Source organism: Rousettus aegyptiacus, unplaced genomic scaffold, assembly GCF_014176215.1.
Source record: "Rousettus aegyptiacus isolate mRouAeg1 unplaced genomic scaffold, mRouAeg1.p scaffold_m13_p_11, whole genome shotgun sequence".
NCBI classification, from domain to species: domain Eukaryota; kingdom Metazoa; phylum Chordata; class Mammalia; order Chiroptera; family Pteropodidae; genus Rousettus; species Rousettus aegyptiacus.
Genome location: NW_023416286.1, coordinates 20639814 through 20770241, shown reverse-complemented (window position 1 = coordinate 20770241; position 130428 = coordinate 20639814). Strand labels below are relative to the sequence as shown.

Sequence of the window (130428 nt, the reverse complement as noted above, 5' to 3'; positions counted from 1 at the left end):
TCTTGATGCGGAAGTGATACCCTAGTGCTGATATTCTTGTGAAACTTTTATTAGACTCCCATAGTTGCCCTCCTTTCTCAGTAAGATATTTAAAGTGGTTCAGATGGGAACCTGAGTTACAGAGATTTATATTCTCTGCTAGATAAAATGAATTTGCATTACTATAATAGGAATCATTTGAATTGCTATAAATTTTCTGTAACTTAACTTTTACCCCTAAAGAGTTGTGTGAAACAGCTTAGTCAATAGAAAGTCAGTCACAGATGGATGCTTTCATAGAATCAGATAATACCCAGATTATCCACTAGATATCACCCATTCTTTGCTAAGGGGACTCCCAGTCACCTTTCTTGCTTGTGCCAAGATTTGGGTAATTTTTCTCAGCAGTAAATAGTTTTCTACTGACAGTATTTATTTAATCAATGTGTTTATTATTTTGTTCCTACTTGTAGAGAGAAGGAATTGTGTGGGTTTAGCATGCAAGGTGAAAGACCTAATTTAGTGCCAGCACAGTAGCAGCAGAGATAGGAATTTTAAGGCTTTTCATGAGAACACATGAGAAATAGTTTTTCTAGCTAAATAAAATTAAAAATAAATTTTTATGTAGATTTAAATAGCCTATAATTTTAAATCTCCAAACAGGTCAGTATTTTGAGGGTTGGGCAATGGGAAGTGGGGCGCTAAGTACCCAGTCTCCTGATATTTACTGTATATGTGAGATGACTATAGAGGTGTGTGTACAATTTGTGGTCTTGAATAATTTCTCCCTGAGTAAGGGTAACTGATTCTTTCAAAGTTAAAACATATACATTTGGGATCCTTTAGCACTGCTCTTTAAACTGGCATGACTGACTGACAGCGTAATTCGGTTATAGTGGAAAACTTGTTTAAATCAAACAAACAAACAAACAAATAAAAACCCTTAGTGAATGCTTTATTCTTCCAGTGAAAGGGATCAGATCTCTTCAGAAAGCAAATACCTCTGGGAGGCTGGATTGTTTATGGATTAATCAGTCCTAAACTGACTGTGGTGAATACACATATGTAATTTCCATTGTCATGAACTAATATAATAAAAAAGAAATTTCTTGTGAGATGACATGAATCAACACGAAAGCAAAATTGCAAGCTCTAATTTTTTATTATTAGATTCCACAGATATAAATTACATTTCAGTACATATAATCAGAACAACAAAAGAGGAAAAATAATTCCAAAAATGTCATTTTTTGAATGTGTTCATATAAGCGAATAATAGAATCACTAGTGACTTTTTTAATTCCACAATTATAAATAAACTAAAAGTTGAATCAAAAAATACATATCATTATTAAATGCTTCAATATGATGCATTAATTTCCTTCTTCTGTGTTACTTTATCTAATCTAGGATGGATTGAAAACCATGTTACACACAGGGGATAATGGACATTTAAACTGTTTTTATGTCATGTTTGAATAGTGGGATAAAAAGTCCTTAATCTCTGAAATAGAATCTGTGAGGCACATCACACCATTTACCTGAGTAATACTAGTCTTTCTTATCAAGCTTTTATTGACAGTTTTAGAGGTCAATTGCTTTTCTAACTCAACTATTTCTTCCACATTTATTAGCTGACATTCTACTGTAAGGAAATGCTTTCCCTTCTCCATTATTTATTTGTTTGTTTATTTATTTATTCAATTAATATCAGAATGTACTCGTGAATTTTTATTTTTCAATGGATTATGTAGTCCATTACTAAGGTTATTTATTTTGATGCTTGAATTGTCTCAGATTTTGCTGGTGGCTTATTTTCCTTTGAGCAATTTGTTTCTTTGTGGAGTAAAAAGATGTTGTAGGCTTCTGTCTGCCCCAGTGCTAGAATCAGCTGTTTCTCCAAGGAGACCTGTTTCAATAAATTAAATTTTGGGAGCTAAGTATGCTCATTACTTCTGGTATGTAATTGCTTCTGAGACCTTTTGGGACACCAAACAGATGGGCACACACACACACATTCCTAATGGTATACATTTCTATATTTATTTCTCTATATTCTAAAATTAATGAGTTCGTACTGATATTCCTAATAGGTATTAGGAATATCATGATAGTTCTAGTCTGTTCCTCTTTCCATCCTCGTAATTCAGTCTCCATCTACATACTAGCTATAACCTTGGGATGGGGTTGATGATGATGACTATAGTATATATGATGAGCTTTTATTACTGACAACACAAAGTCTAATGTATAGCAAACAAGTATTTATGTACTTATGAAATAACACATTATTTCACTTAATTTTCACAGCAACCCTATGAACTCTCTCTATATTATCTCCCTTTACTAAATCTGGAAAAAGAAGGTTAAAAGGATTAAGTTAGCATGCCTAGGGTCCACCGTTAATTGGAATTCAAACCTGGGTCTATTTGACTCTACGTCTATGCTCTTAACTACTAAGCTCTATAGCACTGCCAAGCCTTAGCTTCCTTATCTGAAAAAATAATAAAACTCACCCCTGCAGTGTAGTAAACCTTCGATAGAATGTGTATGAAGTGCTTAACACAGTACCTGGCACACAGGAAGCTCTATAGTGTAACTATTAGTGTAGTTATTCTGGTGACATCTGGACCTTTGGAAGAGAGAGGAAGCTATGGGAGGTGGGCATCTGGCTATACAGGTGGTACAGCATTTCACTTCACAGGGCGTGGCAAACGGGATGAGGAAATTTGGACTAAGGCTTGGGATGGCATACTCTTGGTGAGAGACAGAGAGGGAACAGCTCAGCAGATAGGTAAGAATGTGTTTACTTGAAGATTAAAAACCTTTCATCAAAACTTGGACAGAATTGGAGACTTTTGGAGAAAGGAAAAATCAAAGCTGAAGAAGAAAGTTATCAAGAGGCAGTACCAGACAGTATTGTTATGCCTGAGCTAAGAATGTGTGCCCACTGTCAGTCTGACTCTGATACCTAAGGGAGGAGAAGAGTTCCTGTACATGCTTGTGGTAAGGGATATGCTGAACCCTTAGGTTGTTAGCAAACCCAGCCTAGAACTTGGGCAGAGCCTAGGCATTCTTATAAAAAGGAGAATTTGTTAGAGTAAGTCTCCTACGAAGTTAAATATGGAAAAATGTACCCATTGCAAGAAAGAATCAGTGACTTAGTGTGGCTTGTACTGTGTAAGATCAAGGAAACATTTGCAGGCAGGAGAATCAGACTCACTCATACCACCATCCTGACTACACTCTTGCTGAAGATTGGACGGGGCATCTATAGAGCAGCAGAGTCATGCCTCAGAGAAACAGCACCATTGGATAGGATGTGAAACTTGGGGCTGACATTTGCCTGGGGAGAAAAACATCATGGAGTATTGCCAGGCTCTTCCCAGACAAGCTTGTCCCCTCCTGTTTTTTTCTTATAAAACAATCACTATACCTAGTTCTCCCAATAGAAACTGGATACTCAATGGTTGTCACGTCCTGTCATCAATCCCCTCTTCTCCATCCCTACAGCTCTGTATAGGGCTCAGTATCAATTTCCTGGACTATTTTAACTGCCTCTAACTAGTTCTGCTACCTCCTCATACAGTCCAGCCCCCACACTGCCACAGCTGGCTTTCTAAAATAAAAGTACTGACCACGTCACTCACCTCTGAGAGATGTCTACTAGATTTGCACTGTCTACAGAATAAATACCAAAGTCTTTACTTGCATGAATTCATTCATTTTTTTTTTTGCTCAACCTTCTAATGTGTGATGATAAGCTACTGTGTGCCAGGCTCTGTTTTAGGCCCTGAAGACAGAGTAGTAAATGAAACAGAAAAGACAAGGATTCATTCTCATGGATTTACATTCTAGTAGGGTAAGACAAATAATAAAGAAGGCAAATAAATATATAATGTAAAGTCAGGTAGTGATGAGTGCTAATGAAGAAAAATAAAGCAGGGTAAGAGGACAGAGTGATGGGGTAAGAGGTGGAGTAGTGCTTTTTAAGGTAGGTAAAAGACCTCTTGAACAGAGACCAGAATGGAGTGAAGGTGAGCCAGGCAAAGACATTGGGGAAGTGTGATCCAGGCAGAGGAGAGGAAGTGCAAAGGCCCCTAGGCAACATAGAAGAACAGCAAGAAAGACGTAATAGCTGGAATGGAGTGAGCGAAGTGGAGAGTGAGAAGAGATGAGACCAGAGAAGTAGAAGAGACTGGCAGGAAAATGGCAAGGAGTTTAGATTATGTTCCAAGGATGCCAGGAAGCCCTCAGAGAGTTTTGAGTAGGGGAGTGATATGATCTTACTTTTTAAATGGTCACTCTGCTTGGCTGTGGCAGACTGATAACAGTGGGGTCAGAGGGAGACCTCTGGATGAGGGTAGGAGTGGGAGATGGAAGACGTCTAGATGAGGGTAGGGAGGTATGATGGTTTTCAAGATATAGTGTAATGGAACAGCTGTCAAGAATGACAAACAGACCATGTGAGGAGTGAGGGAAGGAGCAGGATCAAATACGATGCTTATATTTTTGGCCTGGGTAACAGGATAAGTGGTGATGCCACATTAAATGGAGAAGACTGGAGAGGAGCAGGGTTATGTTTTTGCCCCCCTTTTCTTTCTTATTTATTTAATTTTTTAAAATTTAATTTAATTTATTTTATATTAGTTTAGGTATACAGTACAATGGTTAGACATTTATATAATGTATGAAGTGACTCCTCACCCCGATTACTCTAGTACCCATCTGGCACTACACACAGCCATTACAATAATATTAACTATATTCCCTATGTTGTACTCTACATCTTTGTTGCTGTTTTGTAGCTACTAATTTGTACTTCTTCATCTCGTCACCTTTTTTACTCATCACCCAACATGCTCGCTCCTCTGGCAATCACCAGTTTGTTCTCTGGATCTGTGAGTCTGTTTTCATTCAGTTCTCTTTGTTTCTTTTGTTCCTTAGATTTCACATATAACAGAAATCATGTGGTATTTATCTTTCTCTGTTTGACTGATTTAACTCAGCATAAGACCCTCTAGGTCCATCTATGTTGTTGCAAAAGGTAAGATTTCATTTTTAATGGCTGAGTAATATTCCATTATTCCATAAGTTCTTTATCCAATCATCTATTGATGAACATTTAGTTTGCTTTCTTATCTTGGCTATTGTGAATAGTGCTGCTATGAACATAGAAGTGCATTAATCTTTATGAACCCGTGGTTTTGGTTTTCTTTGGATTAACATCCAGAAGTGCAATTGCTAGGTCAAAAGGTAGTTCTATTTTTAATTTTCTGAGGAAACTCCAAACTATTTTCATAGTGTCTACACTAATTTACAATCCCACCAACAGTGTACAAGGGTTCCCTTGTTTCCACATTCTTGCAAATATTTGATGTTTTTTGATTTATTGAAGAGAGCCAATCTGACAGGTGTGAGGTGATGTTGCATTGTGGTTTTAATTTGCATTTCTCTGATGATTAGTGATCATGATCATCTTTTCATATATCTATTGCCATCTGTATATGTTCTTTGGAGAAATGCCGATTCAGGTCTTCTGCCCATTTTTAAATTGATTTTTTTGTTGTTGTTGAGTTGGATGAGTTTTTTATACATTTTGGAATTTAACCCCTTGTCAGATGTATCAAAGGCAAATATCTTCTCCTATTCAGTAGGTTATCTTTTCATTTTGTTGATGGGTTTCTTTGCTGTGAAAAAACCTTTTAGTTTGATGTAGTCTTATTTGTTTATTTTCTCTTTGCTTCCCCTGTCCGAGGAGATATATCAGAAAAAAAAAATTACTAATAACAATTTTAGAGAGTTTACTGCCTATGTTTCCTTCTAGAAGTTTTATGATTGTGGTTCTTACATTTAAGTCTTTGGTACATTCTGAGTTTATTCTTGTCTATGGTATAAAAAAGTGGTCCAGATTCTTTTTTTTTTCCTGCATGTATCTGTCCAGTTTTCACAATACTCTTTGTTGAAGAGACTGTCTTTACCCCATTGTATATTCTTGCCTCCTTTGTCATAGATTAAATGACCATATAGGCATGGATTTATTTCTGGGCTCTCTATTCTGTTTCATTGATCTATGTGTCTGTTTCTATGCCAGTGTCATGCTGTTTTGATTACTGTAGCTTTGTAATATAGTTTGATGTCAGTTAGTGTTACCTCCAATTCTGTTCTCCTTTCTCAAGATTGCCATGGCTATTTGGGACCTTTAATGGTTCCATATAAATTTTTGGATTACTTTTTCTAGTTCTCTTCATTGCTTTGAGTAGTATGGCCATTTTAGCGATGTTGATTCTTTCTACACATGACCATGGTATATGCTTCTATTTATTTATATTTTCTTCAATTTATAATTTACAATTTTCTGAGAACAGGTCTTTTCCTCCTTGCTTAATTTGATTCCTAGATATTTTATTGTTTTTGATGAAATTGTAAATGGGATTGTTTTCTTAATTACTCTTTCTGATAGTTCATCATTTGTGTATACAAGTGCAACTGATTTTTGAATATTAATTTTATATCCTGCTACTTTACTGGATTTATCAGTTTTTTTGGTGAAATTTTTAGGGTTCTCTCTATATAGTATCATGTCATTTGCAAATAATGACAGTTTTACCTCTTCTTTTTCAATACAAATGTTTTTACTTTTTTTTTTGTCTGACTGCTATAGCTAGGACTTCAAATACTATGTTGAGTAGAAGTAGTGAAAGCGGGCATCCTTGTCTTGTTTCTGATCTTAAAGAAAGTGCTTTTAGCTTTTCTCCATTGAGTATAATGTTAGCTATATTTTTGTCATATATAACTTTTATTATGTTGAGGTATGTTCCCTCTAATCCCACTTTGCTGAGAGTTTTTATTGTAAATGAATGCTGGATTTCATTGAATGCTTTTTCCTCATCTATTGATACGATCATATGATTTTTATCTTTCAGTTTGTTAATGTGGTATAGCACATTAATCGATATGCAGATATTAAACTAACCTTGGTTCCAAGGAATGAATCCAACTTGATCGTGATGTATGATATTTTTAATGTATTGCTGCATTCAGTCTGTTAATAGTTTGTTGCAGATTTTTGCATCAGTATTCATCACGGATATTGGCTCATGGTATTATTTTTGGTACTGTCTTTGCTTGGTTTTGGAATCAGGGTAATGGAGGACTCATAAAAGAGTTAGGGGGACTTCCTTCTTCTTGAATTTTTTGAAATAGTTTGAAAAGAATAGGTATAAGTTCTTTGACTGTTTGGTAACATTTAACTATGAAATCACCCAATCCAGGACTTCTGTTTTTTTGAAAGTTTTTTGATTACTGATTAACTTTCATTGGTGGTAATTGGTTAGTTCAGATTTTCTGTTTCTTCTTGCCAACTAAGTGGACAATCTGGGTGAAATAGATACAATCTGGGTGAATGTATCTATTTCACCCAGATTGTCCACTTAGTTGGCATATAATTACTCATAGTATTTTCTTATACTCTTTTTTCTTATTTCTGTGGGGTCTGTAGTTACTTCTTCCCTTTCATTTATGATTTTATTTATTTGGGTCTCTCACTCTTTTTCTTGATGAGTCTGGTTAAAGGTTTATCAATTTTTTTTTATCCTTTCAAAGAACCATTGTTTTTCTAGACTCTATTTTATTTCCTCTCTGATATTTTTTATTTCTCTCCTTCTACTCACTTTTTTTTCTGTTCTTTTTCTAGTTCTTTTAAGTGTAAGGTTAGATTATTTATTTGAGCTTTTTGTTATTTCTTGAGGTATGTCTGTATTGCTATAAATTTCTCTCTTAAAACTAATTTGTTGTGTCCTGTAGATTTTGAATTGTGTTTTAATTTTCACTTGTCTCTAGGTATCTTTTGATTTCTTCCTTGATTTAATTGTTAACCCATTAATTGTTTAATAGCATGTTGTTTGACCTCCATGTGTTTGTTTATTTTTCAGTTTTTTTTTTTCCTTGTAGTTGATTTCTAGTTTCATACCATTGTGGTTGGAGAAGATACTTACACAATTTCAGCCTTCTTAACTTATTGAGACATATTTTGTATTCTATCCTAGAAAATGTTCCATGTGCTGCTTTGCAGTGAAACACTCTAAAAATATGAATTAAGTCCAACCAGTTTACTGTGTCACTTAAGGCTGCTGTTTCCCTATTGATTTTTGGTCTGGAAGATATGTTCATAGGTGTCAGTGAGGTATTAAAGTTTCTTATTATGAGTGTGTTATTGTCAATTGCTCTTTTATGTTGGTCAATAATTGCTTTATATATGTTGGTGCTATGTTGGATGCCTATATGTTTACTAGGGTTATTGATCCCTTTATCATTATGTAATGCCCTCCTTTGTCTTGTATTGATCCCTTTATCATTATGTAATGCCCTCCTCCTTTGTCTCTTATTATAGCCTTTGTTTTGAAGTCTATTTTGTCTGATACAAATATTGCTACTCCAGCTTTTTAAAATTTCCATTTGCATGAAACGTCTTCTTCCATCCCTTTACTTTTATTCTGTGTATATCATTTGATCTGAAGTGGATCGCTTAATGATAGCATATGTATAGGCCTTATTTTCTTATCCATTCAGCAACCCTATGTCTTTTTATTGGAGCGTTTAATCTATTTACATTTAGAGTGATTATTGATAAGTTCATAGTCATTGATATTTTAGTATTTGTATTTATGAGTTTTTCTCCTCTTTATTTCCTTTTACAGAAGTTCCTTTAACACTTCTTACAATTCTCGCTTGTTGGTAATAAATTTCTTTAGCTTTTTCCTGTCTGGGGGGCTCTTTATCTCCTCTGAATTTTTAATCGATAGTCTTGCTGGATAGAGTAATCTTGGTTGTAGGTTATTATTTTTCATCACTTTGAATATTTCAAAAGGAGCAATGTTGGCTGTCCCTCTAGCTTTTTCCCACATAACTCAGTCTTTCCCCGTACGTCTCTTGTGCCTCCAGACCTTCTGATCCTCCACTGGCACCTGGGGTGAGTGTCTTCAATGAGTGAGTTTGTGCATGGGCCCTTTAAGAGAATGTCTAGGTTTTCAGGTCCTTCTGTCTTTCCCAGATGGCCAGAGTCTCCACTGGTTTTTAAAGTTACATTTTGTGGGGAGTCCTCTTCCTGCGACTGGAATCCTGGCCTAGGGCATCCTTGCATGGTGCTAGGTCCCCTCGTTCCTTCAAAGGGGCCTCTACAGCCACACTCTCTCTCTTGATGATCAACTGCCACACATGAGTTTGGGACCAGCCCGCTTCCCATCTTCGCGCCTCCTACCAGTCTCGAGCTGGCTTTTTATTTATATTTTTGATGTATGTGTTATGATCAGCTAGACTTCAGGTGGTTCTCCAAGTTGTTTGTTTTATAATTTGGTTGTAATCTTAATGCAGTCTTGGGAGGATATGAACCCTCCTTTTACCTATCCCGCCATTTCGACTGGAACTTCAAGGGTATTCTTTCAGAAGATTTACAGTTCACTAAATGACCTTACTTTTCCCACCTCTGGGCTCATCTGTTATTAAAATGCCCTTTCTCTCATGTCAGCTTAGTGAATACATACTTGTTCATTATGCAACCTAAACATTTCATCAGTGAAAGCTTCTCAGCCCCGCTGATGTAGAGTTTATCATTCTTTTCTTCATGTCACCCGTATGGCTTGTCTATATATGAATATATGCCGATGTAGCATTGATGACACTATTGCAGATTTTATTTACTCATTTATATTTCCAACAGGGCTGTGGTCTTCTTGAGGGCGGAGACCATGTTTCTGTCATCTCTCTATTCCCAGCATCCAATTTAGTACCTGGGTGTGTTTTTAAAAACCTTAGTAAAGGAATGAATAATGGGGGTGCAGTCACAATCTTGGGTCAATGTTTCCTGAAAAAGACACCCAGGGTCTTATAAAAATCTTCGTATTCTTAGGTCCAAGTCTAGACAGGCCCAAAGAGCATTCCAGAAGGGGATCTGTACTTTAAATCAACTCTCTAGGTATTCCGAAGACTGAGCACCATTGTTTGGGGTTCTTTGAAGACTGAGGGATTTGTAGCCAGGAATGAAGCTGTTTGGCCTACTGTGATTTTCTTTAACTACCCGCCTTGTAGTTTTCCTGTATGATGGTCACATACCCCTGCTGTTCTTTAGGTCCTATTTCCTCCCTACTTTCCCATCTTCTTTTTCTAATCTATTTTGTAATAAGAAACAAGACAACAGTTTTAACTGGCACCTCATCCCCTGCCCCTTACAGTAATCCCAAGGACTTCAAGTTTATAGGTCGTAGGTGACATAATATTTGCTATTATACCAATAGACTGACTCTGCTCTAGGACTTGAGGGCATTTTCTTTGGAATGAAGGGTAATATTATATCTATGGCCATGCTGAAAATTATTTTGGCTGCTTAGAAGCTCTTTTCACACTTTTCTCTTTATAGTTCTGTTCTAGAGAGCTGAGGTTGTTGGACAGCTGATGACAAAATAGTGTCAGCCAGTGGTATAAGAATTCCTCTGTGAGAATAGGGTTATTCTGCCCAGGAATGAGGCAACCTTCTGCAGGCAGGTATGACCGATAGTGTCTTCTATCATCAAAGGGCAAATATGAAAAGTAAATGTAATTTTATCTCATTTTTTTCTTTTTATTATGTCACTTAAGAGCAAAAAAAAATTACCTATTTTTCTAAGTAAAAATAAATCTGGGCCTGAATTTCTCCTTCCATCCTCAAAGTGCAGGATGGTGAAAAGTGCAGTTCGGTTACTGTTACCAGTGCACCCATCCCCTTACTTTACACAAATCCAAAGGTTAGAATCAAAAAACTTTGAAATGTTTATGGCTGTATAATGGAGGGAGGCTGGGCAGTTCCCTCCCTCCATGCCAATATCAGGCCTGGAGTTCTTTTATTAAGGTGTCTGATTTTCTGTTTTCTGCCATTCACTGGCAGCCTGACAGGATCCTGGTTGGGGCAGAGTGCAGATCTTTGTCACTTGTATAAGTGTTTCCCCCTGTACTTTTCTGACTCTCAGGGCACCCTTGGTGCAGGTCATCACCCCAACTGTGGTTTAAAGCATTAGTCCCCATCCTCTCTGCTTCTAACATGACACACCTTTAGAGATGGGTATAAGTAAGAAAAAAAAAATGCCTCCTTTTTAAGTCCATACCAGTGAAAGAGCCTCAAACAATAGTTGATTTTTTTCTCCCTTGATAACTCGCTATATTATATAAACATAAGGGGAAAAACAACATGGCACTAGATTAGTTTGCAAGGCTTGTCAGACTGCATATGTAATTTTTGCTCATGGTTTGTTAACACTAGTGGTCCTTTTGCTTTCATTTTTTGTCCCTATTTCTGTGGGATATAGGCAGGTGCGTCCTCTCAACAAGCAGAGTTACTTCTTTGCTCTCTAGCTAGTAATGTTAATAATCATCACACGTTCCATAATAGTCCAAATTCTATTTAAGAGTGTACCTCTAATTTTTACAACTCCATAGATGTTTTCATTCTTATTTAACAGATGAGGGTCACAGAGGTTAAATAAAATTTTCATACAGCCAGTAAATAGTAGAGGCAGAATTTGAAGTCGTCTGTGTACCTTGTAAGCCAATGTTCTTTCTAATACCTTCTTAAATCTTTTAGCATTATGTTTAAAATACAACCTCTCCATAATGGCATTACCTTGAACTTTGAATTGTTGCAAGATTCACTAATTAAAGTTTCCAAGTTCAATTAAGTAAGTTCTTGTCATTTTGAATCTAAGGAATACGGAATAACTTAAACAATTCTTGCTCCACTGCAGGGAGAAATATTTTATTAGCTTGTTGTTTATTAATGTCCTATAGTCAATTCCCTCATGTCTTCTGAAAGTTCTGGTTTGTAGATAAATCCATGCTCTTCTCTACTCACAGGTGTAAGCGGGGCATCTTGCTGAGGGCTGCAGGTACATCCTGTGCCTTTCTTTCCTAGGTATATCTTCATAACATTGGTGGATCAGTAGTTGCAGGACTACTTCAGCCCAAAGACTTAAATGTTTCTAATTCAGCTACTAAATGATTTTCTCCTCTACAGAGGCTTGGCAGATTTTTCCTCTTGAATTTTCTAATTTTACATGGCTATTTTAATCACAGTGCATTGTGATTCCTTGTTGAGGTAATCAAATCATAATTCCCAGGGCAAGTGTTGAAAAAGCATGATTGACTTTTGTTCATCTCTTGTTCATTTTATTTCATGGATTTCATATTTAGGCTCCTGTATTATTTTAGCAATGACTATTTTACAGATGACCCCATAAAAGAAAATTGGTTAGCTCACCTGCAGGGACATTCTTTCAAGTGTTAAGTTTCTTTAAAGTGTGAAAATCTGGTTTATAGACTAGGTAACAGATAGGAAATTGGAAATAGCTGTCTTAGAAGGAAAAAAGATAAAGTAAGAAATGAGGGAGCTATTTGATGGCTACTCTTACAGGAGCTTTAGTCAATAAACTCTTTCCCTTTTTAGATAAGGTGTTGATTAGACACAGTGCTGGACAGTTCTTGGTCTCTTCTGGAAAACTCTTCTGTCCATGTGATCTAATAGCCAGAACATTCTGCACAGTCCACCACAGTTGATTGAATTGGAAGGTCATCTGGCCATACTCTGGTTATGAGATTATAAGAGGAGGCTCAGAACAAAATCTTTGTCAAACAGAAAGAACCTGGATCAACTCGATCACTCTCTCCTAGAAATCTGGACAGGGGAGTACAGAAAAGGTCAAGTAATTAGTGGCAGGTGTAGAAGATGAAAGTCCATGACGTAGAGAGAGGTCATGGTGGACCATGAAAGAAGATGTTAAAAGTAAGGAGAAACTAGGAAGAGTGAAAGAGACACAGAGAAGAACAAGCTGAAAGAGTAGCTGAGTCCCATGGTGATCAAATCACCTAAAGAAATTAGAGGAACTTGTGCTTGTGTAACCTCATGTAGCCTTAGATTCAGTACAAAGTTGGTTGTGTTTTTACTTTCTGGCTTCTGGAAGGATTATTTGATGTTAGTGATTCCTGCTTACTCATTTTTATGTGTATCCTGAAAATAAACTTCATGTCTTTGAATAAAGTTGAGGGAGATTTTTCCAACTAATCAGCATATCTAACACTCATTTTAAATAGTATTTTTTTCTCATCCTAAATTTATTTTTTTATTCATTAGTACAAGAAGTAGAAAGACTACATCAGAAATTTATTTTTGACCATAATTATTCTGGTATGAAGAATATGGAGTTTATTCATTTTTCCTTTCATTTAAGAGGAACTTCTCATTTAAGAGAATGTTAGGTACAGTCTCTGGGCATAAAGATGTGCCAAGAGAAGAGAGAGTAATCATTATATCATGATGTACCTTATAAGATCAGGAATGATACTTTATACAGAGAATTAATAATATCGATGGTGAACTGTACTTATGGATTCAAATTCTGTTTATTTGGAAAAGACTAATTTACAGGTTAGGGACTTAAGGAGAAATTGTACCTTCACAGGTTTAGAGCTCTATTGAGCTTCATTCTTCAGTTTAACTTAGGCAAGGCAGTCTCAGACATGATGCAGATATAATGGTGGTGTGCTCTTGCATTTTGGGGTCGAGAAAGAAATAGAGCAAATAGCTGAAAAAAATGGATGTTGATTTAAAACCCAGCTCTACAGCTTACTATGTGTGAGCTTGGGCAAGTCACTTAACCTCTGTTTTCCTTATATACAGAAGACAGATAATAACAGTAGGAAGTTGAAATTGTGTTAATATTGTAAAGATGAAATAAAATGATATATTAAAAGACATAACACAATACTTGGCATTCAATAAAGGCTCAAATAAATTGTTGTGATTGTAGTAGTTATATATGTTGTAGTTGTTGTATTTGTTGTAATTATGATTATTGTTCTTATTGGATGGTGTAGCCCAAAGATTGGCTAATTATGGCCCATGGGCCAAATCTGGTCCACAGCCTATTTTTGTAAACACATTTTTACTGGAAGACAGCCACATCCTCTCATTTGCTTATTGTCTATGGCTGCTTTCATACTACAACAGCAGAGTTGAATGGTTGTGACATTGTATGGTCTACAAAACCCAAAATACATACTCTTTGGTCCTTTATAGAAAATGTTTTCTGGACCTTTGATAGAGTGGAAATAGGAAACAGTAAAAGTTTACAGGTCATACAGATCTGCACTTGAATTCTGATTCTGGTCCTTAGTTTGGTGAAATTGGGCAAGTTTCCCTCTGAGACTCAATTTTCTCATTGGTTTTAATGAGACATAAATGGACATCACGATGATAACATATGTAAAAGCCTTAGCACAAAATAGTTGTTGGAATGTAAGAAAATATTGACATAGGCATCTTTCTTTTACGTTTCTTCTGCTTCCTCTCCTATAGTAAGGAAAGTAGATTGGATGGTTCTGGATTTAATTTCATTGTTTTTTAAAAAGTCAAACATTGCTAATTTATGCTTTATAAACACATTATCATCTCCCTATAAGTGGCTGAGCCTGAATTCTTAAAACCAAGTAGGACTCAAAGCCATTAGCAATGTAAGCTGTTACTGAATTCAAATAAAAAATATTACTTACCAAGGGGGATATAATTTGTCTTTTAAAGTTATTACAGCAAATTCTTCAAAGCCCAAATTTATATAAATGCACTCACTGCTTTGCTTTATCTACTATGCTTAATATAAATTTAAATTACTTAATATTGCATCGTGATTATGATTATAATTCTAAGATTGACAATATTTAATTATTGAGGGTTCTGATGAGCTTCTGGACTTGGTCAGGTCCATCTGGTAGAGGACCAAACATGAGTCAGAATTTCCACATTCTACTGTAAACAAGTGCAGGGATGAATTAATCATAGTCAAATTCTCTGGTGATTTTATTTGAATGATGAGTATTGTGTGACATTTTCATGCAAATCACTCTTCTTGTTCTTCAGTCTTGAAAATGTTTGTCTTAAATTTCTCATAATCGATCACTCATGAATAACTAACACTTCCAATTTTTCTGATAATTTGGAAAAATCTCCACTGTCTCATTTTTAAAAATTTCTTACGGATATAGACAAATTTTTAAATGTGTACATACTGAGCAAATTACTTTTCATTTTAATCATTATTCTATTACTTTTTAATTTCCTTGTTTCTTTTCTTTAAAAATCCTTGGTTTGCTTATTTATGTTGACTTAATTCCCATCTTTTGGATATTCTTTTTTTTTATATATCCCCATTGTGGACCCTGGGTTGTAGAATGTAGAGCTTTAATAGTGGCGTGATTGTATAATATGAATGTATGTTTATTTAAAAATTGTAACTAACTATAATAATACTATCATCTATTGAGGAGGCATGTTGATTTTTGAGACCCTGATTAACCACAAAGGGGTAAAACATTCATGAGAGTTCTCAACCAGGTGTCTTTGGCCCAACATTGATTTTAGTTGCATATGTGGTGACGAGTTCCAAGTCATCACCCATTACTAATAGAACTGATCCTAATTGTCTGCAGTACCTTTGATATCATACCCTTAAATAGACTTTTACTTCTCTAATTCTATCTGTTTCCTGAGATCACTTCCCACATGAACAGCCTGCGCCCAGGTTTATGTCTCAGCTCTGCACTTGGGGTCATCCCAACAAAGACAGGATCATCTGAATAATAACGTACTATTAACTTTCAGTATCTGAAATAAGTGCAAGACAGGAAGTACAAATTGTACTGTTCTTCAGAAGCCAGAATAAACACCCTTTTAAGATCTCATAATCTTAATTATAAATAAAAACTTACATGACCTTGGCTTACTTTCAACAAATATTTAGCTTTTAGAAAGAGAACTTCACTGCATCATGAGTTTTAAATGTATTTGGGCTTTTAAATTTTAACCCTTCAGGGGACTTGAACTCAAATAATAATTAGAGCACTTAATCTTCAGAAAGTCTGGGGACTGTTCAGAAGAACGACTTCATATCTTCTTGTAGTTAAACTGTGGTCGACTGTGAGAAAAATGTCACAGTAGAAATAATTTATGTTGATATCTGACTCTTGGTCTTATCTTAGAAACTCTTTGGGTCATTAACAATTCAATTTGTTTTTCATAAGATTCCCATATAAAATTTAAAGCTGTTTTTTTTTTTTAAATTTGAAATTTATTTAAAGGATTTAAGAGAATGTGAGAGTTGTGAGTTCCAGAATACTCTGTCGACATGAAGCTACACCTTGATTCAAGAAAGTCTTGACTGGACTTCCTAGCATTCAGATAAACACAGACCAAGAAGAGACTACCTGCAAAGATCATTGACTTCAGATCCTTTATTATACACTCAAGGAAGAAGTGACTTTGACCTGTCCAGGTTGAGACAGTAGTAGCAGATGATACCTAGGTTTCCTTCCTTAGTCTTCTGCAATGGAATCACAGCAAGTCCTGAGGTTCCAACTGGCTGTGAAATCTTCCCATAAAGTGTTGGCTTAGGTGGACATACTAGTGTTAAATATCAAAAAGGAAGAACAGGGCTAAGATTGGTGTGCACACCATTAAGGGAAAATAAGGAAATCGTTTGTTTTTGCAAACCACCTGCAAAAATAATAAAAAATTTAACAAAGACGTTTTGTCTAATTGCGTACTTGCTGAGGCAAATAACCATCAACTATAAAACTTGAGAAAAAGCTTAGTAATATTATTGTTGTAAGTTTAGAATAAAATTTTAAAAACTACAGATGTTTCTTTTAAAAATCATCATTATTGTGGATTAAAATTCAATGTAAAGTTCTAAAACTTTATATGAATTAAGTAGTGTCTGAAGGTACTTGTTTTTCTGTGGGCCATTTGAATGATACAGGGAAAACATTTCTTGTCCCCAAATTTCTTCTCACTTGTCTACCTGGTGCCTAAAATTTTTCCCTTTGTTTCTGCCTTTGAAATTATTGTGGTGGACAGCTGCAAGGATCTAAGCGATAGAATGGTCTATCAGCTTGAATTGCTTATTAGCGCTCTAACAGAGAGGGAATGGCATAAAGTCAGTAAGTTTTGATGGAAGCAGGAAAAATGAATACCAATGAAGGGAACTCTGCATCATGGTGATGACAAAGCAGAAGGAAAAATGTTTTAAAAATGAGAAGCATTCATAGAAAGAATAGTGAAGCTGTCGAAAAATAATATTGCCCATCTCACAGTTTTGTCTAGAGTTTGCTCTGATGGCTAATAAAATATAGATGCTTTGTTTTTTTCTTTTTAATAACAACACATTTAGATAACATTTACAGAGTATTTTACAGGTTATCATCACAGCCATAGCCATGATCTTATTTAAGTGACTTTGCCAGTTAGCCAGTACAGGTTTTAGTAGCTCCATTTTAGAGACAATAAAATTGAGGCACAGTGTTATTAAGTTTACATAATCGGTGAGCAGGGAAGCTAAGATGGAGACTTGCATCTTTTGGATCTGAACCCAGAGTTCTTTATCCTGTCCTAGATTGAGTATGGGAAAGCATTTATGCTTCTGACTCAGATTACCTGGGCTTGAACTCGCCATTTTTCTTGCCAGCTGTGTGATCCTGAGTATGTTACTAACTGCTCTGAATCCCAGTTTCTTCATCTATGGAAAAGAGGGAATAATAATATCTACCTTTTAGCCTTGTTGTGAGTGTTCTGTCAGGTAAAGCAAGCAAAGCAATCAGTTTAATGTCTGGGCGTGGTATTATGTGGAGCTATGAACACCTGGAAAAGATACTTACTGTCCCTATTTTATAGAATCTTCCTGCATTTAAAGGTGAAATGATGAATACAGGGCAACTTTCCAGTTAATTCAATGATAGAGTGTCTCTTTGGTTTACTTTAATTCTTGAAACTAGCTCCTGTAAAAATGCACGTGACTGCGTGTGAATGCACTATCTGTGTCTTGGGGTACACCCGTACAAATGTATCCACATGTACCTGTGTGCATGTGTTGGGGGTACAGCAGCAGCTGGTTCTCTATATTCCTAGGCTATGTGGAACCAGACATAGTGATTCAGCATGGAGCATTTGTTGTTGCAGATAACTAAAAAAATGGATCATGACCATAAATCTAACTCAACCAGGCGGGTCCTAGTTCTGTGACTGAGCTCCAGAAGCATAGGCTTTGTGCTCTCGAAGTATCTCAATGATACCTGGAGTTCCCAGCCTGGAAGATTTGGAGCAACTCTCTTTAGTAGACACAGCTATGGACTTAAAATCGCATTTATTTTTGGTATATTTTATTTACAATTATTCATTATTTCTTGAAATATTTTAGAATAGTCGTGATAAAATAATTACATAAAACAACCTTAACTTTTTGTTACATATGGCACAGAATAATTTTACACTTCTTAAATATGTTTCATTGATACACAACTGGCAGGAGCACCCTTTGCCAAAGCAGCACAGTAACTTAGTTCCATTCGGCTATGGTAGCACTTTAGAAAATGACCATGAGATGGCGCTGTGGCCAAGAGATTAAGTAGTTTAAAATGCGTTTCCCCTAATTACGGCGTTTAAGCCCTTTCTTTAAATATAGAAAAATCTACTATTCAACTTAGAGTAGAGAAAGGCTGGTTACTCTATTTAAATAGTACTGAGTAGGACTGAGTTCTTTAATTACAGATCCATAAATCATTCAAGGACTGTGTTTCACTGGGGTGAAGGGTATATTTAAAAAGCCTCAGTAGTCATAAAGTCCCCAGACTAAATCAAGGTCCCGAAGATACCATTTTAATTAAGTCATTCAATTATATATAAGGACCATTGTTTTCACAACTCTCATAGATTTGTGTTAAAGTCTTCCCATAAAATCAAATCAACTTCCAGTTTATTTAAAGAAGTGATAGTTCTGTTACATTTTAATCTGCTTTGACAGCAATAGAAGGTCATAGAAACATTAGAACATGAATTCACATTTAAATCGATATGATACAAACATGCACACATGTATATACTGAGTATCTTCATAAATGGCTCTTGCTTTTCTTTCATATAAATATATAAATATCGAATAAAGTGCATGGGAACATGTCTGTACATGTATACAGATACATGTTTGTCTGTAATATACACTTGAATAGATACTTATGGAGAGAAAAACATACACGTTTGTAATATATATGTAGTCAAAGACATTTATCAGGCAGTATTTAAGTTCACTCTGATCAAGATTGAGTATAGAATAGAGGGTAGAATCTGTAATCTTTTCTCTAATATATAATGAGATATGCAGAGTTATAAACTAAGGCAAAATACATTACAGCAGGGGCTTTTAAATATTGTTATTTTTATCAGTTAGTATGGTATAATCATTAAAGTAGTTCAGATCAAATTCAGCCTTGATAGTAGTGGCTTACTATAAATTCTAGTTTTGAAATAAACACTTTTCAATATATCTATAGGGATATAATTAGGATAGCCCTAATGCATTTCCAAATTACATAATGACACTTCCCATGTTCTTTAGTTTTTGAATCTATAATTTTATTCAAATGACTTAGAGCAAAAAATTATTTCTCATTTAATAGAAATTCTCTAATATTGTAATCACACATCTAATATCCATTCCAATAAGAATGTGCAGTTTAATCTAGCGTAATATCATTTATTAAGGTTAATCTTTTTCGTTAACAAACTTTTCTACAAAATATTATATTACTGCTTTTTTAAAATCAGGGAGCCCAGTGTAAATGGGTAATAAATGAGTTAGTTTTTAGGGAAGTAGAACAAAACTTTGCTCAAAACTTTGGTAGTCATAGTTTGGGTCCAGATTGAAGTGTGTATTTCTAAACCAATTGCACATCTTGACCTCAAGTGATATTTCCTACCTTCTGTATTTGGTTGGTATTAACTGACAACCAATTAGGAAACTTACTGAGAAAACTATACTCAGAGTTGAAACAAACCAGTGACTGAATCAGGTAAAAAAGAAATAAATTGATTGTCAAAATAAACTTGTGAATATTTTTGACAAGGATCATTATAATTAGGTCATTTTCTTTAAAGGCAAAGATATCATTTTAACTATTTTTATGTCCTTAGTACCTAGGACATTTCTTCACAGATAGTACACACTCAGTAGATGATTGTGGAACTGAAGGTGAACCACTTCAGTAATTAATATTAATTGATTGCTCTGAAAGCATTAATTTACTGATGGTGCCCAGAGGAAAGTCGCCTCCATTTAGTAGAGATGTCCTAAGACTCTATTGCTGTCAGTAGCCAAAAACCTGAGTTTATTCCTCAATCCTGACATAGTTACATCAATACTGCTTACTGCTCAAAGGAGCACATGCATGATGCAGCCATAAAGAGCAGGTTATCAAATGCCTCTATGGTGCTGTTTAGGAAAAGCAATTTCCTAAATGCATTTGGTAATGTTAAATTATCCTTTCGATAGTGTAGCTAGTAGAACAAACACTAAATGAGACCACATTGGAAATTTAGAATAAAGCACATGTAGTAGAAGAGAAAGCAGCAATAGCAACAAAGAAACATTTAAAATCTTTTTCACTTCTGAGAATTAACCTGAAATGCAGCAAATGCCAGCAGCTTTGTGAATATTTCACAATGGCATCTATGAAAAAGCAGAAATGAAAAAGTTGTCAAGTATTTCATTCAATTATCTTAGCATACTGACTTTATAACACTGTACTTAGTGTCTTTTCGTTGTTGTTCAGAATATGTATCATGGTGAGTTTCGAAGAGAAGTTTTCTTTAAGAGACCATTCATAGTCAACCAATTTTTCACTATTTTTAGCTATTTTTATTTACAGCAGTAGGTAACCAACTCATGCCATCAATTAACAACATAGTAGCAAGGTTTCCACTTGACAATAGAAGTTAATTTAAATTTATTTATGGCCTCATTATAATTATACGATAAAAGCTAATTATTTTAAAGACATATCATTTACAATGTTAAAAATAAGTATCATAAAGCTCACAGCTAAAATGCTGCCAGGGCATTTTTGAAGTGCACATTTTGTGGCATTTAACCCTGCTTTTCACTGACAGAATAAATTGAGGCATCTAGATATTATTGTTGGTTCCACTAGATTGGCCTAATTTTTTCCAGTCTCCCTATTATCTTTTCATTTTTTCCAGAGATGTGAAAACTCGCTCAGTGTGCCCTCCGTGGTTGCCATGGCAACCAGTCTATCACACACAGCTAACCTTTTCATTTACTGTGTTGATAATATTGTCTCTAGGAGCATCTTCTGAATTTCGTTTTCCTAGAGCAACCATAGTGCAGTCGTTATCTGTCATCTTGGCATCTTTCTGTGAATTCTTTTTTTGTCCCTTTTGGAGTTGACTAGACTTGTAGGCCAGGGCTGGGATAGTGTTTACTAAAATTAACTGCAATGGTTTTTTATTTTCCTTGTACTGACACTGAATATACCGCGAAAAGGCTGACCTATAGGTCTTGTTAAACAGTGTATACACTAGTGGGTTGACTGCTGAGGAGAGGTAACCGATCCAAACGAACACATTAAGCAGTGCTCCAATGATATCCTCATTGCAGGACTCTTTGCAGATGACGGCCATTATGTTCGTGATGAAGAAGGGGCACCACATCACCACAAACAGAAAGAAGACAATGCCCAGCACCTTGCAGGCTTTTTGCTCATTGCTGATGGACTGCATAGTCCTCCTGCCGTAGGATCCTGGCTCCCTGTGGATGGACCGCTGGAAGAGCTTTTCTGAAGACAGGGAACTCTGAGGGAGGAAGCTGAAAGAAGCTAATTTGGCCCGTGTGCCAAGATCACTCACACACAAAGTAGCTTCTTTCTGGAGTGACTTGATAGTTAAAAAGTAGGTTATCACCATGATGGTTAAGGGAATGAAAAAAGACACGAAAGAGCCGATCAGGACAAAGTTGTCATCAGCGAGTAAGCAACTTCCTTCCTTAAAGACCTTGGAATCATCCTGTAGTCCAAAGACTGGTATTGGCATGGATATACCTGGAGTTGGACAAAAAAAATGAAACTTGATTATTGAGGAATTGAGTATGAAGGCAAAAGCATTGCTACATAATGGCCATACAAAGGATTTTATGACTACATTGATTAAAAGCTTAACATATACTTTAAATGACAATTTAAAATTCCCTTGAACTTAAAATTCTCTTGAACTTACTTTATATCAGAATTATTTAATAGCTTAACATACACTTTCCAGGAGAATTTAAAATTCTCTTGGACTTAACGACATTATATAGTTATAAGGTATTATATATAAGATGAAATTATAATATTTAGTTCTAATTTATAGTTGTATATTAATTATAATAAATACTACTAAATAATACGTAGTATTTCTAACATATATTAACTATACGTAATATATAATTCCTTACACTTATATGTTATGTTGCTCTGTATAATCCTTTTCTTAAAAGAAGAACAATAAACCAAGCTTTAATTTTTCATGGTATATTTTCTGATTATAACATTATATTTATATATTGAAGAAAATATATAAAGACAAAGAAACAAAAATAAAAATGATCAATAATGCCATCACTCAGAGTTAATTGCCATCAACAATATAACACTGTTTATTTTAGATAAACATACACACACATCATGCACACATTTTATAAAATTACAAACAATATATATATATTTAGAAAATTTGAAAAATATTAAAAGGTAACAATGAATAAAGATAAATGATATGTATTTTTGCCAGCCAGGGGTAACCATAGTTTATATTTTGTGTAGTTTCTTCTTCCACTATGTGCATATATAAGTATATATGTATATGCAGTATTTTATGTGCAGTTTTAGATATCATTTCATTTAACATTAAATTATGAAAACTGAACATATTTTAAAGTATTTTTTAAAACAATGATTTTTTATTATGGATTTAAAGTAACTTTAAGCAATTTTGATTCTTTTTAAAAAGGTTTTATTATGGAAAAATTCAAATATATGGTAAAGCAAAACAAAACAAAATCTAGCACAATGAACCCATTTCCAACTTCAACAATGATCAACAAGGACAATTCTGTTTTATCCACCCGTCTACCTGCTGCAAGCCCTCCCATTTTATTTCAAAACAAATTCCAGACATTACATAATTCAATCTCTAAATATTTTATTACATATTATAGATATTATTATTTATTAAATATTAAATATATTATTATATATGCTACACACTCTTAAAAACTTAATATTGTCATAATACCATTCCTAAATAGAAACTTAATATTTCTTTAATATAATTAAAGATAAAGCCTGTCTTCAAATTTCTAATTGCCTCCAAAAGGTCATTATATATTTTTAGTAGTAGAGCATTCATAAGAGTAGATTACAAAATATTAAGCAGCCACAGACTCTTCCTGAAAAATACAAGAATTAGGTACGGAATGAGATCATATACGGGAAGATGACCCCATGGTCAATTGCTTCATTGCTCACATTTAGGGAACCTGTAAATTTCCCTCAGGCACAGGGCTTAGGCAGAGAAAACAGTAGAGTAAGGGAAGGCAGCACTTGGCCTCTAATTATGCTAATTTATTCCCCATGATGCAGGACCTTATTTAAGGGAGATTTAACTGACCACCACCACCCTTTTACTGTTTTGGAGGCGTGGGAGAGTCTTCCTCTGGCCTGGGAAAGACCAAGGCAATCATTTGATTGTCATAAAAGAAGAGTCAGGGTGATGGGGAAGAAGAGGAAATATGAATCAAATACTCTGTATAACTTAGTGTAAGGTTGCTTCTTTCACGGAATAGTATACACCACAGGGGCACCCTGGGAGACAGTCAGAACAAACTTCCTAATTCCTGCCAAGGTTTTCAGCTCCCTCAGAACTGTGAAACAGGGAGTGTCACTGATTCTGACAGCCCTTTAGGGGCTAATAAGTGGTCACAATCCAGCCAATAACACGGGTTCATTACAGAGGTGGCTACTGCTTGCTTAACTTTTGGAAAAGCTTCCTTTGAGGATCTATGGTCTGACTTGTGCATTCCCAGAACAGAGCTCAGCTCCATCCAACAATGAACCTGACTGTCCTAACCTCACACTACCTCACCGGCCATCCTTGCCAGGGAGGGGGCATTAGCTTGAGTTAAAGTAATGCTTAACACAAATCTTTCTCAGTAATATTTTCCATTTTCTTCATAGATTTAACTGACAGTATTTGTCATCTTGGAAGGTATAGATAAATGACAAGGTCAACTTGGAAGGTGTAGATAAATGACAACAGAACCATTCTTAAGGACACAGTGTGGTTAATGACTCTTCATTTCCTTCATTCCACTCTGACCCTGGCCTGTTGGGAACATTCCGTGGGCCAAGAAGATATGAAAGAACTACAGCTCCAAGAGGAACATCTTCTGAGACTCTTGATACTTACGAGTTTTGTTTAGCCTTTAGAAAACTCTTGATTGTAAAAGTTAACGCAAGGTTTCTAAACAGAGTGTTTTGTTTTCTAAGTGTTTGAACATATATCTGTGAAAAGTATTTCCTGTATTCATGTACAAGATCTTTGTTTGACAGCGTAGTTGCTCATTGATTAGAAGGGTTGCTTTGGGGTGAGACAGACCTGGATTCGAGTCTTGGCCCTGGCTCTGTGCTCCTGGGCTGATTACTTCATTCCTATAGGCCTCAGTTCCTCATTTATAATACAAGGCTGGCACCCACATGCCCCCATGGATGTGGTGAGGATAAAATGAATCAAACATGTAGAGTACCTAGGACAGTGCTTAGTCCAGAATAAATGTTCTCCCAATGGTAGATAAACATGAGAGTATCTTTTTTGGCAGAATTATTTGGATTGAATACATTAACTTGATTTTTCCTCTAATTTTGTTCTGTTTTACTTAATTTGTACATACTAGACTTTAATATATAAAAAATCTTTAAAACATAATATATAATAGATCTTAAACTAAAAGAAGTTTAAAAACATTTTGGCTATTGGCTATTAGTTAATAATGATGTAATTACTAGCTTCTGCCAAAGTGACAAAGGGACTCAATTAATTTTAATTTTGTACAGCTAAAACTGTTGATTGCTTTTCTAATGTGATGAATTACAGCCATTACTATTAGTCATGATACACATAAACAAAATATCAACTGTCCAAAACAAGGTATATTATTTTGTTATTAAACTCTTGGGTGTGCACTTTCCTGATTAATACTAAGGGAGTCTCCACCTTGAGAACCTTTTGCCCATTTATTTGTGATCTGATGATTTATGTAAGTGGAAATTCTCAATTAATGAGAATATGGGATTACCTAAAATACCAAATTCTTCAATTATTTGGAATTCAGATGAGTGTTTTCGTTTGGGAAGAACGCGCGCACACACACACACACACACACACACACACACCCCTCCAGAATGGTTCAGCTTCTGTGGTCAGGGAGGGAAAGGGTTTATGGAGCCATCTCACTGAAGTAGAGATTTCCCCCACTAAGCTGCCTGGGAAGAAGAGCCTCTAAAGAGTGGATGTGGCAAGAGGGCACAGGCAGGCTGTCTGGAAGAGGGACCTTGACTTGCAGGGGGAGAATCAACTAATTCGGTCTTTAAATGGCCCATTCCTCCTTAACTATAACAAAAATATCCTTCTTTTTCAGTGCCTCACTCATAGTAGGGGTCAGCAAGGGTTTGTGACAGTTAAAGAAATACTCTATAAAAGAGGAGAAGGAATTTTACATTAAAGAACTAGAACACTTGGATAGGCTTTGTGGGTACAATAAGCAGTTCAAAAACACGCTCTTACCAAGAGAGATGACAATGCTGGCTGTTATCCAAGGCTGTGGTCACAGCCATATCCAGTGCATTAATTTTCTGGCTGCTTTGTTTGATAATAGCTGCTTTTGGAGACCTGACATCTCCTCTCACTTGAAATTTCTGCATATAAAGCATTTTCCTTCATGAACAAACAGAAAGTAGCTTGAACTACGTGACTTTGCATTTTGTTTTTTGTATTTTTCTGAGGAGTGGAAAACAGCAATCAAAATTCAATATCCGTGTTGGACTCTTCTTGCATATTTTTATTTCTTTTCATTAAAACTCAGACAATGAAATGAATGGGAAACATTGACACCCAGAAATACACAAGCTTTGGCTGGTGTCTTTCTTTTAAGGGGTCCCTGCTTATTCTTTGCACATACATTTTTCATCTCTGGTTAACATCTGACTGCACGGTCTGGGTATATGACCTTAACTCTGAAGTACTGGCTGTGAAAGATGAGCTTTTTTTTTGAACCTAGATTTTTAGACTTTAATATCTTGGAACTAAAGATACTTCTGAGACTGTTTCCTTGGTATATAAAAAGGTCACTTTACTATGTAGTGATCCTCTGGTGGGAGTCCCCAGGGCCTCAGGTCTTGTAGGAGGGAAAAAGAAAGAAATACTTCAGGGCTTGTGAAAAAGAGTGAATTTTCGTTCATAGGCTTTATTTTCTCTGGAAATACTACCTTTACTTTGCATTTTAACTCATGCTGAACTTTTTCAAATTGTAAGAATAGATTTACTAGCAGTTTGGCAGAAAGTGCCACGAGTGAAAACTGCAGAAAATTCATCATACTGCAGGGAGAGAGATTGAATATGTAGGGCGACTGGGACTGGGACTCACCATCCTTCTAATATAGACTGTAAAGCTTAGGTGTTATTAAATTCCTCATATCTATGGTTTGCTGACAAAACAGATGTACGTGAAAGTGAGAGCTACTTAAACATGTCAGTTACCCAAGAAATTTTGTTTCTTCTTAGATTAATTCTGGATATCTAATAATAAATCATAAACTTTCAAGATACTTTCTCATACATACCATTATTCTCAATTGACTTTTTATTTTTATTTTTTTACAAAATTGTAAAATATTACCCACAGTACACTAAGAGCAGATAAAAATTTTACTTTACAGAAAAACTGAAACCTAGTAAGCTTAAATGATTTATTTAGAATTGCATAGTAATTTGGGGCTAAAATCAAGATTCAGTCTTAGGTTTCTCAATTCTTATGGCTGATTTTTACCTGCTTATTTGTTTGTTTTATGATAGCTACAAAAGTTTATGAATTTATCAGATGTCCTAAGATTAGTTTTTGGAAGAATGTGATAATTTGAAAATCTGCAAAATTTGCACATATGTACATTGCTTTGGAGAAAGCTAGAGCTTTCATTAGATTATCAGAAAAGTTTCTTCTCTGAAGGTGGGCAATAAGCACTGAATTTTATCAGTGTCCTATACACAGAGCACAAACATTCCCAATGATTCTCTCTATACCTTGAAACTTTCTTCTTTCATTCTTTAATCTCGAAGTCTAAGTTTCCTCTAGTGAGACATTGTTATTTGAGGGCAGACAGATATTTAGAAACTAAAATCCTTATAATCAATACCTCACTTCTTTTTTATATAGTCGTTATTCTCAACTTTGGCTTCATATTAGAATTACCTAGGGAGCTTTTAAAAATTACGTTGCTTGAGTTCCATTTCCCGAGGTTCTGGTATTAGTACTTTAAAAATACTAATGCTCAGACCCCACAAGGACTTTGTTATTAAAACAAAGAGGACCCACTTGATCCTAATACACAACCAGTGCCGAGAATCTGGGGTGTATAGGGTTAAAAGTGTAGTATAGATGTGTTTATATTGAAATAAAACTAAATCAAGTAGTTTTATAGCTCTGCCTTTTGCCTTAGTTAAATAAATTTATTAAAATCCCACGGCAAAAGGAAGCAGAGAATTGATGGAGAGGGAAAGAAACCTGCCCTCTATTCCTCTCCCAACTTGAACATGAGTTATCTGGAAAAAAAACGATGTGTGTGGGGCTATCGTGTTAAGCCATAAATCCTTGTTTCAATTATTTGACTGTTATGGCTAAATCTCCAAGAAGATTTTAAACTTTGTGTTCTGCCCCAGGCAATATATGACACTTGGAAGAACTGTTCAGTCTTCCTGAAGTATAAGCAGTTGTGCAGCGTGTAAGCTTGTGGCTTAGTTGCCCCTGTTGCTGCTTCCTAGAAAGGCGGTCTCTTGCTCTTCTGACTTTCGCTCCTTTTCCTTTCTGTTTCATAGCCCAGAAGTTTGCTTTTCATATGATAACCTTGAACTGGAAAATGAAGAGACTGAATTGATGTGTTGGACTTGGATTGTCGGCTGTCACTGCCACATCTGGAAGCCCATCCATGTGTTTCTCAGGGCAGACTGACTTCTGTCTACCACCTTCTTCCCTGACAACACACTACAAAACCCAAATAGAATCTGAATGATATAATGGAGTTTGAAAAAGTTATCAGAGTGCTGTTTTGCTATTGGAGTCGCAAGTAATAGAGCAGTTTTTCAAATTCTTAAATTCAACTTGCTATCCACTGCCTCCCCCTTTTTTTAATAAGCAGAATTATGCTATCCATGAACAATGGAACCTACTCATAAGCAAAGGTTTATTTACAAAAAAAATTCATCACTGTTCCATATTATTGAACCTCATCTTTAAAGTATTATAGCCTTTCTTCATTTGTTTTAAGGGAACAGATTTCAGAGTCATTCTTTCTGATAGCTTAGAGAATGAGTACTACATATGACATCTCATTTCAGAGACTCTGATATAGATGATATGTATAGAAATGGTTATGGTGTCTGGGAAATTAGCTTGTAGCAGGTGCCCACAAAATCCAAGCCTACAGGTAATCATTTCTCCTTCCTCTAGCCTCTCTTACACGGCTTCCTAAAGTATCACATAAATCATGTTACATCATGAAACATTACAGTGTCTCTAATGCTTGAGTCATTATCAACTACTGGGTGCCTTCTAGTCTTAATGTGATTATTCAACTTTCTCAATTTTTGACATAGCCATGCAATATTCTCTCTCGTCTGTATGTTACGCCTTGAACTATTCAGAAGATATATATATATATAACTTGATTTTCAGCTAATCACATAGTGCGATCTGAGAAACTCCCAAAATTTGCCTGCTCCCACATGCATCTTTTCCCAGTGGCTTGCTTGGTACACAGCAATATCCTACTGTCAGAGTGAGAGATCCCATTTTATGTATCTATAATACCTAGGAGGGTTAACTATTAATCCTCAGTCAAGTTGCAGCAGCACAGAGATGGGCAACAGGAGAGGTCCTGAGGGCACAGGTCTTGTAAAGGAAAGTTGTCATAGGAGGAGAGACACAGAGAGTATCTCAGGTCATAGAGAGATGTGGTGTCTGTGGCATGTTGGGTTGTTCCCGAGAGCCCTCAGCACTGTGGTGGAAGGTATGCTATATATAGTAACTGGGAAGTGCAGATTCATGTCTCCATTTTGCCCCAAAACAGTTCCAATGCCTTCTCCTTCCTCGAAATGCTCTACCAATCAGTAGTGGCTCTAGATTTCTCTGTAGCAGGGCTGTGGGGTTGTAGCCGGTTGGGTGTGGGAGAAAAAGGCAACCTGTTTTGTGGCTACATTTGCATAGGAAGCATACTGCTTTTGCTTTCACTCTATGATTATTTGGGATTGGTTTGTCGGGGGCTGTAGATGGAGATTATGTTCCCAAACCATATTTTGCATTTCTTTTTTTTTAAATTAAGTTTATTGGGGTAACATTGGTTAATACAATGATATAATTTTCAGGTGTACATTATAATTATAATTTGACATCTGTATATTCTATTGTGTGTTTACCACCCAAAGTCCAGTTTCCTTCATATCATACATTTCTTTTAAGATATATCTCATGACTTCTTTCTTTCAAGACACCCCCTATATGAAGCCTTCTCTAAATTATTATTCCGTAATAAGAACTCTTTCCTTACTCTATATTTCTTTCCCATCTCCCTAAATAATTTATGCAGTGCTAATTCACACTTCTAAAACCTTAATTTTTTTTTTCTAGAAATGTCATTTCACCGATGAGATTATAGCTCATTAATAGTAGGGGTATCTTTTTCTTTACTTCTTGTAAGCCACTTCAGCATCTAATGCAGCTTTGCTTATACTAGGGCTTAGCAAGTGCTTGTGGGATTGGCAAGTAAATGAATGAGGAAAACAAAGATAGGGAGTTATAATAAATGTGAGTTACAATACATTTTATAAACACAATTCAAATTTACTGAAATATTTCATAACATTTTCCTTTATTTTTTTTTCTGGAAAAACACAGTAATGGAAGCTGCCAATTAGCCTCATAGGGCAGAAAGAAGGAAAACAAATATTTATGTGATACTTAATTTGTATACTCTTCTGAGAGAACTACCTACAGAAGTAACAAACACATGAGCTGACCCTCTTAACAGTTAAAATCACAAGGGAGAAGATCGCTATAAAACACAGTGCCTGTGTAAGAATCAGGAGACCTGGGTTTATTTCTGCCTGTTCTGACTCATACCCTGAATCGTGGGCTGTTAATTTTCTTAAAGCTCTTCTTCAAGAAAATTAAACAAATATATATGAGGAAACTAGAACATGACATAGTGAGGAAAGCACATAACAGGGCATCACAAGACACAGGTTTGTGTCCTGAGTCTGTCAAACACCTGCTGGTTGACCTTATGTCACTTCATTTTAAAGTCTTCTTCTATAAGGTGAAGATAAAAAGAGGACTTCCCTAATTTACATATAAGGCTTTGGTGAGAAAACAGTGAAGCAATGTGTTTAAATTATTTTGTAAATATTTAAGGTGAAAGTGATTATACTTTACTAAGCATGATGCTAGACTATGTGGGTACTGCAAAAGACCTTAGATAACTTCATGAAGCCTAAGATTTCGTAGGGAAAACAAAATATAGTGAGAGAGTAGCACAGGATAGAATGAGATCAAGAGGCAAAATAGGTTACCATGGATAAATACTCCTATATGATGTCAGAATGTGATGGTTATTGTGAGTTAGTTTCTCTGGGAAAGAGTTGCGCAGGAGACAAAGTTGCTGACCTGGGTCTTGTGGGTGAATAGAAACTGGACAATGGTCTAGGACAAAGGCAAAGAGACAGGATCACTGTACATCTGGGGTCATAGTGCACCCTGGCCTTGCTGGGGCTGAGCTCTCCTGTGTTTGGCATTCAACTATGAACTCGAGCAAGCACACATGCTACTTATCAGAGCCATCAAGCTGATCCTCCCCCCGTGACAGCAATCAGTTTTAGTCACTCACCCATTAATCAAATATTAATTGAACATCCAATGAACTAGATACTTTAGGAATTCAAGAGGAAGAAGGTGCTTGAGTCTATAATGCCTGCTTTACAATCCAAGACTTTTTGATGTCATTTATGGACTCATCAATCCAAAATAAGACTAAGGAGGATAAGGGTACAGAGATATAAGCAGGAAAACTAAGTTTAGCACTGGAATCAAATTAAGAATAATGTAATCAAGGTAAATCTGTATTTACCCTGGATTTTTTTTTTTTTTTTAGATAGCTATAATGCAGGATAGTAGTTCTCAAACATTTTGGTCTCAAGTCTCCTTTACACATGTAAAAATATTTGAGGACTCCAAAGAGTCTTTGTTTTTGTGGGTTATACCCAAAAATATTTGTTGTATTAGACATGAAAACTGTGTACACTTAAACATAATTTATCAATTCATTTAAATATAAACCTAATAGACCCAATACATATTAATATAAATAATATTTTAATGAAAAATAATTATATTTTCTAGAAAAAATTGAATAGTGAGAAGAGTGGCATTGTTTTACAGTTTTGAAAACCTGTTTTATGTCTGCCTTAATAAAAGACAGTTGGATTCATCTATATGCTTCTGCTTCAGACTGTTGTTTACATTATATGTCACGTATCTCTGCAAATGAAAACTCCACTGTACCTTCATAAAATAATGAGGAGAAAAGGGTGAACATCTTATTTTTCTCTGGCTTTACTGAGATATTGACATACAACTTTGTGATAGTTTAAGGTGTATAATGTGATGACTGATATCCACATACACCACACACCACAACATGTTTGCTACGATAAGGTTAGTTAACACATTCTTCACCTCGCATCATTACCATTTTTTGTTGTTATGGTGAGAATATTAATAGCTCTACACTCATAGCAACTTTCAAGTATATAATAGAGTATAGTTAACTATAGTCATGGCACTGCACCTTAGATCCCTGGAACTTATTCATCTTATAACTGAGAGTTTGTACCCTCTGACCAACATTTCCCCACTTCCTCCATCCCTCAGCGCCTGGCAACCACCATTTGACTCTATGAGTTTAATGTTTTTAGATTCTGCATATAAGTGAGATCATACAGTATTTGTCTTTGTCTGATTATTTCACTTAGCATAATGCCATCTAGGTCCATTCTTGTTGTCACAAATGGCAGGATTTCTTTCTTTTTTTTTTAATGGCTAAATGATATCACATTGTGTATATATATTACATCTTCTTTATGCATTTATCAATGGAACTTAGTTTGTTTCCGTGTCTTGGCAATTGTGGATAATGCTAAATGAACATGGGAATGCAAATATCTCTTTGAGATAGTGATTTAATTTCCTTTGGATATTATTATTCTTATAAAAATAGTATTGACTTCCTAGACTTCCTGAAAGCATCCTAGATATTCTGGAACACATTTTGAAAGCCACTAATACAGGAGAAAAAGCCATCGGCTTAGAGTCAGAAAACCCAGGTTTGGAGGCCCTATGATCTTAAGCAAGCCACTTATTCCCTTTGATTAAGGATATATCCCTCTGAACTTTTTTCTATAAAATAGAGCTTATTTAACATTATCTCTTTATAAAGATTATCATAAGGAATATAAATGAGAATTGCAGATCTCCGACCACCTGTTGAGCCTTGAATAGTGTAGGTTTGAACTATGTGGGTCAGTTGAATTAAACGAGTCAACTGAAAAAAAAATTGCCTGTAAGGAAATCATAGAGAAGAATGTTTGATAGCTTCCCTTAATATCCTGAGTCCTTTATTTTGTCTGAAAATCCTTGCTCTAGCTGAAACTTTTTGTATCCCTTGTTTAGCTTTAACAGAAATGAAAATCAGCTTGCTGTCCTCTTAGAGTTTAGCTTAAAAATCTGTCCTTGCTTGCTTTCTTTACACAGGGGTCTGTTAATATGGAAACAGTTTATCAATCAACACAGAGGACTTGCAGAGCAAGACCATCTCCTAAAATGGCCGATAATGACTTCGTCAGCTCTGTCATTTTCCATAACTAAGTAGCAAATGTTGAAAATTTAATGATATCTTCTGTGGATGGTTACCCTTAAGTCAATTGCCAGAAGTATTGAATAATGGTTGTGCAATGTGTTAATGCTTTAGAAAATACATTAGGATTCACAGAGCAAGAATAAAAGAGAGATTTTTACTGAGCACTTCCTCTGTGGGAACAAGGGTGGCCTCATAAAATCTGGGTCTTCTCTCTCAGGTGTTGGGGTTCATGGAAATCAGTATGAATAGCTTTCTCCCAAGGTGCTCCCAATGAAAGGTTCTCAAAGATGGGTTTGCCATTGCTTGTATTATCACAGTTTGTTGGTTTTAGGCAATAGGAGTTAATTTGGGCTGATTAGCAGAAAATAAGTTTAATATAATGATATTGAGTAGTTTAAAGAATTTTTGAGGGCTGGGCTCCAGGCTAAATTTTCTGGAGTAAAACTGCATTGCAGACTTGTTCAGGTGAGACTTCTGCTGTTTTCTTGTCCACTGAGCACTGGAGGGAAACACAACAGAAGCTTTTGCCATTTCTATACCAGAGACTCAGTTATGGAACCACTGGAAGCCTGATGCCTCAGCCACCTCAGTGCTGGCAAAAAGGAGGTGCATGCACATCATTTGTTCACTTTGCTCTTTTTTTACACCAGTTTTCCAGGGTGCTGCTCTTGGTGAAACCTAGGCTATGAGCCAAAGCTCTAGCTATAAGGAATTTGGGAATTTGAATTTTACCTCTTGAGAATTTCCCAAAATATAGAAAGCCTAGTTGAAAAAGATGGGCCACCACAAATATGACAAGCACCCATTTCACTTGACCTACGTATGGCATGCTTTGCAGCTGTTGTAATTGGGTTGGGCTGGGGAAATGCCTCTTCCAAAGATGGCAATGCTAGAGTTTCTGGCCTCTTCTTATTTTCCTCTTTTTCTTGTTATTGTCCTCTTTTTCTGTTATTCCCGTAGCTAGCACATATTTAATACTTAAAAATGAATTAATCTGGAAGTTACATATCAATAACTGTGAACTCAAATGTTTATGAGGATAGTAGTAATTTAACTGAATTATGTAGTGGGCTATAAAATAGGGAGAGTGGTGTTTGGTTAATTGGATAGTGTCTAAAGACAATCGGATTCAATTAAAAAGCACACACTGTGCCAACCAAATAAAACATCTCTGTGGGCTAGACAGAGGTTTGGAGTTTTAAATAAATTTTTCTTAGTGGTTCTTCTTTAATCATATCTCTTATAGGCTTCTCATCTTGGCCCTGCTCTTGGGGTCACTGTCCCTGTACTGATAAACTGACACTATTTCTGCCACAAGGCTCAAATATGTTTTTGTTTTGGTTCCTAAGTTCTATGATCAAGAATGATCTTTCTCAGCTTGGTTTCAGATATATTTCACATGGACTCAGTTCAATACTGTTGTCACATAGATGAGTAAGCTCTGATTCTGACACTGCCCCTGGAGGAGGGGGACACAAGCAGTCCTTAATCAATCACTCCCTTTTTTAACCTGAGCTAAACTTCTGTATTTCCCTCTTGTCTTAGCTACTCTCTCTTGAGATGCTAGGATTTTAGAAGCTTTTGTACAGTTCCACCTTCCATCTCTTTCATCACCTGTCAGTCTAGTTGGCCCAGACTTCCACACTTCGCACCCAGTTTAGGAAAGCCTGAGATAAAAAGCTTTGGGTTTTGATTTCTCTCAGACTGTATTTGTAAGGAGTGATACTAAAGTTACTATTCATTGAGATTTCATTTACTCCATCTTCTACAAAGTTGGTCATATCCTAAAATTTCAGTGATTTGGGGGGAAAACACTGGAGAGAAATTGTGACATCAGAGAGACATTTCTCTGGTCTAATTTTTGCTAACGAATCCTCATCTCTCCCAGTCTAAGTATGGTCTTGTTATCAAGAGGACCATTTATTACCTTTTTGAAGAGCTAAAATAGAGCTTGATTATGATTTAGTAAAGCATATTCCTTTTATACTTAATGAACCAAGGTAGAGAGATATTAAATGCTTGTGCAAGTTTACACCGATAGGTAAAAAGAGTGGGGAAAAAAAAATCATATTTACAGGTGTCTGCCATGTGAGACACCATGTAGGTCTTCACAGATGTGAGAAAATTTCATCCTCCTAGGCACCCATAAGGCAGGAATTATTATTCCCATTTTACACATGAAGAAAACTGAAATTCCACAATTTATTTCTTTTGATTTGTAAAGAAATGAGCTAGGATTCAAACCTAGGACTGATTTGTTTTCTTTTGCACCTCATTTTTGTTAGGACCTTGCCCTCATGACCCCTAGTCTCAAGGTTCTTTACATCAGAGTGTTTAATTAGCTTTTTTTTTTTTTTGCTTTCATTTTATAATAAATACTTTTCTGGGTTTTAAGTGTGAAGAATGTTTACTTGTAAAGAGCCTTGAGATAACATGAGCATTACGTGAGCTTTTAGGAGGAATGGAAGCAGAAGATAGAAAATAAACAAAGAAATAAAATCTCCAACCCACAATATGCACTGCCATCCACATAACTAGACTTCACTCACATAAGTCTTCAATAAAAGTATCCTATTTAAGGTCACAAAAACTCTTTAATAAGAAACAGAAATACATAGCTGCCTCCTTGGTCTCTCAACTTGGATGTCTCTAACAGGCATCTCTAACCTTACATGGCCGCAGTGGAACTCTGGATTGCACTCCCTTCCCCATTTCCCCACATCCCCCATCCTAGTTAATGGCACTACAATCTACCAGGTGCACAGCTCAAAAACTTAGAAGTCATCCTTTCCATCATCCTCCCCTTGCAAAAAACTCACCAACATTCAGTTAATTCTACCTCCAAAATATATTTATTGTCCAAATCTTTTACCTCTCCCTATTGCCACTGCAATCTCTGTACTCCAAGTCATGAAGATGCATGCCTGAATTACTACAAGAGCTTCTGCACTGATCTCATTGTTTCCATTCTTACCTATGTACCACTCCTCAAAACCCTCAGAGATCCCCCAGTGCACTTAGAATAATGTCCAAACTTCTTACCTTGGTTACAGACTCTCTGTAACCCGGCCCTGCCTGCTTCTCCTTTCTTGTCTTATTTTATTTATTTATTTTTTTTTTTGATGAGCTGCACTGGCTCCTTGCTGATCCTCAGCCCCATAAATTGGTTTCCACCTTAGGGCCTTAAGACTTGCTGTCCCCACTGCTAGGGACATGCCTTCCATCGCTGCTTCCATGGTAGACTCCTTTTTATTATTCAACATCAATTTTAATGCCTTCTCCTCAATGAGGCCCTTCCTGACAGCTTCGTCTAATACTCCTTTGTTGCACTACCTGAGTCACTTTATAATACATTTCCTTGATTTGTTTTCTCCATAGCATTTGTCACTATATGAACAATTTTTGTTGGTCTATATATTTGTTGTTGTTGTCGTTGTTATCTGTCTCTTTCCAGAAATGTGAACTTTGTAAAAGCAGGGTCTTCCTAATGTAATGTCTGGCACATAGTATTTAAATAGTAAACACAAAATAAATATTTGTGGAATAAACAAATAAGCAAATTCAGAGTCTTTTAGGACATAAAAAAAGAAAGCGATTATGACTAAATAATAGACTTCCTCATTACCTTGATTATAGAAGGAAAAGCAAGAGTTTGCCCAAATACACTCATTTGGGGGACAAAAAAATGTGACAAATTAGGGCTTTATAGAAGATGAAGGTAAAGCTATTAAATAGTAGGGCTTTCTATAGATATTACCCTTTCTCTAATATCCTACCTATGCTTAATAATGATCCTTTATCTTTACAACCTAACACTTTTTTCATGGACACTATATAGTGATGGTAGTGATGATAATAATAGTAATCAAATAATAGTAGTAGCAAATATTTGTGTAATGTTTTTTATATTCCAAGCATTGTCCCAACCACTTTATACAAATTTGCTCCATTAGTCCTCACAGCAACACTGTGAGGTAGGTACGATTATTATTTACATTTGCTGAGGAAAACCTTGAGGCATAGAGAGGTTAAATAACTTGCGTAAGGTCACACAGTATGTGTAGAAGGAGGATTTTGAGATGCAGTCAATCTGGCTGCACAGACTGTGTGCTTCTTTGCTCTGTGGCCTCAGCACAGAGTCAGAATGCAGGCTCAAGGGGTTAAACTATCTCACTTCAGAAAATCTAATGCCTAGCATGTTACGTCAGTTGGGCCTGGTCCCTGATCCTGCATCATCAGGTCTGGATCCTCAAATACATGTTGTGCCTTACCTATGAAATATGTTTATGAGCGCAAACTTCCTTCTTTCTGTGTTTACGTATAAATTTCACATTTAGAATCATTTAGATACTATCCATGTGAGGGCCAGTCATGGATTCTCAAAGGAGAGATACAAAAATGAATGAGATGTGCATGGACCTGCTGTTCAGGAGCTTAAAGTGAAGGAGCAATTATCCACTGTAAGTCTTTAATCGTCACCTCCCAGTTTTTTTTTAAATTTAAATTTAACATTTTAACATTTACACTACAAGAACATGTCAAACATTTTTTTAAAAATTACAATTTCCTTCACTTTTTCTTACAATGTTTATTCTTTCATGGGTTCCAGCTGATTTGTTTCTCATACCTGTGCTGACATTGAGTATTTTTCTTCCAACTTAACCTTTAGATGATTTTGGGGGTGGGGTGGGCAGAAACCCTCTGAAAATGAATGCGAAAGTTTATGTTCTTGTGACTGTTTCTTAGGAGAGAGGTAATCTTCCAATACTCTATAACACAAAAACAATTTGGGGCCACAGAACCTAGATATACAAAAGCTTTGTCATGTGTGTGTGCATGTGTGTGTGTGTGTGTGTGTGTGTGTGTGTGTGTATGTCCTAGTAAAACGATAGCTTTATTTCTCTTAGATATTACTTTTCTGAGAATATGGAAGCAATTTGTACTTTTAAAAACATTAAGAAACAAAAGTCACGGTAAAATAAATCTAATGAGTCAGATAGTTTTAAAGAAATGCTGGAAAATGATAAAGGATGAGCTCCTTGATGGATTGTATTTTAAGTTAAAACATACACACATCATAAAACACATTAACTTTAGTATTATGGGGAGAAATTAATTTGCTGGGTTGCATACATTGTTAAAAATGAAGTAGTTATTAGGATAAGTCAGACCAAAATAATACTTCCACATAGAATATCTATCTGATGAAAACAGGAACTTCTTCTGAATAATTTCTTCAGTTCTCCACTTTACTTTACAAGGGAAGGATGGTTTTAGAGCAACTGGGAGAGAGACCCCCCAATTTGGGTATGGGGGGTGGTTATGGATCCAGCTTAATAAGCTGAGAATTCCCGATGACATATTCACCACTTTCGAAAGTTTTATTACAGTAACATGGATACTGTTTGACCAACTCCAGCCCACTAAATACTGAATCATATGCATTTTTGTGGTAGGCAGTATAATATAATTCCCTCTCACCACCCCTCCCCCCCCCCCAGCAGCAACACACAAACGTACACATCTAACTCCTGGAACCTGAATATGTTACACAACAAAAGAAAATTAATGTTGCAGATGGAATTAAAGATGCCAATCTGCTGACTTTCAAATAGGGCGAGGATCAGAGATTATCTAGGTGAGCCCAATGCAATAACGAGGGTTCTTAAAAGTGGAAAAGGGAGACGGAATAATTAGGTCAGGGTGATTCAATCTCTGGAGATGTCGGAAGGTGGCCTCTAGAAGTTGGAAAAGGCAAGACAACGCTTTTTCCCCTAGAGACTTCAGAAGGAATGCAGCTCTGCTGACGCCTTGACTTGGTCCAATGAGGCCGATACTAGATTTCTAAAACTGTAAGGAATACATTTGTGTTTTTTAAGACGACAAAAGTGTTGTTTAAGTTTGTGGTGATTGTTACAGTAGCAACAAGAAGTGCGTACACGTCTCCTGGAGCTGTTCCTGCTCTGATACTTGGGTGTTGCTGTAGGTGTGCACACTCATGGGGATGGTCAGAGAGGGGCTCTCCAGGCTGTGATGTTCACTTGCACCGAGCACCTCCCCGTTCCCACTGTTTTAATCTCATTGCCTTTGTCCCTGCACATTTGGAGAGACATTCATCACAAGAATTCTTCAAAGGGTCAAGATGGATAAGTTTTGATGCCTTTCAGATTCATGTATTAACTTTTAAAACCTTCTGTGTGCAAGATAATTGTTCCATAATGTGAAAAGTAATGCTGCTTTATTTATGCAACTTACATGCTACTCACTGCTGTGGCCAAGTTGGGTGAAATAAGCACTAGACTGGGAGACTGAAACCCTGACTTCTTTCCTTGGTTCTTTCTCATATGAGCTATGTATTTGACAAACTTCCATTCTCCCATAAACACTTTATAACAACTTTGTCAAGTTCTTTAAAAAAATATTTTTCACATTGAGTTCAAACTGGGTTGAAACTAGATTTTTTTTTTGGAAGCTAACATCTTAATTCTATAACTTACAATGTTAAATTATCCCAATATGAACATGCTATCTTTTTAACTAGTTAAGCCTTCTTTTATGCTTTATAATAGTTTTAAGGTTTCCTTTTTCATAAAGGTTTTGGGAATTCTTATGTTAATTTATCATTTTGTATCAAATATTGCTGTTTGTGTCAATCTAATTTTTGGTTCCTTTATAGGATGTATTATTTCTGAATTGTTGGTCTACTTGTTCTATTTTTTAGAGGTCTGTTTCTCATGTGCCTAGATATTTTTCCTGTGAGCTTATGTTCCCCTGGGTAAATAAACTATTATGCCTGATTCTGAACACCAGAAGAAGGGGTTAGTACTCATGCCTTTGCCTATGTGCCTTTCCTAGTGATTCTGGTTGGGGAGGAGGATGGACCTTAGGGCAGAGCAACTCTAGCTCAAAGATCCCACATTTGCCCACCTACTGGGGCACTGCTCTAGTTCACAGTCTCCTAACCCTTGGGCTGGGAAGAGCAGAAAAGAAAGCTTCTATGCCAGGTGGCTACTTCCTTCCCTTGTCAAGTGCTCTCACTCAGTGGTTCTGGACCTTGGCAATGCACAGAAACCACCTGGGAGTGTTAAAAGTACCTGTATTAAACCCTTAGAGTCTGATTATGAGCCCCAGGTGAGGCCTAGAGTATAAGAATGTTTTTAAACTCTGCAGATGATTCCAATATTCTGTTAAGGCTGAGATCTGCAGCCCAAGCCCTATCCTGAAGCTACCCCACTGCCTGGAGAAGGTGCTGGGCCAAGGTAATTGTTTCTTTGCTTTGGTCACCAGGCAGGTGGGCCCCTGCTAAGGGCAGTGAGGAGATGCAAACAGGGAACCAACCACTCTGTGGCTTTCAGCACTCCCCTCTGGTCTATACATCTTTCCTATGTGTGGACCTGATCACCTTCTGTTTTCTTAGAGGTTTTTCATAGCTTTTTGCTAGTTCTCAGATTCACCAATGTCCTTCTTTTGTTAGATTTAGAAGAGGTAGTCTGCAGTTCTTATTAATTTGCTTTGTAACAGGATCTGGCCCCTCTTTACTTCCCAGCCTGAAAGACTGAAGGGAAATTAGCCTGAGTGATTAAGAAGGGCCCTGGTTATCGGTACCATGTGTACTTAGCAACATTTTCAAATTGCGGGGGTACCAGAAGTCATTGGACAGAAAATGTCAAGTTCTGAATTCAATTTTTAGCTAATAAAACGAATTTCATCCCTCACAGTGTTGTTGTGAGGATTAAATGAGATAAAATGAAGAAACACCCAGCAGCAAAGGTCTTTTAGGAGATGTTCATAGATGTTAGCTGAATTTGAAATCTTTCAGAGTGACTAGGAAAGAAGCATTAACTGACAGTACTATCAGGTATATGAAAATAAAAGAACCATCAGGTAGGCAGTGTTACAAATACCACAGGCTTAGGTATTCCTCAGTGGCCATACATTAGTGCTCCCTTCCCTGTTAGAGTTGCTTATTAGACTATTAGAATTTAGTTAATAGTTTATTAGATTTCTTCTCTAATGCTACAAGAGGGGTATATAACCGAGCTTCTGCTATTTAGTTCATTTCAGGCTTGAACTGGCTGGAGGTTGAAGCTTCTGGAACTGACTTTTAGTGTTAGGTCATCTAATAGTTATTTTTGATCCTGTACTGGAATAAAATATCACTATTTCAGGTCTGACACCGACTTCAACTTTTTCCAGGCTGAAATTTTGCCCTGGGATTTTAAGATCTACATGACAAATAACAGAAGTCTGCAGAGATTCCTAGGCACAGGGATGTGATAATGTAATTAACATTTGATAACAGTCAAAGCAGCAACAGATTAGCACCTTTGGCCAGGACACCATAGATTCCTTCCTACTCCCCACTCCTTATGGATTGAAGAATGTCCCCCCAAAAGATGTTGTAGTCCTGATTTCCAGTACCTGTGATTATGACCTATAGGGAAATATGGTCTTTGTAGAAGAGCAAGTTAACATAAGGTATTAGGGTTAGTCCTAATCCAGTAGGACTGGTGACTTTATAAAAAGGGCAAATTAGGGTAGACAGATGAGCACACAAGCCAAAAAATTCAAAAGATTGTCAACAATATTGGAAGCTAGGAGAGGCCTAAAACAGATTTACAGCCCTCAGAAGGAACCAACCCTGCCGATGCTGTTATCTTGGACTTCTACCCTTTAGAATTGAGACAATAAATCCTTGTTAATGAGTGACCTAGTTTGTGGTATTTTGTTATGGCAGCCCTAGGAAACTAATACACCCCCTTTCCCTCACTCTGCCTCCCAGGAGAAGTGATGGCTATGGATTGGTCAGAATCAAGGACACTTATTGAATTATTAGGTTGAAACATGTGAAAGACTGATCTATAACCATTTTGACCTTCAGAAAGGGCAGCTACACCCATCCAACCTAACATTTTTCTAGTGGGTGGAGCATTTTGTGAGACTTATACATAAGTCTCATTAGTGGCTGTCTCTCTGAATTTCTGCTTCTCCCTTGTCTGGAACAGGAAGGTGCTCCCAATTGGGAGACATCTGTGTCCCCTTTTTCTTTCACTTTCCCTTATGCTTTTGGTATTGTTCTTATCCATTCCATATAGGTAGGTAAAATGTAACTAGAGGCAGAACCCCAAGGCTTTCTTTCCCTATAAAGGCCTGATGAGAGGTGGGTAGGTGGGGTCCTGGAAGGCCTATGAAAATTTAAAGACCTGGGAAAAAAATGATCCAAAATATAAACCCGCAATCTCAAAATAAAGATTTAACTTAAATATTTATAAAATGTAACATTATGTCAACTAGCTAGGTCAGCTCTGATAGTTATATATTAATATGCCACATTAAATATAACTTACATATGTAAGATATGATGTGGGTGGGGGTTTATAAAAGTAAGAGTTACCCAGAGTCTTAAACAGCCCTGGGCGTTGGGGGAAATGGCCTTTCCTCTGGCTACCACTGTCTTGTACTTATACTTTCTTTCTTGCTGGTATATTTCTAGACAGTCAAGATGATCAGATAAGAGACTTGGTGTCTATTTAGGACAAAAGGGATAGAATATCCTTTGTCCTACTTCATCTCTGGTTATACATTTCTCTTTAAAAACTGACAGAGTTTTAGACAGTGAGTTAAAAACAAGATTCAGATATTTCTGAGTCCTTGCCAATATTACTTTACCCCTTTTGTAAAAGTACCCAATCAATTTGAATAATTTTTCTCTATAAAATTTCTTCATTAAAATAAAGAAACAGATTAATCCCTCATGGCTTTATAATTGAACTAATATGCAATTTAGAAAAGACTTGAAATAAATGTATATACTTAGACACAACTTTCTATCTTTTCAGTGAAGTTTCAATAAACCTAATTATTTAACCTCTTTTTCCCAACCAAGACAGGTAGGATGTAGGAAATGTAAGGAAATGTTACTTCTTTCAGCATGATATAAGCTTATAAAACTCAAGAGGTAAAAACTTGCATGGTTTTGAATAGGAATATTAGTCTTCTCAATGATATGCAGCTTGGTTATCCCTCTACCTTATGGGATATGAGTCTTTTAAATGGATATGAGTCTTGGATATACCTTAAAGTTTGTGAAAGGGAAAATCAGCTTGTCTTCCTCCAGCAGGCTTCTTCAACTCTTAGTAACAAAATACTAAGGTGAAGGGGCCCCTCATATAATCTAGTATGGTGATTCTTATGTATATACTCTCAAAGGACTTTCATCCTGGTATCACACATTTTTATTAATATTCTTGTAACTGAAGTTAAAGGGATATCACTATTTAATTACTTCTCCATTCATTCAGCAAATATTTTTCGAATGTCCACTAAGTGTCAGGCATGACACTAAGCACTGAAGATACAACCTTGGCCAAAAACACCACAGACCCTAGATTCATGGAGTTTATACTTCAGTAGGAGGCATTGATAAATCATGGTAATAAATTCTAGGATGATAGTAGTTTCAGGGTGCTCTAAGGAGCAGTACAGAGGACATTTGACTTGGATTTGGGGACAGATCAAGAAAGCTCTCTGTAGAAAGTGATCCTAAGCTGAGACCTCATAAGTAAGAAGGGGTTATCCAGACAAATTGGATAAATTACATAGAGGCAAGAAAGTACAGCACATAAGAACTGAAAGTAATTCAATATGAGGTAAGTATCCTCAATAGAGATATGCCTAGAGAGGTTATGCAAGAGCCACATCTTGAAGGGCCTTCTGAGCCATTTGGAGATGTTTTAACTTTATCCTGAGGGCAATAGGCAGCTATTACATGATTTTAGGCAGAGAACAGAAATGATCAGATGACTGGCCTGGTGGTGTGAAAAATAGATTAAAAGGGAACTAGATCAGTAAAGAGACTGATACAGTAAACAAGACATCAGTGGCAGTGGGGACAGAGAAAATTCGGGGGTGGGGATTCATAAATATTAAGAAGTAGATTGGCAGAACTTAGTGATTGGTGGTAGGTTAAAGGGAGAGAACAAACACTGGAGGTTTTTAGCTTTGCAGAATTATACCCCTCATGGAACTTGAGAACTCAGGGAGTGAGAGATAAGTTTTAGGGAACAGGTAATGAGTCAGTCTGAGACATATTGATTTGGAGGTACTTAGATCATATCCAAATCGAGCTCCTAGATAAACGGAAACATGAGTCTGGACAAGAAAGGTACAAGGGATTCCTTCAGGATGAGCCCCTGAGAGAGCTGCTGGGGGAGACTCCAGGGAAAATTAAGCACTGAGCTGAGTCTTGAAGAATGAATAATAGTGGTTAGATGGTGAATAGAGGAGGGATGCTCCTTAAAGAGGAAGTATGGTGGTAAAAGAGACTAGAAAGCAGTGGGAACTATAGGGAGTATAGAGAGCTTAGGATGGAGTAGGAGGACAGGGGATAATCTTAATGGGCCTTTCATGGCATGTTTTATGCATAAGGAACTAGGAAGAAGCTGATAAGATTCTAGGGGAGAGACCCGATTATATTTGTGCTTTAGAAATAAGACTGGGCACTAGTATGAGTGTGAACTGGGAATGGGAATAAGTCAGACCAGTTAAGAGAATATTCCTATCAAAAGATAATGTCCCAAATTAAGGCTGAAGCAGATGGGATGGAGAGGAAGGAATGAAGTCAAGCGACAATTGTGACAATTGTGGCAGAAATGATAGACATAGCCATGGACTCTAGGAGACAAGGAAGATGGTAAGAATGATAGTCAGGATTCTGGCTTGGCTGATATTGGGCCACTTGACAAGATGAGCAACACCAGGTGGTTGATGGCAAGGAGCAGCTATGAGAAAAGCGGGATAGATAGGCCATAAACTTTGGTTTTCATTTTACTAAAGTAATGAGTTACTAAAGATTCACTAAAAGAAATTTAAATTTTAATTATTTTCATCTGAGGTAAAAAATGTGCAGTGATGTTACTTTACCTTTTTCTATCAACATTAAGGCTCAGGAATTATTTCACTCTGCAAACCTACTTTCTATTTTCTAAAGGGACAACAATACTTAACACGTGGAAGAAAAACACAAAATTACTATAACTTAATATTTGCAGGGCATATTTCTTTCCTAAATCAGATACAGAGCTCTGCAACATAAGCTTTTTAATAATTTGTCCAAGACTTCAAATATTATTATACAGCTGATTTCTTCTCATTTTTCAAGTTTCGGCTGAAAACAAAATGATCAGAAACACTTTTCCTGAACACCTTCTCTAAATGGTTCCCATTATTACTATCATAGTATGATGTCTTGTTCATTCATAGCACTTCCATCAGCTTCAAATTATACTTTTGTTTACATATCTGTCTTTCTCACCATAGTATAAAGTCTTTTGTTGGTGCCTGTGTTGTACAGGTTGGTAATTTGACTGGCTCCTGTCTAGAGTTTTAATCTGAGGCCAGAATCTACTTTATGTTGCTATATAATACATGGAAACCTCAATAATAATTAGATTCACTTAAGAAGAGATCCCCAGTGGTAACATAAACAAGTTAAAACCATAGTGTCAGATATGATAAATGAATGGGTGGAGGTGGGTCTGTGTATGGGTTTTTGTTGGGGTCTGAGATAGTGATAGTTACCATTGTTAACATTTGTGATGTCTGTGGCAATGGAGGATTGCAGGGCAAACCCCTTTGTTTTCTTTTGAATAAAAGATAGTTTATTGCTTCCAAAGAGAAAGGAAAGCTTTATTGAAAAAGGTTGAACTTAAACTATGTTGATTCCGTGACTATATTCTTTGTTTTTTAAATTTATCAGGGTGACATTGCTAAATAAAATTACATAGGTTTTAAGTGTATGATTGCATATTGCTTTGTGTGTTCACCACCCAAAGTCAATCTCCTTTTGTCACTGTGTATTTGTGACTATGTTCTTAAGTGGAGAGATCCTGAATGAGCTGCCTTCCTCCAGAAGTTTGTTTAATTGGGCAGAATGAATTCTTAATCAGAACATATTTTATTTTCTTAATCAGAACATATTTTATTTACTGAAAATGAATATTGTTGTAGTTACCCCCTATTTATCAACAAAGTAGTCATTAACAGCCATCAGTGGCTGATCTCGATAACTTCCATTACTGAAATCATGAAGTCTGATGGGTTACCATTGTTAACATTTGCTAGTAGTTTTAGAAGACTGGTGTGAAACAGGGCTGCTTACTTAGTTTGACCACAGAAAGAAGGTGAGGAAGGAACTAATGAAAATCATAGGGAGCTTGATGAAAAATGAATAGCTCCTAGGAATAATTTCTACAAATGAATGCTAATTCAGATTTAGATTTTTTAATCATCATATTGAAAAGTTTGATTACTTAAAATAAGACACACCAGATGTTTTAGTTAGGAATGGGAAACTAAGTGGGAAAATATGAATTTATTCTCTTAAAAGGTCCAAGTTATTTTATGACAGCTGGTAGAAAACTGAACTGAAATGACAAAATGAAGATAGCAACCAGGTTCAGAGGAAAATGGAGGAGAAAAGCTTAGAAGCAAGAAAAGGAGAATAAATAAGATGAAATCATATTGAGCGATGGCATTTCTAAAATTTTGGCTGATATACAAAGTATATGATTTTATTTTTTTCCTCCTAACCAGCATCCTTTTCACTGACATACTTTTAGATTATGGAAATTTTCCTTTCTTTATCCCTGAAAGCATTATTAAATTTCTAGTACCTCCAGACACATGACCCAGCAGCAACAACAACAACAACAACAATAAAACACAACACTGCTTCTCATCACTGTCCCTAAACAGAATCGGCTGTGGGAAAAGGAGTAAACTTGCTTCTATGATATAGTTGGAAAGGCCTGTTCTCAAATTTCCTCCCACTTTCCTGCAATTTTCCCATCACAGACTCATTTCTTTGTATCTATCAAGCATCTTGATCTTTCTGGCACTCTCTGCTTAAAATGCACACATTTTTGGAAGAGATAATTTAGAATCCATTAAGTCTTATCAGCTAAGACCTTATCGCCAGTAAAAGCCCTGTAGAGACTAAAGCAGGTGGAATGAATTAACATTTGAAAGAGGGGAAACTGGTACTTATAAGAGGTGAAAGAGTACTATTCTACAAGGGCTCTACATTTTTGCCAGTTCTACAATTTTGAAGATGAGGTTCCTTCTCTAGCATGATTAATCTCTATTGCCAAAGCTTCTCAGATCACTAATTCCCCAACTGAAGCCAATTTCAATTTTTATGCCTTCATATAGTACCTAGGAGCCCAAAATCATGATGAATATCAGATATACATGAAGACAACACACTTTATAAAACAAAAATAGATTCTGTCTTGCCGTTGCCTGTCCTTAGTTTAGTTTCTGGGTGAATGATTCAGGATGCTGCTAGTTTTTTACATAAGAAATTAGCCGTGGACGTCAAAATGACCTCTGTCTAAGCACGCAAAATAGAGAACCAGATGATGAGTAAGTTCCTTGTCAGATTGGACTCAATCATAACGAAACAAATGACTGTACTTTCTCTAAGTGTACTTAAGACTACAGCATATAGATAACACGTATATAGTTTTGAACCAACCACTTTAAGCATATCACACCATTAGGGAAGATAGACTCACAGCAAGTAGATTCTTTAAAAATTTTTTCCCCCTGAATCTTACTTCAATCATTAAGGGTCTACTCTGTGGTAGGTACCATAATCTAAAAACACAGAGGTTAAGTACTGTGTAAGATATATTCTATGCAAATCAATGCACTATTAGGGAAGGTAAACTATCTTACCTTGAGGTTTAATAAAATATAAACAGAACAAAAAAAAAAAGAGCTGGAAAAAGGTATTATAGAATTTACTTTTAGATAGATCAAATGTGGCTTTCAGAAACATAGAGGCCCCCAAATAAGAAGCCCCAGAAATAGAAAAGAGGAATGAGAAAATAAAAATTGGCTGACCCTTGATTGGGAGATACAGTTTGTTAGTGGCTTCCATCAAATGAACTATTCTTAAGACAACTTAAAACTTATGTCGGGTCATTTAGCTCTAAGTATGTCCTCTAATTGGTGATAGCTCCAGTGGTAAAATATACTGCCTCACAAAACTTGGAGCCAAATACTAAAGGAAGAATAGGAAGTGAAGAGAAGGATGAGTGGGGTAGGAAATGATAGAGCATTTAAACCCCGAAGCAAGTGAAAGCCTGGCAACTGGGGAAAGTCTAGGCAGGCCTTAGGAAGATAAGAAGCAAATAAAGTGAGGGTGGAGAAATGGTCAGGTGCCTGAGAGCAGAAGGACTTATTTAGCATGTAAGCCCAGTGAATGCATTCTAAAGTCATCTTGAGGGCAATAGAAAGCCACTGAAATGTGTTCAAAAGATCTTTACTTACAAGGCTCTTATCTCTGAATTCTGCTGAATACCTAAAATCAAACCTGTGGCTGTTTAAACATTCAAGTAATTAACTACAAATATTAAATGAGTATATAAAAACCTTGGCCCTGTTCTGACCACATGATTAACATTATTTTATGAGAATGAAATAAACAGATTACGTGGACCTCAGCTAACTGATCCTTAAAGTGAATGACTCTCATGAATGTGAATTTTATCAAGTACTAGAATCAAGTTTTTAATGAAAGGGTGTGAGGGGAATTCGGTTTTCCTAAATTATGACAACAAATTAGGCAAAGACCTATAGTAAGGCAATATATCCAAGAAAAATTAAGTTCTTTGCTTGGTTAATATAATAAAATTTTATTTGAAAGTCACTATTTCAGAATATGTAGAAAACTATATTACCTATAAAATGACATTTGTTCTAGGAATGTAAAATAAGTTATCGGTATAAATATTAATGTTTAGAGTAGACTACTTTGAAGTACTTGTCATTTATTTCTGTGTAAATGATTTAAATCACTAATTATACAACTTTTCAACTTAATACTCAAAGAAGATAGCAAGGACCTCCATCCACTGACATTCTCTTCAGTATAACCCTATTCTATTAGGTGCATTTTAAAGTAAAAATTTCTTTTAAAAAATTTGCAATTTACATTCTTCAATTCAGACTTATTTTTTCCCAACAATTAGTCAAATAAAGTCACCTTATAAATGGTTATACAACTTTGAATTAATATATTATTTGTGCATGCTTTAAGAGCAAATACCAATGAAAAGAAATAGACTTAATTCTCCATCTTAAAAATAAAGGAAGATAGTAGACTAATTGAGGGGGGGGGGTCACTTCATAAATTATATGTGTCTAACCACTAGGCTGTATACTGAAACTAATATATAAAATTAAAAAAAAAAAAGAGGAAGAGACAGAGCCTTCTCCCCTTACTTAAAGCATTGCTTTGTAAAGTTGTAATTATAAACTCTTTCTCTGCCTCTTTGAGTTTTAAGAGCTTCTTGTTAGTCTTACAACTAGGAATGTCTTTGTCAGGACCAGGGGTCCAGACATCCCTTTGAAATGTAATCATCAAGGGAGAGTGCACCTCAATCTCCCCAAGTTCTGAGCCAAGGTAGAAGCCTAAATTTAGGGTTGCCTCCAAGCTACTCAACTACTTCCTATCACAAGATGAGAAGTTTATTTTTTCTTTGTATAAATTCAGCTAACACAGATGGTCACGCCAATTATCAGGTGAATCTAGGATGAACTTTATGTGACAAATGGTGCTGTCAAACACTGTGACATGAAGACTAGTTACTGCTTATCTCGACTATATAAGCAACAATTATACCTGCTTAGTTGTATAAATGGATGAGATTTCTTTCTGTCTTTGCAGTCTCTTAGAAGATTGTCTGTAACGCATATCACATTCTGATTTAATAATAAAGCTTTTCTTTTTCTACTATTGTTCTTTTTTTTCTTTTAAAAATTTATTATGGTGACATTGGTTAACAAAATCCAGTTACTTTCAGGTGTACAATTCAACTGTATATATACATTGCATTCTGTGTTCACCGCCCATAGTTAGATTTCTCTCTGTCACCACATATTTGACCCGTTTTTCGCCCTTCCCCTTCCCTCGCTCCCTCCTCCCACCCTCTAGTAAGCATTAATCTATTGTCTATGTCCATGAGTATCTCCTTATTTGTTCTGTTTGTTTGTTGCTTTTAGTTTTATATACCACATATAAGTGATATTATGTGTTTTTCAACTTTTTCTGTCTGGCTTATTTCACTTAGCATGATTATATCAGGGTCCATCCATGTTGTTGCAAATGGCAGTATTTCACCTCTTCTTATGGCTAAGTAATATTACATTGTATATTTATATCACAGCTTCTTTATCTAATCATCTGTTGTGGGACACTTTGGTTACTTCCATGTCCTGGCCACTGTGAATAATGCTGCTATGAACATTGGTGTGCAAATATCTTTTTGGATATCAGTTTTTAAGTCTTTGGGGTAAATAGTAGAGGGATTGCTGGATCATATGATAGGTCAATTCTCAGTTTTCTGAGGAACCTCTATACTGTTTTCCATAGGGGCTGTACCAATTTGCAGTCCCACCAGCAATGTATGAGGGTTCCTTTTTCTCCACATCCTCTCCAACACTTGTTATTACTTGACCTGTTGATAATAGCTATCCTAACAGTTATGAGATGGTATCTCATTATGGTTTTTTGATTTGCGTTTCCCTAATAGCTAGTGATGTTGAGCTTCTTTTCATATATTTGTTGGCCATTTGTATGTCTTCTTGGGAGAAGTGTCTGTTCAGGTCCTCTGCCCATTTTTTAATTGGATTGTTTGTTTGTTGTTGTTGTTATTGAGTTGTAGAAATTATTTGTATATTTTGGGTATTAAGCCTTTATCAGAGGCATTCCTTGCAAATATATTTTCCCATTCTGATGATTGTCCCTTTACCTTGTTGACAGTTTCTTTCGCTGTACAAAAGCTTTTTAGTTTGATGTAATCCCATTCATTTATTTTTTCTTTTACTTCCCTTGCCTTTGAGGTAAAATTCCTAAAATCCTCTTTAAGTTCAAGATCCTTGAGTTTAGTTCCTATGTTCTCTTCTAAGCAGTTTATTGTTTCAGGTCTTACATTAAGGTCCTTACTCCATTTTGAGTTAATTTTGGTGTGTGGCGATAGACAACAATCTAAATTCATTCTTTTGCAGGTGGCTTTCTAGTTTTCTCAGCATTATTTATTGAAGAGGCTTTCCTTTCTCCACTGCCATGTTTTTGGCTTTTTTTTTGTCAAAATTATTTGCCTATATTAATATGGATTTACTGCTGGACTCCCGATTCTGTTCCACTAGTCTGCATGTCTTTTTTTTCTGCCAATACCATGTCGTTTTGATTATTATCACTTTGTAGTATAATTTGAAGTAAGGCATAGTGATGACTTCAGTCTTGTTCTTTTTCTTCAGGATGGCTTTGACAATTCAAGGACTTTTATGTTTCCATACAAACCTGATTATTTTTTGTTCTATTTCTTTAAAATATGCCAATGGGATTTTGATAGGGATTGCACTAAATCTCTATAATGCTTTAGGTAATAAGGTCATTTTAACAATCTTGGTTCTTCCAATCCAAGAACATGAAATATCTTTCCATTTCTTTGTAGCTTCTTCAATTTATTTTTAGGGTCTTATAGTTTTCATTACATAGGTACTTCACATGTTTCATTAGATTTATTCCAAGGTATTTTATTCTTTTTGAGGCAATTTCAAAAGGAATTATTTGTTCTACTTCTTTTTCTCACACTTTGTTATTAGAGTATAGGAGTGCTATGGATTTTTGAACATTGATTTTGTATCCAGAAATGTTGCTGTATATGCTTATTGTTTCTAGTAGTGTTCTTGTGGAGTCTTTAGGGTTTTCTATATAGAGAATCATGTCATCTGCAAATAGTGACAGTATGACTTCTTGGTTTCTTATTTGGATGCCTTTTATATTTTTCTCTTGTGTGACCGCACTTGCTAGGCCTTCCAATGTTATATCGAATAGCAGTGGCAATAGTGGACAGCCTTGCCTTGTTCCTGATCTTAGAGGAAAGGTTTTTAGTTTTTCACCATTTAGTGTAATGTTGGCTGAGGGCTTGTCATATATGGGCTTTATCATGTAAAGGTATTATCTATCTATACCGATTTTATTAAGAATTTTGATCATAAATAGATGCCGTATCTTGTTAAAGATTTTTCTGCATCTAGTGATATGATCATATAATTCTTATTTTTAAATTTGTTTATGTGATGTATCACATTAATCAATTTGCATATGTTGAACTATCACTGTACCTCTGAGATGAAGCCCACTTGATTGTAGTGTATAATCTTTTTTAATATGTTGCGTATTCAGTTCATTAGTATCTTATTTAGGATTTTTCCATTTGTGTTCATGAGAGATATTGGTCAGTAGTTTTCTTTTTTTGTATTACCTTTACCAGCTTTTGGTATCAGAGTAATATTGGTCTCAAAAAATGAGTTGGGAAGTATTTCCTCCTCTTTGAATTTTTGGAAGAGTTTGAGGAGAATTCACTGATGAATTCACTGGTGAAGCCATCTGGTCCTGGACTTTACTTTTTGGTAGATTTTTGAAGATTGGTCTATTTAGATTTTCCAGTTCTTGATTCAGTGCAGGAAGGTTGTATATTTCTAAGTACCAGTCCATTTATTCTAGGTTATTAAATTTTTCGTAGTATTCCTGTATGATCTTTTGTATTTCTGTGGTGTCTATCATAATTTCTCCTCTTTCATCCCTGAGTTTGTTGGTGTCCTTTCTCTTTTTTCTTTAATGAATCTAGCCAGTGGTTTGTCAATTTTATCGACTTTCTCAAAGAACCAGCTCTTTGTTGAATTAATTTTTTCTCTTTTGTTTTCAATTTCATTGATTTCAGCTTTAATTTTGATTATTTCTTTCCTTCTATGGACTTCAGGCTTCATTTGTCTTTCCTTTTCTAGTTTTTTAAGATGACGCATTAGGTTCTTTATTTGGGCTTGTTCTTGTTTTTGTGTCCCAAGAGTTTTGATATGTCGTACTATCATTATTGCTTGTTTCTATGTATCTCTTGATCTCTCTTTTTATTTTTTATCTGACCTAGTCATTCTTCAGTAACATGTTGTTTAATCTCCAACTATTTGTGGTTCTTCCCACTTTCTTTTTACACTTGCTCTACAGCTTCAAAGCATTATAATCAGAGAATATGTTTTGTATGATTTTGACCCTCTTAAATTTGTTGAGGCTATCTCTATATATCAGCATGTGGTCAGTTCTTGAGGATATTCCATGTGAATTAGAGAAGAATGTATGACCAGCTGTTTTTGGATAAAAGGCTCTGTAAATATTAATTGTATCTAGTTGATCTAATGTGTTACTTAAGGATATTATTTCCTTATTGATTTTTTGTTTGGATGATCTATCTACATCTTACAGTGGGGGTATTTAGGTCCCCTACTATGATAGTGTTTTGGCCTGTTTCTCCCTTTAGTCCTATTAGTAATTGCTTTATATATTTTGGGGCTCCCAAATTGGGAGCATAGATATTAATAAATGTTATGTCTTCTTGGCACATGATTCCGTTTATCATTATGAAGTGTCCCTTAGTATCTTTCTTTATCTTTTTTATTTCAAAGTCTAGTTTGTCTGATATTAGTACCACTACTCCCGTATTTCTTTGAATGCCTTTGCTTGAAATACCATTTTCCACCTTTTCACTTTGAGTCTATATTTGTCTTTGGAACTAAGACATGTCTCCTGGAGGCAGCATATGGTTGGGTTTTGTTTTCTGATCTGTGCCTTTTTATTGGTGAGTTCAATCCATTTGCATTTAGGGTGATCATTGAAATATGAGGTTTCCTATAGCCACTTTATCTTTTGTTTCCTGATAGCTCGGGGTTTCCATTGCTTCCTTATCCTTATGTTTCTTTCTTTTTTTTCTTTCGATTGTGTTGTGTGGGTTTTCCCTCTGGTCCTTCTTGTTTTATGTTTTATACTTCAGTTCTTAATCTTTGGTGTGTGGTTACCATTATAAATATGTATATTCATTTTCTTCTGCATGATCCTAATCTCCATTCCCATTTGTGAATTTGGATCTTTGAATGCTAAATGTTCATTATTTTCTTGCAATAGGGATTTTTTTCTTATTAAGTTTATAATGCCCTGTTCTTAATAAGGGTTGCCCTCCTCTGCTTCTATCTGCCTGCTATTTGCCTTACTCATAGTTATGTATTTTTTTTTGTCATATTGTTTTAGGTGAGCTGACCCCCTTCAGTATTTCCTGTAGTACAGGCCTTGTAGTGGAGAACTCCCTCAAATTTTGAATGTCTGCAAAGGTCTTTATTTCTCCTTCATATCTAAAGGAGAGCTTAGCTGGATACATTATTCTTGGCTGGTAGTTCTTTTCATCTAATAGTTTGAATATTTGATTCCACTCCTTTCTTGCTTATAAAGTTTATGCTGAGAAGTCTGATGATAATCTAATGGGTTTTCCTTTATAGGTTACTATCTTCTTTTCCCTGGCTGCCCTGAGAACTCTTTCTTTGCTTGATTTTTGATCATTTTAATATAATGTGTCTTGGAGATGGCCTTTTTGGGTTCAGATAATTGGGTGTTTTGTTGACTTCTTGTATTTCAAGCTCTAGCTCATTCTTTAGTTTTGGGAAATTGTCATCAACTATTGTCTGAAAATGCTTTCTAGACCCTGCTCCTTTTCCTCACCTCCAAGAATGCCCATTATTCTTATGTTTCCTCTCCAGATGGCATCTGCTAGTTCTTATATTTCGCTTTGATTATTTCATTCTTCGGTTTCTCTCTTCTTCCTTCTGATTTACTTCTAGATTTATGTCTTTGATATCACTGATCTTTTCATTCATTTCTTCACTTCTTATTTCCCAAATTCACTGTTTCATATTTCGTCTTGTTCATTGTGTTCTTCATTTTCAGCTGTTCTATTTGGTTCTTTTTGAGGGTTTCAATCTCCTTGCTAAAAAACTCATTCTGCTGATCTAGTTTTTTCAATTCTTGTGGTAGCTCTTATTCGCAGTTCCCATGCTCAGATGTGCTGGTGTGCGGGTTGAGTGATTTTGTTGAGTTTTAGATGTTCAGCTTATTGTTGTCTCAAATGAGAGATCTGGGGTCATCTCTCACTCCTCCATGTTTCTGACATCACTAACTCTTTCTCTGCTACCTTTGTAAAGAGGTTTTCTGGTTTGTGAGAATTTATTTTTAACTAAATTTCCCCCCAAGATCTTAACTGATTATATAGGAATGCTTCATGCTCTTAAAATTTCCCCCAAATCTCCAGGAGGCTTTGTTGTACTTTTACAACTACAACAGAGACTTTTAGAGAATTAAGTGACTTGTCTGTGAGTAAGCTGTCAATGTCAAATTCTAGTTCTCCCACCTCCAAATATGGCTGATTTCTGCTAGAACATATTTTGCCACCACTCATTTTCTTCTATTTTTAGCTAATAATGCTTTGTAACTTTCATTTGGATACAAAAATTAATTTTATGATATCTCAAAGAGTACAATAACAGAAAAGCAGATTGTGCTAAACTTCATGTGGCCAGGAACTGTTATCTAGTTGATAAAAAAAAAAAAAGACTGCAAGTGGTAGGCAGGGAAAAGGCTGAGCTATTGAGAGGACTCAAGGTCAGTGAGTGTATGACATGACAGAAAATAAAACACTTTATGGCCTCAAAAGACAGAACAAGATGAAGCAATGGTTTAAAGTTTACTAAGAGAAAAGAAGTTTAGAAGAGATATTAGGCTTAAATCTTAACACCAGGGTTGCCAACAGACCGACATAACAAACAATGCTGGCTCCACCAGGTTGAGATACAAAATGAAACCAGTCCTGTATCACTTGGGTCATACCTACAATGGTGCTGTCTAATGGAGCTTTCTGTGGTGATGGAAGTGTCCTATATTGTGCTGTTCTATTGTCAGCCATCAGCCACCTGTGTCTATGGAACACTGAAAATATGGCAGTGTGACTGAGGAATTGCATTTAATTTCAATTTTAATCAATTTAAACTTTAAATAACAATATACATGCCCAGTGGCAACTTTATGGGTGGTTAGGACTATTTAATTGAAGGGAGAAAGTGTGTACATATGGATATGTGTGTGTGTATGTGTGTGTGTGCATGTGTGCACATGCACATACATGTGCTATTGGGGGGAAATAAATCTGATGCATGGGGTGCTGATCGGCAATTATCACTGACTGGAAGACATGTAGACACTGGAGTTGAAGTGCTCCTGAAAGTTGTTAGCAGTGATGGGAACATCTGGATGTTCAGGATGAGGTAAGCTTTTCTGGGCTCTCTTTAGCCATCTCATGAGGCCATTTTTTCTGTCTCTCACACACTTCATTATTTTCAGGTTCTGCTGTCTTTATCTTGCCCACATCCTGGGACTCCTAAGAGGATTCATTTGTGAGAGTTTTCTAAATTGGTTTGTAGATTACAATTTTATATAAAATGTTTATTACTATGAGCAGCCCTGGCTTGGAGAGATCAGACTTCTGACAGTTCATATTCATAGGGTTCAGAGAAATGGATCTATGTGAAGCTGCCTCAAACAGACGCAGTTAAATTAGGTGATCTGTTTCCTGATCTGATTACCTACAAAGCTGACCAGCTCTTCAGCCTCAGTCTAGCCTCACAGTTTCTCCCTTCTCTGCTTCCCTCCTTTTCCTGAAGTCTCTTAGTTCCTGAGCAGAGCAAGCTTATACCTGCCTTGAGGCCTTAGGGTAGAGGAGGTGAAAGAAAGTAAGTGTTGCACACTGGAAATAGTAATGGACTTGAAGTCAGAAGATCTGCATTTGAGTCCCAATCCTGCCTCGTTAGTTATGAAATCTTGATAGCTACTTAGTCTCTTTGAGCCTTAGTTACCATATTTAACACATTTATTGAGCATGGACTATGGGCAAGCTATTGTGTTTGGGGCTGGAGATTCATCTGTGAACTAGACTATAAACCAATACCATCATGGAACTTACATTTCAGTGGGGGAAGCTGAAGATAAAAGATAAGCAAATCTATTCTATAATAGAAGGTAATAAACACATTAGGAAGAAAAAGCTAGATAAATGGATGGGGAGTAGTAGATGGGAGAAAATGTTATAACTTTGGAGGAGGGGGAAGAATAGTTCTCACTAACAAATATGCATTTGAGCAAAGGTTTGAAGGAAATGAGGCAATAGGACATGTACCATCTGCGAAAGACCTTTCCAAGTAATGCAGGTTTAAGTCTAGAAACAGAGAAGGAAAAACATGAACATAAAAACTAGTTGGCCCTTAGCCTGGAACTGAGCATAAATGCTAGACACAGAGTAGGCATAAATTATCTAGAGTGTATTTTATATCTAAAATACTTTATATCTACTTTATATCTACAAGCTGTTGCCAACTGACCTTCATTCTGGAAAGTGAAGACTAACTCCAACATCCTGAAAAATGATTAGTCTCAGAAAAGGGGCCATTTTCATTCAAATCTGTCTTGTTCTACAACTTGCCACTTGTGAATCTATATCAACATTATGACAGAGTCTGGTACGTATGTGAGTATGCAATGTAGTATAAAACTGTACGGAGACAATTCTCCATGGAGTTTTGAGTTGTTGTCCCACCAGATAACTCTTCCATGGATGTTTGAATATTGAATAGCCTTGCATGAGAGAGATAGTGTCTCTATAAGGAGTAGAGGGCAGGTTACTTACTGTTTACAACAGAGATTCAGATTTTTTAAGCTCAGATTCCTTTTCTGTAATACAATCTACTGTGTGTATAATTGTTACAGGGCCCTCTGGTATCATCCTGGGGTAATTAGGGCTCAAGCAAGTAGTGCAGGGAATTTCTAATCTAAGAGTCTCACGTCATCAGTCAGCATCCAGCATGAAACTATGGCAGGCTAAATTGTAAGCTTTGCAAGTAAAGTAAAAGCTATGACCCACCCTTTAGTCTTCACGTCTAGTATTTAACTTAATTAGAGATTTTGTTAGAATAGGAAAATAGCTAAAGAAATTTTTTAAATAATAATAAACTTCATGAACAAGTTACTGAAGATTTTTCTGAAATCTAAATTTCAACTTTCTTTGTCCTGATTGAAGTATAAAATTCTTAGATTACAAAGTAGAAAATAAAAAGGATAATTTATCAATTTTCTCAGCATTGCTACAGAGATGGTCAAACCTTAGGTAACTGGAAACCTATACCACAAATTCGAGAACTTAAAAGACTATCAATGAAAACTCTGTTTCCATTTTCAAACACTTTTTATTTTTATCTCCCTCAAACTATGGGGATGTCTTTTCCTTAGAGAGGTCAGACTTCAGGAAGCACATAACATTTGAATAATCTAAGAGCTCAGCATCCTTGGATGGGCAAAGCTGCCAGAGCTAGGTTAGAGAGTCAAGCTGAATGAAATTACAGAAAGCTGCTGTATGGCTGGAAATGAAATCTGAAGATGAGATGAAGGCAAAGTTCTGACAGCTTTGTATTGAAATTTAACATTTGTACAAGGTCTTAGAGGGTAAAGGCATTGCCAAGAACAAACTATTCATGTATTCATAGGAATCAACCATACGACCAAAAGCAAACCCGCAAGGAATTACAGACTACCTATCTAACATTTCCCTAAAATATCAGTGCTGGAACTTTTTCCCTTAAATGAGGGAATGAGCACCCTCCTAGATGTATAGTAAGTTCTTTGAGAGAACTTACTCATAGGGAGTATATCTTAAATTCTCTATGTTTGACTGAGTTTCTATCTTGTCCTTTATACAGCATTTTTATTATTTATATTCAAGTAATTCCCCAAGGAAACCTTGAGTAGCTATTCATTCTTAAATCATCCAAAGTGCTGTATGAACTACATCTACATTCACTAGCTATTAAAATTTGCCATTTATAAAGATGGAAAAAAATTATTCATGGCTATATTGACACTACCACACAGAAAAATTTCAGTACTTACAAAAATATTGTTAACTAAGAAATTTAGGAAAACAACTGTTTGCAAATCTTTACCTTTTCATACCAAGATTTTCCAATAATATCTCATGGTGATAAAGTAAATTTAAGGAATCCAAAGAAGTAAAAAGGGAAACTAGATTAATATTATAAGTCAATTATAATTGAAAAATAAAACAAATTATTAAAAAATAAAGTGCAAATCTCTGAAAAAAATAAGAAAAATAAAATATTTTATTTTATCTTCAAAAGGTAGTTAAAATGGCAATTTTATTATTTTAATACAACAAAATATATTTAAAATGTACCTTTTCATTAGTAATTTTTTTCTAAGTATAACTTCTAAATTGGTCATATAAAAGCATTTTTAAACAGAAAAATGAAGAAATCATTGGAATCAAAGTAAATATACTTGAAGTAAATTTAGGCAAAAGATAGTTAAAAGACAAATATAGACTATGGTAGGGTTAGAATAAAATAAATCATATCAAATGCCAAATTACTGAGGCATCCTGGTCAAGATGGTGAAGGAGGTAAACACTCTACCTGCCTCCTCTCACAACCACATTGAAATTACCACATGATGCAGAATTGCATCATTGGTAGTCACCTAAAGTCTATCTGAACAGAAGTCTTACAACTAGGGACACACAGAAGAGGCAACTTCGAGACTTGTAGGAGGGACAGAGATGAGAAATGGGCTGGTCCCATCCCCTGCTTGTAGTGGTTGAAAATCGGGAAAAATATCTGGGATGCAGATATTCTCCCTGAAGATCAGGGGTCCTGGACCCACACTGGACACCCCAGCCCCAACCCGGAGTTCCAGTGCTGGGAAGAGAGGTCTCCACAAATTCTGGCTGTGAAAACTAGTGAAGATTTTGGCAGAGTGAGATGGAGGTCTGGCGGAGTCCCAGGTACTCCTCTTAAAGAGCCATGCATGAACCTACTTACTGACAAACTCACTCACTCTGAGCTTCAGGCTGCGGCAGCAGCTCTAAAGGCACCAGTGACATACGAGGAGGAACTGAGTTGTCTAGCTTCAGGGCAAGGGCTGGAGTGGTAGCTTTCTCCCAGACAGAAGTGCTGGCACAGGGCATCATTCCTTTGTTAAGCCATCCCCTGCTTGGCTTGCAGATTCAGGCCACCATCATATCTGAATCTCCAGCAACATAGCTAACACTGGTTGCCCAGCCTGGGTGAGTCCCACCTCACCCTACTTGTAGGTTCGGCCAAGATGCTTCCAGTGGATTTTTCATACAAATGGCCTGTCTTGGCTCATGATGAAGACTTTCCTAAAGTCTCTCAAAGGTTCACAAAACCTAAATAAGCAGCATTTGGTCTCGGCATGACCTGTACCTCTTACTGAGTAGCCTCAAGCCCACCCCCAAGTAGCAGAAGCAGCCTCAGTTTGCAGCTTGACCCCTCAAGGCATTTCCAAGCCTGGTGTGGGTGGTGCCTATCTTTGGATTGCTTGGTGGCTCATGCCAGGTGGTCCTGGGCAGGGCACATGCTGCAGCTGAACTTGGCATGTGGCAGGGGCCCTCCCAGGAGGCGCTGGCCTGCACATCTGGTGGCTGGCTTTGGTCTGAGTCAGAACACCACCTGGGGTCGCATCTGAGGATGACACACTCAAAGGGCAGACATAGCAGGTACCATAGCCCTGCTAAAGCAAATACTCCTCTGTAGGATCGGCCTTTGCACAACAACTCTTCCACTGGTCATGGCCAGTCATCACAACCAATCAGACTGAGGGTCAACCTCTCTCATTGAGGAGTAAACAGAAACCAAGACTCAACTACAACAGGAGGGCATGCATAATCCACACAAGAGACATATCTGGAACACCCAGCACAGGTGACCAGGGAAGACTATGCCACTGGGCCCCATGGCACATCCGCTATATACAACCACTTTACTGAGACCAGGAGACATGCAGCTCTACCTAATACATAGAAACAAACATAAGTAGGCAGCCAAAATGGGAAGACAAAAAATCATGTCCCAAATGAAAGAAGAGGACACAGCTTCAGAAAAAGAACTAAACAAAATGGAGACAAGCAATCTACCAGACGTGGAGTTCAAAACACTTGTCATAAGGATGCTCAGTGAATTTAGGAAAAGAGTAGAGGCACTCAGTTACAACTTTAACAAAGAAATAGGAAATATGAAAGTGAACATAGAAAATATGAAAAAATCAGAAATGAAGAATACCTTAGGAGGAATTAACAGTAGGTTAGATGAAGCAGAGGGCTGAATCAGTGATTTAGAAGATAAGGTTGCTGAAAACATCCAATCAGAATAGCAACAAGAAAAAAACAATCCAAAAAAATGAGGATAGTTTATGGGGCCTCTGAGACAGCATAAAGTGTATCAACATTCTCATCATAGGAATACCAGAAGAAGAGAGAGCAAGGAACTGAAAACCTGTTTCAAGAAATAATGACTGAGAACTTCACTACGTTGGTGTATGAAATAGATTTACAAGCCCAGGAAGCACAGAGTCCCCAAAAAAGTGAAATCAAAGAGGCTCAAATCAAGACATATCCTAATGAAAATGCCAGTGGCTAAAGACAAAGAGAGAATCTTAAAAGCAACAAGAGAAAAGTAGTTAGTTACCTACAAAGGAACTCCCATAAGATTGTCAGATGATTTCTCAACAGAAACTTTGAAGGCCAGAAGATTCATAGGAAAGATTCAAAGTGACAAAAAGCAAGAATCTACAACCAAGATTCGCCTACCCAGCAAAGCTACCATTTAGAATTGAAGGACAGATAAAGAACTTCCCAGACAAGAAAATGCTAAAGGAGTTCATCACCATTCCAGTAGTACAGGAAATATTAGAAGAACTTCTTTAAGAAGATGAAAAAAGAAAGATAAAGATATGAATAATAAAATGACAATAATTACATGTCTAGAAATAATTACTTTAAATGTAAATGGATTGAATGCTCCAATCAAAAGATAGGGCAGCTGAATGGATAAAAAAACAAGACCTTACATATGCTGCCTCCAAGAGACTCACTTCAGATCAAAAGACACACACGGACTGAAAATAAAGAGTTAAAAAAAGATGTTTCATGACAATGGAAACAAACAAATAAAAGCTGGGTGGCAATACTGAAAACAGACAAGATAGAGTTTAAAATAAAAGCTACAACAAGATACAAAGAAGTATCCAGCAATCTCACTTTTGTGTTTTATTTGAGGAAACCCAAAACACTACTTAGAAGGCACATGTAAATCCAAGTGTTCACTGCAGCATTACTTACAATTGCCAAGATATGGAGGCCACCTGAATGCCCAACAATAGATGAATGGATAAAGAAGAGGTGGTTCATATACACAGTGGAATATTCCTCAGCCATAAAAAAGAATGAAAGCTTGCCATCTGCAACAACATGAATGGTCCTAGAGGGTATTGTGCTGAGTGTAATAAGTCAGAGAGAAGAAGACAAATATCATATGTGGAATCTAGAAAACAAGATAACCAAAAAAGCTAATGTGTACTCAGTTTGATGGTTGTCAGATTGGGGTTGTGGAAGATGGATACATATAATAGTTATGAAATAGAATATAGCATGGGAAACATAGTATTGTAATAACTATGTATTGTGTTGGATGGGTACTGGATTTATTGGGATGATCATTTCATAAGTTATACAAATGTGTAATCACTGTGTTCTACACCTGAAATTAATATAATATTGTATGTCAACTATAATTTAAAAAAATAAAATATAAAAATATAAAAATGCCAAATTACTATTTGAATATATTCTTTATTAGTCAAAACTAGAAACAGATTTGGGAGAATGACTAATGGATTATAGTATTATGTCAACATAAGGCAAAATTGAAATGATTAAAATAATAATTATAAAGTCTATATGGAAAAATGAAAATTGACAGCTTAGGACTTTGGTAGTCCATGCTCTTTACGTTGACATACAATACTATATGAAATGCTATATGAAAGTATCAGAACATAGAATAGCATAAATCCTTGCTGAAATTGTGTTTGTCAACAAAACATGAAAACAAAAGCAATATTAGGGTTAAAATATTTCTAATGCTATGACTTTTTCAATTTTTTCTAGAAAGAAAAAATTAAAAGTATTGGTTAGCTTAATACCTTGCATGTCTCTTAGTAATTACCTATCGTGCAAAATAACTTCGGTGTTTTGAATTAGATTCCATTTATCCTGCAGTCGTATCAATTATATTCAATTTTAATCTAACAACATATCTAAATTGGGCTAAAATTAATGACAGTAGAGATAAACCAGTGATGTAAAGATAAATTAAATTCCAATTAAGTTTTTACTTGGAATCTCACTAAATATTTTCACTTAATACCAAAACTTCAGGGTTCAAGTTATATAATTAGACGACTGTTAAGTTGACCATTAGCTTCAGCATTTGGTAGTCCAAAGTTCTTATTTTACAAGTGAGGAAAGTGATATATGCAGCTCGCATGCTGACAAAAGCCAGACATCCCAGGTTGCCTGGGTCTTAATTCTCGCTCATCCTGGCAGCACAGCTTCTTATCTGGTGCTGAGCTCTGCATGACAATGTATTATAGATAGAGGAGCTTGGTGCTGGAAGACATAACTTCAAACTATAGTTAGCATATTACTGTTAATTTATACTAAATGAACTAAACCTATCATCCCTTCTCTCCTTCTTCTCAAATATAGGATATTTTATATTGTGAGAATTATTTCAATTTATTAGTAATTGCATTTTAGTACATGTTAGAAGCTTAATGTGGAAAAAGCTTACAAAAAGAACTATAAATGCAACCTGATGAGGATTTCTTAGTCTATCCTTGTGAAAAATCTGTTTAACCCATAAACTAAACAGGTAAGTCTTGATCTACAAAAAGATAATCAATTATAGAACCCTGCCTTCTTATTAAAAAAAAATTTTTTTTTAAACCCTGCCTTCTTATGATTGCTGTATGCTCAAATCTCCTTGAAGCCAGGACTTGTTTAAAAGAGAACTTCTGGTCCATTGGTCCCCTCTTGGTCTAATTCTATTGCTGTACTATTTTAGGCTGCTAAGTCATGGATTAGGTTGCTAACGAATCAGTTGTCTGCTCTGCATTCAACCATTATGGAAAAGACCAGCAAACAATCCTGAAAATAAACTGCTTAACATTGCTCTTTCTATAGAGTCTACGATTTAGTTTATTCACCACAAACTAACCTTATTTCAAATTAATTACAAAGTGATAGTTAACTCTCCAGATTAGGCAAATAGACAGGAGCTGCAGATTACACCATAGTTTTTGGTCAGGCCAGTAAGAGATTTCAGTGACCTTCTTTGTATTTTGACACCCAACTTGTTCTGAGTGTCATTTGGAAGGTCAAATGTAGACATAGAAATAGAATCCCTTACTAACAGAACAAAAGCACCATTGTTTAGAGGCTTGCTGAAAACTTTGGGTATTGAGACCTAATAGTAGAAAATAGAATTATAGAGCTGTAAAGGATTATCAAAATGTAACTTAATTCCAGACAAATCTCACATAAGACTTATGATTTTTCTAAACTATTTCAAAAAGAGTCCAAGGAAATTATTTTAGTTGTATCTTCTATTTTTCTTCTTTAATTCTGGTAACATGTTATTGATGGGCAGCGATATCTTTAAAATATCATGGTGCTCTTTGAGATATGAGAAGGCACCTTATTACCTTCACCAATTTGGAATAAAAACTACTCAGATTTAGATTGTACATCAAAGATAATGTAAGAAGAGATTATAAAGAATCAAGGCCAATGCACCTGCTTGAGGAAATAGGGTTTGATTCATTAAGGGTCAGTTTTGCAAGCATTTATTGAGTGCCTACTGTGCTAGTGGTGAAGTGGTGAGGAATTCAAAGACAAAATAGACACAGCCCCACCCTGCCTCTGAGAGGTTAAAAACCTAGTATGCTCTATTGTATGGTTTGACAGCTCCGTAGAAGTGCTTACATGGTTTCTTGCTAATAAGTGTACATGCAATACACATATCTGAAATTTTAAATAGTATTTCTGTAGTGCAATCCATGAGAATATATATTAAAACAACTATCCAAATTCTAAACTGATAGTCTAGGGAGTGCTTCTTGGAGCGTACCTGTTCCTGGGCTCCCCCACAATTCCTTCTGAATCAGATTGCCTGGGAAAGGCCCCTATGAGTATATGTTTTCTAGTAATTCTAATGCACTTATATTGTTTCCTTATAGAAAAGTCATCCTTTACAGAAACAATGTAGACTCTCATCCAATGGTGAAATTATCTTTAGTTATGGGTCATTTTTTGCATCTATTTTGCATTGTTTCAGAAACTGCTCTGAGCACAGTTATTATAGATAATTAGAGAAATATTTCACTTTCACAGTTTGGTTTCATTCTCTAAATCTTTCACTCACTTTTCTTAAAACTCTTACAAACAATTTAGCCAAACATGAAGAGAATACCTCCAAACAGGCAGCTGAGTAAATATTGGCAGAGACAGTTCACTGAGGTACGGGCGGGCTAGTGGTGGGAGCTCTGAAGGCCATGACCAGAATCTAAAAGTTCTCCATCTCGCTAAGGGAAATTTCCTATTAACACTGTTCCTGTAATTGCTTTCACTTTTATGCTAAATGTAAACATTCAAAAATGAAACCTCATTAATATAATGAAAATATTTCTTGCTTGAATTAATAAGGCTCTCTCCTGCTGAGCTTAAAGCATCAAGATATGAAAAAAGACAAAAGTGTGACTTTTAGCTTTTGCCTGGAGTTAGATGTGAATTAGATGTGAAGTTAGATGTGAATTTCTAATGGAATATGCCTCTCATTCTTAGCTTCTGCCTATAATTAACCTTGCCAAAACTGTATCTATAGAAACGTACATTATAATTTGTGAAAATATTGGAAAAGCTTCTACAGAGATGTTTATCCAAACTTTGATTTTCTCTACTTTGCCTGGTCCCATTACAAAAAAAGTAGGCAAAGGTGGACATATTACTTTAAAGATGACTTGCCACAGGGGAAGGGAAACTACAAGGGCCTCTCAGAAAACCCTGTTTCTCCCTCTCCCTTTATTTCCTTATCTCTTTCTTCCTTTTCTGCCTCTCTTCTTTCTTTTCTTGTTCATTTATTTTATTCATTCAATCAATTAATATAATTGAGCTTCTATATATGGTTAAACACCTATATGTGCTTTTTTCTTTCATATGGGCCAGACTTTTTAATAGATGGCTATATATAAGACAAACTAATCAACAGGGATACTCTCTTCAAAAATATCTAGGGAGCATGTCTGTTAAAACAGATAGCTGTAGGCATAAAAATCAAAAAAAAAAATTAAGGGATTGTAAGCAAAACCAGAATGACGGAAGGGTTGGTGTCTTTGCATCATGAGCATCTAGCACAGAATGGCTCAATATACATCTAAAAATGATGTCTGAATGGAATGGTTGGAACCACATTTGAAAGCTGATAGATGTCTATAGGAAGGTTTTGGGAAGTTAGGGTAGCTGGGAAACATAAAATGAAGCTATTTTTTCCCTTTAAGTAGAGAAACCACAGGCTTGTGGTTTGTAGCACACCATGTGCATTTACCAGTGCCTAAAATGGAAAGAGATACAATAATCATTGTGCCAAACATAGTAAATGAGGATCAACTTTCTTTCATACAAACTTGAATAGCTTTCATTTTAAATTAGCAATAGCCCTTACCAAATAAATGAGTTAATTGCTGTATTAGAGAAGTACAGAGTACCCCTGAGTAGACAGGCCTTTGGTTTCTATATCAACTGGGTGGATTCTAAAGTTCTTACATCAAAGGTATAAACTAGGGGGTTTTGTTGAATAAAATGAACAGTGGGAATTAAATTGATCATATTTCAATCATTTGAATATAGCTTGTAAATGTGGTAACTTATATAAATATTTGCACTGTTTCATTTAAGAGCTAAAAAGGAATAGGAATATGAAAAGAAGTTATAATGAATCCATTTCTTGGAAAGTAGAGAAATGTAGGAAACAAATTAATTCTCATTTTTGAATATGTTTTAAGAACTTAGATATGGTAAGCATTAATAACTGTTATCCTCAAGATTCTTATGGACACGTTCTAACAGGAATTGAGCAAGAAGGTTCTATCCACCTTCACACCCAGTCCTAACTCCAGAAACCAAGTCTTAATTTAAAAAAAAATGAGAACTATGAAGATCGATCAGAAACTAAATTTAAGAAGATATTTTAAAGTGCTGGTGTACTTCATGTTTCTTGACTCCTTGTAGCTAAAACAAAGGCCATCACCCTCAACCAAACTAGGGCCTAGAATGCAGGAGGAGGTCAGAAAATGCCACCTTCTGGAGTTAAAATGAAGAAAAATTATAATAAAATAGATGAAACTGTTCATTTGCAGAAATATTTCTAGATGTGACTCTTTAGAAGAAAGTTTTGAAAATGTTTCTGATAAAAACATGTATCTGTTTATCCAGGATTCCAGTGTGCCTCTCTAAAAGTCAGCTAGTACTTATAACATGACTAATGTAATCAAGTGTTAATCTTAAAACTGTGATATTATATATAATAGACTATTCTGATAACTGAGATGAGATGTTGAAAAAGAGTCTCATATCTAAGAAATCTTCAGCATTATTTCAGTACTGTCCAGGGGAAAGATGTTTTGATTCTGGACAACTGGCCTTGCTTATTTAGAAACAAACATCCCTAGAGTGGAAAAGGGCAATTCATCAGTGCTACAGAGTCATAAAAATATCTTTTAATAGCCTCTAAAGGACTTTGAAATTGACTTTGAAATATCTCAATCCTTTGTTTATAAAGCTATATCATAATGTCTTTCTCCCACATTATTCCTTCTTCTTGAAAAATTCTGTCTCATCCTCCATTTTCCCAACTTCTGCTCATCTTTCAAAGCTCAACTCAAACATCTTCATCTTTATATAGCCTTCCCTCATTCACAACTCTGCTGAGTTCTTTGCATTTTTATTATAATAGTAAATTTTGTTTTCTGTTATAGTTAGTCTTTCTTCATTAGACCATAAGCTTTTTTGCTGTGTTATATTTTAATTTATGTACAAAAAGTTTGAAAACATATGTGTCAAATCATCTGTTAAGTGCTAGTACCTTTATTCAGTCCTTACTGTGTCTGTCACATGCTTGTACTGCCCTTGACCTATTATGCCTTCTTGCTAGCTTCATGTTTCTATGGCCTTCTGAGAAGATCGGATTGCTCTATATCTGTAGCCTTCTGAGAAGAAATGTCCCTTGGAGGTGACTGGATCCAGGAAAATAGGTTTATATTACCTATGTCAGTTTACCGAAGTTTGACTCATGTAAGTCAACTTCCCAAAGTGTTATCACCCTTGGATAAAAGAAAAAAATAGAAATCTGAACTCGCAAAGTTGATGCCTGGACTGTAGAATATAGAGAACCCACTAATGACTATCTGCAATGATGAGATCCTATCTGTGAGACCCATGAGCCATCCAGGAAATACATCACACTCCTTCTTATAACTATTTTTAAAAAGCCAATTTAATGGGAAACTACCCTGAGATGCTACATAGATTCTGATATGAGAGAACCTGACTTAGAGGAGGATAGTTCTCACATACATTCTAAATAAGTCTTAAAATCTCAAACCAAAGCTTACCAACTGGTGGGGGAGAATGCATCAACATCTTCTTACAGACCATATTGATTTGGCATTTATCATAACTATAACGTTGTTGTTGGTATAAAGTATAAAAATAAAAGTAGTTTATTTTTATATAAATGCTTGCTTTCCCCACACTTTATGCTAAAAATTTTTATTTTTCAATTAGATTTGCATTCAATATTATTTTATATTAGTTTCATGTGTACAACATAGTGGCTAGATATTTATATAATTTACAAAGTGGTCCCCTTGATTAGTCTAGTAATCACTTGGCACTAAATGTAGTTATTACAATATTATTGACTATATTCCCTATACTATACTTCATATCTTCAAGACTATTTTATAATTACCAATTTGTACTTCTTAATTCTTTCACCTTTTTCACTCAGGCCCCCAATCACCCTCCCATCTGGCAATCATCAGTTTGTTCTCTGATCTGTGAGTCTGTTTCTGTTTGTTTGTTTATTTTGTTCTTTAGATTCCATATATAAATAAGATGATATGATATTTGTCTTTCTTCATCTGACTTATTTCACTTAGCATAATGCCCTCTAGGTTCATCTATGTTATCTCAAATGGTAAGATTTCATTTTTTTTTAATGCCAGAGTAATATTCCATTGTATATAGGACTACATCTGCTTTATCCATAATGAGATATCACCTCACATCTGTCAGAATGGCTATCATCAACAAGTCGAGAAACAACGAATGCTGATGAGGATGTGGAGAAAAGAGAAACCTTGTATACTGTTGGTGGGATTGCAAATTGGTGCAGCCACTGTGGAAAGTGGTGTGGAAGTTTCTCAAAAAATTAAAAATAAAACTACCTTGTGACCCAGCAATTCTACTTCTGGGTATTTATCTGAAGAAATCCAAAACACTAATTTAAAAAAGATATATTCATCTCTATGTTCACATCAGCGCTACTTACAGTAGTTAAGATATAGAAGCAACCTACAAATAGCTTTTTGAAATGAAGCATATAAGGAAATAAACATTTTTTTAATGGTGCTTTCAGTGTCAGACTCTAGAATTAATTATTGTATGCATGCATTATCTATTAAATAATTTGGGTTCAAGATGAAGTACAACTTTTTTGTTTTGCTTTTCATTTCTTGTTCTCTGAAACTCATGACCTAATGGGAGAATAAACAGATGATATGATATGTGAAAAGATAATATATGGAAGAGTTATAAGAAGAATTAAAGTAGGGCAAGTATTTAATCCTTAGAGAGAAGGGAGAAGTGGAGAAGGCTTCCTGGAGGATGTGATAAGAAAAGAAAAGTAAAAATTAGCCAGGCAATAAGGAGAGAGAGCATTTGAAGCAGAAGATATAAAAGAAAATGAAATGGCATGGGAATTATGGGCAACTTATTATAGCTGGAGAATAAAATGTGAGGCAAAGTATGGTAGGAGATGAAATAGAAGTGTGGGCAGGGGCCATATTTACAAGGGCCTTGTCTCTCATTTAAGGATCTGTAATCTACTGGCAGCAAAGTTAAACCTGTATGTCATATGGTTGACTTCAGTGATAAGGTAGAGAATGACAGCAAAAAGCCTGCAGACATGAAAATGTTTTCAGCAACACAGAAGAGAGATGGTGAAGGCTGGATGAAAAGATAAGAGTGATTTATGAAATAGCTAGCAAGTAAAAACCAAAAGACTAGTCACTTACTTGGCTGTGAAGATGAGGAATCAATCCTGAGGGTCTAGTGACTGAGTAGGTATTTATGTCATATTCTAAGACAGAGATTTCGGGAGGAGGAATGGCAGACAATGAGCACAGGTTTCGATCTGATAAGAGTGAGGTTCTTGCGGGACTTCTGGCTAGAAGTGTCTATCATACAGTTGGATGCAGGAGTCTGAAGCCCTGGAGAACAGCGTGAGCTAGAATATAGATTAATCAGTTCACCAGCGTTTTTCTAATAGCTGAATCCATGAAAAAGGAAATAACTTAGCAAAGGCAGGGAGAATAAAAGGTGAGAAGGTGGAGAATGAATCCCTAGAGAATACTCCTATTAAGGAATAAGAGGAAATGGAGGCTACAAAGGCCACCGAGAAAGATCAGAGAGGGAGAGCAGGAGTTGAGGAAGCTGCCAGTTTTGAAGAGGAGAGCTCAATCTGCAGAATTAAATAAATGTATAGAAGGATAATAAGGAGCAACAAAAAATATATATGCACACATCTATACATATACTTTTTTTTGTTGGATCAAGATAGTATCCAAGAATGTGTCTGTACACCTTACTCCTAAAATTCTATTTAATGATTAAAAAAGATAAAACACATTGATCAGAATAAATTATAACAGCCCATGAAAAGAAAAACAGTTCTCATCTCATTAATATTTTACAAATGATGGAAGAATCTTCTGTTACAGGTTATAGAAGAGACTTCATTTAAAGAGAAACAGAACTTGAAGAAAGGGCCAAAACGAATAAAAGAAAACTGCAGCAAAGGTCAGTAAATTTGGAGAGACAGCTTGAAATGCAAACACAGAGTCATAGAACATAGAGGAGAGGGAGAGTGAAGAGCACTCTCAAAGAGATGAAATCTGAAGGAGCTTTTCTTGGGAATACTTCCTCTTCTCCTGCTTATGCTCTGCGTTGACCAGTAACAGTGAAGTTCAAGGTTAGCACAATGATTGTGGGTGCTGGTCTGGAGAGGCAGGGAAGAATAGAGGATACCATCAGTTTGTATTCTCTATTGTTTGAGCTGCTTGACTCTCTCAAATTGAGAACGTACTCATGTATTACTTGAGTACATTATTAAAATGTAAATAAATAGTCTTTTGGATCTGATTGGAAATCGGGAAGGCTTTGGTGACCTTAGGAAGCACAGTGAAATGGAGGGAGGTCAGAGCCAGATGGTGCTTTGAGGTCTGAATGAGACTTGATAAAATAGAGGAAACGAGGACTTTTAGGGGGAATTAATATAAAATGGAGAGAGATGAATAGGGAGGAATCAAGGAAGATTTTTTTTTTTTTGGAGAAAGGATGCAAAGTAGAGACAAAGTATATACAGAAGAACATTTGGAAACTGAAAATTGAAAGTGGAAATGGAAAGTAGAAGTAGACAAAGAAGGGGAGTTGTATTTGATGCCCTTTTCTTAGAGAAGAAGAGAATAAGAACATCTAATTAGGGAACAGCAATCTGAGATTGAAAAGACGACTTAAATAGGAAAAAATCTGAAAAAATCCATTGAAGACACACCAAAGGATTAATAGCAATGATGAGAGTCCAGGCGAAGTTAGAAACAACAGATATTTGGTGCCGTTCAATTTGCAGAGTGCTACTTTTTCCAGCAGCTCTAGGTTACATGAGGACAACAACAGTCAAGGATGATTCGGGGTGGGGGTCTTGGTAAACCAGTGATGGAGCAGATACTGAGACTTTAAGGGTGCCGATGATAACAAATTGATTAGATGATCTACCATAGCTCCTGACAGTTAAATTTCCTACCGTCTGGTCTTGAAGCAATGGATAGATTTGGAGAAGGCAGAAGCCTCCATAGCCTGCAGGTTCCTGACATAGCCCAAGGGCAGGAGAGGCAAGTATATGCATGCTAGTCCTCTGTTTTAAATGGCCATAAGCAACACATGTCCCAGTCCTTTCCTCCTTCCTCTTCTTCCTCCTGCTTTAAAGAATAATGAGCAAAAGAGCCAAGAAACTCAGTTGTAAGGCAGTCCAGATCAACAGACTGACAAAGGATAGATCATTCATTTCTTATCATTGGATCATTTATTAATTTTTCTCACCAGTTTCCAGTGTCCATTGAGAGTGTATGCTACTAAATGCTGTTTTATTGAGATTGTGATCCCTTAGCTATGTCTAGAGCGCCATGCAAAGTGAAGTCAGCTGTCACACTGGTAGGCTCCGACCTTCCCGGCCATTAAATAGTCTCTTGCCCATGGGCGAGCATCCTGAAGGACAACCAAGGACATGTTCTATGATGTTATGTTCCTAAATATGAGAAGAGCTGGTTAGGCAGGGCGGGGGGATGCCTCTAAATTTTCCTGCACCTGTGGGCAGAAAGGGAAAAAACTGCTACACTCAAAGGACAAGAAAATGAAGTGGGGTGGGCGAATAGTGGCCCTGCAAAGGCTTTGTTTCAGTACAGTGACAGTATGGCTGACCACTTGGCAGCTCTCTGGTGCTATAATATTCTAGGGAAGGACAACAGCTGTGAGCCTCCCTGTTCCTGGACACTGGCCTGCTCACCCGCAAGCTGGGATGGTGGCCAGAGCTCCCTTCTGGATCTCTGGGTATGATAGCACAGTGTGGCAGGGGCAAAACGAAAAAGGAAAAAGGGGAGGAAATTTCACCCAGAAGAGAAAATGTGAAGATAGAGAAACTGAGGGAAAGGCAAGTTAGACTTCATGAGGTTCCTTCTGCATCTTGCTAGGTGCTTACCTACCATGTGATCTCTAAGCAGTGGGGCAGAGAACAGGTCACCCAGTTCTTTCCTGGCCTGGTTGCTTTATGAGTCTTAAAAATCCACTTCTTGGGCTAACTCCTGGTAATAAGTGGGGTGGGCATAAACCTGTCTGCTTCCAGAGAAGAGAGTCCCAAGTGGGCTCCTTGGATCCTTTGTTTCAGGCAGTGGAGCTGGGATTGTGCCTCTGCAGAGACGCCAAGAAAACACCATCTGGTTCTGAGCCCATTTTTATTTTGATGATTTATTTAGTATTTCTCTAAACAATTTTTTAGAAGATATGGTATGATAGAAAAATTAAACATCCATATTTAATTATCATTCCTCTTGGACCTAAATGTGCATGTGATTTTTTAAACCCTAAGTGCTAAAATTTTCAGTAGTTTTATTTTGCTTCGTTTATTTTATATTCACTTAATTCCATACAGAATTTGAGGCTACTTACAAACATACACCAAAAAAGAAGAAACACAGAACCAAAAAAAAGTACACAGATATGGCAGCAAAAAGATCTGCTTTAGAAAGTTATATGCAATCCCAATAAAAAAGTAATTATTTTTTCCTCCTAGAACTAGATAGAAGCTGATAGAAGTTGATTTCCTAAAACTCCCATAAATGAAAATGGTCAGAAGCATCTTAAAAAGAAGAACAATAAGAGAATAATATATATGAGAGATAATAAAAGTCATAATTACATATCTTCCATTGAAAGTATATAAATATATATGGGAATTCAGTATATGATAAAGGTGGCATATCAAACCAAATAGGGAAATAAGTGGTATTGATATTAGTAGCTGTTTAGAAAAAATAAAACTAAATCACAGATTAATTCTCACTGATTTAAAGACTTAAATGTACAAAACAAAACCATAAAAGTAACGGAAGAAAATGAGGAAGAATTCCTTTGTAACTTTGTAGTGGGAAAGGTAATTTTAGTAATGATTCAAAATTCAGAAGTCATAAAGGAGAAAGAACATTTATAAATAAAGATTACATAAAAATAAAGATCCATGTGGAGAAAAATCACCGTAAGCAATGTTAAGTGACAAGTAATAGTCGGAATACATAGAGTCTGAAAACAAAGACAAAAATTTCCCCTAATTTACGTTAGATAAAGACCAAGCACCTTACAGAAAAGAGTTCAAATAATGTTGTAGACTTACAACACTTATGACACAAACACTATATTTATTTACTTAATATTAAAATGACCTTATAATAATAATTAAAAAAACTACTAACTAAAACTACAGTGAGGTACATCATTTTCATTGTCCCTCAAAGCTTCTTTATAAATTTACCCTGTCTTGGTAGGAAGGTGAGTTTTTAATTTACTTGAAGGCCAGATCTTGGACCTAATGACCTAAGCATTCAGTTTAGGATTTATGCACAGTTGTCACAATTTGGCAAGGCATAGGCCCCTAATAAACTTGACACAGCTTGCCTTTTTTCCTATTTTAAAAGTAACAGTTCAGAAAACACGTGGTCATGATTAGCCTTGATGGGAAAAAGTCACTCTATTTCAACCCATGATACTTCAAAATTACTCCATGAGCTGCAAATATATTTCTGAAATAAAATAAGTATAAGAAAATTTAAATTGATGCCTTTGCTTGCCTGTTAAAAAATGACAATGTGAAAACAGTAATTTTCACTTAAAAAAAACCTGATCTATACTTTTACTTGCTAAAGATATTTGAAGAATAAGTAGCATCTATTTTTTTATATGACATTAGCGCAGCAAACACCATGAGTAAGAGTTTGCTCATTTTACATATTTTACATATTATAGTATGATTACCTCTGATCATGGGAATTGGATTTACAAAGGGAAAATGAATCTTAAGATCGTTCTTAATCTAATGCTTCAGTCTTTTCTGTCATCACTGCTTTACTCAAAGAAGCTCACAAATAGAAAATGCAATTGATTTATAAGTATATTCATTTTCAGAACTAGATGGAAGCCTTGGCAAAAGTAAAGTGACCAAACTAGTGGCAGTAAGCAGCGGGGAAGAAGCAGCCAATCTCAGAAATAACTAGTGCAAGGAAACTTAAGTAATCTATGATGTTGGTTATCAAAGTTGCTGTGTGTTAGATCCTAGCAAATTTTGAAGGTCAGCCATCTCCTGCATGAAGCCGTCTCTCTCACAATGCAGGTGTAACTGTTTCCCTCTTGATCACCCAAAACACTGTCATTATCATCATATTTGTGACAAAACTCTACAGAAGTATATAAGGGAAAATATAACAATCATGCCATTCTTTCTAATTTTACCTTCCTGACAAGTGTGACGTCTTTCCACAGATTCTCAGTGCTAATATGTATTTATCTTCGTATATTATTAGTATTATTATTTTACCAGAATGGGCTCACATATACCACCATATGTACCACCCCAAAACTTGATTTTTACACTTAACAGCATGGACATTCTTCCAGTTGAATATCAAATAACCCAAACTCATTATTTTCAACAGCTGCAAAATATTCCATAATTTATAGAAAAACAATACATCCACTTATAAACCAACCTTTCCAATTTTATGATATTCCCCAAAATTGCTGTATTAAAGATTCTTACATGAACTTTTATTTTTCTGTAGAACAGATTCTCTCAAGTGAGATTAGTATGTCAAATTTTAATAACTTTTGCTAGATTGTCCAAGAACAAACAATTCATGTTCATACAAACAGGTTTTGAGAGTACACACCATAGGGTACCATATCCCAAAGCACACTAAGTGTTTTCACTCATTTTAATTTTGCTAATCACATGGGTAAAAAATGGCATTGCATTATTGTTTTAGATTACATTTCCATGACTGTTAAAGAGGCTAAATGTTTTTTTCATGAGCTTTACTGTCCATTTCAAGTTATGTTTCTATAAATGGTCTGTTCATATAGTTTATTTTCCTATTAAATTGTTTGTCTTTTCGGTTTTTTATAATCAAAATATAGGTGTTATTTGTAGGTTAAGGAGGTCTGTTATGTACACTGAAATATTTTTCTTTTGACTTTGCTCGTATTGATTTTAGCTATATAAAACTTACAATTTCTCATGCAGTCAGCTGCGTTTATATGTTTCTTTATGATTTCTGCATTTTTGACTTAAAAAATAGCTATTATACCACTAGATTATTTTAAAATTATGGAAAAATCTAAAACCTATGAATTGGGACGAGTGGTGAATGAGGAAATAAAACAATTTAGTGGGATTATTATTTATTTTAGATGTATTACTAGAAATCAGTGAAATGATGACTATTTGGGATGAGACTATAACCATGAAAGGAATGGAAAAGCCAAGTAGAAATGCAAACTAAGTGGGATGGGGCTAAAGGGATGAAGAAGACACCGTGCGAGTGGGAAACATGAGATGCGGGAAAAAAGATGAGCTATTACAAAGAAAGATCTATGATAAATGTAAAATAAAAGGAATGAAACAGATTATGTTCTTTGTCACAGTAATGCGGAGATGCTAAATTTCATTATCAAGAGTCAGAGACTGTCAGATTTTGTTTTTAAAAAACATCCACCTGTTAAGTTATTTGTGAAAACGTACATAAAACAAAGGAACAAAAACATTAAAAAATGAAGAGATTAGAAAATACATACTGGAGAGATTCCAACCATGAGCAGATATAGTAATATTATATCAAATAAAGCAGAATTGAAGGTCCAAAACTTTGTCTCAGGGGATTAGGGCTAAAAAAGCGGTCAGGTTTTAGGAGTTAAGGTTCTGGAGTAAAGGGAAGAGTAAACGCTAAGGAATTTACCAATTCGTTAGAGGGACAGACTGAGAGACTGAGTAGCTAAAGAGTTAGCTGCAGTCTTAAGGGCGCTGAAGAGACAACAATTGGAATTCAGAGCTCTCCAAAATGCAGAACACTTCAGGCTTTCATGTTAGGTCATAAAGTTCCGGAATAGACCCTAGGTGTATGGGTAAACTAAAAAACAAAAAACAGTGTTTACAAAACACAGCCTAAAATAAACTCAGTCGCTGACTGGAGAAAGCGGACCTGTTATATGTCTGCTAAAGCTGAAGGACTCCTCTCTGAAGAAAGAGAACATCAGCAGGGTATCCACTTTTTTTTTTTTTTTTTACACAGTGTTTAGTATTCAATTTAAAAAAAATTACTAAACATACTGACTGACAGAACCAAGAGGAAAAAGACCCCAGAAAATAGCAATCCCCAGGCAATTCAGATATCCAGATAGCTGCAACTAATATTTAAGAAAACAGACAAAAACATGGGGAATTTTTTCAAGGAACTGGGATCTATGAAAAGAATCAAGTGGAAATTCTAAAACTAGTTGTAACTCCCTCTTTGACAGTCTGTCTCAGTGATCCTGAACACTGGCTATATCTAAGAATCACCCGGACCTACTAGGGACCTAGTATGCTCCCCAGTGCTTCTTATGTGCAGCTGGGACTGAGAACCACTATCCTCCATTCTCTTGCTCCTAGTAGAATGAGTTCAAGATTGCACAGGCCCAGAAAACAAAAAAATATTTTGAGAGCAAAAACTATTTCTTAAGGAAGGAGGTATATTTAGCCATACATTTAGCTCCCCATAGCTTGGTGCTGGGAGTGTAAAGTCCTAACCTTGTCGCTAGTTGGAGGTGATCTAGCAAGACACAAAACTTCTCTGTTCTGCTTCCCTAATCCATCAAATAATGTCTCTCTCAGTCTGGAAAATAGATAAGATTTTTCAAAATTTTGTAAACCATAGAAAAGTAACTTGTGAGTATTTCCATCACAACTGAACAAAATCTTTGCTGTGCTAAAGTGGGCCTTGCACAGGTAATCTCCCTTTTTGAACCCCAATTTCTTCACTATAGAATGGAGCTACCTACTGTCCAGATTACATCTGAAGCAGCAAGGCAAACAATAGGAACTGAAATACAAGATAATATATTGTGTTTACATTTTTATTTTTATTTAATTTGCATTTTTATTACAAAGCTGTGGGTAGACTCACTCTAGTCCTTGATGTGAAATCTGCCATCAATCCTATAGTCTCCCATGTTAGTAGATACTGATACCCACACAGCTGTTAGCAGTCATGGCATTTCTGCCTGCAAAGCTTTGCAACTTTAAAACAAATTGCAAAGAATCTTTGGTAACCAACCAAGCCTTCTGAGGTGGCAAGTACAATTGACTTAGCTGCCTGGGAACTACCCCTTTAGCTTCTATTATTTGAGCTTTCCTTTTTGTTAGGTGTGTGACAGAAGATCAATACTGGCTACAGGTGAATGTGTGTAATCAACTTTAGTGAAGTGGGTTGAAATCCTCTGGTGTGTGGTGTCATAAAAGGAGGAAGGGTTGTAGAGACGCTGGGTAGGTGAAAACGCTGTCAGCAAGTCCTGTCACCTTCCTTTGTCCTCATCTTTTCCTTCTAAGTCACAGTACCTGCTACCTTCTCTACCATCGGAAATTTTGTATTCTCCAGTATGGGGCTCTGTATTTTTATACTGACTACAAGGCCAGTGACTATAAACATTGAGGTCTCTGGGAAATTCAAGATTTCGAGTAATGAATTTGAAAGTGTGAGAAGGGGAAAAGTTTTCGGCGGTGGCTACAGGACAGTTATTCCTGATTTTGACAATTGGCGTATACTTTCTTACCTGTGCAAAGTAATATAAATTTATGTTATCAGTCAGTGATATGAATAGATTTTTCTTTCCTAAAGCAAATCTGATAATTACTAAGTTGTAGCACACCTTGCAACAAATAAAACAGTAGTTCAGGATGTCAGTTTTCAGCGCCACAAAGCAGAACAAGTCTCCTTGGAAGGCATGAACTGTCATTTCAAATGAGATCACTTACCTACTGATATGGTCCATACAGCAATTATTTTCAGAAATGCTTTAGTCCTGGAATTGAAACGGCTGTGATGAATGGGGTTCTGGATAGCAACATAGCGGTCCAGCGAGATGGCACAGAGGTGCATGATGGAGGCTGTTGAGAAGAGCACATCCAGGTAAATCCAGACTGCGCAGAGCTTGCTAGGCAGAGGCCACCGGTAACCTACAAAGCAGAAGCTTGGTGTCAGTAAGCAGCCTCGTGCTGCTTTTGGTGTGTGGATTATACCCTGCTGCAACAGTTTCCATCCTCAGGAAAGGCACATGTGGCAGCAGAGGGCAATTTTAGATATTTTCAATATTTCAAAAAAGTCTGATAGCAACTATAGTTAACTACTATAAGATTTCATTGGCTGATGAACACAGGTTTGAAAATTTCTTTTGGCTGGAATTATGCCAGTGTGTTGGGGTAAACTCAGGTTCTCTTTGAGGAGCTCTTTCTTTCTTTCTTTCTTTCTTTCTTTCTTTCTTTTGTGTCTTTGGTTTCTGTCCTCTTCCTCCCTCCTTTCTAGGGATGGAGGTAGGTGGTATTGCGGTGGGGCGGTTTTCTTGGCTTCTTTCTCTCTCTCTCTCTTCTCTCTCTACTTTCTGGCTTCTCTCTATTTCTTTCTTGGCTGTCTCTCTCTTCTCTCCTCTCTTTCGGCTACTTTCTTTCTTTCTTTCTTTCTTTCTTTCTTTCTTTCTTTTTCTTTCATTTTTCTCTCCTTCCTTCCCTCTCTCCCTTTCTTTTTCTATCTTTCTTAAATTACTTAGATCATAAGTTATGATGTGTTTTGGGCTCTTCTACTGAAGCATCTCATAGTGTACTGTTGTTACTTATTCACATACATTTTACATATTCTAGGTTCCCTGAAATTAGGCCCAGTCCTTAATCATCATTGTAATTGCTCAGTCTTACCCTGAGATGGCATTTAGTAGTCTCTCAATACATGCTATTGGTGTGAATGAATAAATTATTAAAAATCCAGGTTGGGAAAATGTCTTTATGTGTAAAAATAAAAAATAATAATGCTTTGGGTATTAAACTCAAATTTGGGGTGTGTGTGTTGGGATAGGTGGAAAGGGAAGACAATGGTGAAGAAAAAGCATGGTGTTCTTGTCCTGAGAATAGTTTCAGCCTGGTGGTTCTCCAATGTTAGTGAGCATCATAATCTCCTTGGCGGCTTCTTAAAATGGGTCTGCTGGACCCCACATCTGGAGATTCTGACTCTGCCAGTCTTCGGTGGGGCAGGGGAATTTGCATTTCCAAGTTCCCCAGGCGGTGCTAATGCTGCTGGCCAGGACCCCGCGTTGGCAACCGCTGCTTAGGGCAGTGGTTCTCACTCCTGGCCGCACATTAGAATCAGCTGCGGAGCTTTGGTGAAGTCCCAGCGGGATGGACGGAGTCGGGTCCCAAACATGTAAAGCTCTCCAGTGGATTCCACTGGGAGAACCTCTGAAGGAAGTCATCTGTTATATTAGGAAAATAGGTACGCCTTATGGACATAAGCAAAGGGCTCTGTTTTTGTTTGGTTTTTGAAGAGGACTAAATGGTTATATAAACCTTAATTAGTTTTGATAACAGTATGAGCAATGGTGTTAGATCTGTGTGCATGTGAGAAGCAACATTATAAAGACCACCTTTTCACAATAATCCAGACCCACAAAACTGAACAAACTCTCCATTAGCAAACTACTAAAATGTCACCATGGGTAAGTAAAGGTTGCAGGATGGAAGCCTCACTAAGTGCCTTTCACTCTGATTATTTGCAAAAAGCTCGAGTTAAAACTAGAGACTTTCCTCAGCTGTGCCCTGGGGGATGGAGGAGGGGAGGGAGCCCTGCTCTGCCTGGTCGGAACTGATGTTGGCTCTTAGAGGAGTTTTCTCGGTAAGGAGGCAGCCGCAGGCCTTTGTCTCGGTTTCCGCAGTGGGGATAAGGAGGGGGTATTTCCTCGCCAGTCCGGGGAGGGCTTCAGCTGAGGAGCAGGGACCGGCTGTGAGCAGAGCGGCTGCCGCCAGGGGGCGCGTCCTGCTTCCTAACCCAACTGGCTGATGCCTGCCCCACACCTGCCGCTTGGGTCATCTCCACCCTAGCTCCGCGATTTTGGTTCGCGGACAGGCCGTGTGAGCGTCATCCCCGACTCCTGGAGTTTGCCTTTGAGCGAGTTGGGGTTTTAGGAAGTGAGGACCTATCCAGAACGTCTGGGAAATGATAGGCAATTTAATGAAATCATCTGGGTATGACATTTGACTAGTTGAGCGAGGAAGCGGGAGGGAGGACTGGTTTTGCAAAGAGCATTACTGACCTTGTGCAGCAAATCGGCGCCTGCTCTGCGTTTCTCACTTTTCCCCTTACCAATTCTCAGGGTTTGGTTGGTATTTATTTGTTTATCTATCTATCTATCTATCTATCTATCTATCTATCTATCTATCTATCATCTATCATCTGTCTATCTATCTATCTATCTATTTGCCCCTAAGACTTGGCCAGAAAATCCTCTTTAACAGCGCTCATAACCTGTTACTAGTTCTGGGTGACTGCTGATATGCCCATGTCAGCAGTCTCAATATTCTCTCTCTTTCTTTAAAAGGAAAAATCTGAGTGTATTACTCATAATTTGGAAAGAATATTACATTCTGCTCCCAGCTGAAGTCGCCCCAGTGTTTCCTGACTTGCTGAGAGATTTGACTCTTAAAACTCTGCTGAGAAGAAAGCAAGATTAATCTCTTCCCATTTGTTTTCCACCCTCCTCCACACCAGACTAGAGGAATTTCTGCATATGCATTTCTAAAGAGTTGAGGGTGTAATTCAAAGGCACACTTCTGAATTAGCTTCTCTGGGCAGGGAACAATTAAAACTAAAGCAATTCATTTATTCTAATGGAGACTGCATATTTTAACATTTAAGGAACCACACCGCTAAAGTTTTCTAAGCAAATGTTCTAAAGTAATTGGGAAGGGTTTACCATTCTATTAGAAGTGCTGAAAACTGTATGACAAAGAGAAAACTGTTCTGTCCTGAAGGCTGGAATATTTGAGAATATGTAGTGAAAATCAAGATAAGTTATTGCTTTATGACCATATTGAGGCAATTTATAATCATTTCTACATAACATGTACATGTTTCAAAGCACAAAACTCTCCAATGATCACAAATAATAGATTGCCTATTTTTTATGTGAAACCCCATTTTAAGAGTAAAGTCTAACTAGAGTAACATGGTAGACACTTGTCTATTGACAAAGCTTTGTCTTTACTTTGTCCCCCGAGCCCTGGCTCATCTGCTAATGACATGCACATGCTCTTTATTACCAGTTGATACATTTGGGAAACTAACACCACTCACCATACAGGATGGTTAGCATGGACACGGGCATGACAAGGAAACCCAGCAGCATATCGGCTATGGCAAGTGACATCAGGAAATAGTTGGTGGCGTTCTGCAGCTTTTTCTCTAGGGACACTGCCATGATGACGAGTATGTTTCCAGCAATGGTTAGAATAATCACTACAGCTGTCAACAAAGCAGACCAGTTTTTTTCCTGGAGATGAAGTAAGGAGAAGCATGGTGGTGAGAGACAGCCCTCACAGGAAAGGTTGGTTCGATTTTCTGAGTCCACTGTCCAGTTAAATGCATCCGAAGTGTTAGCTTCTCTGGAGTTAAAGTCGTTATTGTAGAGCCTTGTGTCATCATTTACTTGCATTAAGGAGTTCGGACTTGAACTCAAAGAAATGTTTTCTTCACAAAGAACATCCATTTCTAAGCCAGAATTTGTAGCAGATGAAGTGTCGAAAAACTAACAAGTTATAGGTTCTGGTCACCATCCATCTTTATGCACCCACACTCTGTCACGCTGAAGCTGGGGTACCTGCTGGGCTCCTTCAGTTGGCTTTTTTATTCTCATAATTATAATAGTAGTTAAAGAACTGCAGTGGCTCTTTATATTTCCTTCTTCACAATTTTAGTAGAGTCCTCTCTTAGGTTTCATTTTTTTTTTTTTCCAAAGCAAGGTCAAAAAGCAGAATGAACTTTTAGCATAGAAGGTGCAGAGTTTTGAGCATTCAAGGAGAAAAATGTGATCCTGGCCAAAAAGGAAAAGTTTTGTAACTACCAGGAATCTTGTTTAGCTTTATCTCAGTCTGTTGGTTATGCTGTTGGTTATCTCAGTCTGTGGCTAGGTTAGCCACAGCAGTATTAAAATAGCATGCAATCCAAAACAGTGGGACTGTATGCCTTCTACATTAAGAAAGTCAATTAAAAATACATCCAGTGTTAATCCCATAGTAATTGGATGTACTTTGGGTTATAGTTCTCAGTCTTTGGCTGAATCGCTACAGCTGCTGTTGGGAATTTCAGCTTGTATTATGTTTCTTAGTTAATAAAAAAAAAAAGTCTTAAGCAAAGATTAACAACTTTCCACACTAGAAATTCTTACTGTGAAATGATTACATTTTGGCCAAGCATGATTTCAAGGCAGAAAGAAAATTACACAGCAATAAAATATAGTATGAGAATATGAGACTTACATTTGTCTTTGGGGTCCACACATTAGATTCACTGCTGTTCTGAAACTTGCCTGCATCTCTCATAATAATTAAGCTGGTGTAGAGACCCTTCTCCTTGAGCTTCCACCGGCATAACATGATAGTAATTTGATTTCTGCTTTGCTGACTTCAAAAACTGCATGTTGAGCCATTGCCGGCACTGGCTTCCTCTGTCCCCCATTCAGCTGGGTCACTCCCTCCCTGGGCGGCTAGCCTCAGCGAGGCACACATTTAGAAATCATTCACAAGCCCCTTTCAAAGTCACACAAAAGAAATCGCACAGCAAAGTAGGAAGAGCTGCCTGCACCGAGGGACACGTGGTTTCCACGGGAATGGACTAGCTCTCAGGCTGTCTCGTTCACATCGTCAGACCTCCCTCTATCTGTGTGTCATAAGCTGCTAGGTAGCAACAGCCAGAAGGATGGATTGAACAGGCTGTTTTTCTCTTTTTGCTACATGTTAACATTGGGAAGTTTTCCTTTGTTTAAAAAAGAGCTGGAGAAATCGCCTCATACAGATTCCTAAGGCAGGTAAGCGTCAGTGGGATATTTATTAGGGTGAAGGGAGAACATAAAAAGGCTCAAGAATGGTATATCCTGGGAAAGTATTTCCTGTAACCAAGGCGCCTCCATCCAAAGCTTACATTGTTTATGCCTGAAGTGGAATTACTGACATTGGTGACTAGAGCTCAGAGTGGCCAAATGGATCTTGGCCAATAACTCTGAAACTATTAGTACTATTTTAATTTATTATTAAATACATACCCCACTTAACTATCTTATTTTCTTCAGCAGATACATACCACTTAGAAATAATTCAAAACCTCATATTGGTTGTTCAGAGATAACACTAAAGACAGCCTGTTTTACTTGTAATTAAGCCCCTTCTCAGATTTCTAAATAAGACAGAAACATATATACATGGATGTGTATAAACACACATGCATAGCTCCTTATTTTTACAGATGAGAATATAGATTTTTTTCTTCAGAGTAGTTGAGTTTTTCTAAGTTTCTGTCCATTATCATTTTCTCTTTTAACTCTTTACATTCTCTCCAGACAAATTCAAATATTCTCATGCCTTCAACATTTTTGTGGCCAAATTTTTACCCTCTTAGCAGATTATTTTCCTTAGCTCCTGACCTATATGTCCAGCTACCTATTGGACCTTCCGTCAATAGCCTAGGAGCCCTTGACCTCAGTATCAGTTTTCATGTGTCCGTTCCCCTGCCCACTTCTCAGTGGTTATCTCCAACATATCTCGGTTAATTGGATCACCATCTCTTCAGATAAGTGGCTGTCACATATGTCTCTTCATTCTTAGTGTCAGATCTTAGTCTCCAGTGCCATTTCTGTGTACATATTTTTCAACTCTCTTCTTTTCCAGCCATGACTCACCCTTCTTCTGTTAAGGGCTACATCATGTGTCTCCTGGGCTGGGGCATGAGTTTCTTCTTCACTGCTCTTTCTGCCATCTTCTTGTCCCTCTGCATCCTCCCTCCTTGGAGAAAGGTAGTGAGCACTACGCATCTTAGAGCAGGCAGCTGGGATCACAGACTTCGGGGTCATAATTACTTAGTTTTGAATCCCAGCTCTGTAAACTCATAAGTAGTAGAACCCTGGACAATCTGGTTGCTTTCTTTAGGGCTTGAGTATTCTTACCTGTAAATGGAATAATAGTAGTACCTCCCTCAAAAGGTTGTAGTGAAGCTAAAATGACATAATGCATGTAAATGTTTAGCTCATGTCTGGCTTATAGGATCTTGAATGTTTGCCATTTTTACTCTTAAAATATTCTTACTGATATTATTAAAAACCAATTGTTACTTCCAACAGTTTGCGCCTACATTCCCTCAGTCCCTCCCTTGTGGGGTACATGACTCCTGTCTTTTCCTGTCTCTTACTGATCCCACTTCTCAGGCCTGGACACTTGTTACTGTCCCATAAGCAGCCTACCTGCAGATGAACTTGCAGGTTTCTGATGATTTTTAAGGATTCGTACTTGCGGTTTCCATTAAAGTAACTTTTTAATACTGGAGTTTTCAAAACTCCAGTGTCTGGAATGCTCTTACTACACCCCTTTTTCTGTCCATCTGGCAAACTCTGGCTCAATTTTCAAGGCTCAGTTCCAAAGTTATGTCCTTTATGAATCCCACTCCTGCCATTTACTATTTGTGTGACTTTCATTGAACTACTTAAACTCTGTTTTAATTCCCTCATTTGTGAATAGGAAATAATAATACCTACCTCAGGATTGACTTGAGAATTAAATAAATTCACATATGTGCCAGGTACATTTTAAAAACTCAGTAAAGATTAGTTGCTATTATTATTATTGTTATTAATCTTATTGTTACTAAGCTTTCTGTATTTCTCCTTCCCCATGTAGGCAAACGCTGTAACACCTTCTGCAGTCTTCTCTTTTAACACTCCTAACATTGCATATAAGCTTCATAAAGGCAAAGACTGTATTTATCTTATTCATGGTTGGGCACATAATTGGTGCTTTGACATGTTTGTTGAATGAATGAATGTATGACTGATTTATAATTAATTACCTATGTATGTGTCTGTCTTTACTGTATGGCAAACTTCTTATTCATCTCTATACCTTCAATATTATGTATGGTATCTCCTAATGAGAGGTCTTCAGTAGATGTGTTTTGAAGAAATAAATACACTGATTGTTAATATATACTAAAAAAAGCAGAATCAGTGAGAAATCTAGAACCTCAAACTCTTTTATTAATTTATCCAATGGGATACTAATTGAATTTTATTTTAAAAAGCAAGGGGAAATGTGATTTTGAAAACACCAGTGTTAAAAAGTTACTCTAAAGCTATTTGACATTAATTTTTTTTAATGGATTGCCGTGTAGTACTTCTTCTTAGAGACATTTGATGTTCTCAGGCTATAATTCATGAAGAACAGCTAGATTTCCAGTCATGGCAAAGCTAGTCAGTCAATGAGCTTCTTGGTAAATGGTTTATATTGTGAAATAAATTTTTAATAACCATCTAAGATTATTTGCAGTTTTTATTGACGTTTTATGAATTGTTATTGTCAAAGCAATATAGGCAAAATCTAGGCCCTTGGCTACTGATATTTAGAGCTTGTCGGTTAACGGTATGAGATTTGGTAGAAATGGTTTCTTGGAGGTCAGGTACCCCTTTTGAACTTGGTGAAAGAAGATTATGTATTAGCTGCTGTAGTGGACACTGTGGTGTGGAGCCCAGCTCTCCCTTCAGAACTGAGGTACTCATTCTCCCCTGCAGTTGCAAGTGTTGGTTGATGGCTCTCAGCTGATTCTCCCTGTGAAAATTACCTTCAGCCAAAGAGGCCACCTTTCCCATAACCATGACCCTTTCCTATGCCCCTTTCCATTTTATGTAGCCAGCATAAAATGAGTAGTCTGTTGTGAGGATATAAGAGTCTTCTCCCCTTGCCTCAGGCTAGAAAAATCTGAAGGGCCACCTGGGATCCAGAACTTCCCAGAACTTCTCATGTGGTCCGCTGAGGCCTTTGTTGTGACTGCTTCACAGTTAACCTCCTACCCCTGCTTAGTCCTGCTTCCCTAACTTCCCTGCAGGTGCTGAACTGGAGCTATCTCCAATTAATCTCCCAATAAATCTTCCTGGGAGAGCCAATCTCAGGCCTATATATTTTTTATGTTTTAATACCTTGATACCATCTCTGGAAGAGTTGCATATTTTATAGAGAACAGAAAGATAGGTATTGTATATATTGATGAATGCTTTCTGTTGTAAACATGTGGTTCTTCAGCAGACAACTGAATTTAAAGTCAGTGACTCCAAAATGAAATTTATTATTTTGGGTCCAGTACTTAATGGACCTTCTATAGGAATATATTCTCCAACTAGTTTATTTTGGAGGGTTCACTAGAAAATTATTGCTTAAAATTAGACATTGACTTTTTGTTAAATGACTGCAGTGGTATTCATAGCCTTTGCTTGAAATTTTTCCAGGCTAAAGTTATTGGTTTTGAAACATTAATGCCTTATTATATGTGAGAAAAAAAGTTTCTTGAACAATTACATATGGAATATCCTATAGCCTCCTCTTAGAGACCTACAATGCACATTAGCATAAAGTCAGTGAGAGATTCTGCAGTAAAGAAATTTGATTTATCTTTCCCACTCTCCCACCTTCTGCAGAACACTCATTGCAGGACATTTTTATTTGTTTATATGAATATAAAGTATAACTCAATTTAAAATGTAAAGGTCTTAAGTCTATAGTTTGAACCATCACTCAAATCAACATAACCATAATTCCCATCACTTCTGAAAGTTCCCTCATGTCCCATTTTGACTTGACTTAAGTGGAAACATGTAGTATATACTCATTTTGTGTCTTTTGCTCAATAATATGGCCTGGACTCTTAGGGAATCAATCATTTATTTGTTTTTCTTGTTTGAAGAAACATAGACTAGATCCTTATTTTATTTGTCCTTTTTAGGCTTCTTAACTTTTTAAGACAGTGGCAACCTTAATCTCCACTCAATTAATTGTATTTGGTTTTGCTCTGAATTGGCAGCATAGAATTCTTTTACTCCATGTTCTTTCTTAAGAGTATGTCCCTGACATTTCTGTTGTCCAAATATTACCGATGGTTTGAGAATGAGAACAGATTTTCAAAGATTTCCTGAATGAAATGTAATCCATTACTTTTTTTTGGATGTTCCAATTCTCAGGTCTGGAATAATCCAGACCACTTGACCGCTGCAAGCTTGGAAAACAATGTCTTGAATTGCCTTCTATTATGCCATTGGCTTGTATCAAAAGACGCAACTACTTGAAATTAGCTAATGACTGTCATCTATCTTTTCAATTTTCTCACAGTGATATTTAGTTTAACAATATTAATAAACTTAAAAGGTAAGTACTGAATGCTATATCAAGCATAATTTTAGTTTTTGAGTATAACCATGAAATAAGACAATGTTCCTGACTTAATTTATTAAGGAAATAGTTGGCGGTAGCAAGCATGAGTATAAGATTTAGAAAACAGGTATAAACTTAGTAGTCAATGGCATGTTGATGGTATTTAGAGACAGAGAAGAGAAGAATTCTGAGGAATGAGTCCTGCCTTACTACAGTATCTTGAAGTCAGGAAGGTGTGGATGAAACATCAAGCAGATTGAGAAGGAGCACTCAGTGACTAAGGCGGGATGTAGACAGTGGTATTCTAGAAATCAGGTGAAGAAAGACTGTAAAATGAGGAGAAAGAGTACTCAACTGGGTCAGATGCTCCTGATTGGCTGAGTATAATGAGAACAAAAAATAACCATCAAATTTGTCAAAGGGGAAGTCTTTGATGATCTTGATTAGAACCATTCCAGTGGAGTAGTTGGAATAAAAGCACAACTAAGGGGGTACAAGAAAAAAATGGAAAGAGAGAAAGATGTTATAATGAGTATAGACGGTATAGACAACTACTTTGAGAATTTTTTGAAGAGGAGTGATAATGCAGTAGAGAAATGGTAATTGAAGGATAAAAAGCAAATAGTTTTTTTTTGCAATATAAGATAAACTATAGCATGTTTTTGTGCTGATGGGAATGATTTACTATAAAGGGGGAAATTGGAAATGCAATAAAGGCAGGAGATAATTGCTGGAGTGATGCCCTTGATTTAATGAGAAGGCACCGATCAGAGATACATATAGGGGTGTTCCTTCGTCATATCAAGAGGGAAGATAGAATATATATGGGTTCAGATTCAGGCAGCTGATAAATGTGTTGATATCAGATGATGTTCAGAGTCCTTCATGAGGTTTGCAATTTAATTTGGAGATAAAATAAATATTTTTATGTATCACTTAAGTTCTAGGAAGGAACTTGTGTTGTAATAGAGAGTATTGAGGCTAGGAGACAGCTTTTTATAGGGTTGTCTGGGAGGGTCTTTTGTGGAGGTAACATTTGAGCTGAGATTAGAAAGGTAAGATTAGAGAGAAAGGTCATTTAGTAGAAATAACAGATACAGAGGCCCTTGGCTAAACCAAGCTTGAGGGAAGGTGAAGGGCTTATTTCTGAGGACTCCTTGGGGGTAGGTTTTGGTAGGGCTGAGATGGATATTGAAGCCTGAGAGGTGGTCAGGAGTCATGTAAGGCCTTCTTGACCATGATAAGTAGTCTGGGTTTTATTCCAAGTGCAATGAATATATATTTTGGAGACATCAGCCTGTATGGGTGGTATTTAAATTTGTATGTGTTAGTTTTCTATTTCTGCCATAACAAGTTACCATAACACACTTAGTGGTTCACAACAACACAAAAAATTATCTTACAGATTTGTATGTTAGAAGTCTGACGTTGGGCTAAGATCAGAGTGTTGGAAGGGCTATGTTCTTGTTGGAGGGTCTAGGGGAACTTAGACCTAATTTTCTTTCCCAGCTTCTAGAGGGATTCTATGTTCCTTGGCTTGTGGCCCTTCCTTCATCTTCAAAGCCATCTTCAACTACAAGTTGAGTTCGTCTCATGCTGTCATCTCTCTGTGGAAAAGAGTCTTCACTTTTAAGAACTTGTGATTAGATTGGCACACCTAGAAAAATCCAGGCTAATCTCCATTTAAGGCCTTAACCTTAATGACATCTGCAAAGTCTTGCTTATCATTTAAGGTAATTTATTTATAGGTTTGGATGATTAAGACATGGACATCTTTGGGGGACATTATTCTACCAATGCTTAATACTTTAAAAAGCAGAGTTTTAATAGAAAACATGCCAACATTTCTATTCTAAATTTAAAAGGTTTGAAAGAGGTGAAGCACTCAGTAAAAGTCCCTTTGAGAAGTGGAAAGACACTAGAAGAGTCTGATGCTGTATAATCCAATACTGAACAGTGTTTCAAGAAAGAAGCTAACTGAGACAACTAAACTACAGAACAGCGATCACTGGGAGTCACTTAAAGTCTAGCTGAACAGAAACCCTTCAACTGGGGACATACAGAAAAGGCTGACTCAAGACTGATAGGAGGAGCAGAGAGGTGGAACGGGCTGGTTTGAAACCTATGTGTGCAGTTAAAAATTGAGAGGAATATCTTGGCTATGGAAGTCCTCCTAGAGGAGCAAAGGATGCTGGCCCCATACCAGGCTCCCCAGCCCAGGGTTCTAGTGCCAGGTGGAGACATTCCCACAGCAGAGATTATGGCTGAGATAAAAGGTGGCTGGACTCTCAGATATTCCTTTAAAGGGGCCCATGCGAGGACTTACTCACTGATGGACTCACTTGCTCTGAGCTTATGCACTGGGGCAGCAGATTGAAAGGCCAGGGATATTTGAGAAGGAACTGAATTATCTGGCTCCTGGATGTGGGCTGGAGGGGAAGCTTTCTTGCAGACATAAGGGCTGGTAGAAGCCATTGTTCCTTCGTTGAGCCTTTTCCCCTCCTGGCATGTACACTCAGATGGGCACCATATATGAGTCTCAAACAACCTGGCTAGCACTGTTTGCCCTGCCCTGGTGACTCTCTGAGACCTGACTCGACTTGTGGGCCCAATTAAACTACTTTCAGTGGCTTTTCCATACAAATGACTGTCTTCGTTCATGCTGCAAACCTCTGTAAAATATCTCAAATGTTCACAAACCCTAAACAAGACACATCTGGCCTCAGCATGCTCCATACCTCTTGCTGAGCAGCCCCAAGCCTGGCATTAGCAGCAGCCTGCCTCAGTTCATAGCTTGGCATTTTAAGACATCTATAAGCCCAGTGTGGGTGGTGGCCATCTGTGGATTGCTTGCTGACTCTTGCCAGGTGGTCCTGAGAAGGGCACAGTCTGTTGCTTAACTTGACCTGCAGTGATCCCTCTTCCAGGAGACCCCACGGTTGGCATACCAAGTGGCCAACTTTAGTTTGAACTAGAGTACCACTCGGGGCTACATCTAAAAATGACATGCCCAAAGGACAGATTGGGCATGCACCAGAGCCCTGCTCAAGCTAATCCTGCTCCATAGGGCCAACTCTTCACTGGCCAGTTATTATGACCAAAGAGCATGAGTGTCAATCCCTCCCACTGATGTGCAAACAGCAAACAAGCCTCAACTACAACAGGAGGGCATGCCCAACCCATATAAGGGACACACCTGGAACATCTGGCTCAAGTAACCAGGGAAGGCTGTGCCACTGGTTACCAAAGGACATCTAATACATGAGGCCGCTCTATTAAGACTGGGAGTCATAACAGCCCTACCTAATAAACAAAAACAAACACAGGGAGACAGTAAAAATGGGGAGACAAAAAAACATACCCCAATAAAAGAACAGGACAAAACTCCAGAAAAAAATCTAAACAAAAATGGAGATAAGCAATCTACTAGATGCAGAGTCAAAACACTGGTTATAAGGGTAATTAGTAATCTCAGTGAGAACTTCAGCAAACATATAAATAAAGATAAAAAACATAAAAATAACCAGTTAAAAATGAAGAATACAATAACTGAAATGAAGAATACATTAGAGGGAGTCTGCAGTGGATTAAATGAGGCAGAGGATCAAATCAGAGGGTTAAAACAAGGTAGCAGAAAATACTCAATCAGAACAGCAACAAGAAAAAAGGAATTAAAAAAAAGGAGGATAGTTTAAGGGGCCTCTGCTATAACATCAAGTGTCACGACATTCACATCCTAGGGATACCAAAAAGAAATGAGAGCAAGGAATTGAAAAGCTTTTTGAAGAGATAAGACATAAAACTTTCCTAACTAGGTAAAGGCAATAGATACAGAAGCCTAGGAAGTACGGAGAGTCCCAAACAAAGTGAACTCAAGAAGGCTCATGCCAAGACACACCATAATAAAATGCCAATGGTTAAAGACAAAGAGAGAATCTTAAAAGCAGCAATAGCAAACCATCTAGGACCTCCAAGGGACCTCCCATAAGACTCAGCTGATTTATCAACAAAAACATTGCAGACCAGAAAGAATTGGTAGGAAATATTCAAAATGATGAAAAGCAAGGACCTACAACCAAGATGACTCAACCCAGTAAATCTATCATTTAGAATTGAAGGACAGACAAAGAGCTACCCAGATAAGAAGAAGCTAAAGGAGTTTATCATCACCAAGCCAGTATTACAGAAAATGTTAAAAGGACCTCCTTACAGAGAAGGAAAAAGAAAAAAAAAAGATGAAAATATGAATAATAAAATGGCAATAATTACATACCTAGCAACAATTACTTTAAATGTAAATGGATTCAGTGCTCCAATCAAAAGAGGGTGGCTGAATGGATAAAAAAATGAAACCCTACATATACTGCCTACAAGAGACTCACTTCAAATCAAAAGACACACATAGACTGTAAGTAAAGGGATAGAATAGGATGTTTCATAAAAATGGAAACAAACAAAAAGCTATGGTAGCAATACTAACACTAGACAAAATAGACTTTAAAACAAAGACTATAACAAGAGCCAAAGAAGGACCCAGATATCTCAGTTCTGGCTATTTATCCAAAGAAACCTAAACATTACTTCAAAGGGACATGTGAATCCATACGTTCATTGCAGTATTATTTACAGTAGTCAAGATATGAAGGCAACCTGGGTGTTCATTAATGGAAGAATGGATAAGGAAGAGGTAGTACATCTATATAATGGGATATTACTCAGCCATATAAAAGAATGGACTCTTGCCACCTGCAACAACATGGATGAACCTAGAGGAGATCCTGCTGATTAGAGTAAGTGAGACAGAGAAAGACAAATGCCATATTTTTTCACTAACCTTTGGAATGTAAAGAATGAAATAAACAAACAAAACAGAAACAAACTCATAGATACAGAGAACATTTTGAGGTTTGCCAAATGGGAGGGTGGTTGGAGGTTGCTTGAAAAAGGGGAAGTGATTAAAAGTACAAATTGGTAGTTACAAAAAGTCAGGGGATGTAAATTATCACATAAGGAATATAGTTAATCATATTGTAATAACTACGTATTGTGTCAGATGGATACTAGATTCATTGGAGTGATTAATTTGTGAGGTATAGAAATGTCTAATCTCCATGTTGTACACCTAAAACTAATATATTTTTTGCCAACTGTATTTGATAAATAAAAAATTATTTTTTTAAAAAAGGAAATGCATTAAAATATTCACAATAACTATCTGGGCCAAGGAGCTATGGTGATTATTTTCTTCTGTTTGTTTTGGGTTTCATAAATTTTCTGAAGCATGTATGTGTTATGTTTATAAACATTAAATGTTATTATTCAAAAAATATTTAAAGTAATTGAAGTAGTAAGAAGAGAGCCCAGGATGATCTTATGTTTTGTCCATTACTAGGACATACTGCCTTAAAAGTAAAAAACAAAAACAAAAACAAAAACAAAAACCATTTCTGTAGGCATAGCAGTTGTATTATTTAGAATTATTATTGGCAAATGGCAGAAATCCAAATCAAAGAATCAAAGGAAATTCGCATGTAATTGACAAGTACAGGAATGGATCTGGTAACTCTGGCATGGCTGGATCTAGTGGCTAACCAGATGCACAGTATATTTCTTTTTGGAATTTTCCTTTTTGATTGGCCTGATTCTCTTCTACTTCACATAGCTTTCTTCATATATCTGGGAGAGATGGCTATTGGTATTTCAGTTCTTCATAATTTAATAAATTCTTGTGAAATAGGATTTAACCTTGTGATATTCCTTTATCACATGCGGGAAAGACCCTGATTGGACCTATGTGGGTCACATGCCCATCTCTAAGCCAATCTTGCTGGCTAGGGGAATGTACTTGAATTGGCCAGTCTGGGTCCTGTCACCTACTCATCCCTATGAGGAGAATCAGGGCAATGTGTTTGTTTCATTGGGACTATATGAAATGAATCCTTTTCTCAAACAAAGATTTGGGCCCAGACTAGTGAAATGATGACTATCTATTTTCTTAGTGAAAAGTAGTACGTAGCTTACCTATTTTTTGTGTGTTTTTATTCAGTCATATTGGCTCTGGCGTCTGAGTCATACTTAGGTGTTTCAAGAGATGTGGCATTTATTTTAGGTCGTGAGGAGGCCACTTGGTATATTTCTTACTGAGAAAGTAAATAGAACTCCAGTCAGTCAGTGACCTAAAAGCGTAAGTGTGTTTCCTGAAATATCTAATTTACTATCAGGCATGACCTAGGTTTGGGATAAATTAATATATTATTACTTAGATTCTCATTATAAAGAAAGATGGTAACCCTTCTCTTATAAGAAATGCACAGAACTATTTTAGGCAAAATATTTTTGCTAGTTTCACAGAATTACCCTGATAAAATTTTGCCGATGTCTGTTGGTTGCGTTGCAAAGATATTTGGACAGGATCCCAAATTTTGTTCTAGCACCAACTGTGGGCACAGCCATTCTGTTAGGTGTCTGTGGTATGTGCTGAAGGACTATTTCAGGAACATTTACTTCTTATTCCTAACTAGGACATGTAGTGAACCAGACCGGACTATGTGGGTTGTGAGTGTTGTTTGACTGATGAGAGCCATTTCTCATCAGAGCCATGTCTAATAGCCTATTGGACCTCTCCTCTGTGCCCCACTCTGGTTCCCATTTAACACTGTGGGGGCAATGGAGGCTGGGTAAAATGAAGATTGAGGTACTTTTCAAGAGAGAAAAACCCTTTGGGCCATTTTTCCCAAACTAATACTATGAGAAACGCAGAGTATGGGAGGAAATGCACACTTCTAAAATGCAAAAAATGAGAGCTCTCTGCTCAGAAGATAGGTTTTTAACTTGATACTTTCAATGAAGTCTGTATCTTTTAGCATTATAGCCTAATTGTTTCCTTGGTCTTGGCCCATACCGGAGCTCTCCCTCTGTGAAGTGGCTGAGAGAGAGAAAGCAAGTCTTGAATTTTGACTGGATAGAAATGATAGACCATGTACTCGATTTCCTTGTATTTCAATGGGTTCAATGGCCATAGATTAGTCAATTACGAATATGGAATGTTGACTTCTTTAGGAGTATAACAAGATTTCATAAAAGTCTAGTTTTCACCTTCACGAGGCCACTTTTTAAATCCAAATTATTATTTCTTCTGTCCACTTAATATTGATGATTCAGGCAGTTAAAAGCCCCTCAAGGCCTTTTATAATAGCTCAGGTGGGGCCCAAAAACTACTGAAATGAATAAGAATGCTAATTTATTTTCACCTGAGGCCACACGATACATCGAGATAAAATTACTATTCTTATTCTAATTTCCATCTTAAATTATGCTCAACTATGTTGTCCAGGATAAAGTGATATATTGTATACCAATATACCAATTAAGACCTCCATAATTTTGGAATACAAAAGATGACAATGTTTTATTTGTAAAATTATTTGAGCTCCTATGTGCCTTCAAACTATGAAGTCTACTATCTTCCCCTTTGAAGCCCATTACTATTCCCACATCCTTTCAAATTTACAAAGGACTCTGGAGTCTTAGACCAAAGAGATTAGTCCTATTTCTAACCTCATGTGGAAAAAGAATTTAAACCAGTTAACCCGCTACTATGGTTGCTTCTTGTTGCCACACAGTGACTGTGTTAAAGCCTCTTCCCACCCTTCTCCAGAAGTTTCTCATCTGTCATGGAAGTACCTTTGTTCCTTTGTGTTCTGCAGTAGTTGGTACAGTTCTTCGTTCATACTTTATTCATACTCATGTGGTGCTCATTGCCTTTGAAGTCACTCCTTTGATTGTGTTAGGTGACTTGGTTCTAGGGATCTTCCTACTAGAACCACAAACACTTAGCCTCTGGGAGGTTGTGAATTCTTAGAATACAAGGGCCAAAGGAAAGATGGACATCTGCATTTCAGAAATTTTTAGAGGGGACACATCCATAGAATGAGTTAATTTTGATGTCCTTTTGGGTCTCATCCAAATGATATTGCTTTCTTCTGTGAATATAAAATAAAATAAAATGTTGATACTATGTCTTAATTGGTTTCTATTTTACTTTTAGCCATAAAATAAAAGCATATTGTAAGAATATCAAATTACATAGAAAAGGATCTCCCTTTCAATCACACTCCCTATATTTAATATAATCCTGGATATTTTCTTTACATATACATGTGTGTTTCATATATGTTTGTATGCACTCATGTGATACATTATGTGGATAACATTTTGTATATAATGTATACATTTAAAAATTATAATTGTATAAATAATTTAAAATAAATGCAATAGAATTCTACTGATGGATACCCATAATTCATGTAACTAGTCTCTTCTCGATAAACAGGATAAACAGTATTATGATTAAAAGTGTTACATTTCAAAGATATCATCAAATATCTATACAAAACACTATGTTACTTTATAGTTCCACCGACAATTTTAAAATATTTTTCCCACACCTAACACAGGTTTCTTTAAATTGGCAGCTCTAACACTTTTACATCTTATGAACCACCAGTTGGTTACTTGAAAAAAAAAAACTCATCTCACTATAAAACAAATAAAATCATTTTTCCTAATGAAATATTTATAAATATAAATATTTATGAAATATTTATACTTATTAAAATGTTATTTTCATTTTTGTATAAACTTTCAAAGCCTAAAAATGTAGCAATATTTGGAAGCCATAATCTTAGTAGCTACTGAAAACTCTGACTTCCATTAGAATATATTTACCCCTTAGTTCATGATTCTTTGCTTTTCCTATTTCCACCAGTATTCATTTTAACTGTGTTTTAGTAACTTGGTTCCAGATAATTTTTTTTTTTACAAAGATCAGGTGTATTTCTCTAGATCATTTGCCATAAAGAAAAGTCAAAGGCTATAATGCGTTTGGAGAAAATGCTTCACCTAATGCACTGAAAATTTCACACATACAACTTGTGCAGAGCTATGCCTATGACCAAGGTTTTAACAGTCTTCTGACTTAAGTATATATGTACATTTACTACTTCATTTATCAGCTTTAAATAATATCTCTAAAAGAAGAGAAAATCATCATGCTAACATTACTTCTTTCCTTTTTTTATTTCTAATTTTGTTAATTATATCATTTCTACACATTTCTTGGGTTAATAACATTAAATCTTGTTTTGTGATCATAATCCCTATGTCTGTTCTAGGCTTAATCCTACACTTTATTGAGATAAATGTTTGCCAACATCTATTTTGCCATAGTTGTCTAGTTATCTCTTGGTTGATTAAAGATTGTTCTCTAGTGGTTTCATCAAAATGATTCATGGAACTACATTTCCACGTGCTTACAAATTCAAAATCATTTTTCTATCTTTATACTTAATATTTAGTTTAAGAATCTTGTGTCACATTTTCTTTTCTTAAGAAAATATATTTTTAACCACTTTATTTATGTATAATTGACACACAAAAAACTGTATATATTTAACATATACAACATGAGGAGTCTGGAGATAAATATACATCTGCGAAACCATCACTACAGCTGATGTTATAGACATAATTATTACCTTCAAAAGTTGCCTCCTGCCCTCTTTATCATTTCTTTTTTTTGTAATAAGAATAGTTAAGATTATAGTATGTAATACAAATAACATACAAAACACCTATTATCAACTGTTTTTGTTATTGGTAAGGCTTCAGTCAACAGTTGGCTATTAGTAATTAAGTTTTCAGGGAGCCAAAATTATATGTGAATTTTCAAATGTGCAGGGAGTTGGCATCCCTAATCTCCACATTGTTCACATGTCAGCTGTATATAAAACAAGTACAGATACTTTAAATTACTCTGGCATCCCCTGAGACCCCGAATGATCCTTTCTTAGAAGCCAAAGTCAGACATCCACATTCGTTTCTTTAGAAAACTAAACTTAGATGACGAAATTATTGTAAAGTAGAAGCTACGCACACCAGCTGGGAGTCTGTGAGGAGTTTCTTTCTAATACCTCATCCTTTCTACTGCTGCTTACGTTGACCATTTGGATAAGCCCCCTTAATCTGTACTGTATCTCTTGTGCAAAGGCTCCTTCTCTTTCCTCTCCATTCTAGTCTCTGCATTTGTAGTAGAGCATGATTACATATATCCAATTTAAATCAAATGGAGGAGAATGAAGAGGATTACAACATCAGTAATAGAGTCTGTAATTAAAGCTTAGATAGCAAAAAAAAAAAAAAATCAGTAAACAAAACATTACACTCTTTACAAATTTTAAAGTATACAATACAGTATTTTTAACTATAGGCACTATGCTATACAGTTGATCTCTAGGACATACTCATTTTACATAAATTAAACTTTGTACCCTTCTACTAATATCTTCTGTTCCCCATCCTCAGTTCCTGGCAACCACCATTCTACTCTCTACTTCCATGTTTGACTATTTTAGATTCCTCATATAAATTTTTATCATCCAGTATTCATTTTCTTGTATCTGGCTTACTTCATTTAACATAATATCCTCTAGGTCTATTCATAGTGTCACAAATGGCAGGATTTCTTTCTTTTTATAAAGATGAATAATATTCCATTGCATGTATACATCATATTTTCTTTATCCATTTATTAACCTATAGACATTTAGGTTGTTTCTGTGTCTTGGCTATTGTGAATAACAAGATACTATACATGTTGTCTTATCATTTTCTGAGTCTGAATATGGCTGTGTAGATATATAAATTCAGTAAGATTTCCCACAATCTCTTTTTAAGCATCTTAACTTTTCTGTCTGTATGCTCAAAAGACTTTTTTCTTTTGTAGATTTGTTTCAAGCTTTTGATGTCTAGTAAGTTTACCAGGACATGTATTGCATGTATCCCTGGAACACAGTGTGTTATTTTAATATGTAGATTAAATTCTTCTTGATGTCTCTAAATTTTCTTGAATTATATCTTTAAATTTTGTGTGTGTGACTTAAGACAACAGAAATTTATTCTCTGATAGTTTTGGGGGACAGATGTCCAAAACCAAGGTGTCGGTAGGGCTGTGCTTTCTTCAGAGGCTCTTGGAAGAATTAAAGAAATATTTTTCTCTGTATTATTTTGATTGTCTTATTCATAATTGGTGACCCAAGTGTGTCAGATTGCCTAAATTTGTCTTTGTGGCTATCATTTTCTTTCTAATGCTTCTTTATTCATGTTTCATTTTATTCACTTTTCTCAATCCTATCTGTCTTGTCCTATCTATTGTGGTTTATTTTATTTTATATTATTTTATTTTATTTTGTTCCACAGTACACTAGTTAGAAATTTATATAGTTCACAAAATGACCCACCTAATTACTCTGTCTTCTCTCTGGCTCTATACCTAGCCATTACATTATTGCTAACTGCATTCTCTATGCCATGCCCCCTATCCTGTGATTCTCTATCAACTACTAATTTGTACTTCTTTAACCCTTCACCACTTTCTCCAATGATTCACATATACAGTAGAATATTACTCAGTTATAAAAAATGAAATCCTATCATTTGCAATGACATGGACAGACCTAGAGATTATTATTCTGAGTGAAATAAGTCAGATAGAGAAAGATAAATAGCATATGATTTCATTTTTAAGTGGAATCTAAGAAACAAAAAGAACAAACTGTCTATTGTGTTTTAATGGTTTTTATCTTTTCTGCATGTGCTCTACATTTCTGTGATTACTTCCCCGCCCCTTCCCCCATGAACTAGTTCTTGCTGTATCTGCTAAATCTCCTTCTGATTTATTTCCTAATCTTACTTGAGATTTAGAATCACTGCTTCAAGCTCTCACTTATATAGGAGCTTGCTTTATTAAGAACTTTTACTTTCATGTTATTTGGTAAAAATCTTAATCTTCTCCATGGGAAATTTTGGGAGGGGGAAATATTTTTGAACTGTTAATTGACTTTTTTTCTTTCCTATTTTCCACTTTTTTTTGAAGAATTTCTCCATAGGTCTGGTGTGATTAACATTCAGTTTCTTGGTCACACATTGTGTGTGTGCGTGTGCGTGTGTGTGTGTGCATGCGTGTGTGTGTGTGTGTGTGTGTGTGTGAGAGAGAGAGAGAGAGAGAGAGAGAGAGAGAGAGAGAGAGAGAGAGAGAGAGAGAGGGAGACTTTGACTTTGACTTCTCCCTAGCCAGCAGAGGTTATACTGATGACAATGATTAATGCAAACATTCTCCTGTAGTCACCTTGCCTCACTAATAGGCTGCTTTCTGATTTTTCATTTACCCCTGCTTTCTCTATGTAAAATGAGATTAGGACAGGTTCTGACATCAATGTGCCTATTCCATTCTTATTGTTATAACAAAGGGATTATTGGTCTTCTTTCTCATAATTTTTGATCTTTTAGAAAAATGAATGCTGCTAGCTTTGTCTGAGATCTGTAGCCACATGCATCCTCTCTTGGAATTTTCCCACAGTACTCCTTGACCTCCCCTGATTTTGGCAGCCCTTTCTCATATATAGTAGTTCAAGACTGGAACAAGCTATTAGTTTTTTGAAGATGGAGCCTGTGTTTGTTTCTAATTCTTTCATTTTTTTATAGTGCCATTGAAAGGATGAAGGGGCAAAATTGTCTTAACTACAGGTTTTATAATTAAACATCCTTTTGTTGCATTGAGGTAAATCATATTTGAGTCAGTCACATAGATGGCATTTTCTTCTCCTACCAATTCTATTTTGTGTTGAAGCTTTACCTTTCATTTATTTCAATATTTTTATAGTATGCTTTCCAGCTTATGAAAATAGGTGAAATGTGTGCTTAAACATCAAGAAGAAAAGGTCTTCTGGCTTTCCTAAGTGTAAGGAGACTTGAAGAAGAATTCAGTCTCTTTTGAGATATGAGTGCTCAAGCTTTTGGCAAGGCATTGAAAATTAATGTTTTTTTTTTCATGGCCTGATTGAGCAAAAAGGTTTGTTTGATGTATTCCACTCAATAGAATGGTAGTTCACTAGCTATTAGGGAAATGCAAATCAAACCCACAATGAGATATCACCTCGCACCTGTTAGAATAGCTATTATCTACAGGTAATAGCAAGCATTGGAGAGATTGTGGGAAAAAGGAACCCTCATACGCTGCTGGTGGGAATGTAAACTGGTACAGCCACTATGGAAAATGGTATGAAAGTTCCTCAAAAGACTCAGAAGAGAATTACCATATAACCCAGCAATCTCTCTTCTGGGTATCTATCCATCAATTTTGAAAACATTTACCCACAAAAGATATATGAACCCCTATGTTCATTGCAGTATTATTCAGGTGGCCAAGATGTGACAACAACCAAAGTGTTCTTTGATAGCTGATTGGATAAAGAAGATGTGGTACGTGTATATAATGAAATATTACTCAGCCATAAAAAAGATGAAGTACTACCATTTGTGACAACATGGAAAAATCTTGAGGTTATCATGCTAAGGAAAATAAGTCAGACAGAAAAATTTGAGAATCATGTAATTTCACTTATATGTGGGATATAAAACTGAAAGAAACAAACGAACAAGACAAATAAAAACTCATAGACACAGACAACAGTTGCGTGCTTACAAGAAGGAAAAGGAGGAAGGGCAGAGGTAGTAAGGGTAAAGGGGGTTAAATATATGGTGGTAATGGAAGGAAATCTAACTATGGGTGGTGAACACACAATGTAACATACAGACATCATATTATTGAATTGTACACTTGAAACCTATATAAGTTTATTAACCCAAATCACCTCAATACATTTAATAAAAACATAGAAAGGTGATCTTAGCGACATTCTCTAGAGCAGGGGTCATCAAACTATGGTCCTTAAGCTAAAAACTGTTTACTGCCTGGTTTTTCAATAAAGTTTTATTAGAACACAACCATAGTCATTCATTCACATATTGTTCATAGGTTCTTTCATGCTATAATGACAGAGTTGAGTAGCGCCCAAAAAATCATTTGGCCAACATATTCTAAAGTATTTATCTTGCTCTTTACATTAAAAAAAAAAAAAATCTGCTGATCCCTGATGTAGAAGAGCTAATTCTCTATCATCGTACAATTCTCTATTTTTTTATTATAGTAAATCTAAGAATAAATCAGAAACTTACATTTTCCATCTCTGTCACCACAGTTGATAGTATGTGAACATTTGGCATGTAAACAGATTTTTCAAATTATTTCTTAGTCGTAGACCTGATCCCATCTTTGTAAGTCAACAATTCACTTTTTGGGAGAAGCTAGAAAATTAAATTTTTAGTGATTTAAAGATAAAGAGCAGAGTTATGATATTTTACTCTTATCTTTAGTCATTTTTTTTTTGGTATTCGGAAGTCTTTCATGTAAAATATTGATCTTGCATGGTGGTATAACTGCCTCCAAATTTTGTTAGTATCTATTTTGGGGGTAGTCATGATTTTATGACTTAAGAGCCGTTTTCAATTGACCTTACTGGCCAAGGAACATAATGGAAGATTGTAGCATATAAAACAACTTTATTCACCTATCCACTCTTCTCTCTTCCATTCTACTTTTTTTTCTTCCATTTCCAGGCACATTTTTCATTATTGTAATTAGGAGTTACAGTGATTTTACCCTGACTGTACATGCTGTTCTAAAAACAAAATAAAGCCAGTGAAGGAGGCATCGTTTTTGCCTAGGAAAGCAGTAATGAAACCAATATGAGGGTGACCAAGAACATGTGGTAAGGTTGATTACTGGGGTTGAATCTACTGAAAATGTACTTCTTTTTCTCCTAAATCATTAATCTTTTGATTCAGAAATGATTAAATATGTTGTTGAATTATCTCTATTTTTCTCTTGTTTCTGTAAATAATGCTGATTAATTTTAAGTTTTGTTTGTCTTAGTTTTCTACCTTTGCTCCTCTCAGTCTTTTCTAAATCTCAATCTGTTGTGGAGCCAAGATGAGAACAGGACAGTGAATCCAGAGGCACATGGTAGATGTTGAGTCAGTGTGCTACAGTTAACGATATGCCAGCTCTCTGCACATCTGATAATAATCTGTCTTCTAAATGAAAACCTGCTAGTGCTGACTACCATTCAGGTCAAAATCCTTCCATGAAGATTCTTTTTTTTGTTGTTTTTTGTTTTTTTTGCTACATTTGATTTTGGCTGCTGGAGTTTGATCATTACTTCTTCCTTCAATGATACTTACTTTAGTGACACCCCTCTGAGTCAGGATCACAGATCCTGATTGTTGAAAACAGTATGTCTTAGCAGTGTTCTTTCAGATATCATATTACATTCCCCATGGATACAATTGCTAGAGAAGATGTCTGTTCATCTGGTAGCTTACCACCCACCATTTGCTTTTTTCACTCCAGAAAAGCATGCAAAGTTGAAAATATCTAAAAATTCCCCAGAATTATCTAATTCTGAGCTGCCTAAACATTCCTTTGTAGTATGCTTGCCTGTGTTGAACTGAATTATACTACTTATTATACACCTTTACTACATTTAAGAATAATAGCAGTTGCTTTTGAGTGAAACATATTTATATCTTATTCTGAAACCAGTGAAGGGAAAGGATAGGAATTAATGCTATTGAGCCATGTACCAAGAATTATGCTTTACTTACATATATCATATAATCCTGGCAACAACTCTGCAAGAGAGGTGAAATAAGAATCTGTGACACAGATGCCATTCAGAAGTTAAAAAAAAAAGTGCCCAATTCTAATCTCATAAACCAGTGCTTGTGTTGGCATCTCAGTCCCTGTCTTGTTATTGTTTCTCTTTCTATTACACCACATTGTCTTTAACTACATATTTAAAATTTTATTATGTCCTGCTTCTTAAATTTTAAACTGCCTAATAACTGCTATTTGTTTTGTTATGGGCATTTTAGATATATTTTACCTTTATTATGTTGAATATAGTGTATCAAAATGCACACATCATAAGTGTATAGCTTGTTTAATTTTCCTAAACTGAATGTACCCATGTAACCAATGCTCAGATCAAGAAACAGAAAAATACAAGCATATAAGAAATTTTCTATTCTCTCTTTGTCACTCTCTTCTCACTCTAAGTATAACCAGTATCTAAACTTGTAACAGCAAAAATGAGTTTTATCAATTCTTGAATTTTATGTTAATAGAATCACACAGTAATTCTATGTCTAGCTATTTTGTTCAACATTTTATTTGTGAGATTCATCATCTTATTGTTGCTTATAGCTGTTGATTGCTTTAAAATCTTCCATTGTAAAAATAGAACAAAACCTTTTAATTATTCTACTGTCACTAGTCTTTTGGTTAGTTTCTTGTTTGGGGTTATTATAAATTGTGTTGTTATTAGTCTAGTACATATCTTCTGGAAAATATGAGTATTCTTTTATGTTGGTCATATACATAGGAGAATTGCTGGTGGGGGGGGTTGTTTGTTTTTTAAAGAATAGTGTTAGTAGGTATTCAAAGTCACTAGTCTACTCAACAAATATCTGTGGAGTTTTTTCAAATGGATATATCTGAATTCTACCTTAGAGACTTAGATTCATGCCATCAGGAGTGGTGTTGAGTTTTTTTCATTAAACCAAAAACTCCATGAAAGTATACTTGTGCAACAGAAATTGAGAATCACTGTTTTGTTTTATGATATAACAATGTTAAATATTTTTTAGATACATTTTTATATGGTTATATGTATATTAACATACAATCTAATAAAACTCTGTTCATATGATATAAACATTATTTACACTTATTTTTGCTAATTATTTGTTTTTAGCTTTCATTTTTTAAAGAAAGTGTTAACTTATTTCAGTGCTATTGAGTATTTCTTTAGTGCTTGCTGTGTTTTTTGCACTCAAGGAGTTTGATGTGTTCATATTGCAAGTGTTTTAGCAGAGCAAAAAATTCAATAGTTTTTATTATAAAAGTAATCCATTCTCGTAAAAAAAAATCAAGCATGTATAAAACAAATATGAAAGTTCTCTTGTTCATCCACTGTCTTTCAGGCTCAGTTCTCAGAAGCAATGACTATCTTTCTCTTCCATTTTTTGACCATGCACAAAATGTTTGACTTTTGTTAGAGGCATTATGGTAGTCTGGTTTGGGACCTTAGGCTAGCCAAATCATTCTGAGCCTCAAATTATTCTTTTATAAAACGGGGTTGGAATAGTTTATAGGATTATTGTGAAGACTGAATGAGAGAACCAAATAAAGTGCCTGGCATGTGATAGACACCTCGATAAATGGAATAATTAGGATTATAATTATGATAGTTAATAATATGCTTCATAACAAAGCACTTTAATGAGGTAAGGAAGAAAGGTGCTTCATACGGTACTATCAGGCACCACTGCTCACCTTATTAAAATGTCTATTTCATTTTAATACAATTTCTACATAAGCAGAAGCAAAAAAAATGTCACGAATAATGTGTTTGTAATTTGCTGGGTTAAAAATATGCCAAGCTTCCTAAAGGTAAATTTTCTGGGGTCTAGAAATCTCTTATTGTCAGTGGTATAACAAAGTTCCATCCTTATATTCATAGCTTGTATGAACATAATTCATTTTACTGTCTATGTCTCTAAAAAAACCCCACACTTTTTAGTGTCATAGTTTAAGGTCATTAATTTATAAAATGTTATGTTACTTTTTGGTTTGAATTTTTCATTCTCTATATAACTAGTTCCTGATACTTTCCTAAAGACCCTAGCTAGCTTACCTTTAGTTGTCACACAAGAAGCTGAGATATGTCCTCTGTGGCTCCATGTTCAATTTCATAAAGTGATTCGATTTATACACAAAATCATAGATACAACTTTACTAGTTTTGAATGGACTAATATCTGCTGACTTCCTTTGTATATACCAGAATATATTTGCTCAATTTGTAACATAGTGTGAGGACAAGTGTGTTTAATAGATGAATAAATGGATAAGTAAGTAGCTGAGTGTTCCTCACTATATATAAAAATGTTTTCTAAAACAATTGTGGCTAATTTTTGTAAAACCGAATTTTATAAAATGGAAAGGGTAATTGTTCTTTTAAATGAATCTGAGACAAATGCTTTTGAGAGGATTTTTTTAAATTGAATCCTTCCTCTGTTTTATAAGAAGGGATCAGAATCACCATTTTACATTGAATTGTTCACCCCGTTAGGAGTGTAAGAATAAGCACAAGCATCAAAGCATAAGATTTAGATTTCACTCATGGTCCACACAACCCAATAATAAAAATGAATTACCACTCACGCTGTTCAGCTTGAAAAAGAGATGTCCTCTAATCATGTTTCTCTTAAACATTCTCCTTTTGTTTTTCTAATTAATGAACACGAGCTAATTTAAGGAGAAAAAAGTGAGATAGGATCAAAATAGCTTGACTCAACTACTGGAAGAACCAAGGGATTTTTCCATTGCAATAGGACATTTCGATGCCATTATATGTATCTGGGCAGGTACATATTTACAAATGTAATCAATACTGGTAATATTATGAATATTTCCATAAACTTACTAACTCACGCTAGCTTTAAAACATTAGTGCCCTGGTAGAACCAAAACAAAAAGGGATCTACCTGTGATGTATCCTACAGATTTTGTTTACATTCCATGATATTTTTAGAGTAGATATAATTGTGAAAATTGCTCTCTTGTTTATGAATTGTTGATGGCAAGAAATAGACCCATCTATACTAGCTTAAGTCCAATGAAAATTTAACTGGAAGGACACATGTATACATGTCTCAGATCTCAAAGATGGGATTATCTCTATGCTTTCCAATTGTGTGGAACCAGGAACTCAATCATCAGAAAAAATCAAAGCAGCTTTCTCTTCAGATGACTCCTTTCCCTTAGTTGCACATTCCTGCGTGACACAGTTTCTTCATTTCCTAATCGTTCACTGCAAAAGGCTTTCTCCGCTTTACTTGGTCCAATATTGTCTCCCAGCCTCAATTTTAAATCATCTTGGCTCAAGCTCCCAACAAAGACTTGCGGGTTTTTTTAATAAACTTTTTATTTTGAAATAATTGTAGATTCACATGCAGTTGTAAGAAATACAGAGAAACTACGTACCTTTTATTTAGTTTCCCCCACTAGTAATATTTTGCAAAACAGTACTACAATATTATAATCTGGAAATTGACTTTGACACAGTTAAGATACAGAATATTTCCATCACCACAAGAATTTTGTGTTGCCCTCTTATAGCCATACCTACTTCCTCTTGCTTCCACTCCCTCCTTATCTACTGGCAACCAGTAATTTGTTCTCCGTTATAATTTTATCATTTCAAAAGTGACATGCATGTGGCACATGAAAAAGAAAATAAAACTAGACTGCTATCTGTCACCACACCAAAATTAATTCAAATTATATCAAAGACCTGAAACAATAAATTGCACAGAAGAAAAATAGGTCTTAATCTCATGGGGCTTGGTCTTAGAGAGGATTTTATGGATTTGACTTCAAAGGAAAGGGAGGTACAAGCAAAAATAGATGAATGGGACTATATCAAACTTAAAAACTTCTGCACAGAAACCATCAACAAAACAAAGAGGCAACCAAACAAATGGGAGAAGATATTTGCAAACAACTCCAAAAAAGAGCTAATATCCAAAATATACAAAGAACTCATACAACTCAACAACAAAAATACCCAAACAATCCAATTTAAAAAATGGACAGAGGACCTGAACAGACACTTCTCCCAAGAAGACATATAAACGGACATATGAAAAAACATTCAACTGCATTTGCTATAAGAGAAATGCAAATTGAAATCACGATGAGATACCAACTCACACCTATTAGAATTGCTATTATCAACAGGACAAATAATAAGTGTTGGAGAGGTTGTGGGGAAAAATGAACTCATACACTGCTGGTGGGAATGTAAATTTTCAGCTGCTATGGAAAACAGTATGGAGGCTCCTCAAAAAACTCAGAATACAATTACCATATCACCAGCAATCCCTCTTCTGGGTATCTACCCCCCAAATTTGAAAACATTTATCTGTAAAGATCTATGCACCCTGATGTTCACTGCAGCATTATTCATAGTTGTCAAGACTTGGAAACAACTGAAGTACCTTCGATAGCTGATTGAATAACAAAGATGTGTACATATATACAATGTAATATTACTCAGCCATAAGAAAAGATTAAATGATGCCATTCTCAACAATGTGGATAGATCTTGTGGTTATCCTGTTAAGCAAAATAAGGCAAGCAGAAAAAGTTGAGAACCATATGATTTCACTCATATGTGGGATATAAAATTGAAAGCAACAAGTGAACAAGACAAACAAACACTCATGGGTAAGGGTAAAGGGGATCAAATACATGGTGACAGGAGGAGATTTGATTTTGGGTGCTGGACATACAATGCAGTATACTGATGATGTATTACTGAATGGTACACTTGAAACCTATATCATTTTATTAACCAATGTCGCCTAAATAAATTAGGAACCTGAAAATAAATGATGTACAAATAGAATTATGCAGAATATAACCTTCTGAAGTTGGATTTTTTTTTACTAGCATAATTCTCTAGAGACATATCCAGAAATTTGCATATATCAACAGTTTGTTCTTTTTTATTGAGGAGTAGAGTTCTGTGGTATAGATGTACTACAGTTTACCTGTTGAAGAACATCTGGGTTTTTCCACTTTTTTGGTATTACAAATCTGTTATAACCATTTATGTATAGGTTTTACGTAAACATAAGTTTTCATTTTTCTGGGATAAATGTCCAGTAATACATTTGCTGAGTTGTAAGGTGGTTGCATATTCAGCTTAAGAAACTGCCACACTATTAACCACAGTTATAACATTTTACACTCACATTAGAAAGGTGTGAGTGGTTTTGGTTTTTCCATATCCTTGCCAGCATTTGGTACTGTCACTATTTTTTATTTAGTTGTTCTGACAGGTATATGGTAACACCTCATTGTGGTTTTAATATTTAGCTACCTAATTGTTCATGGCATTGGACATCTTTTTCAGTGCTTATTTGCCATCAGTATAACCTCTTCAGTGAAATGTCTGTTTATATCTTCTGCCCACTGAATTGTTTGTTTGTTTGTTTGTTTGTTTGTTTTACTGTTGAGTTTTGTGGATTCTTTATGTATCCCCGGTACTTTGCCAGACATGTGGCTTGCAAATACAGTTGACACTGAGCATGGGGGTTTTAACTGTGTACATCCACTTATAAGCATTTTTGTTTTTCCAATCTGACCTACACAGTTCAAACCCAAGTTGCTCAAGAGTCCATGGGCGTTGGGAATCCACATATGTGGGGAACCACTAAAGTTATATGCAGACTTTCGACCATAGAGACAGTTGGTGCCTCTAACTACAGTGTTGCTCAAGGGTCAACAGTATTTTCTCCTACTTCATAGACTGTATTTTCATCTTCCTAATAGGATATTTTTCAGATAAAAATTTTATTTTATATTTTTTAAATTAACTTTAATGGTGACTTTGGTTAACAAAATCTAGTAAGTTACAACTGTACATTTTAAAATAAGATATATTTATCTATATATAGATATATATATGTATCATATATATGTATATACATATCTATCTATCTATATCTATATCATCTATATCTATATCTATATCTATATCTATATCTATATCTATATATACACATACTGTGTTTTCATTTTCCATAGTTAGATTTCTTTCTATCACCACATATTTGACCCCCTTTACCCCATCTACCTCCCCGCTCCACCTTCCTCCTCCCCTCTGGTAACCATTAGCCTATTGTCCATGTCCATGAGTCTCTAGTTGTTGGTTCTGTTCATTTGTTGCTTTTAGGTTTATATCCCACATATAAGTGATATCATGTGATTTTCAACATTTTCTGTCTAGCTTATTTCACTTAGCTAGATTATCTCGAGGTCCATCCATGTTGTCACAAATTTGTATGTCCTCTAGGGAGAAGTGTCTGTTCAGGTCCTCTGCCCATTTTTGATTGGCTCGTTTGTTTTTTTGTGGTTATTGAGTTGTATGAGTTCTTTGTATATTTTGGATATTAGGGCCTTATTGGACGTGTTGCTTACAAATATATTATCACATTTGGATATTTGCCTCTTTACCTCATTGACGATTTTTTTTTCCTGAACATGAGCTTTTTAGTTTGATGTAGTACTATTCATTTATTTTAACTTTCACTTCCCTTGATTTTGAGGTCAAATTCATAAAATCCTCTTGAAGACATGGTCCTATGTTGTCTTCTATGCATTTTATTGTTTCAGGTCTTATATTTAGGTCCTTAACCCATTTTGAGTGTGTGGTGATAGACAACAGTCTAGTTTCAATCTTTTGCAGGTGGCTTTTCAGTTTTCCCAACACCATTTATTGAAGCAGCTTTTGTTTCTCCACTGTTGTTTTTGGCTTTTTTGTCAAAAATTATTTGCCTATATAAATACGGATTTACTTCTGGACTCCCGATTCCGTTCCACTAGTCTGCATGTCTTTTTTTTTTTCTGCTAATACCATGTCATTTGGATTACTGTCACTTTGTAGTATAATTTGAAGTTAGACAGAGTGATGCCTCCAGCTTTGTTCTTTTTTCTCAGGATGGCTTTGGCAAATCAGGGTCTCTTGTTCTTCCATACAAATCTGGTGATATTTTGTTCTATCTCTTTAAAAAATGCCAATAGGATTTTGATGGGGATTGCATTAAATCTGTATAATGCTTTAGGTAATATGGTCATTTTAACTATGTCGATTCAGCCAATCCAAGAACACGGAATATTTTTCCATTTCTTTGTCTCTTCTTCAATTTCTTTTAACAGGGCCTTATAGTTTTCATTATATATGTCCTTCACTTGTTTCATTAAATTTATTCCTAAGTATTTTATTCTTTTTGGTGCAATTGCAAAAGGAATTATTTTTTTCCATTTCTTTTTCTGATACTTCATTATTAGAGTATAGAAAAACTATGGATTTTTGCATGTTGATTTTGTGTCCAGAAACTATACTGTATTTGCTTATAGTTTCTAGTAGTGCTCTTGTGGAGTCCTTAGGGTTTTCTATATAGAGAATCATGTCATCTGCAAATAGTGACAGCTTGACTTCTTTGTTTCTTATTTGGATGCCTTTTATATTTTTCTCTCGCGTGATTGCACTTGCTAGGCCTTCCAATGTTATATTGAATAGCAGTGGCGATAGTGGACAGCCTTGCCTTGTTCCTGATCTTAGAAGGGAGGTTCTTAGTTTTTCACCATTAAGTATATAGTGTTGGCTGAGGGTTTGTCATATATGGCCTTTATTATGTTAAGATACTTTCCTTCTCTACCGATTTTGTTAAGTGTTTTGATCATAAATGGATGCTGTATCTTGTCAAAGGCTTTTTCTGATAAAAAAAAAAAGTGATCTGATTATATGATTCTTATTTTTTAATTTGCTTATGTGGTGTGTCACATTAATTGATTTGTGTATGTTGAACCATCCCTGTGCCTCTGGGATGAAGCCCATTTGATTGTGGTATATAATCTTTTAAATATGTTGTCGTATTCAGTTCACTAATATATTATTTTAGATTTATGCATCTGTGTTCATGACAGATATTGGTCTATAGTTTTTTTTGTGTGTGTTGTCTTTACCAGGTTTTGGTATCAGAGTAATATTGGCCTCATAAAATGAGTTGGAAAATATTGCCTCCTCTTCAATTTCTTGCAAGAGTTTGACAAGATAGGTATTAAATCTTTGAATGTTTGGTAGAATTCCCTGTGAAGCCATCTGGTTCTGAACTTTTACATTTTGGTAAGTTGTTGATGATTGTTTGAATTTCCATACCGCTGATCGGTCTATTTAGATTTTCCAGTTCTTGATTCAGTCTAGTAAGGTTGTATTTTTCTAAGTACGGGGCCATTTCTTCTCAGTTAATAAATTTGGTGTTATATACTTTTTCATAGTATTCTTGTATGATCCTTTGTATTTCTGCAGTGTCTGTCATAATTTCCCCTTTTTCATCCTGATTTTGTTTATTTGTGTCCTTTACCATTTTTCTTTAGTGAGTCTAGCCAGAGGTTTGTTAATTTTATTAACTTTCTCAAAGAACCAGCTCTTTGTTGCATTTATTTTTTCAATTGCTTTGTTATTGTTGTTTTGTTTTCAATTTAATTTATTTCTGCTCTAATTTTGATGATTTCTTTCCTTCTGCTGACTTTAGGCTTCATTTGTTCTTCATTTTCTAATTTTTTAACTTGAAGCATTAAGTTGTTTATTTGAGCTCATTCTTATTTTTGGAAATAGGCCTGTAATGATATGAACTTTCTTCTTATGACTGCTTTTGCCATGTCCCCAAAGTTTTGATATGTTGTACTATCATTATCATTTATTTATATGTATCTCTTAATCTCTCTTTTTATATCTTCTCTGACCCAGTTATTCTTCAGTGGCATGTTGTTTAATCTCAGTATATTTGTGGTTCTTCTTGATTTCTTTTTCAGTTGATCTCTAATTTCAAAGCATTATCATCAGAGAATATGGTTGGTATGATTTCAACCCTCTTATATCTGTTGAGGCTATCTCTGTGTCCCAGTATGTGATCAATCCTGGAGAATGTTCCATGTGCACTAGAGAAGAATGTGTAAGTAGCTGTTTTGCGATAGAAGGCTCTGTTAACGTCAATTATGTCCAGTTGGTCTAATGTGTCATTCGTAGATGTAATTTCCTTATTGATTTTGTGCTTGAATGATCTGTCCATATCAGACAGTGGGGTATTAGGTCCCCTACTATGATAGTGTTTTTGTCTGTTTCTCTCTTTGTTCTGTTAGTAATTGCTTTACATATTTTTCGGCTCCCTGACTGGAAGCATAGATATTAAGTGTTGTGTCTTCTTGATGCATGGTTCCCTGTATTATTATGAAGTGTCCCTCAGTATTTTTCCTTATCCTTTTTATTTTGAAGTCTGTTTCATTTGATAGTAGTACCACTATGCCCACTTTTCTCTGAATGCCATTTGCTTGAAATATAATTTTCCATTCTCTCAGTTTGAGTCTATATTTGTCTTTGGAGCTGAGAAGTGTCTCCTGGAGGCAGGATATGGTTGGGCTTATTTTTTGATCCAATCTGCAACTCTGTGCCTTTTTATTGGTGAGTTCAGTCTATTTACATTTAGGATGATTATTGAAATATGAGGTCTTCTTATAGCCATTTTATCTTTTGCTTTCTGGTAACTCGGTGTTTCCATTGCTTCCTTTGTGCTTCTGTTTTCATTATATTGGTTTGGTTTTGTGGGTTTTCCCTCTGGTCCTTGTTGTTTTATGTTATATACAATGATTCTGAATCATTGGCATGTGGTTGCCTTTATGAAAATGTAAAGGATAGTTTTTTATATATATGTAAATATGCACATACACACACAGTCATCCATTTTATTCTGAGTGTGCCTTATATTCATTTCCCTTTGTGATTTTGGATCTTCGAATCCGCCCCTTTTCAGTCATTCCTATCTCAATTTGTTCCTATGTATGCTGACTGTTCATTACTGCCCTATTATAACAACAATTCACTTATTATTTTAGCTTATAATATCCTGTTCTTAGTAAGGGTTGCGCTCCTTTGATTCTGTTTGTTTGATAGTCACTTTACTCCAGATTACGTTTTTTGTTTTTTGTCATTTTGTTTTAGGTGAACTGACCCCTTTGTATTTCCTGTAGTGCAGGCCTCATAATAGAGAATTCCTTCAATTTTTGTACATCTGGAAGGGTCTTAATTTCTCCTTCATATCTGAAGGAGAGCTTACCTGGATACATACATTATTCTAGGCCGGTAGTTCCTTTCACTTAATAGTTTAAATATTGATTCCATTTATTTCTGGCTTGTAAGGTTTGTGCTGAGAATTCTGAGGATAATCTAATGGGCTTAACTTTATAAGTTATAGTTTTTTCTCCTTAGATACCTTGAGAATTCTGTCTTTGTTGTTGATTTTTGATAATTTTAATACAATATGTCTTGGTGAGAGCCTTTTTGGGGTTGAGAAAAATGGGTTTTCTATTGACTTCTTGAAATCCAAGCTCCAGCTCATTCCTTAGATTTGAGAAATTCTCATCAATTATTTGTCCGAAAATGTTTTCTAATCCCTGTTCTTTTTCCTCGCCTTTGATAATGTCCATTATTCTTATTTTTTTCTCTCCTGTTGGTATCAGCTAGTTCTTCTATTTCTCTTTCATTATTTGTCATCTTCAGTTTCTCTCTTTTTCCTTCTGATTTATTTCTAGATTTCTGTCTTTGGTGTTATTGATCCTTTCCTTTATTTTGTTGACTCTATTTCCCAAGCTTACTATTTCATTTTTTAACTCTTGCAGTGTGTTCTTCATCTCTAGAAGTTCTATTTGGTTCTTTTTGAGGATTTCAATCTACTTGCTCTTCTCATCTAGTTGTTTTTTCAGTTCCTGAAATTATCGATATGATTCATTTCAGAACTCATTGAGTTTTTTCAGAAGTACCATCCTGAATTTTCTATTGTTTAAGTCACATATTTCTATATCTGTAAGCTTACTTTCTAGATATTTTTTCTCTTTCTTTCTGAGGTGCCATGTTACTTTGGTTGTTCGTGGTGTTTAATGGACTATTTCTCTGCCTGGGTATTAATGGAAGTGTATTCTGCTGTTTTTCCAGAAAGAAGATTTATTATATAAAGGTCTTTCTTTAGCTTGTTGCAAAGAAGGTGCTTTTCTTTTGGTTTCCAGTAGGTGATGTCAAAGTCTCTTGGATCCTTGCTTTATATAAAGTCTTAATAACACTTTTTAAATTTTCTTATAGATATTTAATCACACTTGTTACCCTCAGTTTCAATCCCTGTCAGTGTCAGTGACAGTCTAAGCAGTGTTTGCTCAGATTCCCCTGGGTCTCCGCAGTGATCTGATCAGAAGGTATGGGTGGATGGGCCCCTGGGTTGAGGGGGCTCAGCCTCGGTTTTGCAACTGCAGCTGGCCAAAATCAACTGCTGTTCTTCTGCAGTCCTGTCCTGCTTCTCTGCTTTCTTCTCTGATGACTAGGCCCTGCAACCAGCCGGCCATGGGGAACTCACAACTTTCTCAGGCAGGGCTGTTCAGGGAACTCGCCGTAGAAACTTCTCTCCTCTCCTCTTCCCCTCCTCCTGCAGGGAGCTCAGATGGCTGCGATAGGCAGCTTCTTTTCTTTCTCCAAGTCCACTGCCTAACATCTGGGGTTCTGACCTGTGGTAGCTCTTTTGTGCAGATCCCATACTCAGACATGGTGGTGTGCAGTTTGGGTGTTTTTTGTTGAGTTTTAGATGTTCAGCTTATTGTTGTTTCAAAGGGAGAGATCTGGGGATGTCTCTCACTCTGCCATATTTCCTCTCACTCCAGTTTCTCTTTATTTTACTTAAAAATAGGCCTAAGTAATGTTTGCTGTTACATAGGTTCTGAATAAATCTTCCTTTGTTAGTCAATTGTGTTATATTAGTCCCAAATTACCTTGGAGTGTAAGCGCTGGGCAGTGTTCTGAATGGCACAGAGCCTACCCTCGAGCAACACCAGCTTGAACTGCGTTTGGGTCCACTTAAATACAGGTTTTTTCAATAAAGCTGGCCCTTCACATCACATTCTGGATTTCTGCATCCATGGATTCAACCGTAGGAAGATCAAAAAAGTATTTTCACATTCAATATTAGTTTTATAAAATGAATTCGGAAGTGTTTACCTCCTCTTGTATTTTCTGGAAGAGATTGTATAATATTAATTTTAATTCTTTAAAAGTTTGATAGAATTCTATTTTGAAACCATTTTGGGCTAAAGATTTCTTTTTAAGTTTTAAAAATGAAAAATTCAGCTTAATAGTTACAGGGCTATAAAATGATCTATTTTCATATCGGATGAGTTATGATAGTTTGTGTTTTTAAGAAATTAGTCCATTTTATTTAAATTGTCAAATTTATGTTTGTAGAATTCATAGTAGTCATAATTCATTTGATGTCTACAAAGTTTTAGTGATAACGTGGGTTTTATTTCTAATGTTGGTAATTTTACTTTTTCTCTCTTTTTAAAATCTTATTAGCAGTTTGCTAATTTTTTTTATCTTTTCTAAGAGCCAGCTATTTGTTTCCTTGATTTTATTCTATCATTTTTTCTGTTCATTTTCCTTCGTGCTTTATTATTTCATTTTTTCTTCATCCCTTTCTTGGAGTTTATTTTGTTCATTTTCTAGGTTCTTGATGTGGGAGCTTTAATTATTGACTCGAAATTATTTTCTCATTTCTAACGCACACCTTTAATGCTATAAGTTTCTCTCTTAGCACTGCTTTCACTGCATCCCACAAGTTTTAATGTATTGTATTTTAATTTTAATTCAGTTCAGTGAATGTTTTTTATATCCAATAGACTTCTTCTTTGACTCATGGATTATTTAGAAGTATGGAGTTTTGTTTGTAAGAGTTTGGAGATAATCTTGTTATCATTATTATTTATTTCTAGTTTAATTCCACAGTGGTCAGAGAACATATTCTTTATGACTTTTTAAAAATTTGTTGAGATTTTTTTTATGGGCCAGAATATGCTTTATCTTGGTATACATTCTACTGGCAATTGAAAAAAAAAAGTGTATCATTTGGTTTTGCATTCTATAAAGGTCAATCAAATCATCTTGGTTGATGGCATTAAATTCTTCTATATCTTATTGATTTCCTCTAATTTTTCTATCAATTGTTGAGAAAGGAGTGTTGAAGTCTCCACCTACAGTTGTGGGTTTGTTTATTTCTCCTTTAAGTTCTATCTTTATTTTATGTATTTTGCATCTCTGTTGTTTGGTGCAAACATGTATGATTGCTACATCTTTTTGGTTGGTCAACCTTTTTACCATTATGTAATGTTTCTTGCTCTCTCTGTAAATTTTCTTTGCCCTGAAGTGATTTTATGTGATGAAAACATAGCCACCAATTGCTTTCCTTTGATTTATGCTTCCATGACATATCTCTTTGCATTTTTCTACTTTTAACATGCTTATATTATTATATTTGAAGTGAATTTCTTATAGATAGCATATAGCTGGGCTATGTTTTCAAACTCACTCTGTAAATATTTGTATTTTAATTGGTATATTCAGATAATTTATATTCATGTAGCTTCAGTTTGCCATTTTATTTTTGTTTTCTGTGTTTTTTCTTTTCCTAGTTTGTGTGTGTGTGTGTGTGTGTGAGTTATTTGAACATTTTTTATAATTTCATTTTTGTTTGTGGTGTTTTTGAGTGTCTCTCTTTAAATAGCTCTTTTAGTAATTTCTGTAGGAATTACAGTTTATATGTACATATCTTATGGTAGTCTACTGGTGCCACTGCTTTAGTGGTTCTAGTAAAGTATGGAAACATTACTTCTCTTTATGTCTCTATTCTCTCAATTTATAAAATAAGTATTTTAAATATTTCTTATACATATATTTAGAACCATGTCATGCAGTGTTATGATTTTCGCTTCTATAATCAAACATAATTTAGAAAGCTCAAGAGAAGAAGAAAGTTTATTGTTAATTACTCATATTCTTTTTTGCTGCGCTCTTCCTTCCTGATGTTCCAACATTCCTTCCTTTATCATTTCCATTTTTAGAGAATTTCCTTTAGCAGTTGTTTTCACTGGTGTGTTCTGGCAACAAATTCCCTTAGCTTTCCATTATCTGAGACTGCATTGTTTCCTTTTTACATCTAAAGGATAGTTTTACTACACATGAAATTCTGGGTTGATGGTTCTTTTCTTTTAGCACTTGAAAAATGAGACATTTCCTTATTGAATTCATAATTTATGATGAGAATTCATCATTTGAGTTGGCTTTTCCCTATAGATAAGATGTCCTTTCCCTCTGCCTGCTTTTTTAGAATTTTAACTGTCATACATCTTGGTGTGGACATTTTTGGATTCATCTTGTTTGTTATTCACTCAGCTTCTTGAATCTGCAGATTTATGTTATTGATCCAATAACATAAGGAAGATTTAATAATCTTCTTCAATGACAGTTGACACCGAACATTATTTTATATTGGTTCCAGATGTACAGCAGGGTGGTTAGACACTTACATGATCTACAAAGTGATGGTCCCGATTAGGCTAGTTCCCACCTGACACTATCCGTAGTTATTACAATATTAATGACTTTATTTCCTGTGCCGTATTTTAATATTCCACAACTATTTTGTAACCACCAATTGTACTTCTTAATCCCTTTCCCATTTTTACCTAGACCCTCATCCCCATTCCCATCTGGCAACCATCGGATTATTCTCTGTATTTATGAGTTTGTTTCTGTTTTGTTTGTTCATTATTTTGTTCTTTAGATTTCACATATAAGTGAGATCATATGATATATGTCTTTCTCTGTCTGACTAATATCACTTAATGTAATACCCTCTAGGTCCATCTATCTTGCCTCAAGTGGTAAAATTTCATTCTTTTTTATGACCACCTCTTCTTTATCTAATTGTCTATTGGTGGGCACTTAGGTTGCTTCTACCTTGTGGTTATTGAAAATAGTACTGCAGTGAACATAGAGGTGCATATATCTTTTTGAATTATTATTTTGGGTTTCTTTAAATATATACCCAGAAGTGGAATTGCTGGGTCTAATTTTAATTTTTTCAAACTGTTTTCCATAGTAACTGTACCAATTTACAGCCCCACCAATAGTGCATGACAGTTTCTTTTTCTTCACATCCTCACCGACACTTGCTGATTGTTGATTTGCTGATGATAGCCATTCTGAAAGATGTGAGGTAATATCTCATTGTGGTTGTAATTTGAATTTCCTTTATAATTGTGACATTGAGCATTTTTTCATTTGTCTATTGGCCATATGTATGTTTTCTTCGGGAAAAACATCTATTCATGTCCTCTGCCCCTTGTTTAATTAGATTGTTTGTTTCTTTGTCACTGAGTTGTATGAGTTTTTAAAATAAATTTTGGATGTTAACTCTTTGTCAGATATATCAAAGGCAAATATCTTCTCCTATCCAGTATGTTGTCGTTTTGTTTTGTTGATGTAAAACCTTTTTAGTTTTATGTAGTCCCATTTGTTTTCTCTCTTGTTTCCCTTGTCCTAGGAGGTATATCAGAAAAAAATTACGAAAAGCAATATCAGAAAGCTTACTGCCTATGTTTTCTTCTAAAAAATTTATGGTTTCAGGTCTTACATTTAAGTGTTTGATTCATTTTGAGTTTATTCTCGAGCATAGTGTAAGACGGTGGTCCAGTTTTATTATTTTTTTTGCATATATCTGTCCAGTTTTCCCAACACCATTTGTTAAAGAGACTGTCTTTACCCCTTTGTATATTCTTGCCTTCTTGGTCATAGATTAAATGACCATCTAGGTGCTGATTTATTTCTGGGCTCTCTATTCTGTTCTATTGATCAATGTGTCTGTTTTCATGCCAAAACCTTTTATTACTCTTTTGATCACTATAGGCTTGTAGTATAGTTTGATATCAGATAGTATGATACCTCCAACTTTGTTTTTCTTTCTCAAGATTGCCATGGCCATTTGGATCTTTTATGGTTCTATATGAATTTTTGAATTATTTCTTCTAGTTCTCTGAAAAATGTCATTGGTATTTTGATGGAGATTGCATTGAATTTATAGATGGCTTTGGGTAGCATGGACATTTTAACACTGTTAATTCTTCCTATCCATGAGCATGGCATATGCTTCTATTTATTTGTATATTCTTTTATTTCTTTCTTCAATGTCTTATAATTTTCTGAGTACAGGTTTTTTACTTCCTTTATTAAATTTATTATTAGGTATTTTATTTTTTTGATGCAATTATAAATGGAATTGTTTTTCTAATTTTCTTTGTAATAGTTTGCTATTGGTGTATAAAAATGGAACTAAGTTCTGAATATTAATTTAGTATTCTGCCACTTTACTGAATTCTTTTATCGTTTTTTTTTTTTTTTTTTTTGGTAGAATCTTTCAGGTTCTCTCTTTATAGTATCATGTCATTTCATTGCAAATAATGACAGCTTTGCTTCTTCCTTTTCAATTTGGATACCTTTTATTTCCTTTTCTTGCCTGGTTGCTCTGCCTAAAACTTCCAATACTATGTTGAATAAAAATGGTGAAAGTGAAATCCCTGTCTTCTTCCTGCTCTTAGAGAAAATACTTTTAATTTTTTACCATTGAGTATAATATTAGCTGTGGGGTTGTCATATACGGCCTTTGTTATGTTGGGATATGATCTCTCTATTCCCACTTGGCTGAGAATTTTTTTAAATCATCACTGGGTGCTAGATTTTGTCAAATCCTTTTTCTGCACCTATTGATATGGTCATATGATTTTTATCCTTCATTTTGTTTATGTGACATCACTGTAATTGATTTTCAGATATTGAACCAAACTTGCATTCTGGTAACGAATCCCACTTGACTTGGTTGTATAATCTCTTTGATGTATTGATACATTTGGTTTGCTAATACTTTGTTGAAAAATTTTACATCTCTGTTTATCAGAAATATTGGCCTGTAATTTTTTTTTTCTAGTGTCTGTGCCTGGCTTTGAATTCAGGGTAATGGTGGCCTCATAAAATGAGCTTGGAAGCCTTCTCTCCTCTTGAATTTTTTGAAGACATTTGAGAAGAATAGGTGTTAATTCTTTGAATGTTTCGCAAAATTTGCATTTGAAGCCATTTGTTTCAGAACTTTTGTTTCTTGAGAGGTTTTTCATTACTAACTCTATTTCATTAGTAGTAATCGGTCTGTTCAGACTTTGTTTCTTCTTGATTTATTCTTGGAAGATTGTATGCTTCTGGAAATTTATTCATTTCTTTCAGGTTGTTCAATTTGTTAGCATTTAATCGTTCGTAGTATTTTCTGATAATCCTTTATATCTGTGATGTCATTTGTCACTTTTCTTTTATTTCTTTATTTATTTAGGTCCTCTTTTTTTTCTTGATGAGTCTCATTAAAGATTTATGAATTTTATTTATCTTTTCTAAGCACAAGCTCTTGGTCTTACTGATCTTATATATTTTTTGGACTTTTATTTATTTCTACTCTGATCTTTATTATTTCTTTCATTCTACTCACTGGTCTTTGCCTGCTTTTTTCATAATTTCTTTAAGTGTAAGATCAGATTGTTTATTTGAAATTTTTTCTTTTTCTTGAGTAGACCTGTATTGCTATGAATTTCCTTCTTAGCACTGGTTTTGCTGTGTCCTATAGATTTTAGGTCGTTGTGTTTTGATTTGTCTCAAGGTAACTAGATTCTAAACGACAGACTTAATGGGTAGAGTAATCTTGGTTGTAGGTCTTTGCTTTTCATTACTCTGAATATTTCTTGCTAATTCCTTCGGCTGTCACAGTTTCTGTTGAAAAATTAGTTGACAGTTTTATGAGAGCTCCCTTGCAAGTATCTAGATGTTTTTCTCTTGCTGCCTTTAGGATTTTCTCCTTGACTTTATTTTAACCTTTGGCATTTTTATGACATGTCTTACTCTGGGTCTTTTTGGGTTCATCTTATTTGGGACTCTGCACTTCCTGGAATTGTATGTCTATTTCTTTTTCCAAGTTAGGTAAGTTTTAATTATTATTTCTTCAAATAAGTTTTTAATCTCTTGGTCTCACTCTTCTCCTTCTGGTACTACTAATGATGCAAATGTTGCCATGCTTGATGTTGTCCCAGAGGTCCCTTAAACTATCTTCATTTAAAAATGTTTTTTCCTTTATGCTGCTTTAAACAGGTGTTTTTTGCTACATTGTTTTTCAGTCACTGATTTGATTCTGTTCTTCACCAAACTGCTCTGCTGTTGATTCATTCTAGTGTATTCATTTCAGTTATTGTAGTCTTCATTTCTGACTGGTTCTTTTTTATGGTTTCTATATCCCTTCTTGTTTTTAATGCTTACTGTCTTAGTTGAAGGTCTCAATAAGATTCTTATTATCCTTATAACCAGTGTTTCAAACTCTTTATCTAGTAGGTTGCTTGCCTCCATTTCATTTAGTTCTTTTTCTGGAGTTTTTTTCCTGTTTTTTTTTTTTTTTTGTATTTGAGATTTTTTTTCTCTTTCTTTCTTTGATCTTCCTTCCTTTCTTTCTTTCTTTCTTTCTTTCTTTCTTTCTCTCTCTCTCTCTCTCTCTCTCTCTTCTTTTTCCTTTCTTATTTTTTGCCTGCCTCTCTGTGTTTGTTTTTGTGTATTAGGTTGATCTGCTATGTCTCCTGGTCTTGACAGAGTGGCCTTATGTAGTAGTTGTCCTGTGACATCCAGTGGTGTTGTTTTGCTGGTAACCTTAGCTGGGTGCTCCAGGTATGTCCCTTGTGTGTGCTATGTATTCCCTCTTGTGGTTGAGCCTTGACTGCTGTTGGCATGTCTTTGGGGTAGGATTGCTCCTAAGGCCAACTGGTTGTGGGGATTGGTCACAATCACAGTTTACAAACTGCTTTGCAGAGGCTGACCCTTGATGTGAGATTTGCCTCAGTAGGCTCAGGTGCCTGCTGAAACCTTTAGTTGTGTCACTTGTGGGGCCAATTAGGCAGTGCTCTGTTGTGGTCTGAACCTAGCCACAAGCTGTGCTGATTTGGGTGCCTCTTGGGAAGAGCTCTGGTGTATGACAAGATTAGTTACTACTTGTGTCCAGCCTAGGGCCACCTGGTAGGAGCCATAAAATGATCCAGGGTTGGTCACTCCCTGTGTTGGACCTGGAGGTATATGAGAGAGGCCACACTTGGAACTGAGACCACCGCCACTAGTACTGGGCCTGGAACAGCTCAACAATAGGGCCAGGGCACCCTGTGGCCTGCTGCCACCTTCCAGGTGTGGTAGGCTCAGCTGCTGAAAAAGCATTGAGTGGTATGCATGTTGAGTGAGGCAGGGCCTCAGGGAGTCATCAGGGCGTAGCAAGTGGTTTTCGCCAAGTTAATGAAGATTCAGATTTTGCCATATAGGGAGAGGACTCAGTACAGAACATATGTCACTTGCCCATAGACTATATGGGAGAAGGGCTCAAGACAGGAACAATTATGATTGGCCCTCCAGCCTTTGCCTTGAAGCCACATAACCTGGTCTCTCCCTGTTTGTCTCTGGTGCCTCCAGAGCTGCCTAGTGTGAGTGCTTAGGAGCAAGAAAGTCTTAAAGAGGACACCTGGTTTTCTAGTAACATTTTGTCTCAATCAGAAAGATAGAACCCCCACTGTTTTAGATAGCCAGAGGCTGTGGGGACTCCTCCTCCTGGCATTGGTGCTCTGATTCGGGAGCCAGGTGTGGGGCTAGGGCCCTGCGCTGTTCATAGGGGGCCTCTGCAACCAAGATATCCCTCCCAACTCTCAACCACCATATGTGTGTGTGGGATCAGCCTGTTCAGCCTCTCCCTCCTCCTACCAGTTTCAATGTGGCTTTTAAAAGTATACACTTTTAGTTATAAGACTTGATTAGCTAGTCTTTAGATGGTTCTTCAGGTTGATTGTTTTATAATTTAGTTGTAATTTTAATGTGGTCATGGGAGAAGGCAAGTACAGCATTTATCTACTTCACCATCTTGACTGGAGTGCTGCAAACTTCTTTAGCCATTTTTTAAAATGCCTTTTCAGCCTAACTCTTTCTTCTCTTCTCCCCATACACTAAATGACATGAATATCAGATCTTTCATTATAGTTTTATGTCCCTGATGCCTCATTAATATTTTTTCGGTATATTTTCTCTCTGTTCAGATTGAACAATTTCTTTTATTCTATCTTCTAGTTCACTGATTTCCCCCCTGGCCCCTACATTCTGCTAGTATATCCACTTAATGAGCTTTAAATTTTGATTACTGTGGTTTTCAGTTCTAAAATTTTTATTTATTTATTTTTTACATCTTCTGCTTCTTTGCTGACACTTTCTAGTTTCCATTTGTTTCAAGTGTGTTTGTGTTTGCTTCTTGGAGACTTTCTTTTTTTAAATAATGGCTGCGTTAAAATTATTGATAGAAAGTCCTGACACATCTTTTATCTGAGTGTCAGTATCTATTGATTGTCTCTTTTCATTCAGTTTGAGATTTTCCTGTTTCTTCATATGATTTTTTAATTTAATTTGACAGTGAGTATTTCGTTATGAGCTTCTGGATCTTATTAAACCCCCTGTTTTAGTTTTCTTCCTCTGACACTGCTCTTGCAGCAAAGGGGGAGTGCTTATTTGTTACTGCCATTTGGGTATAGAAGTTTATGTTCCACATTCAGCCACCACTGACATCTGAAGGGAATGGCTCCTCATTTCTGCTGGGTGGGAGCAGGACTTCTGACTCTCCTTTACACTTTCACTAATTTCTCCTTGACTGGAAGGAATAGAAGTGCTTCATTACTACTCTTTACATGGCCTCCACAGACACCATCAGGAGAAATGGCCTCTTTATGGCAGTAGTGAGCATCATGACCCTCCACTAGGTCTCCTATAATACTACCCATCAGGGGAGGAAAAGGGCACTTTGTTTCTGCCAGGTGGGAATAGAAGTCCATGCTCCTCACATGGTTTCAACTGACACTGAGGTAGTGTGGTTTATTATCATCCAGCAAAGATAATTATCCTGGCAACCTACTCAGTTTTCTTTAGTGCCACCTTGGTGTGGGGCCATTAGTGTGGGGCCTTTGGTATATCCTGGCAAGGGTAGAAGTCTAGGCTCTCATTCATCCTTTGCTGCAATGGACCATAGTTTATTTTGTGGCATTTGGTTGGAGTAGAGTGGTTATTGTTTAAAAATCATCTGTCTTCCTAGGCTCCCCTTTCCTGACTCTTTGGCTGGGGAAAGGTTTTTATTGAGGCTTTTCTTGTCTAATCTTGTTGGTGTTTCCAAGTTGCTACCTTCTCTAGCACCCAGTCTGGGATATCTGAGACCAAAAGAAAACCCAAGGAACTCACCAATGGTGTGTTCCTTGGGCCCCAAGGACCCTTTCTAGATTGACTCATTCTTTCCAACTTTTGGAATTATCTTATATTTATTTTATATATAATATCTAAGGTATTTAGTTGTGCTTAGTGGAAGGAATAGGAAAAGTATGTCTCCTTTCTATTTCTAGATATAGAAGTTCTCTTGCTGGAATTCTTGAAGATCACCTCAGAATTATAGCAAAGAACCCTTTGGGGTCAGTAGTCCACTTCTGTTCTATTTATCTATAGAGAGAGCAGAAGCATCATGGCTTATATCTACTCAGTTGGGATGGTGGAAGCAGAGTCTTTGAAAAAGGAGTTTGAATAGGCTGATATTCTGGGAGATGGTTACCATATAGACTCTTAAGATTTTTAGGAACCATCTTGTTCTTTAATTGTGTTCCATTTGTGAGAAGAGATACCAGTTATTTAGTTTAGAATACTTGGGTTGCCTGAAAACTACATATAAATGAACAAATTAAACATGAAGGGATATGAAAAAATAGACTGAATACTTTAGATTATAACAGATAAAATTTAAATTATAAATAAATCATGGATATTTATAATCTTTAATAATAAATGAGGAAGAAATACAGCATAATGTGAATTTACAAAGATAACTGGAAACTATTAAATTTTATATACATTACTTAAAGATATTAGTTTTAAGATGCAATCTATTAATCATATCCTACCAAGTCAAAAGTTGTTCATTACATATTCCTGATAAATATCAACTGTCATTTCCCTGTCAGAAGTTCAACATTCTCTACAATGTTTACCGTGCCTTTTTAACAGTATTTAAAAATCGGTTAGATTTCTGCGAATGTAATTAGGTTAGAGATGTTCTGTCACTAATAAAAACTCTCTAATTGAGCAGAGAGATGTTTGCTGTAACCTCTTTCCAGTTCCCCTGACAGTTCCTCATTCCTCACCTCCAGTTTTTCTTAAATAACCTCTACCATTTTCTTCATTTATTAACTATTCCAACAGTGCTCTAGACGCTGGGTATAAAGATGTGAATAGAGTGCAATTATGTTTCTTCTCTAAAGAGATTCTATTCTATATGGGAAGATAAATCACAATATACAAAATAATATATAATATTTGGCCAGGTGATGGTAAGTGCCTAGAAGAACAATGGCTCAGTATAAGAGGACAGAGGGCTAGGAATGAGGAATATTTTACATAGAGTTGTTAGAAAAGATCTTTCTGAGGAGATTATGTAGAGTGGATAACCTAAAATTAAAAAGCCTTTCAAAGTAAGAACAAGCATTTATTTGAGATCAAATACTAGATATTTGGGATGTACTAATTAAAGCAGAAGCCCAAATTGTGTTCCAATTAGGAGGCAACAGTAAAGAATATTTATGAGAAAGGGGAGTGGAACAATTACATCGGTAGAAGGGAGGCATTGCTACTGGTGCAGATAACATAGCACAGTGATGTTAATTCTAAATAATGTTTTTTAATTTTCAATCCAGTACTTATAATATCTGAGTTTTTGTTATCTTTGCAAAAGTTCTTTGGGGCACAAGGTTACTTTAGGCCTCATCCAAAGGTTATTTTACTCTGTTTTAACATTCCAAAGTTTTGAGACATAAGATGTGAAAGGCAGTTCCTCGGGTATGGCAGCTCCATTTTAAATAGGCTTTGTTTATTGTTTTTTCATTTGTTTGTTTGTTTTTGTTTGTTTGTTTTTAACAGAGCTAAGATTTGACTAATAAGAAGACTTCAGCTCCGATGAGGACTGGGACAAAAGCTTTCCAGGCAAAGGGAAAAGTAAATGTGAGGACACTTGATGTGCAATTAATCTGAGATATTTGAGGAACACCAGAAAGAATAGTGTAGGTAAAGTGAAGATGGTAAGGGGCAAATTGACTGGGTAATAAGGCTAGATAAATAGGCAACTATCATATTATGTAGGGCTGTGCATAATAAGAAGCTGGGGACTCTAGAATACAAGAGTGCTCTGGTAGTTGGGTAGAAGATTGACTGCAGAAAGCAGTAGTAGAAAGAAGTCCAGGTGGAGGTTGTTGGAATAATTTAGGCTTGGATTAGCTTATAATGGTGAAAGTGATAGACATCATTGGATTAGGTATATTTTATGAAGGTAGACCCAACAAGACCTGATAATGACTTGAATGTGGCATGTGAAAGAAAGAAAGGAGTCAAATACAACTCTGAAGTTTTTGACCTGAGCAATTAGAATGGAGATGCAAAAGATTAGAAATGAAACATATTTTGGAACGGTGGGCAAATGTTAAATTTGAGGTGCTCCTTAGACACTCAAATGCAGATATTAAGCAAGCAATTGAGTATATGAACCTGGAATTGAGATTAAGACTGGAGTATAAATGAGAGCCCTCAGCGTTTACATGGTCCTTGAAGTCATGGGATTGGAAAGAATTTGCCTAAGGGGTAAATAGATATGAGAAAGAGAAGATGACTGAGGACCGGGCTCTGAGGTGCTCCAGGGTGTAACAGGAAAAGTAGGAGGGCTACCTGGCAAAGGAAACTAAGGTGGAGCAGCCACTGAGCTGGGAGGAAGCTCAGGAAAGTAAAATCATTGTGAAATCCAAGAGAAGACAGTGTCACAAGATGACTAGAGTGTGTCAAATGTTTCTGAGCAATGAACAAAGATACTGATAATTGATTTAAGAATTACAAAATAGATATTTTTTTATGACCTTGAAATGAGGAGTTTTTGAGACCTGAGTAAGATGAAAGTCAAATTGGGATAGATTGAGAACAGAATGAGAGGTAAAAAAAAAAAAGAAAAGAAAAGAAAAGAAAAGAAAAGAAAAGATAGTAAATAGAGACAGTCCTTGCGTTTGCTATAAAGAGGAGCAGAGAAATCCTGTGGTAGCTGGAGGAAAATGTGGGGTTAGAGGGGAAAGAAACTGTTCTGGTGGAAAACGTTGCAGTATGTTCATATGCTGATAGGAAAGATTCCATGGCAAGGGAGCTGGAAGTATTGAGATAACTGTAGCTGCATTAAATATAAAGTAGAATAAGATGGGGATTAAAATAGGATAGTATAGAATAAAAATAAAATATAGCAAAATAAAAGTAGATTAGAGTTGCATAGGTTAGAATATTTGCTTTTTAAACTGTCAGATTATTTTTAAGTGTTATTTTAACTATCTCTTTCAACATGTACTTTCCGGTTTAACCAAACACAGGATTGATCATGTGAGATAGACATGTGTTGCTTTTGTCTTCCTATCATCGCTCTTTTATTAGGGGAACTGCTCTGTCTTAAGCCCAGGAGTTCTGATGGACCTGGTTTTACTGCCTGCTGACCTCTAGGGTGAGCATGGGACCCCATCTCCCTCACCACCGTGCTTGGTCTAGGAGTAGACATGGGATCTAAGGAAACTGAATTAGTTTTAGAAATTTTAAATTTTAGAGATTTTAAAATATAGATTATAGGAGACAGAATGTCTCTTGCTTTTAGAGAACAACCTGTAAGCTTCATGTAGGAAAGAATGAAGTAAACACACAAAGTGAAGCAGAGACAACCAGAGCCCAGAGGTGGAGAGACAAAGAAGCTGTGAATGACAAGTCTCTAGTTCTATCTGTGCTTGAAGCGTGTCTTCCTTAAAATTTTCAGTTGTTTGCTTAAGATAGTTTTCCTAAGATAGTTTGATTAGAGTTTGTACAAATTGAACCCGAAAGAGTCTTAACAGTACTCATGTTACATCATACAATTAACAAAATTACATACTTAAAGGAGTGCCAAGGTTATTGTATGATAACAATATTAATCAAGAAAAAATATTTTGATTGTTAGATAGGATTTCCATTTGTGCATGGAATTGGAGGTGGGGGGATACACTCAGAAAGAAAATTCATAGATAAATATGTTGGCTACATTTTATTCTTGAGCTTCTTTTCTCAGATTATTATTTCTGTCCACCTCTAACAAGGAAACTATATTGTTGTTCTGGCTGCCAGCATGTGCCCAGATTTTGTTATACTTCTGAAATATATGTAAAGTAACGGTCTGTGGGACTACTGAAGCAGGCTGTGTCTACTTAGTGAGCGCCCTCACTTTTCTCTTAGAAGCCCACAATGGCACATTCTCATGAAAATAAAGGAAAATCTTCTGCTGATTAGAACAAAAAACTCTAGAATATTTATAACATTTTACCTCAATATTTGAATAGATAGACTGGCAATAATGCCAAAATATGGAAGAAAGTCATTATTTCCTAGATTTTGATTATTTCTGTTCAGGCAGTGGATAAAAGTCCACATAAAGGCTAATTTTCTTTTGTCTTCCAACAAGAGAGCACCAGGAAAAAAGGTGATCACGAGAGTAGGAATAGAAGTGTATTCTGACTCATTTTTTGCCTACAAAATCCTGGGGCTTCAGCTCCTTCTCTCTCAGGCTCAGAGATTGGCAACTCCTTATGTTTGTGAGGGAATGTGGTGGCCAGGCTGTGGTGGGGAGTTTCTCTGAGGCTTGATGCGAAGGTGGTCTCCGGGTCCAAGTGGCTCTAGGCCTTTTCCATATTTCACATTGACAAGACTATTACCCCAATATATGTTGTGTTTTACCTTGAAGCAGAGCTATCTCAGTTTTCTACAAACACTCCGATGACATTTTTTATGCCCATTATGCACTGCAACTCTCCTCCATAAAAATCAATGTTTTGTTTTTTTTTTTGACAGAGCCAAGATTTTCTCATTAGGACGGTTGTCCTTTTACTTTGTTGATGGTTTCTTTTGCTGAGCAGAAGCTTTTTAGTTTGATGTATTCCATTCACTTATTTTAGCTTTTACTTCCCTTGCCTTTGAAGTAAAATTCATAAAATCCTCTTCAAGTTCAAGGTCCTTGAGTTTAGTTCCTATGTTTTCTTCTATGCATTTTATTGTTTTAGGTATTATATTCAGGTCCTTAATCCATTTTGAGTTAATTTTGGTGAGTGGTGATATACAATAGTCTAGTTTCATCCTTTTGCAGGTGGCTTTTCAGTTTTCCCAGTACCGTTTAGGGAAGTCTTTTTTTACTCCACTGCATGTTTTTGGCTTTTTTGGTCAAAAATTATTTGCCTATATAAATATGGGTTTACTTCTGGACCCTCGATTCTATTCCACTGGTCCGTGTGTCTATTTTGCTGCTAATACCATGCATTTTGATTACTGTTGCTTTGTAGTATAATTTGAAGTCAGACAGAGTGATGCCTCCAGCTTCATTCTTTTTTCTCAGGATGGCTTTGGCAAATCGG

General features: G+C 35.9%; 1 protein-coding gene across 3 annotated transcripts; it reads right to left on the bottom strand.

The window, feature by feature from the left end:
* Positions 1–17221: 17221 nt before the first annotated feature.
* HTR2A (5-hydroxytryptamine receptor 2A) lies at positions 17222–83776 on the bottom strand. 3 transcript variants are annotated; one of them, XM_016129336.2, is made up of 4 exons: positions 83470–83776; positions 82289–83024; positions 78928–79128; positions 17222–21936 (listed from the first exon to the last, which is right to left on the bottom strand). In XM_016129336.2, the coding sequence occupies exons 2-4, from the start codon at positions 82698–82700 to the stop codon at positions 21134–21136; spliced, it is 1416 nt and encodes a 471-aa protein (XP_015984822.2). In that variant the 5' UTR covers positions 82701–83024; positions 83470–83776; the 3' UTR covers positions 17222–21133. The 3 variants fall into 3 exon arrangements, with proteins under 3 accessions (XP_015984822.2, XP_036084493.1, XP_036084494.1); XM_036228600.1 differs by having other exon boundaries at positions 78928–79059; XM_036228601.1 differs by lacking the exon at positions 82289–83024.
* Between the last annotated feature and the right edge of the window lie 46652 nt (positions 83777–130428).

Coding starts and splice junctions, on each gene's coding strand:
- HTR2A (XM_016129336.2), bottom strand. CDS start 82,700: ATGGATGTTCTTTGTGAAGAAAACATTTCTTTGAGTTCAAGTCCGAAC. Junction 79,129..82,288: donor CATGCTAACCATCCTGTATG/GTGAGTGGTGTT, acceptor TCTGCTTTGTAG/GTTACCGGTGGCCTCTGCCT. Junction 21,937..78,927: donor TGTATGGACCATATCAGTAG/GTAAGTGATCTC, acceptor GTCCAACTCCAG/GTATATCCATGCCAATACCA.